The sequence below is a fragment of the Malaclemys terrapin genome, chromosome 7 (genome assembly GCF_027887155.1).
Source record: "Malaclemys terrapin pileata isolate rMalTer1 chromosome 7, rMalTer1.hap1, whole genome shotgun sequence".
NCBI classification, from domain to species: domain Eukaryota; kingdom Metazoa; phylum Chordata; order Testudines; family Emydidae; genus Malaclemys; species Malaclemys terrapin.
Window position 1 is genome coordinate 59,428,136 of NC_071511.1, and position 137,820 is coordinate 59,565,955.

The window sequence follows — 137,820 nt, forward strand, 5'->3', positions numbered from 1 at the left end:
ACCCTGGGCTGAGGCGCGGTCCAAGAGCCCCGCTGCTTGCCCCAACCCAGCCAGCGCCGGAGCGGCCGGAGGCGAGTCAGCGGAGTCAGCACTGGTCGGGGGAAGCCCAGTGCTGGGGCAGCAGGGAGTGTGGGTGGGGTGGGGGGAGAGCCCAGGATTGGAGTGGCAGGGGGTGTGGGTGGAGTTGGGGGGAGAGCCCATCATTGATATGAACAAGGCTTGGAGAACTGTGCCCTGCAATCGTAATGGCTTATTTTCTACCTAGTAGGCCCAGCACAGCAGTACCGTGAGCTCAACCTGCAGTTCAAAGGTTTGGGTAGTTCTCCACAGTAGATCTCTTGATAATATGGAAGCTTACTTGTAGAACAAACAAATCCAGACAGTCCTGTTCGAGGCAACTCTTGAGTACTGGTTTTCATATTGACAAATGCAAAGCTACTTGAAATACAGGGTTTTTCACATTTTATAGTGAACTTGCAAAAAAAAAAAAAAAAAGCAAAAATAAACCCCAAAAAACAAAAAGGGGGAGTTGATGGGGGGGGGAGGGTTGCCATGGTGCACAAATAATTTGTGCACTAGTCAGAAGGGAAAATAGGCCAAAAATATGCTATTAATAAAGTGAAATTTTTTTAAAGTCTTCTGCAAGAGCAAAGAGTGGCTTTGCCGCTTAAAAAAAATAATCCAGTGTACCATAAATTGTGCATCCTTATATAGCCCTGTCACCATAATAGCTGAACGCCTTGCAAACATTAATCCTCACAACGTCCGAGGGCAAGCTAAGAATCAGAGCCAGATCTCCTGGGTTCCAGCCCACTGCCTTAGCTACAAGGCCTCCTCAGTTTGAAAGGGTTGCAAAAATTGCACCAATTGCAAAAGTAAGTAAGAGGAAATGAAAAAACAACAACAAAAATTGTGAATTTCTCTCTGCTCTAATTTTATCACAAGTATTGTACACAATGTCCAAATGTTTCAAACTTGGAAGCCTAAAATTAAGCTAAACCACATTTAGGCATCCAAATAAAAGTGGTCTGAGATTCAGGGCTTATCTATATAGGGAAAGCTGACCAGCAGAACTATACTGGGATAGTATCAGAGGGGTAGCCGTGTTAGTCTGGATCTGTAAAAAGCGACAGAATCCTGTGGCACCTTATAGACTAACAGAAATATTGGAGCATAAGCTTTCTTGGGTGAATGGGGAAATTCATCAGCAGAACTATACTGGGATAATTATACCACTAGAGTTATACCATATAACTCCCCAGGTGGACATTCACTCCAGAATAAGAGTGTCCACATCATAGGGAGCTATACCAGTATAACTTCAGCAATAGAACTATCCCAGCATCTGATGAGCTGGGGAGGCAAGGGGGTACGGGGGGAGCCCAGGGCTGGGGTGGGGTGGGGGGGCAGCCAAACACACACACACACACACACACACACAATATACCTGCTTCTTAAGGCCACATAAGGAAAACAAATATTCCCCTAGCTTTTAGCCAAGGGGATTTATAAATTCTCCATAACTAAAGAAGAGCAATACTTTCTCTTGACATGTACAGATGTATTTAAGTACAAATGCATCTGTATAAACTCACCTCTGAGATGATATGCCTATAGAAGTGTGGGCTGGGAGAAATGGACTTCAGTGGAACTGCACCAGATTACTCCAGCAAAGAATTTGGTTCCTTAGATCTAGTATTCATTAAATAAGCAATCCTACAATGACAACAATCCAGCATATGCAATCCCTGTTTCTCAGTGTGCTACTGTGGTGGCACAGAGGTAGAAAGTATTGGTGAGGCAATATGTTATTTGCAAGCTCCCATGAGTTTTAAAAACATTGAAGAGTCACAGTTGTTTGTGGATTCCCCAAAAAACCCTTGACAATATCTCTTTAAATGCTTGCCTTGCAGAAGAGGGCAGGTCATTATTAGAGTGTCTGGAAACCCCATTCAGTGGGCAATTTCAAAATCCCCTCCCCCCCCCCCCCCGCCACTTTGTTCTGAAATGGAACCAAGGCTTCCTGAGAGATGCCTGGAGCCCTGGCAGCCTACTAGGCAAAGAGCTGGACAGCTCAGGGGTCTGGGAACAGGCTCTTGGGGCTTCTGGACTGCTGAGGAGCCAGGGATCCCTGGGAGAACAAGGCTGCTGAGGATCTGGAAGGCGAGCTTATGAGAAACCAGGTAGGTTTGCAAACCTGTCTGACAGGCAGGAGTCTGCCAGAAATCTGCCTGGTTTCCAGAGGAATTTCACTGAAATCGACACATGCCTGCAGCGTGTGTCCATTTAATCAAATCCGCATTTTCCAACAGAAAAAACATTATTGGAAACTTTCCACCCAACTGTACTCATTCTAGCAAGGCACAACACATCCGATAGCAAAAAATCAGCAAGGCACTTTTAGAGGGTGCTGTGGCTTAGTTGGTTAAGGTGCCTGCCTAATAAACAGGAAATCCAGGATTCAGATCCCTGTGGTGCCTCTGGCAAGTGTTTAGCTCAGACTAGATGATCACAGTGGTCCCTTCTAGCCTTGGAATCTATGAACTGTAACATCAGGGGCGTTGCTGTGCGTTTGATGGAAATACATTGTCATGTACTGGCCTCCAGTGGCTAATCTAAAAATAGCACTGTTTCAGTCATCAGTGTCCCAGATGTAAGAGGCCCATTTTTGTCCTTATTGAAAGGAGTGCAACTTCCACTGAAGGCCATAGGAATTGCACCTATGTATTTATTAGCGGAGGGCAGAATTTGCCATGTAACTGGGGCAGTTTAGGTCTGGAAAATATTCCTGATGCTAGGCCAACATCTGCTGAAATTCAGGGAAAGGAACGCAGGTAGGAAACAGAGACACCCCCAGCCCATTCCACAGGGGGAGAGACTCACTGTTAGGAAGAGGGGGAACACACAGCTTTGATCGTAAAATGAGTCTGAGCCACAGAGATGCCTGATGATCAGATCTAGGATTTTGGGTCAGTCCATGATGGCCACAGGGGCCAAAGGTTCATCACCACAGTTATGCTCAGAGGGGGGCTTTGCTCAGGGGCCCTCTCTACTCTACCCCTTGCTAGCACTGAGACAACTGAAACAGCCACTCACCTGCATCATTTATAGGGATAACAAGAATATCCAGATTAAGGACTAAAATGTACTGAAGAGTTCTGGAAGGGATAAATCCACCTGCTTCAGAGCATGAGTGGACATCTGGCTATTGTTGGTCAGGAAGGAATTTTCCAGGGATGGGGGGATCATCCCATAACTCCCTGCTGCAGGGCTTCTTGCTCCTTCCTCTGAAGCTGCTAGTATTGGTGACTGTCAGAGACAGAATACTGGACTAGATGCCTCTAATCCTGCAATTCCTGGATTCTGAAGCTTGGCCCCTTGCCAGACTGCAGCCTGGGTGAATCCATCCCCTCTCACATCAGATGGCACAGTCCTGCCTTGCTACTGAGACAGCAGGAAGAGGAGATCGACTGTAGGGCACAGAAAGCCTGTGCAAATGTCTCGAATAAAGGAACACAAAGTAATTCATCCAGGGACCCAGAGCAAACACCACCCAAGCAGGATCACCTCAAACCCATCATCCTTCAGGGAAAAAGAACAGGAGTACTTGTGGCACCTTAGAGACCAACAAATTTATTTCAGCATAAGGTTTCGTGGGCTACAGCCCACTTCTTCGGATGCATAGAGTGGAACACACAGACCGAAGATATTTATACATACAGAGAACATGAAAAGGTGGAAGTACGCATACCAATTGTAAGAGGCCAATCAATTGAAATGAGCTATCAGTAGCAGCAGAAGAAAAGACTTTGAAGTGATAATTGAGATGACCCATAGAAGGTGTGAGGAGAACTTAACATGGGGGGGGAAAAATTCACCTTCTATGGGTCATCTCGATTATCACTTCAAAGTTTTTTCTTCTGCTGCTACTGATAGCTCATTTCAATTGATTGGCCTCTTACAATTGGTATGCGTACTTCCACCTTTTCATGTTCTCTGTATGTATAAATATCTTCGGTCTGTGTGTTCCACTCTATGCATCTGAAGAAGTGGGCTGTAGCCCACGAAAGCTTATGCTGAAATAAATTTGTTAGTCTCTAAGGTGCTACAAGTACTCCTGCTCTTTTTGCAGATACAGACTAACACGGCTGCTACTTTGTAACCATCCTTCAGGGGGCACTGCCAGCCCCACAACCTGGGATCACTTAGAACACTATCCCGCTGGGAGCTCCCCTATACATTAATGGGATCAGCTGCTCCTCAGTGCCAAATGTAGAGGGAAATGGGCTTGTAAGAGGGTTACCACATTCAGAGCACCCCCTGCATGGCCTGGAGCAGTCCTACAGCCCCTCACCTCAATTTCCCTCCAAGAGTCCCAGAAATAATCTACTCACAGCAAAGAGGCTTTAAAACAATATTCCCCCACAAGTGTACAGGGTAGGAGAAGGAAGGTGTAATTTACTTAATCTAATCCAGCTCCTAAAATAAATCCCCTTGAAGAAGGGTTTCCACAGCCCCCCTGAGTCTTCAGAAAGGCTGCGCACCCATGGCTCACCACTGGGATTTTCTAAGGGTTTCTGGTGCAAAATGGGCCTTAAAAGACTGAGGTCTCATTAAACTGTAAAGAACAGAGAATGAAATCAATTCCCCTGCGTGCAGTACGCACTAAGTAACCATGACTGGTGAGAAGATGCAGGGTTTATTGTTTGTGGCACACAAGCTGCTTTCAAGCCACGGAGTTTCTATCTCTATATTTTGCCACGACCCCCTTAACGTGTGCACAAATGGGCTTTCGGTCTCGACATTCTCCTGGGAAACAGCAGATCAGAGGTGGCAGCCTGAGCATCTTGTGGCTGCAGGAAAGCAGTAGGATACCTACTGTAGTGAGACAGCAAGTCAGCCTTCCTCCCCTTCCCTCCCCCCGCACTGATACTTGCCTTCCTCCTTTGATATATATCCCACAGCTGTGACCCACACTGGCTCAGTTGCCAGCTGGGCTTATGATCTACGAGGACAAAAGTGACCACATCAGAGCCTGGACTTGCAAGCTGCCTGTGCGGCTGTAGCATTTGAATAATAGAAGATTAGGGTTGGCAGAGACCTCAGAAGATCATCTAGTCCAACCCCATGCTTAAAGCAGGACCAACACCAACTAAATCATCCCAGCCAATGCTGTGTCAAGCCAGGCCTTAAAAACCTCTAAGGATGGAGATTCCACCACCTCCCTAGGTAACCCATTCCAGTGCTTTACCACCCTCCTAGTGAAATAGTTTTTCCTAATATCCAACGTTGACATCCCCCACTGCAACTTGAGACCATTGCTTCTTGTTCTGTCATCTGCCACCACTGAGAATAGCCGAGCTCCATCCTCTTTGGAACCCCCCCTTCAGGTAGTTGAAGGCTGCTATCAACCCCCCCCCCCCCACTCTTCTCTTCTGTAGCCTAAATAACCCCAGTTCCCTGAGCCTCTCCTCCTAAGTCATGTGCCCCAGCCCCCTAATCATTTTCATTGCCCTCTGCTGGACTCTCTCCAATTTGTCCACATCCCTTCTGTAGTGAGGAGATCAAAACTGGATGCAACACTCCAGGTGTGGGCTCACCAGTGTTGAATACAGGGGAATAATCACTTCCCTCGATCTGCTGGCAATGCTCCTACTAATGCAGCCCAATATGCCGTTGGCCTTCTTGGCAACAAGGGCACACTGCTGACTCAGATCCAGCTTCTCGTCCACTGTAATCCCCAGGTCCCTTTCTGCAGAACTGCTGCTTAGCCAGTCAGTCCCCAGCCTGTAGCGGTGCATGGGATTCTTTCTTCCTAAGTGCAGAACTCTGCACTTGTCCTTGTTGAACCTCATCAGATTTCTTTTGGCCCAATCCTCCAATTTGTCTAGGTCACTCTGGACCCTATCCCTACCCTCCAGCGTATCTACCTCTCCCCCCAGCTTAGTGTCATCTGTGAACTTGCTGAAGGTGCAATTAATCCCATCATCCAGATCATTAATAAAGATATTGAACAAAACTGGCCCCAGGACCGACCCCTGGGGCACTCCGCTTGATACCGGCTGCCAACTAGACATCAAGCCGTTGATCACTACTCGTAGAGCCTGACAATCTAGCCAGCTTTCTATCCACCTTATAGTCCATGCATTCAATCCATACTTTTTTAACTTGCTGGCAAGAATACTGTGGGAGACAGTATCAAAAGCTTTGCTAAAGTCAAGATAAAGTCAAGAAGCATAGACATTAGGGTTACCATTCGTCCGGATTCTGCCGGACATGTCCGGCTTTTTTGAGTTAAAAATAGCGTCCAGGGGGAATTTGTAAATGTCCGGATTTCCCCCCCTGCAGAGCACCCCTGGCTGACAGGGCATCCGGCCGGATCGTGCCACTCGCACTGGGCTCCGGCAGCCAGAGCCCCTCCTCCACTTCCCCCTCCTCTCCCCTGCAACTTGAGACCACTCCCCTCCTCTTGCTCCCTCCCCTGCCCCCTCCCTGCATTCGCAGATCACCGGCCGGCTGTTCGCCTTGGGCCTCCAGCAGTCTGGAGCTCTGCCCCCTGCTCCCCTCCCCTGCTGCCGAGCGCGCTGCTCTGCAGCACTCTGTTCTGAGCAGCACGGTAAGGGAGCCAGGGGATCAGAGGCGGCCGGGAGGTTCTGGAGGGGGTAGTCAAGAGACAGGGAGCAGGGGGAAGGGTTGGATGGGTCAGGAGTTCAGGGGGGGCTGTCTGGGGGTTGGGGGTGTAAGGTTTTGGGCAGTCAGAGTACAGGTGGGGGAGGTCTCAGGAGGGGGCAGTTAGGGGACAAGGCACAGGGAGGCTTAGGTAGAGGGTGGGGTTCTGGAGGGCAGTTAGGAGCAGGGGTCCCAGGAGGGGGCAGTCAGGGGACAGGGAGCAGAGGGGTTTAGATGGGTCAGGAGTTCTGGGGGGGGCTGTCAGGGGGTGGGGAGTGGTTGGATGGGGCGTGGGAGTCCCTGGTGTCTGTCTGGGGGTGGGGGTGTGGATAAGGGTTGGGGCAGTCAGGGGACAGATAGGGGGTAGGCTCCTAGGGGGCCAGTTAGGATGGGGGGAAGGTCTCAGGAGGGGGCAGTCAGGGGACAAGGAGCAGGGAGGTTTAGGTAGGGGGTGGAGTCCTGGGGGCAGTCAGGGGCAGGGGTCCCAGGAGGGGGCAGTCAGGGGACAAGGAGTGGGGGGGAGGGTTGGGGGTTCTGAGGGGGCGGGAAGTGGGAGGGAGTGGAAGGGGCAGGGGCGGGGCTAGGGCAGGACGGGGGCGGGGCAAGGACGGGGCTCCTCCCGTCCTCTTTTTTGATTGTTGAAATATGGTAACCCTAATAGATATACCCTTGAATGGGAACTGAAGGGAATGTCAGAGCAGTGCATGGAGCGGGTTGCTCAGCTCCCACTGAAAAGTGCTGAGTCAATACCTCTGCATGGAGCTAGAGCAGAGGTGGGCGAACTATGGCCCGCGGGCCACATCCAGCCCGCGGGACCGTCCTGCCCATCCCTTGAGCTCTCGGCCGGGGGGGGGCTAGTCCCCGGCCCCTCCCCTGCAGCCTTAGCTCGCCGTGCCGCCAGCACTCTGGGCAGTGGGGCTGCGAGTTCCTGCCGGGCAGCGTGGCTGTGAGAGCCACCAGGTGTAATGTATTAAGTTGCTCCCCGTAGGAATGTGCTACTTACAGAGCACCAGGACTGGCAGCCATAAGTAGTACACTGTAAGTAGCACATTCCTACAGGGAGCAATTTAATACACTACACCCAGCACTCCATACAGTTTTGGAACCCCAAGTTTGCCCACTCCTGAGCTAGAGAGATTGTGCTGCTTAGCTGCTGAGATTCAGATGAGTTATAATTCACAATAGCCAGAGCATTGTGCTCATTCAAGATCACAGCACAGGGTTTTTCAAGCTGCTGGTGTCAGTAGTTTACAGCTGACCTGTCATTCCACCAGGAGCGGGCAGTCTTTTTCACTTCCTGGCCCCAAATGCTGCAGCCCGTAGGGTCCTGCCATTGATTTCAGGGGCAGCAGGCTAGGGTAAGTTTGTGTCTATAATATAGCTTGTACTCCTGAGCTAGCATGTTGGGCTGGAAGGTGCTAAATCAGCATAACAGGCTATTTATAGAGAGGCTGGAACCAGAACCCTGGAGCCAAACATTCCTGATGGTTAGAGGAGTTCAGGTCAGAGCTGAATTCTGTGTCTCAGGCCTGTAGCTAGTGTTACGAGAATACTAACCAGCAACAGCTGCAGTGAGCATCTGGTGTTTGTTACTGGCTCCGGGAGAGCTTTTGTGCATCTGAACTCTTTCAAGAGCTCAGGATTGCCTTTCCCGTAACACCCCAACGGCACAATGTTAGTTAGAGCTGGGCAAAACAGTGGAGGCCATGCAGCCCAACTGGGTGAACTGTGTCCTGTGCCAGGCTGTTTGTCAGAAACAACAATGCTGATGATGAAGGGATGCAGCTCCTGGGGCTCTTGGCTCAGGTTAAAGGGATGAGCAGAATAACAGCCCCCATACTCGGCCACAGCACAGGTTCTGCCTGCCTGAGCCTGCCGCTGGTTTGGTCCAATGACTTAATGCAGCACTCGGATCCACTAAGCCAACTCCAGGCTCTTTCCTGGGGAGCAGGATTGGGCTTGGCCATGATGCAATTCCCTGAGCCTGACTGACCCTTAGCCTGCAGCCCCTTTACAGTGCAAAGGGGTTGTAGGTCAGGTGTTTAGCCCTCCCCTGGGTTACAGAGCCCCTACACCAGGGCAAACTTTTTGGCCTGAGGGCCACATCAGGTTTCTGAAATTCCAAACAGCCAGGCGTGGCCTAGCCCCCGCCCTCTATCCAACCCCCCCCAGCTCCCTGTCCCCTGATGGCCCTCCCGGGACCCCTGCCCCGTCCACCCCTCTCTGTCCCCTGACCGCCCCCGGACCCCTCACCCCTGACTGCTCCCTGCCGCCCCATCCAACCCCTCCTCTCCTTCCTGACTGCCCCCCTGGAACCCCTGCCCCATCCAACCAACCCTTCTCCCTGACCGCCCCCGGAACGCCAGCCCCTAACTGCCCCCTGGCCTCCCCATCCAACCCTCCCCTCCTTCCTGACTGCCCCCTGGAACCCCTGCCCCCATTCAACCCTCCTGTTCCCCGCCCTCTGACCGCCCCAACCCCTATCCACACCCCCACCCCCTGACCACCACCCCGAATTCCCCTGCCCTCTATCCAACCCCCCCTGCTCCCTGCCTGGAGCACTGGTGGCTGGTGGCCCTACAGCCGCGCCTCCCAGAGCACTGGGTCAGGCTGGCTCTGCAGCTGTGCTGCCGGGCAAGAGCTCACAACACCACCGCTCAGTGTTGCGCCAGCCTGAGGCTGTGGTGGAGGGGGAACAGCAGGGGAGGAGCCGGGGGCTAGCCTCCCGGGCCAGGAGCTCCGGGGCCGGGCAGGACAGTCCCGCGGGCCTCCGTAGTTTGCCCACCTCTGCCCTACACCCCGGGGTTCTGCAGAAGTGGAGGGAGGGCCAGAGTAGTCAGTGAGTGGTGAGGATAGAAGGGGCGGGAAGGGGATGTGGTCAGGGCATTCTCCCTCCCCCCACCTCCTCCAAGATTCTGTGCCTCAGCAAAGCCCCGTTTGGACTGTGAAGCAAGACTGCCCCTCTACAGCCCCTGAATATTTGGGGAGCAGTGGGCGCTGTCCGGGGTTCTCTGCTCGGTGTCCCCGTAAGGTTCCCTTCTTTTGACCCTTTGACCGCGCTCCTGTCCCTGGTTTTTCATTAGTTGTCCCCCGTAATCATTTGGGTTTTAGGCCCTGTGGGTCCTCTCCTTAGGCTGGGGGGTGATCCTTTAGCAGCGGGCAGGCTCATGCCCGCCCACTTCCCGGAACCCAATAGGTACAGCCCCTGAATAGGGAAGGTACAGGCCACTTCCCAGGCCAGCATAGGGATGAATCTGCTGCTGTGCTCCCTGGCTTTCACTCCCTGTGGCCTCCCCTCCCTGTGGCCTCTGCATTGTCCAGCTGGCTGTGTGCTTGCATCTGCCCACTCAGATCTGCATGCATCAGCTTCCTGGCTGCTCTCCTCCCCCCTCTCATTCCATAGTGGCTGACATGCCGTGTGGACCGTGTGCAGCTTTGCCACAGCCTTGGTCGCTAGTCATTGTGGCCTGCCTGGCTTGAGGATTTTTGTGGCCTATCCCCATGACCTTTCCACTTCCGCTGCGTCTCTGCTAAAGCCCCATGGGGACGCAAAGAGATTCAGAGGAAATGCTCCCAGCAAGAAAATAAAGGGCTTGCTAGGCTGCGTGGGATGGGAAATTACAGGGCCAATCCCGCCGTCATTACACAGGCAAGATTCCCAAAATCAGTGGGAGCTTTGCTTAAGCAAGAAATGCAAGATCTCTCCCACAGGAAGAGCCCTGTGTGTCCTGTGATCCCACATCTGTAGAATTTGCCCTAGAGTTCGCAACATGCTGCAGAATTATGCTCCACAATTTCAGCTTTCTTTTTTGGTTTAAATATACCTCAAGCCCTCAAGGTAGCAAAACACCCTTGCAGTGGTGACCTGAGTGTGAACTGCTGTGGTGGTTGACTTTAGTGGAATTACTCTGAATTTTCAGCCGTGCACATGAGATCAGAACGTGCTCCTAAGTAATTAAGCCCTGCAAGGTAGGCAAGGTTTGTCACTCCCATTCAGGAATGGGAAAAGAGGGTCACAGAACAAGCAGCTGGCACACAGCTGCCCATCGGGCCAGTATGTAAAGGGGTGGCACTGCAGGCGAACCCCATCTTATTTTCCAGTTGGTGCATCAAAATATTCCCTCTGTAAAGGATCAGGGCCAAGGGAAGCCAAAAACAACCAACCAAAATAGGTGTGTCTCCTTTAGTAAAGTCTCATGGCAGGAGCATTTGTAATCACAGCTCGGAGGCCTCAGGTTCAAAGCTCCTTGCCCAAGTCCTCAGAGAAAGTCTCTGCTTGCTCAGGTTAGTCTCCTGTAGTCAGGGAGAGGGAGATCACACACACCTGACAACCTGGATAGTTTATAGCTCCCTGGTTTGGTTTAAATAAGTCAGTCCTAGGGTGACGCAGGGAATCTCCTGTTGTGGTTGTGAGCACCTGGCCGTCCCTTCAGAGACAGGACACTCCTTTGCACAGCAGCAGAGCACCAGCTAGCACTCAGGAGTCCTGACTCCCAGTTCCTTGCTCTACCCACAACATGAGTGAACTACTGAGGAACAGTATATTAAAGGGTCAGATAATCTTGCGGACACATAAAACGTCCCTTGGAGTGAAATCATTCGCTCTAATGTGTAATCGTTAAGCACTTTTATTGCTGATTTAAAATCCATTAAGACTACATTACGTTGGATTATGAGATTTTGGCTACATTTCCCACATTTGCATGTAGATATTATTGTCGCAGGGTTTTTCAGAGAAATGGAGCAGGCGCACAAAATGCATAAAGGTTATACAATTATAACATGGAAGCAGCATGTTAGTTACAGAAAGTTGTACCACATGTACCGGCAACAAACCCCCATGAAGAACCCCTTTAAACTTTAGCAATAAGAAATCCAACACGTTCCATCAACTTCCTCTGTCCCCAACGTTTTATGGCTGTCATGTCAGCCCACATCCCCACTACTTCTGAGCGCGTACATCTTTCTAGAAAATATTTGTACAGTACATTGTTTTCCCTTATAAACCAAGCAATTTCTCTCTTCCCCAAAATGTAAATCTATCATTATCTACATATCTGTTCAAGCATTGTTAAACGTTAGAAATCTCCTGGTTTTCCTACATTTTGCATTACTCAAAAGCATCAGATCAGTAACAAATGTCTAAATGTACTAGGCAAATGTACCCAATAATTCCCGTTTCCCAAAGCTACAGAGAACAATTTAAGAATACCATACCGTATTATCACACTCCCATGCATAGCATCCTGGGCCACCTGTATTTATTCACCTTAAGACCCTTTTAATAAATTACTCTAACTGTCCAGCAGTAAAGTTCAGAAGTGTCCTGTCTCCTCTGTGTTAAACTCTCTATATTTACAGAAGCTGGGCTGTTTTCTCGGGAAAATGCTTTTTTTAAATGAAAAAGTCAAAGGATGGTGCCGATCACATTGACAAAAGCCATAATAAGAGAATATAAAGGCTTAGAGAACAACAGGTGCATGTGCATCTGAATTGGTACAGTTCATGACTCAATCCATCACTGAGCTCACTCACTAATAAGAGGAGCTGACCTTTTTAGATTTAGGACTGTTTGACCCACAGCCTTGATCTTGATGCATCATGAACTGAGGTTGGTACACAGCCCCTAATAGGCTAAACCACGGTGGTCTTGGATGAATCCTGATCACTTGGAGTCTGATTCTCCACTGCTTTGCATTTTGCATTACTGTTTACACCAGTGTTAAGTGTGTGCCAGATGCTCCCAAATCCAGATTCTCCAATCATGCCAGGGAAAGCATTAGACACTCACGGTGCACAGGTAAAAATGAGACGGGAGGCTCCAAGGTACTGGCGAATGGTTCCCTTTGAAACACTTCCTTACAGTGTTTGCTATGGAGCACTGTAATCACAATTGGCCAAACATACAGATGAAAATAACAATAGCATATTCAACTGTCAGGCCAGGGAAAGGGACACCATCAGGTTAAAAAGCCTGGGCCAGATCCTCAGCTGGTGCAAAGTGGCATAGCTCCATTGAAGTCCATGGAACAATGCCAATTTAAATCAGCCGAGGCTCTGACCCAATAGACTACAAAAAAGCCAAATTGCTTCACCTGTGTTATTGTAACTCCTGAAATAATCGAAATGGAAAAGATTTGTACAAGTCCAAATGTCCTTTCTGCAGCCAGTGCCGTAGGTTTACATTTAGTGCTGCATTCAGCTTGAACAATGAAAATACACTGGTCAGTTTCACTTTTGCTTCTCACCAATTTCCCTGTCCAGCTCTCACACAATGCTGTAGGGCGTGGGTTGCAGACACTGCCGGGGCAGGTTTGCAATACAAACCAAAAGCTGATTTCCTGGGAATTTAACTCTCTAGCTATAGATACTCACGGAAACACTTTGCCCTCCTCCAGGGTGTATGCTGTGGTAGTTTTAGAGGAGATGCAGTCAGAGCAGTGTAAAGCTTGAGTAATGCAGCAGTGAATTTAGCACTGCGAATGGACCTCATCATCTGGAATCCCAGACAACTGCAATCCCGGCTGTGCACATGAGTTTATTGAAGATAGATTCCTTGCACAGCCAAGACTGGACACATTTTTGCAAAGGTAAAAGTATTGTTATACCTGTCAATCTGCAGATGAGTCAGCTGTTTGAATAGCTTGTGAAAAACCTTTAGGCATTGGCATATGTAACACAGATCCCTGGGCCAAACTCCGCTGGCATTTACACTGGGTGTACATCTGCAGTGACCCCATAAAAGTCATTGGAGCTACTCTGGATTTACACAGAAGTAAGTGATGACAGAATTTGGCTGCTTTTCTCACTGGCTAACAGTAGTCCTGGCCCAACAAGAAAAACTTTATAAATAGAACCAATTTTTATAAGTTAATTTTCCCTGCTTGTTATCTGCTCCCAGCACTGTGGGTCTCCATAGTACCTCAATCCCCACTGGTGGTGAATTAAGTGTTGGTGAAAGGTCTGACAACCCTAATGTCCTTTCTATATGCACAGGCAGTAGCCGCACAAGCTTCGCCACCAATGTGCCAGATCTCAATGACAGCGCTTGAGGCTGGGAGGGATGTTCAGTATCCTTTGTCATTTCAATTATCGGCCTCCGCTGAGATTGCCAACCAGAGGGGTGGTTAATGCCAACTGCTTATTGTGATGTAGACACCTGTCCGCTAGGGGCTGGGCTGAGACCCAGCAAACTCATTTCACAGAGGCTCCTCCAAAGAGATATCAGGCAATACCAACATCCAGTCACTACCAGTCTGGGCTAAATGGATGGTCTTGCCATGGAAAAGTTGGCAGCCCATTCCCACTCTCCCCCGGCTCATCCAGTCCCCTTCACTGAAGACAGTGGAGTTTCGCCATAACTGAAATGGAGAATAAGACACATTATTTTTGCCTTTCAACTTAAAGCAGTGAGAACGAACAACTGCTGACTAATTAGACGTCACACTGGCTGCAGATGTGGGAGTGCTGCTCTCAAAGCAAAGCTTTAAATGGAGGGGGAGTAATCCAGATAGGAGATGTTAACCCACCACAAGCCATTCCCTCTGTCTCTGCCACGTATGGGCCAACCCGGCAGACCGCACTCATGTGGAGTAAGGAAGGTAGGACTGGACCAAGCTATAAGTAATGTACCTGATTTTCCTCTCAGTGCAGTGTGAGGCCCCAATTTGAGCATGCAAATAATCCTATTGACTTCAATGGAATTTAATCATAGACCTAAAGTTAACCACATTCTTCAGTGCTTTGCTGTCTCAGGTCTAACCCAGGAGCAATTCCAGTGTAGTCAATGGGACCAGATCCGCAGCTGGTGTAAATGGGTGTCCTCTGACTTCACAGTGGAGTTATGCTGATTCCTGTGAGCTGAGTTTATGACCCAATAGCATGCCATAGCGCTGCGTGTCTTTACCAATTAGGCCTTGTTGGGCCCTTTATTATCTCTTGTTCTGTACACACAGCCTGTAACGATGATCAGCATAGAATGGTGAGAGCTAGTTATTGGGTTCTGCAACTGGGCGTTTCCACTGGAAAAAACAAGCCTGATTCTCATCTACCCTAAGGCGCACCAGGAGTGCAGATGCCATAAAGTGAGAGTAAATGCAAGGCATTACTACAGTTTCCTCTTGGGATTATATGGCCAAGAACAGGTGCCAGGTTGTATCTGCTCCCCCACAGAAATAGATAGACCATGCCAATAAGACACAATACTTAGTCCTGCCATGAGTGCAGGGAACTGGATTAGATGATCTCTCAAGGGCCCTTCCAGCCCTACGATTCTAAGATGCAACATGGTCATCCTCTCTACGACTTCAGTAATACCATTTACATGTGGATCTGAAGACACCCTTTCTGATGCAGTATAATATAGGATGGGGCGAGCAATGTAAGTCCATGAGTTATTTTGCTTCACTAGGGATGAGCTGGGTACAAACCACTCAGGCTTTAGCCCCAGTCATGAGGCACCCCGTAATCCCACGTCAGATATTCCCCACCTACGTGCATGCGCTTGTGTCTCTGCTTAGTGTCAGACACAACTGAGGCTCATCAATGTTTAGGAGTCCCACAGGTTTGGGATGAATAAAAACCAAAAGGAAAGCCCATGCTGACAGATCAGATTCTGTGTGTTTTATACACACAGATAGATAGTAATGTTCCATATTGAGGGCCTGGGGGTCTCTGATATATAAAAGGATTCAGATGTGTTTTCATCTGAATCACAAAAGAGCTCAATCCTTCACTCCTGCTAGCAGTGAAGTCTATGGGAAGCAGATGTGGCATCAGTCCCTGTGTGTTCCCACGTATGTCTGATGTATCAGACATGCTACTTATATACAGTAGCAGTCACATATAAGGGACATATACTTCTGTTCCATGTGGGAGGCCTTTTTATATAAATGAAAATTAAAAAATGCAAAAAACCTAGAAACTTTTTTCCACATTCTCCTGAACTTTGGAAAGATCTGCCCCAGTCTGAGGTTTTCAGAACCCCAAATTAACCTTTACGGGCTGTGTCTGATGAAATTAAGAACAAAGGCCAAATCTAGTTAAATCAAAGATTTTGGTTTAAAAAATGAGCTTCTCGGGGGGAAAAAAAACCACAGGGCAGATTCCACACCCTAAATCACTGGAACTGCATGGTGAATAGCTCACCTTGCTCCGTTATCATTACCCAGGGAAATTCCCCTTGCAGAACAAACCAAGGAGAATGCTCCCTTGTAATCACAGCTCCCTGTTCACGTTGTGTTTGTGGGGAGAAGAGCAACTTTCAATTCCCTACGTTTACCCAACTCATTTGCAGGTGGCACCTTTCGACTGACTGATGCATGTGTATCTGGCTTGGGTTTTCATGTATGATAGGACATATAATGTCATACAAACGTCATGTGTGGATAAATCCAAAGAATGTGTGTGTGTATATATATATCTATATAAACACTGCTACTGTTTCGGTTTTGTTCTACATCCAGTAGCTCCAGAATTATCCACTGAATGTTTACTCAGCACGTGTGGCATAAATATATTTATACAGTAAAACTGACACTTGGCAATTTTTTTTTTTTTTTTGCTGACCAGCAACAAATTTCGCTATCTTTCGACTGTAAACCAAGCCTCAATAAATATGCCATGCTCAGCAGAGAGCAATCTTGGTTTTTGCCGCACTCTAAGCCAGGGGTTGTGGGGGCGGGCGCGCCGGAGGAGGTCCCGGGGGCACTCGGGATGGGGGTGGTCCAGGAGGCGGCTGCCTGGAAGGAGGCTGCAGAGAGGCTGAAGGCGAGGTGCTTCTCGGAGTGTTGTTGAGGGGGGTGGCGTCGTGCTTCGGCGGCGGGCGGTATGGGGTTGTGCTTCCATCTGATTTCACCCGGGTGAAGTTTATGCATCGTCCCTGGTTAAAAGAAAAATCGTTATTTGTAAAACCTACATGTGTTTTGCAGCAGCTAGCAAGCCCAGTGCCAATGGGATCGGAGACAGCAGTGCTGTAACGCTGTTTTTTGCTATGGAAATACCTATAGATCTTCATCCACGGGACATTCATTGGGTCCCCACCAGCAAAGTTCAGACCTTCGCTTTATCAAACACGGGGGGGTTCTGACACAGGTTTTGCTTAAGCCTCTTAGTGAGAAAAAGGCCCACTCTGAAATTCAGCTACTGCGCTGAAGTCTCTCAGAGGTGTTTGGAAAAGGGATCTCTGAGTGGGTGGCTCTATCACAGTCATGCTACAGTACTTTGAACTTCCACTGCACCTTGTCAGCCACAGATCTCAAAGCTTCTCCCGCAGGTATCACCATTTGACAGCTGGGAAAATGACGGCACAGAGCGGGGGCAGACCTGTCTAAAGCAGAGCAATGAGCCGGGGGGCAGAAGTGGGAGTAGAACACATGTTTCATGACTCCCAGGCTTCTGCTCTAACCACTAGACGTCACTGTGTCTAAGGACTGGTGATATATACAGGACAAGTCAATGTACGCTCAATGAAGAGGAGTCCCACATCTTGCTTTGCTTCTCCATTTAGCTCTACACTAACATCACCCTGTCTTCTGTGCGTATGAGAGACTGCTGGAGAAAGCACAATGGCCCTGACCTGGGAGAAGGCAACATACCTTGCCCCAAAACTAGTCCAAGTCCTGCTTTGGACAAGGCCCAGCAGGGGCGACTCTATGGTTTTTGCTGTCCCAAGCATGGCAGTCAGGCAGCTTTCGGCGGTCCGCTGGTCATGCGGATTCGGCGGCATGCCTGCAGGAGGTCCGCCAGTGCCGTGCGTTCAGCGTCCCCGCTGTCGAATTACCACCAAAGCCGCGGGACCAGCGGACCTCCCACAGGCATGCTGCTGAAGGCAGCCTGACTGCCGCCCTCACAGCAACCGGCAGGCCGCCCCCACGGCTTGTCGCTCAAGGCACGCGCTTGCTGCGCTGGTGCCTGGAGCCACCCCTGAGGGTGCCCAGGGTAAGGCAAAGTACCCCTATGGGGTGCATGCACATCACACACACTAGCATTCAAAAACAACGCAGTTCTTGGACCTCAAACCAGCCGCCTTAAGGCAGGGTCTGCGGATGGTTTACATGGAAACGAGGCCCAACTTTGTGATGCTCACTGTAGCCCTGCTGGTAGGGTTATGCAGGACATGGCCTAGGGTCCTTAGCCCTCCGGTCCCACACCGAGAACACCAGCAAGTCATGTGATAGCGTAACGTGTTTCCCGATTCAGGGGATTTTGAAATGGGTGTGGCCTATTGCGTGGGCTGGGCTGTCGGGAGCTGCCTAGGTGGCATTTCAACACTGTAGTGGGTGGGGAAACAAAGAGGAAACAGAAAGAAATGTTGAAGGATGTCCTGCTTCTTTAAGGGCTACACACATTTTCAACAGGGCTTTCCCCAGCCAAAGCAGAGCTCTGTCAGGCTCCCTTCAGCCAAGCTCCAGAGAGGAAGAGGGAAAGAAGCACCCTGCCAGCACCAGAGCCCACCCAGCAATCCCAGACACACACCAGCCGCTCCCCTACCTCCCGACATGCCCAGCTTCGCAGCTGCCAAGTCTTGCATAGCTCCCCATCCTACCCCCTGCCGCTGCTTGGGGGAAACTCATTACATCCTTTGCAGATTCCCAATGTCCCAATGCTAAACTCAGCAGCTGCGGATCTGGCCTTGCATCCTCCTGGTTTTGGGGAGAGGGAGGGAGAGTTTTGCAGCAAAGTTGTTGCTTTAAACCTGGCAAGAGTCTGTGCTTTTGAGAGTGAGTCAGGCCCCTCACCATCAAACAAAAGGCTAGATATGATGGCTCTCTGAAAATTCAGGATTGACACTGCCCATGAGTATGAGAAGCCAGCCCCATCTCCAAGTAGCCAACAGTCAGGACACTCAGCTGGGATGTAGGTGACTCAGGATCCAACAGAGGATTTGATGTGGAAGACCCAGGTTCATACCCCAAAAGCTGTCTGATTTGGAAAGGCTTGACTCCAGGTCTCCCATGTGAGTCCCCTTGCAGAAAAGGTCTCGGTTCCATCCCGCTGCAGCACAGGAATTTGTTTTTTGAAATCTCAGCAATGTTCGTGGGATGGGAAACCCATTTCCCGCCCAGCTCTAGGCCTCAGAACATTCAACCTGGCAGGCTCCGCCCACTGCCCGGCTGTTCGAGAAGTGATCTGCACGACTATGTTGCTGGAGGGGTTTTGAAATCACCCATGAGAGCCCAGATGGAACTCAAGCATGGACCGCAGAGATAGGGTATAATAGGGTTACCATCTGTCCGTATTTCCCCGGACATGTCCGGCTTTTTCGTCTTTAAATAGCCATCCGTGAGGAATTGGTAATAAGGTAGAAAGGTCTGGGATTTTTCCCCCCTCCGTTCCCCATGCAGAGTGTGGCGCGGCTGATAGGGCGGCTGGGCCTGATTGAGCCACTCCCATTGGCCTCCAGCAGCCGGAGCCCCTCCCCCGCTCCCCATCTCCTGCTGTCTCAGCACTCTGCGAAGGAGGGGCTGTGCGCTCGGCAGCGCAGCAGCCTGTTTGGTTCGGCTCCAGGTGGAGCCAGCGGCTCGAGTGGCATGGGCATGGTAAGGGGAATCCTGGGGGACAGTCAGGGAGCAGGGGGAGGGTTGAATGGGTCGGGAGTTCTGGGGGGGGTCTCTCAGGGGGAAGGGAGTGGTTGGATGGGGCGTGGGAGTCCTGGGGGTCTGTCAGGGGGTGGGGGTGTGGATAAGGGTTGGGGCAGCCAGGGGACAGCTGGGGGTAGGGTCCTAGGGGGGCAGTTAAGGTGGGGGGGGTCTCAGGAGAGGGCAGTCAGGGGACAAGGAGCAGGGAGGCTTAGGTAGGGAGTAGGGTCCTGGGGGGCAGTTAGGGACAGGGGTCCCAGGAGGGGGCAGTCAGGGGACAAGGAGCAGGGCAGGGGTTGGGGGTTCTGAGTGGGGCAGTCAGGGGGTGGAAAGTGGGAGGGAGTGGATGGGGGCGGGGCTCTCCCCCCCTCCTCTTTTTTGATTGTTGAAATATGGTAACCCTATGGTATAACTACATTGGAGGTGTGTACGTTCCCAGGCTCAATCCCTGCTGGTGACCCAAATGGGGCAATGTTACACTTGCCTACCTGGCTCCAGGCTTTGCTAATGAGATTCCGAGCCCTGTTAATCCAGCCCAGCTCAACAGTGATTAAAAGTTGCTCCCCTCTGATGGACTCCAGGTAGCCCCTGCATGAGTTGAGTTTGGCAGGTCTCAGTTGTCTCCCTTGTCACAAACTCAACACCAGGCTTTGCATTAAGTGGCCGAGGGAATAGAGAGGCCAAGCCCTGAATGGGCTGTGGAGACTGATCTGAACCTGTTATCTTTAGACAAACCCCTACTCCCAGACCAGGGCTGAGAGCAGCACATGTGGGAAGCCTGCCTGGCTGCTATCCTGTAGATAGACAAAGGACCAATGCCTTTCACCGGTACTAAAGCCTCCAGTGCTTGAAGCTGAAGTTTAGGGTTCTATGCCAATTAGTTAATTAAATATCTGAATATCACACCCGGAGCTGCACAAGACTTGGCAGATATGTTTAAATGTATATACATACAGTTCTCTGTCCGGGGACCCATTGCTATAGTGCACCTCACAATCATCACTGTGTTTATCCTTGTGAACCCCATGAGGCAGAGTGGGAATATTATGCCCATTGTATAGATGGGGAACTGAGGCACAGAGAGACTAAAGCTATGTCTGCGCTGCAGAGTTAACAGAGGGGATCTGTACCCTGGGTGGTCCTGCCTGGGGACGAGCAGCCACGCTAGTGCTGTGCTCACCCAGAGGAGGTGCTAGGACTTCAGTTGTTTGCGTTGCCCTGAGCTGAGCCGCTCTGTGATTCTTTCCCAGGGAATTGTGGGAGAACTTTCCTGCCCTTGTGGGCACCCAGGGGAATTGTGGGAAGGCACTGAAGGGCTATCAGCACTGAGTGGATTAGCCTGCATCCTCACTGCAAAGTGGCCAGGTGAAAGCAATACTCAGGCTTTACTTTATAGCCCAGTGGTTCCCAAACTTTAACAGCCCATGAACCCCTTTCACTAAATTGTGAAATCTCGTGAACCCCCTCCTAAAAATGAATATTTTCAGGGATTTAAGTTTAAATTTCCTCAGTGTGATGCCCCGCTCTTCCTGGGGCTCGGGCTGGGGTTCGGGCTACCGGCTCCCCTGCTGATGGGGGCGGGGCTCAGGCTGCCAGCCCCAACTGCCCGGCCCCACTCTCCCTGGGCTTGGGCTGCCAGCCCCCCGCAGAGCGCTGGGATTTGGGCTGCCGGCTCCCTCGCTGACGGGGGCAGAGCTCAGGCTGCCGGCCCCAACTGCCCGGCCCCACTCTCCCTGGGGCTTGGGCTGCCAGCCCCACGTGGAGTGCTGGGGTTCGGGCTGCCAGCTCCCACGCTGACTGCCGGGACTTGGGCTGCCAACCCCAACTGCCCGGCCCCGCTCTCCCTGAGGCTCGGGGTGTCTCCCCTGCAACCGGGTCCCACCTGCTATCTCCAATGGCCGGGGACCTCTGTCCGCCATTAGCAAAAATTTTCTGGTGAACCCCCTGTAACGTTCTGCGAACCCCAGTTTGGGAACCACTGCTCTAGACGGACAGGAGCAACACCCAGCAAAGAGCCTGGCTTTACTCTTCAGTGAGGACAAGCCCAAGGTCAAACAGGGAGCCTGTAGCAGATCAGGAAATAGAACCCAGGTCTTCCGAGTCTCAGGTTTAGCACCCAAACCATTGCATCATCCTTCTTTGTCTCTAGGGGCCACATGTCTTCTTTTCCACTGATTTACTTTATATTCAAAATCTGCTCCCTGCTAGATTAGTAAATGATGCCTGATAAAGCCACCAAAATCTACAGCCATGCAGCATGCCCCACAAATCCACTTCAGTACACAAATGCTTTTGCCCTTGCATTTACAATGTCGTGCATTTGCCAGGAGTTCAAAAAAAAAAAAGGAAAAAAGAGGGTTTAGAAGCATCACTTTGTGAGTGAAGTCTGTTTACTCAAAAGTCAGATACAAAATTAAATAAAAAAACCCTTCCCCTCTGTAAATGCAAAGCCACAAACACACATTAGTATTTTTGCCTACAAGTCTTCCCTGCCCCGTGCCCTTCCTCACCCCCAAACATCAGTCTCAAAGGTATTCATAGTGTATAATCAAAGGGGAGCCCAGAAATCTGTTTGCATTACTTTCACTTCAGTTAAAGTGATACGCGACGTCAAACTGCTGCCAGGTTCTGCCACACTCTTGGATTTGTCAGACAGCTGGGTAATTTAAAGGCCACGCATCGCATTGTGTCATGAAAAATACTGTTGGGTTTGGAGTTTGACAGAGAGCAATTGGGATGATCGATGAATATATTGTGACATTTCCTCACAATAGATTATCGGTGCATGCCTCCGATCTCATGGCAACAACAATTGGTTAATACTAAAGCAAATTCTTCCGAGCACCTGCAGCAGCCATTGATAAATCAAAGCTAAATTGATGCCTTGCATTAGGATTACAGAGAGACTAAGAGGAGCAAATAATCACTACTGATCAATCATGCTTTGCACCTTCCTAAGATCTCAAAGTTCTTTACTGGTGCTGAGGAATTCAGCCTCGCAATAAGCTATGGGCCACATCCTGCAAGCCGTAATCAAACAAGCGGTGCCAAAAGGGTTACTTCTGTGGGCAAGGATTGTGCATGTGAGTAAGGACTGGAGGGCCTTGTGTTTGTTACATGGTCCTATATCAGCCCAGGGTTAGTATACACATTAAGTAACAAAAAGCCCATTTATTATGAGACAGAAATTATAGGGTTTTTTCATACCCTACATTTGATTTAAGTATTTCCCCCCCCCCCGCCCCAACAGCTTGCAAAGTGCATTTGAACACAGATTAAATTAAATACAGCTTTTGCATTCTTTCCTCAGGTTTCTACCCACACACACCTATACTCAAGGTAGTGTGATCAACGGGATTGATTAATAGGGATTGACAGCCGCAATCACGCCAGTGGTGGAATTGGTATTATTTTCCCCTTAAGTATGGCAGCATTAAATCTTTTAAGGGAAGGTATCAGAGCTGTCAACTGTGGTAATGCCACAATGATCCCAACTTTGACAGCTGTTGGTAGCTGCTTTATTGTTTTCTAAGAAGCAGGTGATCTGAATAAATCCAGTTCTATCTTGTTCCACCCTCACTGCTGGCATGAAATTGCTCAGATGGGCTGACCCGTAAATCTTATTGTCATTCATGGACCAACTGAAGATCAGCAATATGCCATATGGAGTTATGCCCTTACTTCAGTTCACATCTACACAGTATTTATAATACACTATTATTTTGCCTTCCCATATGTCCATCCACTTGTTAGTCTCTTGTTACGCTGTTCGCCAAATTGGCTTTTCAAAGGTACAAATACTGAAGCTGCAGGATCTGCCCTCGTTTTGACTCTAGCCATATCAATCAGGGCAATTCAAAGCAGCTTTTATCCCAGTGTAACAATCACATGTGTAATTAAATTGCTTTGCCTCTTTGACCACCTAGGACGTGTTTTTTGTTTGTGGTTATCGGGGGGGAAAAGCTTTTGAAAGCCACTAAGATGTGTTTCTTGGTCATTCTCAGCATAGTACTGAGTGTTTAGATTCCCACTGTTTGCTTCTTTCATCTGCTACTCAACAAGTCTTCAAGAAAACGGGAAGCACAATTTAAAGGGACACGAACAACTTAAAAATCATGCTTTGTACTCAAACAAATGCCTTTCCCTATGGTACGAACAACATCTTTGATTATTAAAAGAGGAAGTTTAAAAGTCTACTCCATTTGTCATTTTGTATACTTCTTGCATTTCTCTCAGTTTGCAGAATGAAAAGCAAAGAAAGTCAGTTTAATTTTTATTTATAGTCAATTTCACTTAAAGATTCTTAGTATGCAATTTTGACTTTGGGGAAGGGAATACTCATTTGTTTTAGTTGTTTCCACCAGAATTTTTGTTTTAAGCCCTGAGAACATTTCTGAGGGGCATAGACTTTATAAAATCTTGTTTTGCCCTTGAATTTTAGGGTAAAATTTAAATTGAAAACATCCCTTTAAAGTTTAGTCACTCTAGAATAAAACAATCTGTTGGTATATCTGTATAATCTGTATAAATATAATTAAAAAAACAACCAAAATGCTACTTTTAAGAAATTAATAACTGAGAATAATGTAATTTCATTTGGGTCTCTATAAATAAATGGGCCAAATTCATCACTATTTTATCTTCATTGATGTCAATGGGTTTTTACCGAGGGTACATTTATTTTATATGCACAGCATGTCTACATTCATCTTTACTTTCTATAAACTGCTTTTTAACAAATAAAATGGCATTGATATTTGTGTTTGAAAGCACAAATAGGCAGGTCAAAAGAACACAAACGGTGACTCAATATTATCTACCAACCCCAAAGAAAAAGAGAACAGGTAACTGTTAAAAATAAAATGAACACATCAACTTACAAAGCATGAGATATTTGAGACTGGATGCATAAGCTGATTCACAGAATCAATTTAACGGAACAGAAGCCCAAATTCAAAGCCCAATGAAATCAATGGGAGGTCTCAGCCATTTGACCTTTGTGGGTCCTAAGTTAATGTTAAGAAGTTAATTCTTGGGAAACTTTAGTGAACAGTGATTTAAGGGAACAAGAACCCTCCAGCTGGCAGCATCTGAACCTTGCTCCCTAAAAATTCAAATAAAAATATACAATCGGAGCCTGATCCAAAGTCCACTGAGATGAATGGGTTGCTTTAAATTGATTAATTCTTGGATCAGATACCAAAATCGTTTTGGGTATAATCATTTTACAAGGAAGGAGCTGATCCAAAGAGGTGCTGAACATCTGCTGTTCACATTGCCTAGGCATGGTGTCAGGATCGGGCCGATAGCGTGCGGTTTCAAGGAACCACAATCTATGCGAATCAGTGTTTGCCAAAAGCTTCCTTGCACTGCATCGCTTCATGCTGACTGTGGGCTGAACACGCCACGGCTCATTAAAACCCTCTCCGCTGTCCCTGCAATTGCACTGATTGCCCCGTAGCGTTAGGGTTAGAAATTAGTGGAGCAGTGAAACTCCTTGTCACTTCAACCAAGTACGCCTGGATTGGAATAACTCTTACTAAAGAAAACTGCTACATTCACGGCTGGGGCTTTGATTCTGTGTTTAAAGGACAGAAAGGCTTATCAAACATAAAGGGAAATGCGAGAGGTTTAAAATAGCTGCAACTTGGTTGCTGATTGCGCTTTTAATAATTTTTTTTGCATTTTCAGTTTTTATGTCTCAACTTGGAGCATTAAAAATAATCACCACAAATGGTTTGGGGTTTTTTAACCCTGTCCACCCAGAGGTTGGGTGTTTTAAATACTTCCTAACATAAGAAGTATTTTCTCCTGGATAATGATTTTCTGATGGTCGGGGAGGTGGCTCCCAGCCATTGCAATCTGCCAATTATGAAATGGTATGATAAACAGAAGTGGACTGGAATGAGGTAATTTTAAACATCAACGCTAAAGTAGGTGCTGATATCTAACAAGGAAGATGTGATCCTGCGCTGCCCCCCGCCCCCATTTGAAAAATAAATCCATTTCACTCCTTTCTTAACTGTTTGTTCTCATCTTGGGCCTCTTCCTAAATGAACGGAGCTGGTTTCACAGAACACAAGCAGGGATAACGGCAGGTCCCGATCTCAGAAGGGTGCTGTGAGGATAAGTACCTTAAAGATTACGAGGAGCTCAGATACTACAGTAGAGGGAAACCATAGAAGCACCTAAGGTAGATTCAAATAGAAAAATGAAAGATGGTGAATGTCCAGTGCCTACCAGCTCGCAGGCGATCTGTAAGGGAATGTGAGCATTTCCACCCAACACATTATTATTGGTCATCTACATTACAGCTGCACCTATTTGCCACAACTGAGAGCAGGGCTCTGGCTAACACATTTCAAAATACACCCAATCGTCCTAGTCTAGACACGCCCTAGATAGTAAGAGACTGTCCTGCCTTATAATTAAGGCGCCAGTTCAGGAAAGCATCCCTGTTCTGGGTAGCACATGCTTACGTGCTTTCCCGAGTCAGGACCTAAAGAGACAAAGGGTGGGGGAAGAATTAGCTCCCGTCTACAGAGAGAGAAAATTGACTGGCCCGAGGGCTGTTTCAATGCTAGAAACTGGATCCAGCTCGCCTGAGGCCCACTCCACAGAACCTAAAGAACAACTTGGCTTCCCCATTTGCTGCTCATGGAGCCCTGCTGATGAGGTCACGTGCTGCTGCTCCATTTACTAACATCAAAGGAGCAGTCAATTTCCTCCTTGTGCCTCACACCATCAAACAGGATTCTGAAAACACAGAGCCCAATGCTGCCTTCAGTGACTGAGGATCAGGCCCAGCGGGAAGTTCCTTGGCCAACGGAGATCAACAGGAAAGTAAAGCAGCAAAACAGCCAGGAAGAGTTCAACTAACTAAATAAATAAAACTGGGTCCAGGTTCAGCTAAGTATCATTTGGAGATTCAGGCCCAGTTTCTCTAGACTCATCATCTGACCTCCTGCACATCACAGGCCCCAGAACCTCACCCACCACACCTGTAACAGACCCCTAACCTCTGGCTGAGTTACTGAAGATCTCAAATCATGACTTAAAGACTTCCAGTGACAGAGAATCCACCATTTACTCTAGTTCATACCAACAAGTGTCACGTGCCCCGTGCTGCAGAGGAAGGCGAAAAGCCCCCAGTGTCTCTGCCAATCTGACCTGGGGGGAAATTCCTTCCTGATCCCAAATACTGTATGCCAATCAGTTAGACCTGGAGCATGTGGGCCAGACTCACTGGCCAGACACCTGGGAAAGAATTCTCTGTTGTCACTCAGAGCCCTCCCCATGTAGTGTCCCATCTCCGGCCACTGGAGATATTTGCTAATAACATTCATGGATGGGCCATGTGCCATAGTAGGCAACCTCATTGTACTGTCCCCTCCATAAACTTATCAAGCTGTCTTAAAACAAATTAGGTTTTTTGCCCCCACTGCTTCCCTTGGAAACATGTTCCAGAACTTCACTGCTCTGATGGTTAGAAACCTCTTATCTAGAGCTTTTCACCAGTAGATCTCAAACTGCTTCACAAAGGAGGTCGATAGCATTATCCCCATTTTACATACTGGGAAACTGAGGCACGGAGTCGTGAAGTGATTGGCTCAAGGTCTCCCCCACAGGGAATAAAACCCAGATTGTCTAAGTCCCACTCCCCTGCTCTAGCCACTAGGCCATGCTGCACTTTGAAAGCCTCAACTGGAAGGCAACACAGAAATGCAAACAAAAACCAGACAGCATTTGTCACCAACCCAGGCTATAGATATGACCTCAGATCACACCAATCTATAAATTTTACAGAGCCTGGATGCAAAACTGGCCAGGCAAGTTTTAGGGACTTGCACCCCCAGCAGTGTATTGAAAAAGACACCCACAGGCTAGCCTTGCCGATGTAAACGGAACTCCGTTTCTGCGGGATTGTCATTCTAAACGGAGGGTCTTTTTCGCATTTGGGAATGTGTGCACATGAATGCAGGTGTAATTGTGCACCTAATTTGCACGTGCAATTACTATGACTATGCATCTGCGCTGGGTACTTTGTGTGACCAGTGAGATGCATAACTGGCCATATGCCTGTGCCAATACCTAATTTGCATGTGGTGCGCAGATGCACATGCATTTATGAGTTTAGCTTTGTTAAAAATCAGGCCCCAGAGTGTCTTGATTCATAGGCCCGCTCCAAAGCCCGCTGTAGTCAAGTGGTGCGGAGTGGGAGTGTCTTTCTATTCATATCAATGGGCTCAGGATCAGACCCACTATTGCTCGTGTGTGCTGCACTAAAGAATGCAGGCATAAGATTGTACAGTTGCAGTGCAGGCCTGCTGGGACCCAATGAGCTACTGGGGGTTCTCGATGCTAGCAGACGTTTTAAAGTGTGGGGGGGGTCTAGTTAATAAGGGACCGTCCTACTCCACAGCCCAGCTGTTTGGGGGCATTCAGAGTCTGGTCTGCTGGCTCCTCATAGTGAGGCCCATTGGGTATTATAAAGATCACTACGCTAGCAGAGGTTTAAAAAGACAGAGCGTGGTTCCTCGCTGTTTACATGCCCCTTCTGCGAAGTAACCGAGTGCCTCACAAGCATTCTCAATGGGATGATCTTCTCGGCGCTCCGGGGATATTTTATTATCCCAGTTCCGCAAGGGAGGATGGAGGCGTGAAGTGAAGGTCACACAGGGAGTCTGTGGCTGAGCCAGGCACTGAACTGGGGTCTCCAAGCACACCGCCTCACCCACAAGTTCCTCCCTTCTGGCTCATGCTTTGGGGTAGTGCGTACAGTATAGCTGTGCTGGGCCCAGCTAGCAGTGCAGACGGTGAGGCACGGCCTAGGAGAGTAGGGTGCCCTAAGCCTCTGAATCCGAAGACAAATATCCTACATGGGCTCTGTACATGCCCAAGCAGTGCCTCCCACAGCTACGATGCTATTTTTGAGCTATTCCCCGCTGCCTGCCCCTGGCAGAGCCACTCACTGCCGTGTGTAGCCACACACCACAGTGACAAATGTGGATGCAGCCTGCCTTCCCCTGGGGTGTGCTGCTGTCAGCGTAGATGCAGCCCTGGTTCTGTTCTCTCGCCCTAGAATGCAGGCAGCAGGTTCAGCTGTGAGCTGTTATTCTGAAGAGTGCTTTTGGGCTCTGGAGCTGGCTAGCCCCAGATATACCCAGGACAGATAGATGCTGCCAAGCCTACTTGTGGATTCCTTTTCCAAGTCAGATATCATATAAGAGGGCCTGAGAGAAGTGGTGCCAGAGTGGGAGCTCCCTGCAGGACAGGAAACTCCTTAGGTCACAAATGAGATGTTTCTAGCTGTGAGCGCAGCACATCTGCACAGCTGTGGCAGCACTTGGGCAACTGGCCATGCGCTGTGTATCTTTGTTTCCCACGGTGCCTGTTACAGCTGAGCCCAGCATTACAGACATCAGTCACCACTGCGAAAAGTTACCTGGGCTCCACACGTTCATTGGAACTGACAATGCGAGATCACCTATCGTGGCAGGCGGGTCTCCTGTCTCTTTAATTTTTCAGCAGCTTATGAAAGTAATTGGCTCCGCAAAGGTTACGGTAAGAAAGCAAGCCCCAGATCCAGGCAGAGTTCTCTGACGAATGGGGTCTGAAAGATGCAAACTCTGCAGTTCCAGCACCTTGTGTAGCTCTGCCAATCGCTACTGGGGTGGCTACAGCGTGTCGCCCAGCAAGGGGCAGGAAATCAGGCTCCAATCCCATTAAAGGCCATTCCTGGGACTTAAAAAGAGCTAATTAGAATGAGCTCCAAACAGCACTGTCCTGCAGGCAGCCAGCAAGGCCTGACAGGCATGTGCTGCCACCAGACACAGGCTGGATCCAACCTGCTGACCACCCTTGGGTAGCAGCCTGTAAATAATTATTAGCAATTAATAATCCTTTGTCTTTCTATAGCAGCTTTCACCTGATGGGTCCTAAGTGCCTGATAGCGATTAACTAAATAAGCCTGCCACCATCTTGTAACCATTTTACAGGTGGGGAAACTGAGGCACAGAGCAGTTAAAGCCAGCAAAAGCAACTGCCCAATTGGCCTGAGTCCCTGAAATGCTCTGCAAGCACCATTCCATCCAAGTCAGTGGGGGGCTTGGCCCCTTTGTAACCCACTCCTTGGTGGACAGAGTCAAGGACCCAGCTAGTGATACTCACAAGATCTCAGGCCACTGTTTAAAATACTGGCCTCAAGTTCACACAGGGAGTCAATGGCTAAGTTCTGAATGGGACCCAGGAGTCCTGGCTGCCAGTTACTATATTCCTAGCCAGCCAGCCTTTGATGCCTGTGAAGCGTTCCTCTGATTTTGAGGAATGAGACAAATCCAGGCTAAATTCAGCTTTCAGGTTCTCCTGTGAAGTCAGTTGCTAACTCCTTTCCCCTGGGATGAACCTTGAATATGCAAACTGCTGGCTAATGCTGGGGAAGGCTCACTGACTCACAGCAGAAGGCACTGGGGTCACCCCAGGTGTGAGTGAGGGCGGGATATGGCCAGTCTGGTGTAAGATTTCACCTCCTTGCAGGTAATTTTCAGAGACAAAAATAAGATCATTTTCTAAAAGCTTCAAGTAAACCAGAGCCATTCGGCTGGGGGAAAAGAATGCCTCTTTTTTTTCAGCCGAGGTTTTTGGTAAACCGAGCTGCGGAGAATTTCCTGGCACAGTATGTGCTGAACTGCAAACCAGAGTGGATTTGCTGAAAGCAGCAACTAAGCCGGCCCTTGGACGGGGCACCTCGCCTTCATCCCAGAGCAAAGGGGGTGGGGAGCCAACATCTGTAACATCCCCAGCTCAGGAACACAGACCCATGATGCCAGCACAGTTGTTAAGGGTGCATGGCTGGCTCCTCCCCTACCCAGGGGCTGCTGGGAGCTGGTATGACCCCTGGTGCAGGCTAGGGCAGCCCCCAAGGTTGCTCTAATTTACCCCCCTCCCGCAATGACCTGTATGGCACCAGATGCAGAAGAGCGGGGGCAGGGAACAGTACTGTTCTCCAACTACTTGCCCCTCCAACCCCACCCATTCTGATCTCCTCCAGGAGGGGGCGGGGACGTCAGAGTTACCATTGCTGGCTCTGCAGGTCCCATGGGAAGCCGCCTGCAGCGGGACCCCATTCCACCAGCTGCCCCATCCCAAAGGAGACCAGTGGATTCCTCGGAGGGGACTGGATTCTCCCACACCTTGGGGCATCCTGGACACTTGTGCAAAGCCCATAGGAGATCCCCTCCTCTCCCGCCTTGCACCAGTCGTGATGTTTCACACCCACTTCACAGTGGTGTAGATGAGTACACAAAGAGCAAGAAAGATCAGACCCGTGGGGCTGCTCTGAATGCTCCTCCTGCAGACCGAGAGCAGGATGTGTGAATTGCAGGGGAAACAGTGCTCTATGTCTTTGCTGACATTAATGTAACACCCCCCCACTCATGCTCTCCAAGGACAGGGGTGTCCTTCTCTCCATGCTATAGGTGGGGACAGGGCCAATGCAAGGATGTTTCACGTCATAGGCAAAACTTCCACCTTGCACCATACCCGAGTCCTGCAGCAGCTTCTCACTCCCCCCCCCCCCCGCCCTGAGGCGCCCCCTCCCACCCTGCGGTAGCTCGCCTAAACCCGGCCCGGGGAGCTCTGTGGCAGCTCCCCACCCCAGCTCACCTCTGCTCCGCCCCGTCCCCGAGCCCTGCGGCAGCTCCCCATCCCCCCCACCCTGAGGCGCCACCCCCGCCCTGAGGCTCCCCCTCCCCGCGGCAGCTCCCCCCCAGCCCGGGGACCTGTGGGGCAGCTCCCCACCCCAGCTCACCTCTGCTCCTCCCCCTCCCTGAGCATGCCGTCGCTGCTCCACTTCTCCCGCCTCCCAGGCTTGCGGCGCCAAACAGCTGATTGGCGCTGCAAGCCTGGGAGGGAGAGAAGCAGAGCGGGGCGGTGTGCTCAGGAGAGGAGGTGGAGCAGAGGTGAGCTGGGGCGGGGAGCGGGTCCCCTGTGTGCCGCGCCCCCCCCCCCTTACTTGCTGCAGCCGGCCCTCCCCGCGCCCCCCTGCCCTAGCTCACCTCCACTCCACCGCCGCCCCAGAGCGCGCTTTTGTCCGCCCCCAACCACATGGCGCCCTAGGCAGCCGCTTAGTTTGCCTAGTGGTTGCACTGGCCCTGGGTGGGGAAACTGAGGCACAGAGCAAGCCGCCCATGGCCAAACAGCAAATCAATGACAGTGAGGAATAGGACCCAAGCACCCTGACTCTGATGCCCTATCTGCAGGGCCATGTTGCCTCCTCATTGACAAGGCCAGCTGGCACTCCCAGCTGTGTGGATCAGAAGGATCTCCGTCCCCAGGGCTGTCAAGCCGGCACCTTTCACCAGCACTAAAATAACGTAACTACAAACCCAGCAGCAGGGCCCCTCTGTGGCAAGACTGCTGAGGAAAGCCCCGGAGTGATCCTAAACCACACACACTCTGTTCCCTCCTCTGCCTCTAGAGAACCACCCACAACCAACGGCCTGTCTGGTAATGAGGGGTTGACACCATGCATGTGTTTCCCCCTTGCTGTCCAATCCCTAGGGAAGAGGAGCTCCTGGCAGGAAACTCGGGTGAGCTGTGCATTCAGCAACGGATGCTTCAGGCAGAGGGGCCCTCAGTTCCCACCTGTGAAATGGGGATAGCTCTTCCTTTCTGCCACATCTTTGGCTGCCTCCTCTATATTGACTGTGAACTCCGTGGGACAAGGGATCTCTCTCCTTCCGAAGAAGAGGCTAAGCTGGTGGACCTGGGCTTAGCTCCATTTTGCTATGACCATTCCCACCAGCTGAGGAGCCGCTCCATGTGTTCGCACAGCACCTGGCACAATGAGGCCCTGATCTCGGCAGGAGCCTTTAGGTGCTACTGGAATACAGGGATGTGTTATAATCATTCATCTCCCCAAGCAGCAAACTTGGCTTTTTGCCACTGTGGTCACTCCAGGACTGTGCCACTCTGCTCACTGATCTTAGGAGAGGAGGGATAAATTCATCCCCGGTCTAAGTCTGTGGAGTTACAGCAGGGATGGGTTTGACTCAGTGCCATTGGATTACCCAGCACCAGGATTTTTCTTAAGAAGATGCTGATTCCTCTTGGGATGCTTTGAAACCTGTTCAGTACTGAGAGGCCAGGGTTGATTCCCACAGACGTGTTCTATTGCTATGACTGCAGAGGGCCGGCCACCGCTTTGGAACCATATTGAGGAATGGGGCTGTGGGGCGGGGCTCCCACCACCCCAGGGATCCTTGGCAGGGGATCTGAGACTGCAGGTGGGGGTGGGCACTAGGCTGCTTGAGGAGGGTGCAGGGGAATTGGGGGGGGGCAGAGGGAAAGCGTCAGGGGTAGGATATTGTAAAGGGAAAGGGATGGGAAAATGTGGGGGCGGGTGACTGTAGGGACTGGACCAGATGGGGAGACTGGATAGTGTGGAAGGAGGAGGAGAATGGAGAGGCAGCTGGGTTCTCAGAGGAGGCGGAATGTCCCCTCCCAGCAGCCAGCGGGGTGCTCTGTATTTCTGCCTTAGCTGTCACCTTGAATTTGTCCCTAAAGATGCTCACGCACGCTTTGATGTGGGCAGCTTCCCCAAACAAGGCTCAAAAGAGACCAGGCAAATAAACCTACCTCCCAGAGATTTTTAATTTTAAAAAAATCGCATGAGTGGTAAGCTGATCTCATGACCCAACTCATGATTTCTGAATGCCTGGGGCTGGCGATTTGGTAATTGCTTGGTGGTTCCAGCGTTGCCAGAACAGGGAGGAGAGGAAGAGGGCCACATGGATGGGACAGTGAACTGGCCAACCAGGGGTGATGCCTAATATGCTCCCCTCAGGTACGTCTACAAAGCCAGCGGCAGCGAGCCGCCAACCCAGCTCAACAGATTCAGGCTTAAGGGGCTCGCACATCGGTGCTAAACACAGCTGTGTAGATAGCACTTTTAAGCTGCGGCTCAGGTTGGAGCCTAGCTCTGACTCCTGTCCCCTCCCTAGGCCTCAGAGCCCAAGCTGCAATGTCTAAGCACGAGCCCGGCAAGATCAAGTCTGTTGACCCAGGCACCCTCTGTGCCGTGGGAGTTGTAAGACAAGCCACAAAAACGCCAGGGACTCATTAAAACATGCAGTGTATTTTCCAGGCTGGGGGTCGGGGGCGCGCGGGGCAGGGAGGAGGGAATCAACTTTTCTTTTTTAAAACTTTTTGTAGCTTTTCATGAAAACGCTGAAACATTTTTTATGTTTTCAATTTTTCAACAAAAAACTGAAAAATGTGGGTGAAAATGGAAATTTCCTCGAGAAAATTTCTGTTGAGTCAAAAAGCCATTTTTCATAACACCCACCCCCGCAAAAAAAAGAACATTTTTTTATTCTCTCTGCCATGACATTTTATTTCTTTGTAATTTTTTCAACAGTTTCCCAAGAATGGCAGTTCCCAACTTGCGCTGATGTACCCAGGCTAGTTCCGCTGGAGCTAGCACATTAAAAATAGCAGCGTCGCTGGGATAGTACAGGCAGTGGCTGGGGCTAGTCAGCCGAGTACATACCCAGGGGCTCAGGCTGCACTGTACTCAGACCAGGGGGGCCAGAACAGGGGGGCCCAGGGAGTCATGGCCCCATCACTTTTTACTGGCCGTAAGGGCAAGCAACTGGGGGGGAGGGGGCAAAAAGGACTGAGTGGGGGATGAGGTCTTGGGGGGAAGAGGTGGTGCAGGGCATAGCCTCAGGGGAAGGGGTGGTGCAAGGGCAGGGACTCAGGGGTAAGGGGTGGCGTGGAGGGGCAGGACCACAGTTCGGGCACCAGTGACTCCCCCCACTTTTAAGGAGCTTCCGTCGCCCCAATTCAGACAGCTGGCCCAAGCTGCCGCCTGTGCTCCCCCCAGCTCCACTGCTAGCTTTAGTGCACTAGGAGGAGCAGTGCTGCTGTGGGTATGTCTGCGGGAGCTGGGAATTACACACTCAGCTCCAAGTGCAGACAAAGCCTACGAGGAACAATGGAACTGGAAAATTGGAAAACCACATTTGTTTTGCTCAACAAAAGAACCACACAAGGTCACAAAACACCCCCCAACAGAACCCTACAATTTCAATTAAAAGAAGGATTTGGGGGGGAGGAGGAGGAAATTTGGCTGCTTTTTGAAAATTTAAAATAAAATGCAAAACACTTTCCTTTTTGAATTAAAAAATATCCCCGTGTTTCACACACCCCAGTGGCCAGAAACTCACGCCTCGTGCATTCAGTTAGATCTTTGACGGACAGAAACCTTCAATCTTCCTTCAAAGTCCAAGCTGGTTTTGTGCATTCAAGACACAACATCGTGATTCAAGCTGCTCACAAAACACAGCATTACCAACCCCAAGCCTCCCAAAATCACAAGGCTGGCTAAAAAACATCATGACATTTTTTTAAACCAATAGTCAATGTTGTGTTCTTTTTCCCTGCTGGGTATTGAGCTTGTAGGGCTCGTGTTTTCAAGCTCTGCCACCACAAAGGCTAGAAATTTATTCTTTTTTTTTTTAAACAAGGAAACCAAGATTCTCGCATAATCACTTGACTCCAGGAGCTGAGGCTTAAAGAAAAACACCAAATACCGTGAGACTCGGGATAAAGCCAGGAGAGTTGGAAACACAGCAAAATGCGGGGCAGGAGGGAGCAGGATTTTGTCAAAATTCTTGTGAAAAATTCCAAATTTAGAAAATTCAGACCAGCTCTAACCATGATGCCTGGTAAGCGCATCCTACAAGCTGGGGGAGCATGAAATGAGAACATCGGTTTAGCACTGTCAGTGTGCATAAGAGTGAGAGAATGACCATGTCTCCCTCTAGAGGCTGGCTCAGGTGAAGTTAAGAGCCTGCTACTGACTCACATTTAATTGTGTCATTCCTTTAGCTTGCGTGATAGAGGTTTACACAACGTCTATCAACATGAAAAGTCCTGCAACGCTGTAAGCTCTTCAGGTCAGGGGCTGGGTGTATATTTTTGCATGGGACCTCCATCTCGGTCGGGGGCTCGTAGGAGCTACTGGAACACAAATAATATACAATAATATTGCTCCCTGCAATGCTGGCTCTTGCAATGAAATAAAGGGATTGAGATGCAACTTCCGCCAGTGCCTTTTTCGGAAAACAGACCCATGCCCAGTCATTTTCTTGTTTCCCTTTCAACATTCTTCAGTGATAGTTAATTTCACAGCCCACAGAACAGAGATGATCCTTATTCTTCCACTGAATGTAACTCAATGAGATTCTTTCCAGCCTATTTCCCCAGATGCACGGTTGATTTTCTAATGTTCCCCTGAATACAACAATCCTTCAGCTCGCTCCATTTTAAATAGTTTCTTTACTGGTTTCTTTTCCTTCTGCACACAGCAGGGTTGTAGGCAAGTAACTGAGAATCCCTGTTTTGAGTCAGCCCTTTGCATGTTTCTTGACTGCTCTGACAGTGGCAGGACTGTGCTCTGCATGGATAGAAACCTACCAGCAGCACAAGGGAAGGTGGAGGATAGAATCCTACCATACAATGTGCCTGCTATCAAAATACAGCTGGGCCTCAATGGTCTATTCAGAAGCCCAGGGCCGTGCTTAAGAAGTAAATAAGAGACTCTAGTGCAGCTGCCTAAGGAAACGCAGTTAAAAGGCAATTTTACAGAGCAGCATAGGAAGCTGAGTTTCATTTATGGCACAAAGGAAAAGTGGAGAACGCTGAAGACTAAATACTGATGCGGGAGAGCTCAGCTGTTCCTGGTCCAGGGCACAGCAGCATCTTGCTATGAGCAGGAGAGATGCACCTAATTGGCTTTAAAAGAAAATCGGAGCCACCTTTTCTGTCGATTACTAAGGGTGAAATTCACCCATGTGTGGAAGCCCAGCATGAGGCCACTTCAGCCCCTGTGACAGGCACTTGCGGATTACTATTGCACTGGATGTAACTCTGCTGCCGGATTCGGCAACTCCCACCCAGACACTCCCACTGAGAGCCGGGGGGCCGCTGGCCCGAGAGGGGCACAGAAACGGGGAGAAATAGCTTCACAGTCTTCTCCTCGCAGCCCATCTAAAGCTCCATTGCACAAATCCAGATCAGAGGGTGGGAGGGCCCAGGCGAGGAGCAGCCAGTGTCTGGGCAGCGGTTCCCCTCATTAGATCCCTGCCAGAGCTGGTATTACTGTACCAGGGCCTGATGGTGCCTGGATCCTGACTAAACTGCTGCCAAGGAAACCAGGAGGGAGTATGCAGGCACAGAGCACCTGTGTCAATAACCAGGGCTGGTGGCAAGATCTGGGTATGGGAACTCCCTGTCACTTCCACAAGAAGGAAAACCCATGAGTGCAAACATCCCCTGTGTGGATCATTCCTGCAGAGGCCTGCTTGTCTTACAGAAAAGTCCTACAGAATGTAACAGGGGTGAAACCAACAGGGTCCTTCAGAAATTATACTCTATACATCCTATAGTGCCAGATCTTCAGCTGGTGCATATTGGCATAGCTGTGATTCACACCCGCTGAGGATCTGGCCCATGGAACTGAACAAAGCAGGAGATCCTCTCTCTAGGGTTTTAAAGACCACTTATGGATTGTGGGCTGTAGTCCACGAAAGCTTATGCTCTAATAAATTTGTTAGTCTCTAAGGTGCCACAAGTACTCCTGTTCTTCTTTTTGCGGATACAGACTAACACGGCTGTTACTCTGAAACTTATGGATTGTGGCAGAGAACTATAGCCCAGCACTATAATCCCACAGGAAGGTTATTCTCTGTTCAATTCTAGGGAATTTTCCCAGAAGGGTGGGACCCTGTGTGATTTATGATTTCTCTTACCTGTCATTTAATTCTGCTATTGAATGAGTAAAACATTTTGTGAGCCATTGGTATGCAGGATCCAATATCTATTAACACTTACTATTCTGCACTAAACTAGAACACAACAATCTATTCGAGTGCACAAATGAAAAAGCCCAACCCCTGATTCCAGTGCATCTCTGCTTACGGAAGTGAAGGCAAGAAAAAGCATCATGGAGAAGTAACATCAGTCAAGAGATGAATCGGCATCTTCAAATGACCCAGTCTCTACCTGCCTCTGCTCAAAGGACAGCACCAGAGAGACAGTGATTGACCATTAGGGGCAATGCTTTTAAACAGATGCCACTGCAAACATTTTAGCTCATCGTTAAACCTCAGGAACTAGTGATGGATTTTACCCTCAGGGTAATCCAGAGAGAGACAAGCTCTCAAGAAGAGGGAAAAAATGAGCATTACTGCCAACAACAAAGAATCGACATGACAGTGCGGCCATGACAACTTACCTTATCCCCTGGCTGTGGTCTCATAAGAGAGACTTGATCGTAGCCTCGTCGAACCAGAGCCCACAACGCATCAAGTTTGCCCTGGAATCAAACATACGTGACATGACCAACAATGCTTGAGAGAACAATGTGAAATTAAACGACAGTCGACTTGCTGTGATATTACTGTGTGTTTAACCATCGGCACACAGGCTGGCCCGGAGGCCGCTGCTCTTTGTATACTCATTATTATCTGTCTGTGTATTTATAGCATGCCCATCAATGTAATACTGAGTGCCTAGGGGAACCAGCCATTGCACACAATGGAACAAATCCATCCGACTGGAGTTATATCAAGGATGCATCTGGTTTAATATGAACAATTAACATAGATCAGCAGGTGCAGTTAGGTGAACGGGGTTAGACAGCATTAAAGAAAAGACTTGACGAAGAACCAAAGAAGCTTGTGGAAGTCTAATGGTGGGTGGACCCATAAAGGAGAAGAGAACAGACTTGGCATAGATAAGCATCCAAAAGACGATCGCTTATTCAATTTTCATAACACTTTGAAATTCACTGGCCGTTCCCGTCGAGGATTTCAGTGTAGGACACGGATATCGGTGAACCAACCCTGGGAGTTAAAGATGCATTATCATCAGCAGCATCAACTGAGACAGGTTAAGATTTTAAAAGTGTTTAGAAACCTAGAGATGCAGACAGGCACCTGACTCCCACTGATTTCAATGGTGCTTTTGAAAAGCCTCCGAGGTATCTTTCTGCACCGTTAGGTGCCTGAAGACCTTTAAAAACCTGACCCTAACTGGCTTTGCCAAGGCGCATACTGCATCTTTGGCACAGCTGGGCAGGAAGAGAGCTGAAATCTGTGAGTCCCAGTTCAGGGCCGTAACTACACAGCCGTCTTTCCCACCTCCTCTACATCGTCTGCCCCATCTTGGGTGTGCATCACCGAGCCAGTGCTGTCCTGAGAACAGATTCTGGGATTTCATGCTGGAATCCAATCAGTGCAGAGGGGCAAAGACGTTACCCAAGCCTTTGTTGCCTAGTGAGATGTCTAGTCTCAGAAATGGGGACCCCTACAATAGTTCTCCCACCCCACAGCCAACCATGAGAAATGTTGTGCTCAGGAACCTGTCCGTGGTAACATGCCTGGTTAACAACGCATGCTTTAAAGCTGATGTGCAGACACATTACCTTGATTGGAGTGTACCACTTCCTTTGGGAAGGTGGCTTCCTCACATTGTGTTTCTTTGGCTTGGGCTCCCACGGCTCATACTCCTGCTCTGGCAATTTGATGACGGCGTTTTTGGGCTTCTCTAATTTGGCCCCTTCCTCCGTTGATCCTTTGTCTCCCCACCTTACCTGAAGTAGTAAGAGCACATTGTAGATGCAGAAGCTTCGGTGAGCAGTGCTGGCATACATCTTAACTAGACACGTCTATTATTTAATCTAGTTTCTATCAGTGTTTGTGAAACATGCACCCATTGCTCATGCCTCTGGGAGAACTGACCTTCTTGAAAGCAAAATTACTGTCACAACAATCCATCATGACATGCAGCCACTAACTAGTGAGGAAGGAAAATCCCCTAATTAATTACCAACAATCACCATAAAGAGGAAACTCCAAAAAATCAATTCCTCACCCAATTTCCCAGCCAGCTGTTTAGCCAGCAGGTGCCTCCCATCCAAATCTTTACTTGGGTGAAACCTAGGGTAGTCAGATGCATCTTGCACTAGACCTTGAAGGTCATCAGACATGGTCTATCAAGGTTCCAGAGTCAAAGATCTTGCATTGAAAACAGCCCGGCAGCAATCTGCCAGAGTCTGCATCTTCTGTCAGCACAAATGCCACGAATGGTCTCCCATGGCAGGGGAGAAGCTAACGTTCCTGAGTGGTCTCCACCAATAGCCCCAAGAGGGCACTGCAGCCCTCCAGCTTAGAGGTGACAAAAGTATCCAGGAATGAGGAAGAGCCCTGAAGGGTTCTTTTGAGCAGTGGCTCTCAGACTTGGTGGGCAGTCAGTCGTAGTTTACTAGACTAGGCTCCTCAGCAAAGGACTCTCCATAAGTGCATAGGAGAGGGCTGGATTTCCCTTAATAATACATCTCAATTCATGTCAATAATGGAAGATTACCTTTTTTAAATCTCAGGAAAAACTTCCTAACTGTACGAACAGTAGTCTAGTGGAACAGATGCCTAGGGAGGTCATGGAAGCTCCTCCACTGGAAGTTTTCAAAAGGAGGATGAAGTCCTCAAATCATGATTTAAAGACTTCAAGTTGCAGAGAATCCACCATTTACACTAGTTTAAACCTGCAAGTTTGTTTAGACACAACAAATCCCACATCTTGGCAGGTGATTAGACCAGATGACCCTTGTAGTCCCTTCTAACCCTACCGTTTTATGATTCTGCCCTTGGGTTCCAACTGACCTCAATGGGAACTGTGTGAATGCATCCCAGGGCAGGATTTGCCCTATGCGGCTACTTAGCCACTTAATTTCAAGAGTCAGAATCTCCCATGGCAAACTGTGCATCAGGTTTCAGTGCCTGATTGTAAAATCCTAACCCCTGAGCTAAGGAGCAATTACTTCTATTCAATTTGGCCAATTAGCGCTAGACCCTCAGCTGGTATAAATTGGCCTCACTCCATTGAAGTTATAGTACAAGACCCATTTACACCAGATGAGGATCTGATCCAATAAAGTGAAACTGTTTGGTCCTCATCCCATTCCTCAACCTGCAAATTTGCAATCGCTAATACTTCCAGACACAACTAATTGCACGATGCAAACGATGGCAGCTTGATGGCTGACTCCTGGGCTGGCAGGTGTGATTAGGTAGATGGGTCCTAATTAAAAACCAACCTCCCTATTCCATCATGATAACTCTGTAAAAAGCATTTTAAAAATGTCTTGCCGTGGTTTTCAATTAAAAAGGTTCTGATTGTTTACTGCGACGCAGGAAACAAAAGCGCCTGATACCTCCATCCTCTTAATTCCACCAACACCTCTGCCTCCGTAATAAGATGCGTCCACGGTTGGCCACTTTTTCTTTGGCAATCCATCTTCATCATCTGATTCCTGCGGGAAAGAAGGAGCGTGATCGCTGTTGTTTTCATGCACGCAGCATGGGATGTAAACAAGTGAACATCCTACGGCCCTATCCCTGGCTATCTGGCTTTGTATGTTATATTTATGTGCTGACAGCGAACAAAAGCCTCTTGTCTCTGCAGCTGCAATTTCTCCTAGAGAAGCCAAAGCCGACTGTCTGTTCCCTTCTTCTCATCTCTTCAGGCTGCTTTTATATACAGTCAAATATGCGTAAAGCTTCAAAAATCACAACTGCTTTTTAAGGGGGTAGAAGGCACAGTGGAGATGAATTGCACATTATACTGGCCTTGCTGCTATGTTCCATAGACTATGTCCAACACTTCACCAAATGAAACCCTTTCTTAGCTGTGCTTTGGGAACTGTAACTTGCTAACAGGAGAAAAGGAATCCCTGTGAGCTCACTAATACGCACTTCGGACCATTCTTTCCTCGCAGCTGTACCCGGCTCCTCTGCCCTGTTTGGTTCTTTGCAGCGACGGGCTCAGACTGCAACCATTTAAATCAGGCACTGGATTTTGTACCTTTGGGGGGCTTGGATCTGGCCCATCATAAAGACTGGGGCTGTTTTTTTAGCAAACCCAGCATGTGAAGGAGTCCAGATCTGGGTTCTCTTTCAGAGCCATTGTTCTTTCCTCGCTTAACCTAATTCAGTGCTGGTGAATGATCCTGCACCGACATCCCAGGAGACATGTTGCAGGGTCCTCAGCTGAGGTACATTACTGGAACTTCATTGCCTCCAATTCAATTTAACCCACCTGCGGAGCATTGAACTGATTTCAGTGGAGCTGGGCCGATTTCTACCAGCTGATGGTCTGACCCCGACACCTGCTGCTGGTGCACAGAATGTGTATGACACAGAGAAGGGCTCAGCAAGGTCTCTCCACAGTACTCCCTCCCCCACCCTCAGGCCTCACGTTAAATTGCCACAGAGTTGCTGCTCGGGACAAATCACAGGCTCACAAAGACAGTAATGGTGGCCTTTGGCAACCTCAAAATGGCAGCTGTGGTTCCCTCCTCAGATGGATGCCAAGTTACAGCAAGTTAGCAGCCAACTGCAGCCTGCTTGTGTGGGTTAGGCAGTTATTTTTGCCACGGATTAACTGTGTGTGTGCGTGTAAGGAGTGGAAACAGGCAGGATGCTCCCCTTGCCTGAGATCAGGGCCCCATTGTGCACACACTCAGCGAGGAGAGCGTCCAATCGAAATGCACAAAGGGCGAGAGAGGAAGTGATATCAGTAGCAGAACCGCACAGAATCTCTAGGTCTCCCAAGTCCTGGGCCAGTGACCTAGCCACTAGACAACAGCCTCCTCGCTGCCTTGTACTTGATGATGGACTCTAACCTTTACTCCTTCCTCAGGTTAAATTCCCCTTGAGAACAATGGCAATTTTGCCTGAGCCAGGACTGGAGCACTGAGCACAGCATCTGGGAATACGGTTTTTCATTTGTGCGTGATGCACAGCAGCATGGAACAAAATATAGGTCTGACCGAAAGAGTGATTCTGTAGGCATCTTGCTGGGGGTTATGCAGATATTTTTCCATGGAGGTAGAGCATCTGTGTGCATATGGACCTGAAGGCACAGATAACCCTATCCCAGGAGACAGCTTCAGAGTTGTCATTATGACTCCCACCAAGTTCCCAGACAATGTGCTGCATTGCAGTGGCTGCAGACAGTAATATTATGGTCTGAAAAATAAAATACTTACAGGCTCTGGGGGAGGCGGTGGCGGAGGCTCCTTGATGACCTACGACATGCAGGCAATGGAAAGAATCGGAGTTAAAGGTACACTTTATATCCCTGTCACAGCCTGTGTCCCCCTGGGCTCGGTCCTTCTCTGTCCCCCTGCGCTCACATTACAGGTTGGCGCAGAAGGATTTGATTTTTATCGGTAAACATCGATTTCACCGCGCACACACAAACAGGTGAAAAAATATTACCATTGATAATCACTGAAATGTACAGAGAGACAAAGTGAGAACAATGATACCTGAGAGTTTGATTTAAGGATATTTACTTTGTATATTTTGATGTGTGATGTTGACAAGTTGTGCTTTAGTGGTTATAAAACTTTAACTATTTGAATCTCAACGTCTACTGTCATTAAAGGATTATTGTCTGGCCGCTGCCCATTGTTTGCCTCCTCTCCATTGTCTGCCCCCCCCCCCAACTTTGAAAAGTTTCCTGCATCGGTGAAAAGTTAAATTGATAAAAATAAAGCTTAAAAATAAACATTGATATCCATTGTCATTATAAAAAATAAAAACTGAATTCTGCCAAGCCTAATTTTAGGTGGGCAACCATCTTTGTATCTACGGTTGTCCTCTCTCTCAGCAGTGATGCTACAGCATTCAGGGCTGGCTCCCTGCACAGTGACCTGTAGTGCCACTGAAACGATCAGCAGGCAGGAGACCGCTGACAGAACAGGATAGCTGGCACCTTTCCTTTGGGACAATGGCTGGCATGCAGTGCGGTATGTGTGATCTCCGCCAGCTAGAGACGGGATCGCAGAGATTCTCCTGCCTGCTGATGAACTGAGCTATCATCAGCCAGCCCTATCCATCTAGACTGGCACGTAACTGGGCCTGACTTGCTTTTCACTTCCCCTGGGCCAGCAGTCAGGAATAATAACACTGAAGCCAGTGTAGTGGCACTGTGGTCAAACTGGCGTAGATGAGTCACCAATGCTTATACACAGGGCTGCCCAGAGGATTCAGGGGGCCTGGGGCAAAGCAATTTCGGGGGCCCCTTCCATTAAAAAAAGTTGCAATACTATAGAATACTATATTCTTGTGGGGGCCCCTGTGGGGCCCAGGGCCTGGGGCAAATTGCCCCACTTGCCTCCCGCTCTGGGCAGCCCTGCTTATACACCAGATTGAATCACCCATAATATAGACTCAGATTTTGTGAGTTCAAACTTTCCCTTAACTGAACAGGTCATTTGAGTCCAACGCTACTGCGAAACATTAACCCACGAGTTGAAATGTCCATCATATGAAATGCATTTCCAATGGAAGTAAGAGCATACACACACATATCCTCATCATATCTAGCGCTTTCCATCCCTCGATCTCACAGTACTCTACTAGGAAAACCAGTATCTTTAACCCCATTCCATACAGGTGGGAAATGGAGGCACGGAGAGAGGAAGTGACTTGCCCAAGTCACCCTGCCGCTTGGTGGCAGACCTGGAGATGCAATTCACACCTTCTGATTCCTAGTCCTATACTCTAACAAACCGACCCTGCTGCCTCACTTCAGATTTAACAAAGCTCTTAATCACCTGCTTAACTTTCAGCATGTACTTGAGTCCCATTGACGTCAATGGGACCAGGCACAGGTTTATGTGCTTTGCTGAATCGGGGCCATACAGATACATCAGTTTATATCCTAAAATGAAGATGATTCATGCCTGCTCCTCTCATTGTCTATTGAGCATCTCTCCAGGCTTTTAACCCCAGCTTCTGGCAGAGAGCAGAAGAAACTAAGCCACGAAGATCAAAGTCCATACTCACCACCGTGCAGCACAAAGGCCAGAACCACCAAAGCAGCGCCAAGGCCAGCAACAGGAACAGAATTAAGAGTGCGATGAAAAGGATCGTCCCACTGAGCTGCAAACAAGACAATTGTTTCCAGGTTACCTTAATATGACACAAGCTTGGCAGGCTAACACCAGCAGGAGACCCTATGGCTGCGCTGTTAGACCTGGAGAAGAGGAGCTGGTTTGCTTCACTACAGGTTTTAATCAGATTATACAAAGACTAGAGAATTAGTGATTATTGTCATTGGGACTGGATTCTATGCTCAGGGACACAAGTTAATATTTCAAGCCCTGATACAGGAACGCATCCCTGTTCAGCCAGGGCATTTATCCACATGCTTGTGTCTCATTGGCTTCAATGGCATTCAAGCACATGGTTAAGTGATATGCTGAATCGGAACCCAAGGATGTGATCCTGAGGACAACATTCCCCAGTGTCTCTGGTGGGATGTTTTGCCTGATTTCCGACTGCAGAATCGTTCTATGGATACTCAGGCATGCAGCGAGCCATGACTGACTGTATCTTCCAATCCCTTAACTGTACAAATGGGCCATTTTGCTACAATACTCTCATTCATGGGGCAATAAATTAGGTGCAGGTGACATGTTTGACATCCATACTATGCCAATCTTTGGAACAAAGAGTTTACGTTCTTGCCTCCTGTATTCAAACTGCTTCCTGATGTAGACAGTGTTCTAGCCTGGTAGGCATTTAATGCCACATTGTCAAGTACTCAGCACCCATAATTGGGGCTACGATTTTAAAAGGGCCCAACACCCAGCGGCTCTCACTGTGACACTTGTGCAGACATGCACCCATAGCCACTGAGCTCTTCTGAAAAATCGGCCACTGGTTTTGGTGTCTATATCAGAGCCAAGCTCTTTGGATTGTGAGTTCTGAGCCCTTCTGAAAATTCTGGTCTTCATGGGTTAATCTGGAAAGTCTTGCGAAACCAATCACTAGTTGTATCCCTCTGCAGATTTTTGTAATAAAACACTCATCCTAAGTGACACCATACAGGCCCCTGTGCACTGTCTGCAGCCCAACACAACCTCTTCAAGGAACAAAGAACCTTTCTGACAAAAAATAACCCTTGCTACAAGATGGAATGTTGCATGCTAGGATCTGTAGTTTCCATGGGCTGCATCAGGCCAGCTGGTGATGTTAAGAACTAGCAGTAAAACTTTAGCCCTGCTGCCCTAGTGATCCTATTATCCATGCTAATGGAAACCTTCTCAAAGTCAATTACATTATATCAAAGTTTGTGTTGGATGATCTCAGTGTCATAAGAGTAACAGGGCCAGCCTGCTGAAAAATTGCAAAACCTGGGAGTGAAATGGAGGAGGGGCTAGGAGCAGATTAGATAAGATTGTTAGGAAATAGGTAATATAAGACTGGAAATAGGTTGGTGGAGGGGCTGGAGAGGAAACCTCAGGCGGAAGGGGAAGAGAAGACACTTACTGTACAGAAAAGGACAGAGGAGCCAGCTGAGAATGAGGGCCGAGAAGGCCAGCGTGCTGCCGTTCACAGCAAAGGAAACGGGAGAGAAAGGAAATGGAAGGATCCTCTAAAACGATAAAGAAAGAACTGAATGCATGAGATTCCACACAAGCCTGAAAACATATTTGCAAAGAGTGGGCCAGACTCTCAGCGGTGCAATCTGATTTCAATGGAGCTAGGCTGCTGCTCATCAGCTGAGAATCGGGCCCCTGGTCTTGCTTGTTTTTAAGCTATAAGTGACTTGGAGTGCTGGTGAAAAGTGGCAGATTGACAGCCTTGGAGATTGCAGTCCTCTGTTTACCCCAAGGCAATGGCAATGCATGCCTTCCCCAGCAGCCTGGCTGAGCTCTGACCTGCCGGGACCCCCGCTAGGGCTAAGAGTTCAATCTCCATTAGAAGCACATGAAGCACCAGTAACCAAATGCACAGTGAGTTAAAATTCACAGTCCATAACCAACCCAAAACTGGGCCTATCATTGCAAAAGGTTTTGCTGCAGCAGCCCGAGATGGCTTTGCAGGGGACGTAGGTGTAAAATGCGTGCTGTCTGGGTGTAAAATCCCCATCTCATTGCAATCCTTGCAAAGTTGGGAGGGGGTTTTGAAACCAGGTGAAATGGAAAAAATGTCCCTGCTGAATTCCAAGTGACTAAACACTGTGACTTTCCCACAGCTCTGGGATTTAATTTCCCAGCATGGTTGCTAAAAAAGTCAGACACCTCCACCACATGGATTTCGGCACCCATTCCTTTCATGGCCTCTGCGCTGACGCTGCCACAAAGGGGCCCAATGAAGGAATACTATGTGTGATGACAGCTTTGTGACATAGCCTGTAACCATCAACCCCTTTGAATAGCCATCAGGCCGCACCGACACTGAGCAGAACTAAGATCACCTTGACACCCATGACCTTGGTGTAAAATGCTTGTTATCCAGCTATTAGGGCAAACCTCCTATCACTTCAACTCATGGGTCCAGATCCTAGGCTGGTGTAAACTGATGTAGCTCCACTGCCTCTCTGCTGATTTACACCAGCTGGGGATGTGGCCTATTCTCTCCCCTGAGGTGCAGTGAGCAAATCACTCATCATAGTTGGCTTCTTAACTTGGATTATTTGATTTCTTCTAAAATTAATCTTCCCTAAAAGGTCATTTGGGGCTGTTGACTCCTGTCCTGCTCCCCCATGGCAGACAGATGCCACACTGACGTCAGTCACGGAGCCGCCGCGTAGCCCAGCCATTTCTCTCCCCCTCTCCCATCAGTATCAGCGGCACAGAAAACTCTCCCTTGGCTGGGTGACAGAACAGCCCCTCCAGGAAAAGCTGATCCCAGCATTTGGTGCTACTGTCCCTTTATGCTCCTCCCCATGCCAGGAAGGCCAACCCTCACTCCATTCCAGTGGCAAATACCACCCCTTAATGAATGGGAATGAGATGGGGAACAGATGATGAATAGCGGTGGACTGCCAATACTTTCTGGGGGGGGTTGGCTTCCTCCGGGGGTCCATGGGCCCCTCCCAGCCCAGGTCTGAGATCTGCAGTTCTCTCTTTCCTGGGGTGGGGGAGGATATTCTTGCACTTATTTATTAGTCGCGATCCAGGCATGGGTTGCAATCACTAATGAACTGCTCTCAGCCACCCCTCGCTGCTTTTTAGTGCACTGCCAGGATCGGCTCTGCAATCGCAACGGAGAAGAGCCCTTCCCTGGAGAGCAGTGCTTTCTTTTCAAGGTGTTTCTGGTGGCTCTGCCCCATACTTACACACTGTGTGCTGGTGATGCTGACAGAGCTGGAGATGAACGTTAGCCCGCTGTTCATGCTGACTTGGAGGAAAACCACCCTAAAGCACAAACAGATACATTTATTTTTAGTGTCATCTTTATACCCACTGTTCCCCTTCTTCCTGGCCATTGGCTCCTGAACGCATTTCCTGCCTAGTCAATGCAGTTATGTGACGGCAGGTGCTCACCTGCATCTGACTGTTTGCTTGCCCAAAAGCCAACATTGTAACATTGGCTAAACTGAGTTGGGGCATATGTTCTTTATTAAGAGACTCCATTCTCCCTGGGGGTACAGGGCACGAGCTCAGTGACTTAGAATGCTACGGCTCAGACATTTGCAATACGACCTGTGCTAGAATGGGAAGCTACAGGTTTAAGCTGCAGCAGGGAATACTGTGGGGTCACACTGGGCTCTCCTTTTCACAGGGATGAACCCTGAGCATAGCCACCAAAGTTAACAGACTTCCTCTGGATTTATGCCAGGGTAGCTGTGAGCAGAATCTGGCCTTAAGTTGGAGGGCATGTTCTCAGCTGGTGTACATTGTCATTGGGATACACCAGTTTAGCACCTGTGCCTAAGAGTCTAATTCTGCCCTGGCTTAAACTCCACCTAGCTATTTAAATACTTATCTAGCCATCCTCACTATAGTATCTGAGCACACAATGGGGCTAAGATGGGGAACAATTCAACCCTTTAACTTTATCAGGGGGTTGGGTCATGAAACAAGTTGCTGAGGTGGGTGGAGGAGTCACCATCATTGGCAAGAGCAGAGAATATCCAAACACAGGAAACTAAATTTGATTCATAAATAAAGACACTTGAAATCCATCCCCCCTCTTTCTTGGGGGGGAGGGGTGTCAAAATGTGAAATGTGCTTGAAATTCAATACAATCTCAATCCGCTCTAGAGTTAGATGCAAAATGTGGGGAGGAGGGGACATCACATGCGTTCAGAATTGCTGATATTCAAAATTGATGGAGCACATCCTCAACATTCAAAGCAATTCCTCCTTCTCTGCTCAGTAGTCTAGTTCACACAGATTAGTATCTTGGCTACCAGCAATTGTTTAGGGAGAATTAAATTAAACCTCCTGTGAAGCAGGAAGACAGACGAAATGCCTGACTAGAACTCTGGGAGATGAAACCTGAAACCACGTGACGTTTGCCTAGCGCCACTTTGTTGCAAATTTGAAGCCGAGCCCAGGATGCGCTAAAAGGTTCACAGACGTGGGTGGATTTACGTGGTTCCCATGGTACCCTGTTCAGAGTCAAACAAGGTAATATTTGGGAGTTTTCTGCTTTTGGATTTTACAGTTGTTTGAACCAACCCAAAGAAAAGCGGAAGGAAATGTCTGTACAGGCCCCTGCAAAGCGAACCTCTGAGATCTGCAGCTTTGCATCCCGCTCAGATGACTTGGAACTAAACTCACATGTCCTGGTGCAGCACCACTAACATCAATGGCATTGCACTAAGGAGAATGTGGCCATTTGCCCGTGTAGTCAGAGGGCCAGATTCTGTCCTCAATTAGGCTGGTGTGAATTTGTAGGGATTTTATTTACAATGCCTTAAAAGGATCAATGGGCCCAATCTCCCCCCTCGCCTTGCATCTTGTGTAGTCCTTTCTGCCTAGGCAGAGTGGATGTAACATGCCACCAGCTAAGAATGGCTGCATTTCACACCCACTCTTTGCCCTGGTGAAACTCACTATGAGGCACTGATCAGAGCTCCTGAATGCAACTATTCTACACCCTACTGCACTGATTCCACACTAGTGTGAGACTTCATTCGTTACTCCTGATTTACACCACCGTACATGAGAGCAGAAGGATGGCCAGAAATTCAGTCCCCTCATGCATCCCTACTATTCCGCATGCCCACGAACAGCAGGAAGTTGTGTGCGGTGATGGAAATGTGCCCCAGGCGATTATGGTAGGGTTGATGTGGAAGCTGTAACTTTCAAACCCAATGTGACGAAGTGGGAATTTTTTTGGAATATTTGTATGAAGAATATGTGTGCCTCAGTTTCTCCTATATGCGGCATTGCTACCTAGTGGGTGAAAAGGGCATGTTTGCTCTCAGATCAGGCTAAGACACAGGTAGGAATGGGGCCTACCTGTCTGAGGACTCACGTCCCATATCAATGGAGCTCTTGAGAAGACAATGGCAAACCCAATTGCCTGGGCATGGACACCTAGCAACCAAGAGCCCAGAGAGATATGGACTGCCCTGCCTCTCCGCCGCCTCTCCTCAGGTCAGGAGCAAAGGACTGGGGGCGAGCGGGAATGAGATGGACATTAAGTGTTGGCTGTGGGGGCATACATGTCAGACAGACGGGGAGACAGAGCTTGAACAGTCGGGTTCACTGCAGCTTGGCTGGGCTCTGGACTGTGCTTTAACCTTCATTCCTCTGGGCCAACCAAGGCCTTCCTATGTGCGTTCCAGCTGACTAATAAACCCGGCAGTGTGACAACGCTGGATGTGTCCCTGCAGGTGCTAGCAGAGGAGGTGCGTTGCTCCCCAAGACTGCACAAGTCTCCCTCAGGGGTCTGTCCCAGTGGGACTTGCTGAGCTCCCAGTGTGAAGCAGGAGTGCTGAAGGCCCACAGGTCCCATCTAAGGAGGTGGTGAAGCCAGTGGCTTACCCAGAGGGAAGAGTGAGACCCCCTAGAGGGTCTGGCACACTGCAGGGCTCTTCCCAGTGACTGTTCCAAAGCTGGGGCTGCAGCACCGACACTGTGGATCTGTGACACTCAATATGTTGTTTTCAACTCTCTTTTTACCAGCGGACCCAGATGCAATGCTGTGCCCATGTGTTTGGGTGAAGCATCACACAGTCTGATCCCTGTCCCTCCTGCACGATGCACTGCAGGGCCCAGCTCCTCAAGGAGGCATCACGACGACCGAGTACACTGGCAAGTTATGGAATATAGACCGGAGGGGCAGGCTGAGCCCCTGCCACCACCACTTCAAATGGCAGCAGGGCCATGAGGGGCCCCATGCTGAAGTGTGCCCAGGGTCCCGCGCTGTCTGAGCCCAGCCTTGAATGGAGCCATGCTGACATACCCCAGGGGAGGGTCTGGTCCATCAGGATGGTGCTGAACCTGCCAGTGAACATCTGAAAAGCCTCACACACCTGAGCTCCTTGCTTAGTCCTTTTTAGGCAAAACACCTGCTGATCCCACAGCCAACACCTCCTCTCCTTCAGCTCAGGCTGCAGAGCTGTACTTACTGTCCAATGTCTTCTATTACTGGTGCAGGGCAAAGCAGATAGGTGTCTTGAACAATAGTCGGTTTTTCATCTAAAAGGAAACAAGACAGACTGTAACGTACGGAAAGGGCGGTGTCTCCTGAATGGGCTCAACACGGAGGGCTGCTGTTGACATCAAGGAGAGCTGCAGGTGCAGGACCAGGCCCAGTGTGGACATGGCTCAGAACAGGTCCTTGTCTTTAGGGGTTTTACTTGTCATTCCAGATCACAGCTGTGACATCGCCAGGTCAAAACCTTCAAAGGGCACCCTCAGGATGGGTCACCTAAATGTTTGGCTTAGTATTGTGCATCTTGAACGCAGTGTTGTTGTAGTTGGGTTGGTCCCAGGATATTAGAGGGACAAAGTGGGTGAGGTCACATCTTTTACTGGGCAATCTCTTGACTGTTTCTCTCACCAACAGAAGTTGGTCCAATAAAAGATGTGACCTCACCCCCCTTGTCACTCTATTGAGCATCTCGTCTGCTTGCAAAGTCCATCTAACTGCCCCCTCCAAATCAAATCCTCTTATTTTCTATCCCAGTACCATTCTGAGGAGTCCCATGCTGTCATGGAGAAGTCTCCAGCCACCGTCCTACAGTGATCACCCAGTGGGCGTGTGCAATGGCAGACGCAGCAGACTAAGGGTACCAGTTCCATGTTTTGGTGGCTCTGTGTCTGGAGCCCCCACTCCACATGCAAAGCATGCCTGTGATGGGGCCAGCTCTGCCCCCTTGGCACTGATTGCTGAGAGGATGGCCAGAGGAGAGCAGCTGTCCTCTCCTCCTTTGCAGCTAATCAGAGATCTGGCACTCCCTGCAGCTCCCCATCGGAGGGTGGGAGTGCCACTCCACGGTGGTTAGGTCAGCCAGCCCAAGTGAAGACAGATGATTGGCTACAGGCCACCTGGTCTGCTATGCACCAGCTGGCTTATGGATACCCTTGAAGAGGGCCTGCTGGGCTGGGCGGAGCCTGCAAAAGGTGGCCTGGTACTGCTGTCTGCAGGTGCACAGCAGGCCCAGACACAGCCTGAGCTCAGAACTAGGAGAGGGGCCCAGGGAGCAGCTGAGGTGTATGGCTAGAGAGAGACCCAGGGGAACCAGGCTTGGCTAGAAAGCAGCCCAGCCACCAGCCCCAGGGGAGCTCCCAGCCAGTGTGATTTTAGGGTTACCATGGGGTGCCAGCCTACCCCAATCCTGGAGGCCAGATTCTGTCCACAAGGGAGGATGAGCCTCAGTAGCAGCAGCAGCTGTGTGAGTTTCCCCACAGAGTCCCTTGGCCAGCGTGCAACATCCTACTCGTCTGGAACTGAGAGAGGAACTGTGTTCTCCACAGTCCATGTGCTCCTTGGCCCTCCCTGCTCAGTCTTCCAAGGGGGAAATAATGTTGCTGAGTTTTAGGGCCAAGCTGACTGCAGAGAAAGAAGCAGACCCCCAGCTGGGATAAATCAGTGTAGCTATACATCAATGAGGGCCTGGCCCAAGGGAAGCCCAGCAGTGAAGGGATGCAGAGGTAGGGTGCTTTTCTTTATGCATACTTCAGCATCAGCTCTGCCGGGATCAAATACAAACAGGTGAGGTGCTTCATGAATAGGGGGAATGGTCAGAAAGCCCGAGAGATGTCGACATCTGGCTATCTGCACCACGTGGAACCCCACAGGAAACAACCTGCCTCAGGCCCTGGGCATCTGAAAGTGGACTGGGATGGAGACCACCAGTTTCCTGAACCGCCACATCCAAGCACGCAGCCAGAAGAGGAAAAGAAGCAGCAATCTATCTGTGTTTTGTCTTGCTGGAAAAAGGCAGCCACCTGATTGACAGCCACAGAGTATAAAAGTCCCTATTGTGTTCAGCCAACAATGATGGTATGAGCAGAAGTGGACAAACTCCCCCGCTCATGTGCATCACTCATGACAGACTCAGGCAACTTCTAGACATGGTGGGGAGAGGGGCATCTCTTTGGCTCATTCAAGCCTTAGCTTGTGTGCCGGGACTGCCCGCAAGGGGCCCAATTTAGCACAGTTGTGCTCGGTTTTGTGTTATGAGTTGACCAACTCATTTCACAGAGGGACTGAACAGGCCTCCAATGGCACCAGCCCTTGGTCACTCCTCCTGAGCCAGTGAAACTGACATGTGTCTGAGCACAGCATCCCAGGATCAGGACAGCATCAGTCTGTGTTATTAACAGACACGAGAGTGGAGGGCAATTTCACGTCTCCCCCGCCACAGTACCAGGCGGGCTGTATCTGAGTGGATAGCAAGTCAAACCATCTCCACTGTTGCAGTGAGGATGAAAGACCCAGCACAAAGCCTGGGCACTACCTTCAGAGTATGACTTAAGTGATTCCCAGGTCTTGGGATTGCACAGGGATGAATTTGACCCCTAGTATGGGACTAGGGCCCTAAAGAACGCCTACCAGAGTCCATGCAAAGACTCACATTGACTCCAAGAGGAGCTGGGTCGGGATCCTCGTGCAACTTACGGCATAAAATCACCAGCCCATCAACTTACTGATTGTTATGGTATCATTGATCTTGAAGCTGCAGAGAACTTGATCGATGTTTCTTGCGTGATAAAAGCCATTTCCTCTTACCACAACTTGAAAGGATTCTGCAATGGTAAATAGAACGAACACAAATGACTGACCTTTTTCCTCTCCCCTCTCAAAGACTGCATTTCAGTCTAATCCCAGTGGGATCTGAAGTAGGACACGACAGCAGCTGATTCTTGCTCTGTCTGAATCAAATGATTAATTCTGACCCTGCTGTTATAAACGACTACACTACTCTGCAGTAATAGCCCAAAGCAGTGCAGGGTCACTAGTGCAAACTAGTGGTTTATGGACCATTGCTGTAGAATAGTGGAAGACTTTTTTTAGTCCCCTAAGGGATATTTGCTTGTAACATTCTCAACAGCGTCATGTTTTGCCTCCTGTGAATTCATTTCCCCAGGGTTTGTTCCTCCCCAATATTTCAAGATCAAAAGAATATGTCAGTCCAAACACAGGCCCAGATACTCAGTTGAGGTCAATTGCTACAGCTCCATTGAAATCAACAGAGCTACCCTGATTTATACCAGCAGGGAAGCTAGCCTATAATATATTCATCCAAAATGTGGGCTTTGCATCCAGATCCTTATTAGCTAAGCACCCACAAAGCCTGAGCCCCATTTACACTGAGGCCCCTGTGTGCTGCTGGAGTGGTGTACATGAGAGTCAGGGCCGCTGCATGTGACCGTGTACAAGACAAGCTCCAAGGAGCTGACAGTCTAAGCCAGCGGATGCTAATTGGACTCAGAATGCCTGGGGAGACCCGGAGGATAGTTCTGTCCCACAGCAGAGGGGGGCTGAGTATTTCATTTAGTGGATGGATGTACATAACTTGTTTCCTTTTCAGAAGGCGGCCATGATCCTCCTGAGTCAGGGAAGATGGAGGGTTCTCACCTAGTTCATCTTTCTGAGTGTCATGCCTCATGGGCCTCAAACCAAGGGCCAGACCTCAACCCTCTACTTGGCAGCCTGCTGACCCAGGACACATGAAGCCCAGCTCCAGTTTGAGGCTCCACGTCTTACGTCCTGTTAGCAGAGTTCCAGAGCAGCCGATTGGCCCGTCAGCCCTACTTAAGCCAGCAACAGGAAGCTGTCCAAACACCTGGGATTCACCCTCCTCTGGACTATGTACCTGCACCTCCTGCTTCTGCTCCCCCAGCTTGGTTTCCAGGCATCCTGACCTGGCTTGGATCCTGACCTCTGACTTGTGGTTCTGATCTCTGGTTTGTCTCCTGCCTCTGATCCCTGATATCCTGACCCAGCTGACTCTTGACTGCTGACAGTGGACTATGTCAACTAGGACTACAACCAGGACAGAGGGTCCTTCTACAGGATCTCAGTGATATGAAATGGAGTTCACCCCGCTAGGCCAGAGGGTGATCTTTAAAGGGCCAGGATTCTAGCAGGCCAGTGCCAGGTACCAAGACCAACTGTTTGGCATTTAGTGACTTTTGAAAATGTGGCTCTGTCACATGCCTAGACGAAAGGTGCTACAGTAACATCACGGGTCTGATTTGGATTGCACTAGTCCTGGTTTCCTCCCGAGTAACTCCACTTTGGTTGACACCCATGTGAATGAGGGAGGCACCAGGACCTACGTGTGACAACCCAGGGCACAATGCTCCTCCCAGACCTGCATGGGAGATCTCCTCGCCAATACGCTTCTATCCCAGCAGCAGCTCCATTCCCGGAGAGATGGCAGAATGGAGACTCCTCCCCCCTACAACGCGGATTAGAGAGGAGAGGTTTGCCTTGGTACAAACCCTGGTGAAACATGACATAAGAACATAAGAATGGGCGTAATGAGTCAGACCAAAGGTCCATCTAGCCCAGTATCCTGTCTACCGACAGTGGTCAGAGGGAATGAACCTAACAGGTAATGATCAAGTGATCTCTCTCCTGCCATCCATCTCCGCCCTCCGACAAACAGAGGCTAGGGACACCATTCCTTACCCACCCTGGCTAATAGCCATTAATGGACTTAACCTCCATTAATTTATCCAGTTCTCTTTTAAACCCTGTTATAGCCCTCCTTCACAACCTCCTCAGGCAAGGAGTTCCACAAGGTGCGAGAGGGAGGGAGAGAGAGTGTGAAGGAAAACGGCAGCTGCCAATCTATTAGTAACTCCCATGATGCTCGCACGGGTTGGCCCTTGTGTGGATAGAAAGGTCATAGGTTAGAAAAGGTTCAGAGGAGGGCAACTAAAATGATTAGGTTGTTTGGAACGGGTCCCATATGAGGAGAGTTGACTGTGCACTGTGTGAAGTTGACTTCAGAAGTTGACTGTGCACTGTGTGAAGAAGAACTTCCTTTTATTTGTTTTAAACCTGCTGCCTATTAATTTCATTTGGTGGCCCCTAGTTCTTGTATTATGGGAACAAGTAAATAACTTCTCCTTATTTACTTTCTCCACATCACTCATGATTTTATATATCTCTATCATATCCCCCCTTAGTCTCCTTTTTTCCAAGCAGAAAAGTCCTAGCCTCTTTAATCTCTCCTCATATGGGACCCATTCCAAACCCTTAATCATTTTAGTTGCCCTCCTCTGAACCTTTTCTAACCTATGACCTTTCTATCCACACAAGGGCCAACCTATGCGAGCATCATGGGAGTTACTAATAGATTGGCAGCTGCCGTTTTCCTTCACACTCTCTCTCCCTCCCTCCCGCACCTTGTCCCCAGCAGAAACAAATGGTGGTCCAGGAAAAGGCCAGCCACATCAGACGTACTCCAGCTGTCTGCTGGTCAGAGCGCTAGCACACGCTAAAGCTGCCCCGGAGCTGCTGCTCTGGCTTGTGCAGCTTCTGTTGTGAAGGGGGAAAAAAAACAACTTGTGATTTTTTCCTTCCTAAGTAACTGTGCTTGGCTCCCGTTGGCAGGAAATGCCTCTTCAGTCTTTTCAACTCAATTGCCCCCACCTGTCACCTGAGCAAGCACAGAGAAGAAGGTAGGCAAGATGGTCTAGTGGTCACAGCACTGGACTGGGACTCAGGGGCCTGGGATCCATTTCCATCTCTGCTACAAGCTGCTGGCGTGATCTTGGGTAAGTCGCTTCTTCAGTGCCTCACTTCTCTGTCTCTAAAATGGGGACTGCACTTCCCCGGCAGTAGTGCCTGGGAGATGCTCAGACACTCCAGTGATGAGGGACGTGTACATACTGAAAGGGGGGTTGCCTTCCTCCATTAGCAAACCTGGATTTGAAGGCAGCAGAATTTTCAAACTTCCCAGCTAGATCTCTTGGGAATAAGAAACAGCCTCTGTTTTCTAACAGGGCCTGATCTGAAAGGCACGCAAACTTTGGCGTGTTTGAAATGGGAACCCTAGATCTGCAGACAGCCACAGTTTTTATAATGGGCTAAACCTAGTCATAGGATCGTAGAAATGGAAGGGACCTCGAGAAGTCAAGTCCAGCCCCATGTGCTGTGCCAGGACTAAGTAAACCTAGACAGTCCCTGACAGGGGTTTGATTAACGCTTCCAATGAGGGGGACTCCACTACCTCCCTTGGAAGCCTATTCCAGAGCTTAACTACCCTTAGAGTTAGAAAGTTTTCCCCAATATCCCACCTAAATCTCCCTTGCTGCAGATGAAGCCCATTGCTTCTTGTCCTACCTTCAGTGGACATGCAGAACAATTAATCACCATCCTCTTTATAACAGCCCTTAAGATATTGGAAGACTGTTGTCAGGTTCCTCTCAGTCTTCTTTTCTCAAGACTAAACATGCCCAGTTTTTTTTTCAAACTTTCCTCATAGGTCAGGTTTTCTAACCCACCCATAGGCTGAACTCCCCTGATCTCAGAGGATGTTTGTAATCCAGCTGCACAAACAGTTCTAGATCTTGCAAGTGGCCCCTATATATACAAGGCACTGACTCAAGACCTCCAGCCAAACCCTCCCCAACCTTGGGATGTCCAAAATTCTGGATCTAAGTTCTGCAGCATGCAGCCATCTCTACTTCTTAGTGCTCTTAACTAAATTCAGTGGAAAAGAAGGGTGGATTTTTTTCAGTCTTTCTTTTCATTTGTTTCTCCCACTTCAATCCACAGGACAGCACGACTGAACACAGAACCGGCTCACAGTGTGTGCATTAGAAATGGAAGCTGCTTACAGACTGCACAATCAAAGGACCAGTTTGCTCTTGCTGGGCACACAAAACTTTCATTGTCATAGACAGTCGTGCACTCAGGAGGAGAGAAAATTAATCCCCATTATAATAACAATGCAAATTCTATGGGGAGAGCAGGCCTCTAAATAGGAATGAGAGACCCACCTAATAGTCAGGGCCGGCTCCAGGCACCAGCTTGGCAAGCAGGTGCTTGGGGCGGCCACCACGGAGAGGGGTGGCAGGTCCAGCTATTTGGCGGCAATTCGGCGGACGGTCCCTCACGCCTGCTTGGAGCGAAGGACCTCCCGCCGAATTGCCACCACAGATCGTGATCGCGATCGTGGCTTTTTTTTTTTTTTTGGCTGCTTGGGGCGGCCAAAACCCTGGAGCCGGCCCTGCTAATAGTGTAACACTATTGCTTGCTGCTTGGGTTTACTAGGGACTGCTATTAGCCAAGTTGAGCAGGGATGGTGTCCCTAGCCTCTGTTTGCCAGAGGCTGGGAGTGGCTGCAGGGGACGGATCACTTGATGATTATCTGTTCTGTTCATTCCCTCTGGGGCAGAAAACAGGATGGGCTAGATCAGGGGTCGGCAACCTTTCAGAAGTGGTGTGCCGAGTCTTCATTTATTCACTCTAATTTAAGATTTCACGTGCCAGTAATACATTTTAACGTTTTTAGAAGGTCTCTTTCTATAAGTCTATAATATATAACTAAACTATTGTTGTATGTAAAGTAAATAAGGTTTTAAAAGTATTTAAGAAGATTAATTTAAAATTAAATTAAAATGCAGAGCCCCCCGGAGCAGGGCCCGGGCAGTGTGAGTGCCACTGAAAATCAGCTCGCGTGCTGCCTTTGGCACGCGTGCCATAGGTTGCCTACCCCTGGGCTAGATAGACCTTTGGTCTGACCCTATATGGCCATTCCTATGAGTATGGAAACTGACTTTGGAGCTAAAATCCCAAACTTGTCACCAAAGATTCTTCCTGCAGCTAAACTCTGAGCCAGGGTACGCCGGGGGAAAGAGAATTAGCCAGAATGCTGATTTTTTTTTTAATGGAGTCAAGCAGTTTAGACCTAAAACACAGGGGATTATTTTATATTTTTTAAAGAAGTTTTTACAAAACCTAGTGAGTGAAGTTCACTTTTCCTGCATGAAACCCAAGGAATCAGGATTTATGCAGGTGATGTGCCGGAGGGAAGGACTTAGTAACCATGGAAACCATTTACCCAGGGATCTGGCAGATTCTCCATCATTTGAAGTTTTTACATTAAGATGAGGTGTTTCTTTCTAAAAAAATATGCTCTAGCCCAACCACCAAGCTATGGCATCTATGACTTGATGAATATGGGCTTGGGGCAGGAATCACAGGGTGAAATTCCCTGGCCTGTATTATCTTCTGGCATTAAAATCGATGAGGTTCAAGTGGTGCAATGCAAGTCTCAGAGAAGGAGCAGGATGCAGGGTTGTAGTGCAACTCCCTGTGCCGTTAGCATGGGGTGGTAGGGCCCCTCAATCCTTTTAATTGTGAAACTCATAGCTCCTTCAGAGGCCCACCCCTGGCATTGCCCTCCACACTAGCTGAAGTGGTGTGCACTCAAACATTCCCTTGCAGAGCTGAGAAACCCAGCAGGGTAACATGGTGCTACTGCCTGCGAGCTCAGACATGAAACCAATGAGGACGGCTTCAGTGTCTGAGCTGCAACCAGCTTCTGTGGTGAAAAAACGCACCAGTTTGCTACAATTTCTTTCAGAGCCAGAGCCTCAGCTGGTGTAAATCAGCATTGCTCCACTGACTTAATTGGAGTGATGCTGGTTTACCCCAGCTGAAGTTCTTCCCCAATGGTTGCAAATGGGTGATTTGGGGTTTCCTGTGATGCATCCAGCACAGGCCATTGCTAGAGGCAGAATCCCAATGCTAAGACCCAATATGGCAAATACTCCTCATCCACAGAACAAACAAGCGAAAGGCCCCAGCGCCACACTATACTCCCCTGCCCGTGTAGCAGGTTGGCACAGGCATCAACCTGGATGAGACTGGAATTATGCTTTTACTAGTCTATGCTCCTGCTGGAATTGCAATGGCTGGAGATCTGAGGAGCCGTCAGTTGTGACAGGGAGGACGCAATGCGCAGAGGCTAATGATCGGATTCAACCACAGCCAAACGGACATGGATGAGACCGTTCCCTCCAGTCTCCAACCAATCCCATTGCTACACCATGGTTTGCCCTTCACTCCTACACACCGAACAGAGATGAAGTCTGACTCAGGAACTCCAATCCCCAACCCATCATGAGCTCATCCCCCTCTCAGATACACTCCTCAGGGGAACCGGTACCATGCCACAATAGCCAAGCGTGGCCCAGGGAGTGCCATGGTGGGGGGTGAGGATGGAATCTGCCTGCCAGGCTCAGGGTGATTCCATTGACATCAGTGGGCCTGATTCTCCTGTGACACTGGCATAAATCAGGGCTAAATCCATGGGACCCAATAGTCACCGTGGGGCAGAACAGTGTAAATGAGATGAGAATCAGGCCGACTGACTTCAGTGGAGTTGTACCTGATTTACACAGTCTGAGTGAGATCAGAATCAGGCCCAAGATATCTTTGTTTGCCACATTTAATAATGGATTAAACAATTTCCTCAGGACAGTTATGTCAGCAACTGCAAACCAGCGTACATGCTCCAAGCCAATCTCCTTATTCAGCCCAGACTCACGGGGCCTGATTCTGCTCTCAGTTGCACTTAAGTAAATCAGGAGTGACTCCTCTGACGTTAATGAAGTGACCCCAGCGCAAACAAGAGCAGGATCAGACCCTCCTGTCCTCAGTTAAGTCTTTGCAATGTGGCAATGGGGCTCCGGTGTCTCATATAAAATATATTTCAAATGCGGTATCAAGAACTACATATGCAAATGGCCCTCAGCTAGGGCAGCAAATTAGCCCTGCAACCAAAAGGTTAAGGCCCAAAGACATGCTTCCTTATGGACATATATGGACTCCTGTGCTTACTTCCAAGTTCCCTCTGGATCTGCAAAGGCAGTGGCCCAGGTGACTGCTAGGAGTTAGTGTGGATCAGTACTCCGTGATCTAAGACTGCATGCTAGGAGAGGACACTAGTTCTACAGAGACAATGCAAGCTTTAGGGGAACGTGAAGAGCTGGAAAGATATTTTGGAGAGAAAAAGGAGCTCCTGTAATGAATTGCCCATCCACAAAAGGAGAGCTGCACACAGGAAATACCTGCAGCAGCTTCAGTGCTGTGTATTAACGCGTGTCGCCCATATTCTACCATCAGTTACTCACTTTCTGCTCCCAGTAAAGTCATACAAGGCAATTTTTTCAAAGGTGTCTAAGTGTCTTAGGAGTCCAAATCCCATTCAAAGTCAATGGGACAGGCCCCTAAGTCACTTAGGCACCTTTGAAAATTGTACTCTCAAGCCCCAATTTAAGCATGTGCTTAAACCCATCCAACTCAGCAAAGCACTTAGAGAGAGGATTTCCAGAGTGTCTACAGGATTTAGATGCAGAAGTCCAATGAGACTGATGCACCTAAATCCCTTTGGCATGTTGGAAAACCTCCCCCTTAAATACATGCTGAAGTTTAAACTGTGCTTCAGACAATGGGGCTCAAGCACATGTCTAAAGTTAAGCATGTGCTTTGGTGCTTTACTGCAGAATGATGGGTTGAATCAGGGAGCTGAACGCACAGAACTGGGCCTGTTTATTATGTCATAATTCGCATCAGCAAACAATGCTCCTTAAAATAAATTAAAACAGACTGAGGGCCAAATTCAACTATCTGTTACCCCAGTATAATCCTGCAGTAACTCCAGTGATGATAATTGAGTTACTCCAAGCCTAATTCATATCGTGCACCAGTTTACACTGATGTAAACCAACTTACTTCACTGCAGTTACTCTTGATCAGAATTTGAACCTTCTCCTTGACACCAGGGTAACTGACAGCAGCGTTTGACCCAGAATGTGAATGTGGGTTACATTCCCCTCTCGGCGCACGGCACTCTCTAGTGGCAGCTGTACATGTATATCCTTGCGTACCAAGTCTTGCACTCTGACGTTTCTTCGCCTGCTAACTCCAAAATGATCTCGCCACCTGGGCAAGGTGATATTTTTTTTTGTCCGTTCATAAAAGCAACATGTTAAAACGAAACAGCTGTTTGCTTTTCTGAAGGAACAGGCTTTCAAATACAGCAGCCACAAAGGTGTCATTACTATTAATATTAGTGATTTTTTTTTAAAATGACCATCGCTGTGAATACAGAGGACTCTGCATACAAAATGATCACAGTAACAGCCTCATCTGGAAGTTTAATCTTGTCAAGGCAGTTTATCCATCCTGCCCTTCCTCTCACAGTCACTGCAACTTTGCACAGACGCTTGCTAAAGCAGCCCAGCGCCCCCATAATAATCTGTCCACATGAGCACAAGGGAACAATATAGTTTCAGTAACAGTCTTACATGGAAATGGAAACAGTCGAAGCTGGATTGTGTTGTTGCTATTGAGCAGTTCCCCCGTCAGATGCTATGGAGCATTAATATATTCGGGATGATGGCCTGTTGAAATGGCTAATTCTATTTAATTTTGGGCCCTGGCTCTGGCTGCGTCCTTTTCTTTCTTAGTTACTGTCAGATTCTAGATTGTAGCTTTTGACAAGACAGCGAAGGGAAAAAGGTCAGCAGTGAAATAACTGGGCAGCGCTGGCAGCGAGATGGTGGGTTGAAGCTGGTGCGCGGTGGCTGTGCTGTCGGCTTCGCTTCTCTGACTCTGATGAGGAGCTGACTGCTTGCATCCACACCTGGGAGTTGACGGGGCCAGTAGGATGCCACATCCAGCAAAACCTTTCAATCACATCTGTGTACCGAGAGCCTAATCAAAGCAATGATGCTGTCAAACAGCAGACCCGGCACTTCCAATTCCACACTGATCGCCTGTTTACAGGCTGCATGTCTTGGTCACTTTCAATCAGAGGGAACAGAAAGACCTAAGCACGTTTCCTCACATAAGGAACTATAAATTTGCAGGGTCAAAAAGCATTAAGCATCAGAGAGCTGTCATAACCCAGCTAGATCAATTTGTAAATGGATGTACCAGCCAGCTCCATCTCAGACATACAACCCCCAGACTGGAACTAGTCAGAATTCAGCTAACGCCACGTAGAAGTCATTTCCTCAGCAATTTATTAAGCCACTGGGAACTCAAAAATGAATCTGAGATCGTTGCTAAATAGTAAATACACATATAATGGTAATAATTATTCATAATGAACTGGCCAAAACCTGCTGTGGTCCCTATTCAAGCAAAAGTCCCATTGACTTAGTAACACAAAACCCTGTCATTATAAATATATATTAAAATTGTCAGTAAGAATTATTAATAAGCCCCCAATTAACCACTACGCCCCCACTTTGGTGAATTTCATGCAAAATGCATGGCTGGCTCCAGGATGTGCATATTTCAGAGCCGAAAGCAAACAAGCTTCACTGTTGGTTTAAGAAAACTTCCAAAAGATCTAGAGATAGGAATTTATATGAACACATCTGTGTGTGTGTGTGTGTGTGTGTGTGTGCTAATGCGTGTGTGTGTTAGTGTGTGCGTATGTGTATATCTATCTATATATCTCACTGTCTGTACTATATCTCTGTGTGTGTGTGCATATATGAGTTAGACGTTAACGAAGATGAAGTAATAAACTGTATAAATTACACTGCGTTTAAACTAAATAACAACTGTATATTGTTGTCCAGGGATATTGATGCAGGTAAGGATGTGCCACTTTATCAAGGTTTTTGGATCCTCCAAATATTTATTAATAGTCACAGAGCTCATACAGAACCACGAGCAGTGGCCCTCCACTTCAGTGAAACGACCCTCCAGCACTGTGCAAATAACTGATTGTTTTGCTGACAATTTTAAAAAGTGTTTCGGGCTGACCCAAAAATAACATTTTCAAAATGTTCAGCAAATCAAAAAGTTAAAAAAAAATCATTTTGGCTCTAATTAAACATTTTGCTCATCTCAAAAGTCACATATATATATTTCAGTTAATCTTTTAATCTATTTCCATCAGCAAAAAGGGGAAAGTTGTAGAACTAATAAAACAGGAAGGAGAACTGGGAGAAATTTTTCTTGAAATATGGTTTAAAAAAAAAAAAGAGAGAGAGAGAGAGAACTCGTTCAAGAAAAATTATCAACTTTGCAAAATCTTTCATTTTTCATTAAATTTTCAAAATGTTATTGAAATGGTTACTGAAATTTTTCATTTGACAAAAACCAGGTTTTCAGCAAACAAACAAATCTGATAACCATTTCCATACACATTTATATTGAAAATGTTTGCAAAATAAATAAAACGAAAAATGGGTCCATTTCAAACCCTTATGAATTGAAAACAACTTTGAAATTTCATGATTCTTCACCAAGTTGTTTCCCTTTTCTTTGACCTGCTCTACCAGGACTTTTTTTTTTTAATCAGTAAGCTTCCATTTCTAATAATTCATGGATAATGTCTTGTGGCAAATATCTTCTCTGCCTTTTCTCCTTTGGGAATATTCAGAAGACAGCAGAAACACCAGAGGATGTTTTAAAATGAAATATGTAATGCAGTATCCTCCAGCAATTGACATGTGGGAATGAAGACTGAACAAAAATTTCTCTTCTCTGCTATATTTACTAGATTTTCCTCAAATTACATCTTTGGTCTGGCATGCTCCAGATCAGCTTTCATACACCACTGCTATTTTGAATGTACTCATTTTTGTAATGTATAAGCAAATGAATGCAAGACAGTAGCATAAGCTCTAAATAACCGTGCTGTAAATTATACCTTACAGCAAAACTTACGGTGTCATTATTACTCTGCTGCAATAGTCTTCTAAACAGACAAAAACACAGCAAATGAATTGCTAACACAAACCAGAAGGGTTATATGTTCAATATACTAAACATGAAAGGCATGTCATTAGCACCAGCTCCCCTGGGGATACTTTGCATTTACCAAACACACTAGCAGTTCTTTCATTATGAATATGCAAAATGCTAACACTTTACAAACCACCAGGTATCTTGGTCTATGCAGTTCATTATTTCTGTTTCAGTAAAGCTCCGATCACCTTTCCATAAATCTGAAACATCCGTGTGCATTTGATAAAATCATCGCTTTGACTGCTTGCAGTTTCTAATAAGCCAAACACTCCAATATTTCCTGAAAACTGTGACACAGGTTGCAATCTATTGGTACAGTAAGTGGGTCTTTTGTTCAGAAAATAAGCAGCACTTGGCATTCTTCAGATGAAAGTGAATATATGAGGTGTCTTCATTATTATTTTCAGTATTATCAGAGCTGGTCACCATTTTTTGAATTTTGAAATTTTGACAATATTTCAATATGCTGGGAAAAGATCAGGAAAAATGTAAACAAACTTGCTATTAAATGTCCCTATGTTAATTGACCAGTTATATTGCTGGTCAAAAATGTTTGAATTTGAAAAAATAATAAATTAAGAAACATTTTTGAAAAATGGTTCTCAATCTTTTGACCTTTGTAACCAGCTTAATACATTCTGGAGTCCTTAGCCAGGTATAACATCTACTGATTTCAAGGGAGATTTTTCCTGAGTAACGACTGTAGGATTTAAGCCACATGATACTATAATTTCATGCAAAGTACTTTCCAAAATCTTTTTATGATTGTAACACTTGAGCATGCCCTCTTTCTGCAAACCCTTCCTTGTGTAAACCTCTTCCCCTGATGCATACAAAATCATATCACCTTGTGCTTTACTTATGCCTAACTTTCAAGATAAGCAAGGCTGGGCCTTCGTCAGTCTGTAGATGGGAGGCAACCAGAACTGGGCTAGCGGGAACAGGCAGCCTGAAAACGACTCAGTTAGTACAGTGATGGGTGTGGCTTCTAAGCCTAGACAGAGCAATCTTTACTCATTTGAGTAGGCCAATTTAAGTCACTAGGACTACTCATGTGAGTAAAGATTGCTTATGTATATGAGTGCTATAAGAGCAGATCCTAATATTGTAATAAATGTCTGAAATTTTCAAAGTTGGCTCGGGGATATAGGAATCTAGGTCCCAAAATGATGTAACCACCCAAAGCCTAAATCCCTTTGCCTTTCTCTTAGAATTCGGTTCCTAAGGACCAGATCCTCAAAGCCATATAAGTGCCTAAAGATACAAACAGGCATCTAGTGGGGTTTTCAAAAGCACCTATGCAGATGGGATGCCAATGGGAGTAAAAAGCCTAAAACCCTTTGAGGATCTGTGCCTAGGTGCCTCTCTGTAGACACCTTTGAAAATCTGGCCAGGAGTTACTTTGGAAAATGGAACTTAGCCTCCTAAGTCACTTGGGTGCTTTTGAAAACACTACCCCAATTCCTACTAATTTCAGTTTCCTTCGGTGGCTTTGAAAAGCTGAGCCTATCTCTACATTTGTAGCTTCCTTCCTAAGCTGAGCACAGACTCACTGGGCCTTATCTAAAGCCCAGTGGGAGACTTTCCATTGACTTCCATGGGCCTTTGGGTCTGGTGCTTTTGTAGGGAGCTATGAGACATTTTTGTAATTTCACTCTAATTTGCCATCTCATTGGATTTCAATATAAGCTCACCTCCTGCACAGACACTGGATGGTTCAGCTGCCAGGATCTCAATACAGGATTTCTTCAGAATCTAAGAGATGAAGATAATGGGATTTTTGATCATCGGTGTTCTTTTGCCACTTAACAAATGTGGGAAAGGGCGCATTTCTCTCGGATTCGCAATACCCCACTCACCGAATCAATAGTGCCTCTTAGAGCATAAAAGCCGCCCGTCACCGGGAAAACATGATCAATGCTGTCAGCAATTGTAGACAGCTGCAAAGAAAGACCATCATAAATGTACAAGGCAAACAAAATTGCAGCATCTAAAACAGCCTATTTGCTGCCAGGCAGAGCTCTGACAGGTATGGATTTATGCACTGGTAATTAAGTAAATGACCTCATCTGATGCTGTTAATGGGTGGGGAGAACAAAAAAAAAAGTCCCAAAATTACCTGAGTTTCATTAAAGTCTTTCACTCCAACACAATAAACGATAGCTCCGAGGCTTCTGGCTCTGTCAGCCTACATGAAAGACACCATTACATGCAAAGCCAGGTAAACTGGAACCAAGAGCAGATGCTCACAAGTTTGACACGAACCACTTAGTGTACGTCTACACTGCAATTAAAAACCCACTGCTGGCCATGCCAGCTGACTTGGGCTTGGGCGAGGGGCTGTTTAATTGCAGTGTAGGCATTCAGGCTCATGCTGGAGCCCGGTTTCTAGGACCCTGCAAGGTGGGCGGGTCCCACAGCTGAGGATGCAGCCTGAGCCGAAACATCTATGCCGCAGTTAAATAGCCCAGGGAACACAAGGCCAGGTCAGCTGGTATGGGCCAGCCATAGGTGTCTAATTGCAGTGTAGACATATCCTTAGCTACTTGGGTAAACTCAATGAGGACTTACTTCTTTTTCTGCATAATAAAACTGAACCTCTTGCAACTCCCCATCTGTCAGAGCAATAATCACACTAGCTGTCCGGAGTCCTGCAGGGGTGAGAGTGAAAATGGCTGGGGTTAGGTATGGATGATACAGAAGCTTTGACAATGGCTAAATAAGTTTAGGCAATGCATCCTTCTTTGCTGACAAATGAATACAGAGCTCTAAGGCTCAGCTGATCTAAAATGACCACAATGCAGTTATGCAATCTACACCAGCTGAAGATCTGACCCAGAACAGCGTGTTATGAGCCAAATCCTACTCGTCTTCATCACACAAGCAGCACCAGGGAATCAGTGCAAGTCAAGAGAGTACTGCTCCAGCAGCACCCATGCACAGACCTCCCTGGAACCTGCTGCCTCATGTCAGCCCTCTTTCCTGCTTGGATCCCACGGAGGATCCTACAGTGAACCTTGTGGTGGGGTGAGACCAGAGGGAGAGGGGATGGGGGAATCGCCCCTTGACAAGCATTTCTGAGTGTGGCCATTGCAGAGAAAGGCAGCAGGGATCTGTGGTTCAGGGGGTTCATTCATAGAAGGGGATGCCAATTCCTGCGCCATGACAGAGCAAGCTGGGGTGATCTCCCTAACGCATCCTGCCATCCCAACGCCTCCTACTGCAGGTCAAAGGGGAGCAATTCTCCCCCACCAGGTGAGTATAGTGAGCAGGATTTGTGTGAGAACTCCTGCATTCCTTGTGCAAGAATGCTCCCTGAAGTCAGTGGGGATTCCATGGGTGCAAAGGATGCAGGAACAGGCCCCGGGGACAAAATTCACCCATGCGTGGTGATCCAGCACATGGCTGATGCACCCCTTACATCCCACCTAGATCTTCAAAATAGGGTTTAAGGGTTGTGCCGGCTTTGTTCCAAGCGAGTTTTAGCCACAGTGAGTAGCCCAGTATACAGCAGAGCAATATACAGCCAAATATAGCACTCTAGCAAAATTACTCCCAACTAGTACGTAAATTGTGGCTCAGTCAATTAAACACATCCAATGTCACTTCTTAAGTCCAGCAGTTAAAATACAAGCATTTGCTTTCTGGGCAGCAGGGGAGACCAGGAATGTTGTTTTTTAAAATAATTTCTTTCTGTTTCAAATGTCTTCCCAGTATTACTGGAAATTAAAGAGCCTGATGAGTTTTGACAGGTTTCTTATGCCGTGCAGTCCTTGCCATGTCATGTCATAGGCATACACATGAAGCCTTAAAGGTGACCTGCAGCTGGGAAAAATGGGTCTTGATCTCGCTTTTTTTTTTTTAATAGTTGAAGAAGTCTGGAAAGATCGTTGCTGTTATTTTATGTTTTACATTTGTTTTTCTTCTTGGTATTTTACTTTAGCTATCATGTCGACACTTTTTTTTCCTGGAAAACTAGTAGGTTCATTGACTGAATGAGAGGAGAGGCCATTTTTATGCAGGCTCTTCAGATCTTTGTTTTTCTAAACACCTGCTTAACTCAAATACCAGAGAAACACTTGGGAGAAGGGCACTTTTGTTAAAATCCACCACTAATTCAATTAGGAGCCTAGTGAGCACCTAACCCATATCTCTGCATCCTCCCAGGAGACCTCCAGCAACATAGGGAAGAAAAGTCTTGACATCCCTGATATAGCCAAGGTAAAAAGCAAGCAGGAAAAATACATTCTTTAAATGTTAAGCCACCTTTATGCACAGAATCAAAAAAGGACAAAAACATATTCCCCACCCCCATGTTAGGTTACTTTTAAGTTCAGAAGGACAGACAGCCTGATCCCAAGCCCAGTGAAATCAATGGGACATCTCCGACTGAATGCAATGGGTGTCAGGTCACACTCGCAGCAATGCGGAAGGTCAAATGACAGTTTTGGGTACATCAGGCAGATAGGACTGGGTGCTTCAAAATGGAATGATACATGTAAAGCCCAATACTTCTAGGCTGCATCCAATCAGCTGAACAATTACTAGGCTCACTGCACGGAGTACTGGGTGCAATTCTCCGGCCTGTGTTATGCAGGAAGTCAAGACTAGAAGATCTCAGTGGTGCCTTCCGGCCTTAGAATCTATAAATTTGAAAGCAGGGCTTTAATCAAACTGGAATGGAAAGACAGTGTAATACTAGCTCCTCCCCCAACATTTCCTTCTCCCACAGGCTAATTACAGGTCATACTGACAACCCCATCCTTCCCAGCTTCTCAATGGAAATAAATTATGGCAGTGATAAGTGTCCCTACCTCCATAGTTTTCATGGTAAATCTGTTCATTTGCCTGCAACAAAGAGTAAAAAGTTATTATCTCTTTTTAGGTCCAACAGGGGCAAGAGAAGCAGAAGTTAAGAAGTATAAATCAAAGCGAGAAGGTTCCATAGTGTGTACCCTTTTAAATCCTTCATGCATGAATGTATCTCCTCCAGGCATTTCAGACTGAAGAATCTCAAGCCCCCGTCTTATGGCTTCCCTTGAAAAGAGAAGAATTAAAAAAAAAAATCTCATTTTTCTGCTTTGAGACATTCCTGAAACCCAGCAAGATATGCAGCCCCCGAGAGCACATGATCAGAATAGAACAATGCACCACCACAGACACATGAGCCAAAGGGTCAGGAATCCAACAGCATCACTACAACCCAACATTCTGAAAGCTGCCCTGCACCCAATGGCATATAGAAATGGATTCAAGATATAACGTCATGGCAAACACATTTGAAGGATCCTGTTCTGTGGTTGCAGTGGGGGTATATTGTAATTAGGGATCAGACCAAATTTAAAAAGAAAAAACATATAAATTCTGGCAAACTTCAATCAGGGTTGAAATCTTCATTCCGATGGCCCCAATCACTATAAAGTGCAAACCAAAACTCATGATTCGGACAGCCCTCAGGGCTGGTTAAATCTTGAGTTATGGTCTGACCCAAAATAACGATAAGAGACCAAAGTGTATGAAAATAGCGTCCGAATGTTGTGGGCTTCGGCTAGGTTGACCAGACAGCAAGGGTGAAAACTCGGGACAGGGGGTGGGGGGTAATAGGAGCCTATACAAGAAAAAGACCCAAAAATCAGGACTGTCCCTATAAAATCAGGACATCTGGTCACCCTAGGGCTTCCTAATCTGGCCCAACGAAAAGTGATCAACCCTTTTTCGCCCTGATAAACATCTGGAGCACGAACTGTTCCTTATCCTGGGACAGATTCTGATTCTGTCACTCATCTTGAATAGCACCTTATTCCATGAAGGGTTCACTCAAAGTCCATTCATGGAAGGTGCACTCAACATGAGGGTATCAGAATCATAGCTGTCTGTGTATGTACAGCGCCTAGTGCAATAGGGGCCTGATCCTGTCTTGAGGCCACTAATAACAGCAGTGTGGAACAAAGACCCCAAAGGAAGGACCTAGGAAGCCCAAAAGTCAGATGCTGTGGAGAAACATTCATAAACACCCAGAACATTCTCCCCAGCCTTTGTTTGGTGATCCAACCATTTGGGCAGCACAGTAATAAACAGCGAGGCAGTGTGAGTTTTTGTGGGACAGAGGTGAAATCTGAGGCTCTGAGAAGGGATGTTTCTGGGGCGAGGAGCACATTCTGCCCTTTCAAAGTGTAAGACGAGCTGAAATGGCACTCGGAAAATAGCATATGGCAGGGGAGTTAGATCAGGGAATGTTTTAATGCCAGTATCCAACATCGCCACAGGGTTAACATCAACCTTTCACCTTGCAAAGGGCAAATCCACCTGAGCAAGGTAAACACAAGCTAGCTCTGGCCCCTAGACACCCACTTGGGGCCTGATCCGAAGCCCAGTGAAGACAATGGAAACACTCTAGTAGGCTTCAGGGCCAGGCCCCAGAAGATGCAGAAGAAGGATCTGGGAGGCTGTCTCCGGATTTCAATTAGACTATTCCAATCCCCCCTCCTCCCTTTAAGAGGTGCTTCAGACTCACGTAGGCACACAGCACTACCAGCACCGGACACATAGGGAGAGATGGCCAGTGTGACATATATAGTGGAAGGGAGAGGGAAACAGACTGTGTGAGGGCAAAGTTCAGCCCTAAGTCAATCAACAGAGAGAATTTGATTGCAAAGGGGGGCAGAAAAAGGGAGTTTGCTGCAGTCTCAGATTCTCCCCTTTCTCTCACTGGAGCACAGGATGGAATTCTCTTCTGGCTGGCTTTGCAGCAGCATGGGGTTCGAAGCAGATGGTGCGAGTAGGAAGCACTTCTTGCAAAACAATACCCAGCCATATCTTTCAGCAGTGGTCCAGGACCATGCAGGATTGATTGCTGAAATGCTTTGGACTGCTCCTGGAGAACGCTGCAGCACTTTATCACACAGTGTCTTCTGCATGTGGCGCCAGGGCCTGCTCTCTCTTACCCCAGAACTGCCCTTCTGAAATCAGTGGGGTGGTGCTGGTGTACCTAGAGCGGGCAACTGGCTTCCGGATTGCAAGCGCCGGGCTTGCCTTAGAAATGCAGCTTGATAGAGCTCCGGCGCATTGAGCTATCTGCTTGCCACAAGGCTGCAAATGGGATACCAAAGGGCTGTTCCACATATGGCCTTCGATCCTGCTCTCAATGGAAGTGCCGCAATTGATTCCAATAGGCACAGGAGCAGATCCGCACTAAAGACTAACGTTATCCAGTCCTGAGCTCTTGCAGTTGTTAAGGAGTCCCTAGCTCTATTGGGCTGAAGGAGGTGAAGTACTTACCTGTCTTCTGTTAGCTTCATGATCGTAGTGCCTCGCGAGGAAAAGACAATGAAGGACATGCGCAGCATTGGACTGAAACAGACAGAACAAATCCACATCACACACAAGATTGTCTCAGCATGTTCGGCAGCCTCTAAGAAAGCAGCAGGTGAAACACTATGTATATTGTAACTGAAGTTTCCTCTTGTGAAAACTTTACCTTATAAACTTCTCAGCCAGGCTCTCGACAAAAGAGTAGATCTCTGTCCAGTGGTTTCTGACACTTCCAGACCTAAATGCAAATTATAACCAGTTAGGCTAATTTCCCCCTGCAGTGGAATTGACTGCAACCTACTGAATATTTAGGATGGGATATTCTAAGGCATTTAGAATCAAATCAATGGGAGTTGGGCAACTAACTCGCTGAAACTCCTTTGAAAATACCACTCTTCTACAGTGCAACAATTCCATTCGACATTTTAACAATGTGCCCAGTCATGTTCCCATTGAAATCAACGGCAAACTCCCACTCACTTAAAGGGAAGCAGGATTGGGTCGTAATTATTTTACTGTACATAGAGTATTTTAAGCCACGTGAAGAGAGTGTTCTGCCAGTTGTTTTTATTCATTTTTACAGTATAAAAATTCCTGTCCCTTTTTTAAAACTGTAATTTTATTTTATTTTGCTAAGACTTGTGATGAAATGAAGGATTTGCTTTCCCAGGGTGCAATTCTGCTTTCAGAGCTGCACTGAAGAATCTCAGCTTTGATTTTCTGCTCTCCCAGCATGTATGGGAGAAAATATCCATGGATTCCTGCTCATTTAGGTAGAGTGGACTTTCAAAGTAATCTGGAGAGGAAGGCTAATATTGTGGCTAATGTACAGGGCTAGTCCTCGGGAGATCTGAGGTCAATTCCTGGATCTACCCCAGACTTCTTATATGACCTTGAGCAAGTCACTTAAAAGTCTTTGTGCTTCAGCTCCCCATCTGTAAAATGGGGATAATATCACTTCCAGTGTCTCATCCATTTAGACGGTAAACTCTTTGGAGCAGAGACATACTAAATGTATGTACAGCACCTAGCATAGTGGGACTTCTAGGTGTTACTGTAAAGCAAATAAGAAGTACATTTCCACTGTATGGGTCAGAGAGGAGTATTTTGCCCCTATGTTGTAGCAATGAACATTTTCAGACCATTATAAAGTCTCTGAAGGGTGAGATATCAGAGTGTTTAGGAGCCATGCCTTGGACTCTACTGTCTATTACACTTGGATTCGCTCTCTTTGCCGGGCAAATTCCATGTCCCAAGCACTGAATCACAAGCAGAGGAGATGCAAACCACAGGCAGAAAGTTACATAAACAAACAACAACATCTGCCAAAAGATCACAGAGCAAGGGCTTATTAGACCATGTGAATTCCTCTGCTATGCAATTGGGAAATACAAGGAGGTAACCAAACTAAAGCATAACCACCACCAAGCAAGACAGGATAAACTGCTCTCTACCTTAAGTGCTAATCTTATTGACCTTAGCCATTGTGCTCTGCCAGAACATGGAAAAAGTAGGCATTGACAGAGGAAGCATGGTCCAGTGGTTAGGGTGCACACCTAGGATTTAGGGTTCAATTCCCCACTCCACCACAGGCTTTCTGTGTGATCTTGGGCAAGTCATTTAGTCTCTCTGTGCCTCAGTTCTCCCTCTGTAAAATAGGGGTAATAGACTGGTCCTATCTCACAGGGGTGATGTGAAGACAAATCCATTATCAAGGTAATGGGGCCATGTAACTACCTAAGATAGACAGAACGGGCCTCCTTATGTAGCCCTGCCCCTATGATCACATGCTATTGTTTTCTGGGGGACCCCTGTCTCATTCACTGCACAAATCAGATACCATGTAGTAAACGAAATAGCAGGCACCACGTTGGACAGTGGGGATACAAATAAATGTTGCAACGAGGCACGGCCTCCCAAGCTAGGAGCTCTGCCGCGGCGCATCCTCGAGATCAGATTCCACATGGGACCTACATGCTGAAAGACAAATTCCACTCCACCCCCACCTCACATGCATGTGCAGTGTCACTAGAACAGTGGGGTGGTGCTAGTCGAGGAACCCTTTCCTGTGAATTAAAAAATGTATGTTCTTCTGACTCCATTAGGCTCCTTTGAAAATCCACTCTGAGCGATGATAGCTCAGCTAAATCCAAAAAAGATTTCCAATGGTCTTTGCAAGAACAAGCCTACCCATGCCTCAGTTTCTTCATGGGTACAATGATTCTGCCTTCCTTTGTAAAGTGCTCGGAGAGCTACTAATGAAAAGCACTATCTAGGAGCTAGGTATGATCCCTTCTATTATTAGTATGTCCAATTTAGAGACTATTTTGGGCTGGATTTCAAGTTTCTACCCCCAAACCGCTGTGGGGTTAGCGCAATTTGAAAAGAATGATCGCAACAGATTTTCTTTATTGTGCCAAAAATGTATCTTTTTCACCCACTGCCTACTCAAAATAGCGGAACTGTTTTTGCTCAATCTTAAAAAAAAATTCACCCCCTGGCAGAGAACAGACCTGTAAATATCAGCCTGGAAGGTGAAAGCTGGAGAAATTTTTCAGCTACTGAAAACAGCCCACTAGAATAGAAATACTTAAGCAAGGCAACCTTAGTGCTAGGCATTGCTATGTGCTCTGCCTATAGTGAAGGCCCTAGTTCTGGAATTCGTATGAGCATGTAACACCAGTTGGAGTTTTGCGCACCAAGGGGCATGTGAATGGAAATGACTGTGATCAGATTCATGCGGGGGAGGGGGGATTAACTCTGAAAAGCAAGTGAGATCTGTTGTGGGCTGGAGTCCTTATATTTGACGCTCCCAGGGAATCGGCAATGCTCCAAAAGGGGTTTGTGCCAGATCCCTGTGCTTTGCCACCAATCGGCTGGAGGCGGTCCAAAAGGCAGCGGGTGTGAGGCATCCTCCATACAATGCGTCCCTTACTCCATCCCTCCCACCTGGAAAGCACCGCTCGGGCTAGCTGCAAATAGGTGTCAGGAAATCCAACTGCTTGGAAATCAGCTGGTGGATGCCTCCAAATAAACAGCGCCAGAGGAGTGTTCAGCACAAAGTTAACATCAAAGGATCTGCTCCACTCATAGTTCAGACTTGTCATCTCTTGCTGTGTGTGATGCCCCAGTATGGGCGACATTGGTGATGCCAGACCCACCAAAATCCGACTGGAGCAGACAGCTGGTCTGCAAGGGCTGGGCTAGGTAAGAACCCGTTTGTTTCCTATATAGCATTGTTTTTGCCATGTCTTTTTGCTTGCTTTTTCATATGTAAGTCTATACAGATGTGTGTATTATATATATATATATCCTTATTTGTTACCCTAAAGGCCTGATCCTGCACCATTGTCATCAATGACAGTTTTAATACAACTAAGAACAGGGCTTACAATGGTAAAACATTTGCTAGACTATGCACTAAGGCCCCATTCTGCAAGGTGATGAGTGCTTCCTGTAAGGACCTGAGCACCCTCAACTCCAGCTGAAATCACTGCAGTACTCAGCAGCTGCCAGATGTGGGTCCTTAGTTCTGCAGAATCAGTGACGTTTTTCTATCAGCATCTAACAATTGCAAGGCAAGTCTTAGCTAGAGTGTCTGTCTGAGGCCAGCAAAACCCATTCTGAACCCATCTCCTGATGCCCGAGGATAGTGAAGGGGCAGGCCTTTGAAAGATGCTTAGCACCACAAAGTAGGTGTATGTTTTTAACAGTGAAAATGTTGGATTCTCCATCACTGACAACTTTTAAATCAAGACTGGATGTGTTTCTAAAAGCTCTGCTCTAGGAATTATAATGGGGCAGTTCTGTGGCCTGTGTTATACTGGAGGGCAGATGAGAGGATCACAGTGGTTCCTTCTGGCCTTGGAATCTATGAATCGATGAGAGTACTGCAGGTATAAACATAGGCACAGGAAGGAGGGGTGCGCAGTGTGCAGCACCCCCAGGTTTTATGCAGGGCCACTGGCCCCGCTCCCAGGGCTCCACTCCCCGGCTCGGGTCCCAGGGGCTGGCTCCATGCCCCACTCCCCAGCCACTGGCTCTGCGCCCGGGGTCCTGCTACTGGCTCTTCAGCCGGGACTCTGCTTCCCAGCCACTGGCCCTGGCCGCCGGCCCCACTACCTGGCTGCTGGCCCTGCACTCCACTCCCCAACCTGGCACCTGGGGCTTGAGTCCCGGCCACTGGCCTTGTGCCTGGGGCCTGCACCCAGGGCCCCACCCCCGGGACTCTGCTCCCCGGCCTCTGGCCCTGTGCCCGGCCCCACCCACCACTCCCAGGCCTCCGCTCCCGAGGCCCCGTGCCTGGCCCCATGCCCGGGGCTCTGCTCCTGGCCCCACACATGGGGTCTCAATTGCTGGCCTTTGCCCGGAGCTCCGCTCCTGGCCCCACACCCACTCCCAGTTCTGGTCACAACCTTGGCCCCCTTACCCCTGTCTGGATCTCCCCTCTCCCGGAGACACAGCCCTGCTCCCAGCCCCAGTTCGGGGAGGCAGGGGGGTGGAAAGGGGAAAGGGGGCTGGCTTTCAGCACCCCCACTGCTAAAAATGTTCCAGCGCCACTGGGTATAAATGGACATTTGCACATCGGGACCTGCACTGGAATGTTGGTGCTTTAGGCTGTTTTTGTCAGTCCCTTAAAATCATTCAGGCCAGGATCAGAGTCTGTTAAATGAGCAGCAAATGAACACTGGATAACTGCCACTGACAAGGCTGGATTATTGTCTTGCGATGCCTGAGCCATCATCGCCTCATAGAAAGGTAGAGCTCCTGGCCTGTCCAAGCGCCAGACCATCAGCGAAATGACTCTGTTCTCACAGGCCTCCAGGAAACAGCCAAGACAGAGTCAAGTTCCTGAAGGCTGGCAATGGAGCCAATCAATGCTGAGCATGCAGAACGGATGGCAGGGCTGAACAATGCAGTCCCTAGCCCCACATAGACCCCAGTGGAAGGCATGTGGAGATGCAGCAGACATGAAATCCTGCTAGTCCCTGGCCTGGGGATTTGGACTGGTGGTGGATCATACAGTGCATCTGTAGATCACTGCTCAGAGTGTTCTGGGTCCCTCTCTGTGCTTGAACTAGAGGATGAGAGTCTGTTACAGCCTGAGTCTCCAGCTCAAGCTTTAGACTGATGCCTTTGGCTCTGAAGGTCCCTGGTTCACTCAAGTGTCAGCCCATGTGAGGTGGTCACATCAGCCAGGCCTCAGGCCTGATTGACTCCCCCTCTCTCCCCACAGGGAGCTGTGGCGACCCAGTAAGTCGATATTCTCTGTGGCTCATGGAGACGTATCAGTAAAAAAGGCCTGGCAGTGGCAATGCTGTTCCCCAGGCCACCATTGCCCCATTCCCCACGACGCCCCCAGAGCCAGCTCCTCAGCATCTCCCCACCTCCACAGCTCCCCCAGAGACAGCATATGGGCCTCCCCCCCAATGGTGCACCCAGATACGGCATCTGGGCCTCCCCCCAGATGGCGCCCCAGAGATGGATCCTTGGCATTCCCCACCCCACAGCTCCCCACAGAGATGACTTCTGGGCCTCCCGCCCATGGTGCCCCCAGAGATAGTTGTTGGGCCTTCCCACCCCTCAGTGTCAACTCATGGGCCTCCTCCCTCCCCCCCGAGAGCCAGCTCCTGGATCTCCCCACACACACCGTGGTGCCCCCAGAGACAGCTTCTCAGCATCCCCACCCCATGGAGCCCCCAGAGCCGGCTCCTTGATGTGCCCCCTCCCCTACAGCATGCCCAGAGCATCCTCCCTCCCCCACGTGCTGCACATGGAGATCCCCAGGAAGGCAGCGGTGCCTCCCCGGTTGGTAGCAGTAGCAACTAGAGCTCCTGTGTCGCTGCCTTTCTGGGCAGGGGAGGAGACTCGCCCTCACCCGCAGCAGCAGCCTATCAGCCAGGAGGCAACATTTTAACCAATGTGTCTGGCACAGGGGGTGCTTTGCCCCTCCCCCCAATCCATCCCATCCATGGCTGAGGTTCATGGGGGAGCAGAAGATGAGGCAGTGAGCAGCTGCTGTGGGCAGTGACGTGCCGGAGGAGACATTCCGGGTCAGGTTCTGCTGAAAATCCAGAGTGATCCCATTGAAATCACAGGCTAATGTGGCCGGAACCAGATTAGGATCAGGCCCAATGAATGCAAAACCCACAAAAGCCATGCACTGTGAGTGAGCTCCCCATGCTGGGAGCGCTGTTCTGTTACACAAGACACAAAAAGAAGAGTCAGCAAACCACAGCCTAGCAAAGAATGCACTCCCTGTCCCATCCGGGAGCCCAGTGCAGCAGCTGCCTGCCTGAATTTCCCACTGATGCCTCTCTGGGGAAATGGGGCTGAGGTGAATCAGCATCTGAGAGGGGTGAAAGGAAAAGCTGTGACAACCAGGGCCTAATTCTGCTCCTGCTTCCACCGCAGTAAATCAGGAGTGACTCCTTTTAAGTCAATGTAGTTTTTATATCCATGTCACAGCTGGGGTGACAGTTATCACAGACAGGCCCGCATGTCCGTAGGGATGTCTGTGAGACAATCAGGTGCGAGACTGGGTGGATCACAACAAGAGTGCGACTCCTCAAGGGGTGGTGTAAGCCGATTCCCACCTGAAACCAGGTGGGCAAAACTGGCACAGAAGAGGTATCATTCATGGCCGATTTACAGCAACATGCAGAAAAAAGAGGGGCTGATCTCTGCTCCAGCCCCCACACCCCTCTCCATAAAGCCATCTTTGCCCCCTCTACCTCTGCTTCTCCTGAGAGGCGCAACATAGAATCTGCGCTGGAACGTATGTGACTCAAGATAGAGGCAGGGGCTGCCCTGAAGAGACCAAGTTGATCAATAGGGTACAGTGCATATGAGTGCCATAGTTTAGCAGTGAAAGTGGATGCCCTGGGTCTTGCTAGCTAGTAAATATTCCCAATACTATCTGATCATCAATGATGAATAGGACACACTTAGGAACAGGGACTGTTTCTGCAGATCATCTATCCCATCCCCAATCCTCTGCCGTTAAAATCCATTGCTAATCTGCTTTTGATATCAGTAAATGCAGCATCAGGCATGTAATTCCCAGCACTTCATGGAGGCTAGCTTTAAATGTCCCAAGCAATGGACTTCCATGTGGAGTTCATTCCACCGTACAATAGATATCAATGCCAGGAAGATTGTGCCTGAAGTTTCCTTTGATTCGTTTCATCCCATTGCTCCTAATTACACCCCTCTTGTGCTACTTTAAAGGGTCCCTCTTCCTGCTGCATTTACAGCCAACAGATACATATAAATGGCAGTGCCAAAGCCCTCCTCTCCCCTACTGAGGTTGAAAACTGGAGGGGAGGGGGGCGGCGAAGCAGGTTTTTTGCTGAGTTTCTGCCTATTTGCCTATATCTGATAGGGAGGCGCTCCAGGCTGAAGGCAGAATTCCAGGATGGTCTCAAAGCAAGAACGGACTCCACCGTTCTAACCCATTGTTCTATAGACGTGCTGGGCTTAGCTTGGGCCATTGCACTCCCGGAGCGCAGTACCTGCTTACCCCGGGGCTAAAGCTGGCCCAGCCCGTCACAGGGATGAACATGTGTCTCAGTAGGGCCCTTTGCTCTGAAATCTGCAGCTTGGTTGTTATTTGGCGAGAGCTAATTGCAGCCACAACCACATTCTAGACAGCAGGGAAATTCTGCACATCGGTATTAGTGGCTCTGGAATTAAAGCAAAGCCTCAGGGCACTGAGTTTGTTGTGGTTTCAGACATGCACATGCACATCCATCCGTCCCATGGCTCTGTTCTCCTGAGCCAGCAGAGTATTGGAAGTGACAAGACTCCTCCTCTCCTGAGCACTGGCCTGGAAAGGACCCTTTGTGGATGGATCACCCAAGTAAGAGGAACCAGCATTTGTATTCCAATAACATCTAGACACCCCAGCTGAGATCCAACTGTGCTATTCGTAGGAGACAGGCCCTGCCCCAAAGGGCTTACAACGTAAATAGACAAGACAAGGGATAGGAGGGGGAACAAAGGCACAGAAAAGAAACTCGCTGAGGGTCAGGATTCGAACCCATATCTTCTAGGGCCCAGTCCAGCAGGCTAGCTGCTGATGCACACTGCCTCTCAAGGTAGCTGTGTCCAAAAGGTTTTAAGAGTGGGACCAGTGCCAGGCTAGGACACTATCCCCTCACTGAGAGCTTTTCTCCCATGAAATAAAATGGCTGTAAAATTACCCAGCTCCACATTATTATCTACTCTGTGTGCCTCCCTCCAAACTGCTGCCACTGGTCTGATCACTATCAGTCTGACCATGTGACCAAGCCAGCTCCCTCCTGCAACTTCCCCAACATCTAGCCACAGAAATGGGCAGTGCACGGGGAAAGGAAACCCAAAGCCAGACACGGAATTTAGCCAGTCAGCCCACTACTGGTCTTAGAACTTTTGCTATTACCAGTACAGGGCCTCGGACACACAGTTAAGCAGTTCTGGTTCTATTCAGCAAAGCCAAGGCCCTTACTCTTCGCTGCTCTCCGTCACTCAGGAGGCACTTCTACTGACTGGGAGGCAGCAAAATGAGGCACTTCTGCTGAGTGTAATGTGCAACAGCCATGCTTCTTCTCTCCATTTGTGCATAAAGGACCCAGTCCTTGCATGCCTTGTGCAAATTCACGTTGTGAGATTCAGGCATGCAAGCTCACACCCAGAAGTGATAACTCACTCCCTACAACTATATGCTTATGGAGCATGACCCAAAACCCACTGAAGTCAATCGGAGTCTTTCAATTTACTTCCTTGGCTACGGCTCAGGCTCTTACTATATAAAATGCAATTCCATACAGATATATGCCTTTATTTAAATATTGCAGAAGAGATGCTTTTTTCTTCACTCTTTTAGTTATACACGTGCCATATAACAAAATCACTGTTCATTGGTTCGCTTTGTACTGTCTTTAAGCTTTTTCCTTTTTGGATTTAATTGGTTTTTTTCTTTTTGCCAAAAGGCAGCTCTGCTTGTGTAATATCGGACAAAGTACAAATAAACACAACCTGCTTCCAATAACAAAGTTATGTCCACAACAAAGCAAACATTTGGCAGAACTTGCCAGCTATTGTCCATGGTTACATAAAATCTAAACATCAGCTACACTATACCCCAGTGAAGAAAGACAGATAGGAAAAAATACCAGCAGATCAGGGTTTGATAATAATACATAATATTGCCTGCGGGCATTCAGATTCCTTGAGTCATGGGTTTTTAACACCAGAAGGGACCACTGTGATCATCTAATCTGACCTCAAACATAGTGATATATTTGGTATAAATGACTAGGTCAGATTATGAGAATCAGAGAGAGAGAGGCATAGATAGATAGATAGATAGATAGATAGATAGATAGATAGATAGAAGGGATGTATGGGGACAGATGATTGATGGGGTGTATGGAGATAGAAAGATGGACAGATGGGGTCTATGGGGATGGATAGATGGGGTGTACGGGGATGGATAGATGGATGGATGGAGTGTATGGGGATAGATAGATGGATAGATGGGGTGTATGGGGATAGATAGATAGATAGATAGATAGATAGATAGATAGATGGGGATAGATCAGGGGTTTTCAAACTGGGGGTCGGGACCCCTCAGGGGGTTGCGAGGTTATTACCTGGGGGGTCGCGAGCTGTCAGCCTCCACCCCAAACCCCGCTTTGCCTCCAGAATTTATAATGGTGTTAAATATATTTTAAAAATGTTTTTAATGTATTAAGAGGGGGTCACACTCAGAGGCTTGCTATGTGAAAGGGGTCACCAGTACAAAAGTTTGAGAACCACTGGGCTAGATAGACGGATAGATGGGGTGTATGGGGATGGATAGATGGAGTGTATGGGGATAGATGGATGGATGGGTTGTATGGGGATAGATAGATGAATATATAGGGTGTATGAGGATAGACAGATAGATGGATGGCTGCCTGTATGGGGATAGATAGATGGATGGGGTATATGGGGATAGATAGATAGATGGGGTATATGGGGATCGATAGATAGATAGATGGGGTGTATGGGAATGGGGTGTATGGGGATAGATAAATAGATGGCTGCTGATAGAAAGCTGGATAGATGGGATGTATGGGGATAGATATATGAGTAGATGGGGTGGATGGGGATTGATAGATAGATAGATGAATGGATGGATGGATGGATAGAGATAGATAGATGGTATATGGGGATGGAGAGATGGGGTGTATGGAAAAGGGTAGATGGATGGATGGGGTGTATGAGGATAGATAGATGGGGTGTATCGGGATGGATATATGGAGTGTATGGGCAGGGCTTTGGAGTGGAGCACGGAGCTGGAGCACGGAGCAGCTCCGGAGCAGTGGAGCTGCAGGTTTTTGCCTGGAGCTGGAGCGGAGAGAGAGAGAGAGATGGGGTGTATGGGATATACAGTATGGGGTGTATGGGAATAGAAAGATGGATGGATGAGACAGATGGGGATAGATAACTGTATAGATGTGTTCTATGGGGATAGATAGATAGATAGATAGATAGATAGATAGATAGATAGATGAATGAAGGGGTAGACAGATGGAGAGATGAGGTGTATATGGAGAGATGGGGTGTATGGCGATTGATAAATAGATGGATGGGGTGTATGGGGATAGATAGATGGATAGATGAGGTGTACGGGGATGGATAGATGAATGGATGCAGTGTATGGGGATACATAGATGGATATATAGGGTGTATGGGGATAAGATAAATCAGTAGATGGGGTTTATGGGGATAGATAGACAGATAGATGGGATGGATGGGGATACACAGATGCATATATAGGGTGAATGGGAATAATTAGATGGATGGAGTGTATGGGGATAGATAGATGGATAAATGGGGTGTTTGGGGATGGATAGATGAATGGATGCATTGTATGGGGATATATAGATAGAAATACAGAGTGAATAGGGAGAGATAGATGGATGGATGAGGGTATACGGGGATACATAGATGTGTAGATGCGGTGCACGGGATGGATAGATGGGGTGTATCAGGATGGATAGATGGGTTGTATGGGGATGGATGGATGGCTGTTTTGGGGTAGATAGATGGATAGATGGGGTATATGGGAATGGGTAAATGGATGGATGGGGTGTATGGGGATAGATAAATAAATGGATACATGGAGTGTATGATGGTAGAAAGATGGATAGATGGGATGTATGGGGATAGATAGATGCATGTATAGGGTTATGTGGATAGATAGATGGGTGGATGGGGCGGATGGGGATTGATAGATAGATGAATGGATGGATAGATGGAGATAGATAGATGGTATATGGGGATGGAGAGATGGGGTGTATGGAAATGGGTAGATGGATGATGGGTGTATGGGGATAGATAGATGGATATAGTGTATGGGGATTGATAGATGGGTGGATGGATGGGTGCATGGAGATACAGAGATGGATAGATGCAGTGTATGGGGATAGATAGATGGGGTTTATCGGGATAGATAGATAGATAGATAGATAGATAGATAGATAGATAGATAGATAGATAGATAGATAGATGGCCGTATGGGGATAGATAGATAGATGAGTGGATGGAACGGTGGATGGGGATTAGGGTGACCAGATCACCAAAGACAAATATCGGGACGCGGGGGGGGGGGGGGGGGGTGACGTGAGGGGGGGCGTGGCGGGGGGCGGGGCCAAAAAAAAAAAAAAAAACACCTTCCTCCGCAAGCGCTGGAGGGAGGCCCGGGAGACTCAGGGGAAGCGCGGGGCCGGGGTGAGTGAGAGCCCGGCCTGGCCCCGAGCAGGCAGGACTCAGTCGGGTGGTAGGGCGAGGAGGGGGGCGGCCCGCGGGGCCAGGCAGCGGCTGTTCTCCCCCCCGGGCAGCGGGACTCGGGAGCAGCCGCTGCTGTAGCTCCCACTGCCGCGGGGGAGGAAGTGGCCATGGCGCTCCGCGGCTGCGGCTCTGGCGCCCCCGAACCTCCCGAGCCGGGGCCTGCTGCGGGAACCCAGCAGCGCGTACGCTGGGCCCAGCCCCTGGCCAGTCGCGTCTGGGCTGCTGCCCAGCTGGTGCTATCCCGCGGCGGCCCCGGAGTGGGGGCAGCAGGCCCCAGCCCCCCCCATCCCGCTCGGGTCCCGCAGGGGAACGAACAGGGCTGGGCAGCCGATGCCTCCGCTCCGGGGCCGCCGCGGGATTGCACCAGCTGGGCAGAGCCCAGACGCGACTGGCCAGGGGCTGGGCCCAGCGTACGCGCTGCTGGGTTCCCGCAGCAGGCCCCGGCTCGGGGGGTTCGGAGGCGCCGCAGCCGCGGAGCGCCATGGCCGCTTCCTGCCCCCGCGGCAGTGGGAGCTACAGCAGCGGCTGCTCCCGAGTCCCGCTGCCCGGGGGGGAGAACAGCCGCCGCCTGGCCCCGCGGGCCGCCCCCCTCCTCGCCCTACCACCCGACTGAGTCCTGCCTGCTCGGGGCCAGGCCGGACTCTTACTCACCCTGGCCCCGCACTTCCCCTGCGTCTCCTGGGCCTCCCTCCAGCGCTTGCGGAGGGAGGGGGAATGGTGAGCCCGGGGAAGAGGCGGGGATTCGGGGAGGGAGCCAATCGGGGGAGGAGGGGGCGGAGTCGGGGCGGGGGGGGGGGTGCGAGCACTTCCGGGCTCTAGGCTCCGGGGCATTTCCTTGTTTGTCCGGTTGTCCCGACCGCATGTCGGTCGGGACGCGGGACAAACAAGGAAATATCGGGACGGTCCCGATAAAATCGGGACGTCTGGTCACCCTAATGGGGATAGAATGATGGATAGATGGGGTGTATGGGGATGGGTCTATGGATGGATGGGGTGTATGGGGATAGATAGATGGATAGATGGGTTATATGGAGATAGACAAATAGATAGATGGATAGATGGGGTGTATGGAGATGGGTCTATGGATGGATGGGGTGTATGGGGATCGATGGATAGATGGGGAGTAGGGGAATAGATTGATGGATACATGAGATACATGGGAATTGATACATGAATATATAGGGTGTATGAGGATAGATGGATGGATGGGTATATGGAGATAGATAGATAGATCTGTTGGATGGGGATGGATTAATGGGGTATATGGGGTGGATAGATAGATAATTACAACCATATTCAGAAATTTAGTCCTGCTATAATCAATTAAGTTTAAGGGGCAAACTCAGCTCTTCTTATTTACATGAACTCCCTCAGATTTCAGTGGAATCTTTCTGTGTCAGGATCTCACGATCAGATCCCAGATGTACTGATGAATCAGGGTTAGTCGGTACAGTAACTCCTCACTTAACGTAGTTATGTTTCTGAAAAAAGCAACTTTAAGTGAAACGATGTTAAACTAATCCAATTCTCCCATAAGATTTAATGTAAATGTGGGGGATTAGGTTTCAAGGAAATATTTTTGGGGCAGACAAAAGGCAATATATACTGTACAGTACTGTACTGTACTGTGGTGGGGAGGTGCCCCTGGCTTACCCCTGGGGCTCAGGGCTGGAGTTGTGGGGTCTGGGAGGGAGTTAGGGTGCAGGAGGGCACTCAGGGTGGGGGTGCAGGAGGAGGCTCAGAGCTGGGGCAGGCAGGAGGTGCAGAGCACTTACCTGGGGCAGCTCCTGTTTGGTGCAGGGGGTGTGCAGATGGCTCTGTGCAGCGCAGCACCGCCCCCATGGCCGCGATTCTGGGAGCCGCGATTCTGGGAGCTGCACTCCCCACCCGGCAGGCAGGGCCACCCGGAACGCAGGGGCTTTATGGGCTTCAGGGCCCTGGACTAAGGGGGCCCATGGGCCCTGGCCTGCAGCTCTAAAGCCCCTTTCAGAATGCGGCCCTGTGAGCACGGGCCGGAGGACTCAGGAGGAGCAGGGGCAGCTGCGCAGCCAGCGGCCAGAAAGAAGTGGCGCTTTTCCCTTCAAAGCCGGTCGGAGAGAAGCGGCGCTTTGAAGGGAAAAGCGACGCTTCTCTCCGGCCGCTGGCTGCGCAGCTGCCTTTGCTCCTCCTGAGTTCTCCGGCCCGTGCTCACAGGGCCGCATTCCAAAAGGGGCTTTAGAGCTGCAGGCCAGGGCCCTGGGGCCCCTTTATCCCAGGGCCCTGCAGCCTCTAAAGCCCCTGCGTTGTGGGTGGCCCTGCCCGCGGGGAGGGGGCAGCTTCCCCACTCGCTCCCTCCCAGAAAATCCTAAGTGCCGCCAAACAGCTGTTTGGCGGCGGGGGAAGTGCTGGGAGGGAGGGAGGGAGGGAGGAAGGGAGGGGGAGGAGGCAGAGAAGAGGAACTTGTGCAATGCTCCCTTGCAAAGTCAGCCAAACGATATTATAAGGGAGCATTGCACAACTTTAAATGAGTATGTTCCCTAATGGAGCAGCGACGTAACTTGAAACAACGTTAAGCGGGAGGACGGTAAGTGAGGAGTTACTGTACAGCATATGAGTGCTTGGTCTTCCAGAGAGGTTGGTTCCCATCTTGATATAGGCCACGAGCGAAATGAGGCCAATATTTTCAAAAATGGGGGTCTAAAGTTAGGTGACTGAGTCCATAGTGGGGGACCTAAAACAGTGGTGTGATTTTCAAATGTGCTGAGATCCCAGCATCTCCCATTAGCTGTTGTCCTAGGTGTCCAAGCCTGGATTTAGCCATCCATTTTTAAATAATTTTGACCTAAATCTAGTGGGTTTCCCTCTGATCCAGTGCACACAATCAGCACACAGAACAGCAGTCAGTGCTGAGCCTCCCTGCAGAGAGATGCTGCAGAAGTACCTGAGACAGATCAATATCCTGTGCTTAGGTCAAGTCCTTGGACCGGAACAGTGGGAATGTGGCAAGATGGGCAAAGATTCATAGAGAGGACTGGAGGGTGGAAACCTGGACAGTTCCTATTTGCTCTAGCCAGTGCCTGTATTCCATCATTTTTGTGAGTACTACATTCACTCAGAACGTTTAAAACAAAACAGTGGAGTGTTTTGGCTTTCCTGGCACATACAATGTCCTTGCCAACCTGAGCTTTCGAAAATAAAGCACCCAGTGTGTAGTGACTGGGTGACTCTGGGGACTGGCAATAGCTGGCAGCAACCTTTAGGTCATCAGTCCAAAAATGACCTGGAGCAATAATTACGGAAAGACCTTCCCATCTGGTGACTGTGTGGCCTGGATGTAATGAGTCTTAATCACTTCCCCAGAGGACTAATTGGTCTCCTTGTTGGAACTGTCAGCAGAGAGGCCAAGGAGGGAATGGGCCATGAAGGCCAATCTCCCATCTCACCACAGAGACGGGGCACTTCCAGAGCAGGGTTGATGCACGCTGGCAAGACACTGTGGGGGAAGCTTGCACAGCCATTGTCTGTCCTGTGGATAAACAGAAGTCTGCAACCCCCAAGTCTGCCCAACTCAATTTTGCTTAAAATATAAATGATCTTTGTGAAACGCCCCAGTTAGAGGAATGCAGAAATATATCCAAAAATCTCAAATTCCTTCTTTCTCCGGCCGCATAGTTCAAAAATAAGGAAAAGGATTTTTTCACATTCAGTACATTTAAATACACATAGCTATATGGCTCAGACCTGTCATGTCAAGCACTAGCCAGGAGCAGATGTTCATGGCAGAGTTAGAAACCCCTTTAAACTAAGGACTTATAATTGTTGCACTGATAGACAATTATAGTGATGCTACCAGGCGCCACTATAATTAGAAAACACTAGAGGTCAGTTGTTGTTTTTTACAAGTGCATTTCGACACAGTGGCAAACAAGAGCTGGATGTCAACAGCAATGTAGCAGAGGAGAGAGGGATAACACAACATAAGGATGTCACTACGTGATCTGAACAGAGTCAAGTGACCAAATCCCTGAGCAGAGGATGTAGCACAGAGACAGGCAGCTGGATTCTTATGCAGCCTGAGGGCTGTCAGGAGCAGCCAGGAGGCCACTACCCCAAGAAGCCGTGAATTAGTAAACTTGAGGGACCTGTGGCAATGGGTTCAGCAGAAGCTAAGCACCAGTCTGGTGTCAACTCCTGAGCACACACAGCTCCCATGGCTGACAGCAGGAACTGTGGGTGCTCAGCATCTCTGAAAACCAGGACATTACTATATAAACATCAATGCAATTGGAGATCAGCCCTCTGATTTCTGAGTCCCCTAGCCCCCTATAACCAGCACACTGGACTAAGGGAGCCCTACACTTACAACATTTCCCCTAGCATCAGTCTGAACCAGAAGAGCCCTACCTTCTGAATTACCAGAGCCACTTTCCATAACTTGAAGGTGTCCCCTCCAAGTACCAGCCAAGGCCAAGGGGGAGGGATAGCTCAGTGGTTTGAGCATTAGCCTGCTAAATCCAGGATTGTGAGCTCAATCCTTGAGGGGGCCACTTAGGGATGTGGGGCAAAAATCTGTCTGGGGATTAGTCCCCATTTGAGCAGGAGGTTGGACTAGATGATCTTCTGAGGTCCCTACCAACCCCAATACTTTATGATTCTAATTCTGCTCCAGCACAATATACCATGGTAAGAATCCAGAATCCAGAGGGCAGATTGTATCTACCTGTGGTAGCTTCAAGAGGTTTGCCCACAGGGATAAGAGCTTTGCCCTGACCTTCTGCTTTGTGTGGAATGACACCCTCTAGGAGGTCTGAGATAGGTCTTTGCTTTTTTCCCATGTCAGGCCTTCATATACCCATGGTTCAGTCCTTTGGCTCTGAAGCTGCCTATCCCACAGGGTTAATACAGGAAGATGTAATCTACATCAGAAGGAGGAAAAACTGCACAAACTCAGCAAGTTTCTCTTTCTAATTGGCACCATATATTATACCAATAACTTAACCAGCGCATGATCTTTTCCCCTCTGCTGGCTGATGTCTTGAGGATTTGATCCCTGCAGACGCCAGCTGGCAGAATGAAAAAGAAAATCATGCCCTGACAAAGTCATTGCGGTAATGTACAGTGCCTGCACCAATAAGGGAAGACACTTGTTGTATTTCTTCAGTCTGCCTGCTTTTGATATGAGATAACGTCTTCCCACAAGGGAGCAAAGTAACACAAAGGACTCACCCAGACTGACTTCTCAGATACGCCCTGTCATTCATTCAGAGCGGACCTCACAGGCCATAGGACTCAAGCCTGGACATTTCATTGGGGGAGGAATAGCTCAGTGGCTTGAGCATTGGCCTACTAAACCCAGGGTTGTGAGTTCAATCCTTTGGGGGGCCATTTAGGGATCTGGGGCAAAATCAGTACTTGGGCCTGCTAATGAAGGCAGGGGACTGGACTCAATGACTTTTCAAAGTCATGAGATAGGTATATCTCCATATAAAATGGCAACATTTCAACCCCTTTGTTATCCATCTAATTAAGACTGAATGTCTCTAATTCCAGGCACAATGGAGGAAGGCAATCCACATTGTCCTGTATAGGATGTGATGGCACCACTTGGTGGCATACAATGTCTAGCGTTGCATATTGTTGGGGGTTATCCCATTAGAAGTTGGACCCAGAAATACTCCCTGATTCACATCTGAATAAATGTGATTCCAAAAATGTGTATGTTACAATCTCAGTTTCACCCATTCCCCTCTGATTGGCCATCCTCCCTTCCAACACTCAGAGATTCCCCCCACCCTGTCAACTCTTACTTATTATCTGGCTCTGTCCTGCTAAACTGTTCCAAGAGCCAGAGTCCATCCATCCATCCATCCATGAGATCTGTCCTCAGAAACCCCCTTGCTGCCATACCACCAGTCACGTAGAAAAGCAGTAAGGGCCAAATACAACTTCAGTTTGTACGCACAGCTCCCTCCGACATCCCTGGTCATTCTGCTACAGCACGAGGGAAGCACATAGACCATAGACTGTGGGGCTTTCACATAATCCTTGTAGATTTCTTTCTTGTAAATGTCCTACTCCCAAAAGGCCAACAGGAATTTCACCATTGGTTTCAGTGGGAGCAAGTTCAGACCTTAAAACCACAAGAAACTCTTTCAACTTAAATGGCCAAATTACCTCTTTCACATTTTTCATTCCAAACAGTTCGGCTTTTATTCTCTTGCAGACTTTCATGGCCTGATCGTGCTATGATTGAAGTGGATGGGAGTTTTGCCATTGACTTTAATGGCAGCAGGATTGGACCCTCTATAGATCATCTATACCACATAGATCATCTATACCACAGTCACAATCAAGTCAGAGAATCAAGTTACATCACAATTTCAATTTATAGGTTTAACAGTACCTTAACCAATATCTAAAGCCTTAGCTTTGACTAGGCATATAATAATGACATTTTAAGGCAAGGAAATTACATTGTATGAAGTTATATACATGTCCTATCCTGCCATAGAGAGTACCCCAATCTCAAACACCAATATCCATTTTTACTGATTTTTTTTATTACATCCTGGAGAACAGCATGATAATGTTGATAATAACAATTCAAAATCTTGATACAAGTGCATTTGATGCTGGAGTCAGAAAGCCCTGTAATAAACCTTAGTAGGCAGGAGGGTAAATTGTGATGCATGTTCCTGGAAAACAACAACTGCCGTAGGAAGTCTTTCCATCTTTTTGCTTTCAGAGCAAAACAAAGTCACCATCTTTTGTTGAGAAGGTGCTTTTTGGCCCAAAGCTCAGCAGAAGGCCTGATAGAGTGAACAATTTCCCCGCTAGACACACACACACACACACACACACACACACACACACAGAGCCATCACCTGGTCAGATGCACATTGAAAAAAGCTCCAATCTTTAGTCATATTTTAACATGTGCTAACTAAAGCGTCTTGACTAGCACAACTGTAAATTCTACTGTAGGCGGGACACAAACATTTCTTGCTTGTCATGTTGAACCCAAGGCTGCACGCTAGTGTTAAACACAACTAGGAACGAGCAGCCCTGCCCTCTATCACTTGTGTAGTGTCTACACTAGAATTTACAGTTGACTTGAGTACCACGTGTTAAAACACATCTATAAATTCCGATGTAGACATACCTTAGGCCATATTTAAACTAGGATAATAGGAAGTATCTAAAAATTTGTTAGCCAATATGTATTAACTAACATATTTTAAACACTAGTGTAGACAACCCCCCAGAGATTAACCATGGCCAGCTAACACGTTTTAAATACCTTAAACCAGGTCTGTAAACAATTGCGACAAACAACTGTTGGATTCTTAAAATTAACCAGAATGCACAGGCTATACTGTATCCCAGAATTCACCAAAGTCCATGGGTGATAGCCTAGAACTAAGCAAATTCTCTGGATTCAAGCCTAGAACTAATTAAATGCAAATGGTTACAGCCTAGAACCGACCAAATCCCTTAACATCCCAGAACTAACGCAAGTCGCCCATTATGCGCTACTAACCGCGCATTAGCGGGCTCTCCCGAGCGTGGCTGCCTTTGCTGGGCCACCGAGTCTCTGAAAAGCCCTGTGCCCCTGTGTGTGTGACCTGAGCTTCCCTGGCTGGGGGTGCCTTTGCTTTGCACAGTGCTCTCTTTGTGTACAGGGCGCGGGCAGCGTGGGAGGGCGGCATGCCCCGGCGATCCGCCCAGAGACCAGCAAAGATCCCCGCTGCAGCAGCAGGGCAAAGGCAGTGAAGGGTGAATAACCGCTTTTAAATGGGACTGTCACTTACTTATCCAGGACGAAGTAGAGATCGAAGGCCCCGTGACAGGACCGCTGGTCGTCTCGCCCTTCCTCCTCCGGCTCTGCTTGGGCGCAGGACGCCAGGCTCCAAGTGGCCAGCAGGAAGGCGCAGAGGAAAGCCGCTTTCTCCACGCAACTCCCACGACTCGCCATTTTCTTCCTCAATCTCTGCCCCCCTCCCCCGCCCCGCAGCCCTCGGAGTCTGTTCAGAAGCAAAGAAAAAGTTTCCGATCTCCTCTCAAACATGCGCAGAACCAGATCTCGGCTCCCCCACCCCACTGGTCCATGCAAGGGCAGAGTTGCTGCTGGGGGTGGGGGAGATTTCTGTGTGGAAGGGGGGCTTGGATCGGAGTCCGGATGGACGGTACCTAAAGCCCCATCCTCCCGCCCCTCGCTAACAGGCTGAGTTTAGTTGCTAGAGTAGCAACTCAGCCCCAATTTCCTGCGTGCCTCCTCCCATAGGGAGCGAACAGATTCGTAGGGAGGGGGAGACAGGATCTTATGGTGGGGAAGCTGAGCTGGGACTTTCCTGTTCCGGGCTCCGGAGCGGGGAAAGGAGAGCACGGCTGCAAACTAGCAAGAGATACACCCTCCTCCCCCCCCCCCCCCCAAAAGAAAAAAAAAAAAAACCACACACACACCCGTCCCCCACACCCAAAACACCAGAGCTATGCCCAGGGTACAGCTCGGGTCTGCCTGCTCTCCCTCCCTGAGAGTCAGCGCTGGATTCGTTTGCTGGCAAATCTGTTTTAAATCTCTCACTCTAGTCTTCTTGCAGCTTCCCTGTTCCCGTCGGAGGCAGCTGGTTTTACAACCATGCTCTGTGTTTAGGGACCCTAAAGCAACTAGGACTGGTCACCGCTTTGCTATTTATTGAGTGTATTTCATGGGCACGGCTGGGGAGCAGTTCTGGAATCATGCAACAGGGTAAAGGGCTAGGAGGAAGAATTGTAGCGAAGCGATGTGTCTTGATCCCAGGCGAACGAATTGTAGCGATCTGTCTGGACCGTATCACTGGGAACGAGTCGTGCAAAGGGGCAGTTGGCTTCACGGATGTTTATTCAGCTGCTGCCTTTTTGTTTAAAGAGGAATCGATTTAACCCACTCTCACAAATGTCATGAAAACAGTCCGGGCTCCTACCGAGCTATCCATTGTTTTTGAAGCGCTGCTTTTAAAACAACCCAGATAGCCCTCAGATCTATTAGTCGCCCAAATGCCTCTGGTCAATATCAGTAAACTCGTCCGCTCCCTAGCTGCTCATTACCCTCTGTGCCTCGCGATTTCCAGCCGGGAAAAGAATGCCCAGGGAGGTGGATGAGGGCGAACATTTTACGTCGGAGAGGCAGCCTTGCAATTTCCCAAACATAACGAGTCGGTGCCTCTTTCCACCGCTGTTATCAATCCACCTTGCCCCTGTCACACGCCTTTTCGATCCGCGTGCAAAGGAAAATGCCCGGTTGCTGTTGTACACGTTACTGCTTTTCCCCACCTTTTTTACCCCACGATTAAATGTTTTATTCTAATGATAAAAACGAACACAGAGAGAGAGAGAGACTTATGTATTGTGGGTGTCATATACGTGGGTACAGTGTAGGTACGGTTAAAATAAATCACTGAATTGAGGTTTTACACAACAACAGATACTTGGACTTCCAACCTCCCATCACCACCATCACCACCACCACACACACAAAATCGCCCTTAAAGAACTGGCCAACGCCCGCATTCATCTGGATGCGGCATATGAAATCTGAATAATTAGCCGTTTCCAGCCACCCATCTCCAAGCTGGGAACTAACTCTCTCGCCCCGCCCCCCATCGCCCACCAGTCACAGTTCCTGAGAAGGGACTGGTATTATATGACCTGATTAATGCCTAGAGCCACAGAGAGGGATGCAAGTAGAGTCACTTTGGATGAGAGAGTTGGAAACGGACGTTGCTCTTTCTTTGGGGGAAGGTTCATTGTCAGAGAATGAATCCACAGGATCATGGGGGTTAGAAGGCAAATTGTTCCAATTATATTGTCCCAAGGACTCCTAACCTGCCTCTCATCACAACCCCAAGAGAGATCGCTCCCCCTGCAGAGAACAAAGTTCTTTCTGAGGACGGGGAGGGGGTCTGGTTGTTTCCTTGCTCTCAGTGACAAAGAAGAGCCTTGATCTGGAAAAAGGGGTAAACAGCGAGGTGGCAAAATTTGCAGATGATACAAAATTACTTAAGATAGTTAAGTCCCAAGCAGACTGCGAAGAGTTCCAAAGGGCTCTCACAAAACTGGGTGACTGGGCAACAAAATGGCAGAGGAAAATCAATGTTAATAAATGCAAAGTAATGCATGTTGGAAAACATAATCCCAACTGTACATGTAAAGTGATGGGGTCTAAATTAGCTGTTACCACTCAAGAAAGATCTTGGAGTCATTGTGGATAGTTCTCTGAAAACATCCACACAATGTGCAGTGGCAGTCAAAAAAGCTAACAGAATGTTGGGAGTCATTAGGAAAGGGACAGATAATAAGACAGAAAATATCACATTGCCTCTATATAAATTCATGGTACACCCATATCTTGAATACTGTATGCAGATCTGGTCGCCCCATCTCAAAAAATTCATATTGGAATTGGGAAAAATAGACTCATAGACTTTAAGGTCAGAAGGGACTGTTATGATCATCTAGTCTGACCTCCTGCACAACGCAGGCCACAGAATCTCACCCACTCACTCCTGTAACAAACCCTTAACCTATGTCTGAGTTACTGAAGTCCTCAAATTGCGGTTTAAAGACCTCAAGGTGCAGAGAATCCTCCAGCAAGTGACCCGTGCCCCACACTGCAGAGGAAGGCGAAAAACTTCCCGGACCTCTGCCAATCTGCCCTGGAGGAAAATTCCTTCCTGACCCCAAATATGGCGATCGGTTAAACCCTGAGCATGTGGGCAAGACTCACCAGCCAGCACCCAGGAAAGAATTCTCTGTAGTATCTCAGATCCCACCCCATCTAACATCCCATCACAGACTATTGGACATATTTACCTGCTAATAATCAAAGATCAATTAATTGCCAAAATTAGTCTATCCCATCATACCCTCCATAAACGTATCAAGCTTAGTCTTGAAGCCAGATATGTCTTTTGCCCCACTACTCCCCTTGGAAGGCTGTTCCAGAACTTCACTCCTCTCCCTCCCTGATATTTATCCCTCTGATATATTTATAGAGAGCAATCATATCTCCCCTCAGCCTTCTTTTGGTTAGGCTAAACAAGCCAAGCTCTTTGAGTCTCCTTTCATAAGACAGGTTTTCTATTCCTCAGATCATCCTAGTAGCCCTTCTCTGTACCTGTTCCAGTTTGAATTCATCCTTCTTAAACATGGGAGGCCAGAACTGCACACAATATTCCAGATGAGGTCTCACCAGTGCCTTGTATAATGGTACTAACACCTCCTTATCTTTACTGAAAATACCTCACCAAGACCACATTAACTTTTTTAACGGTCATATCACTTTGGCGGCTCATAGTCATCCTGTGATCAACCAATACTCCGAGGTCCTTCTCCTCCTCTGTTACTTCCAACTAATGTGTCCCCAATTTATAACCAACATTCTTGTTATTAATCCCTAAATGCATGACCTTGCACTTTTCACTATTAAATTTCATCCTATTACTATTACTCCAGTTTACAAGGTCATCCAGATCTTCCTGTATGATATCCCGGTCCTTCTCTGTATTGGCAATACCTCCCAGCTTTGTGTCATCCGCAAACTTTATTAGCACATTCCCACTTTTTGTGCAAGGTCAGTAATAAAAAGATTAAATAAGATTGATCCCAAAACTGATCCCTGAGGAACTCCTTCCAGCCTGACAGTTCCCTTCACCTTTCAATATGTCCTTTTGTAGTCTCCCCTTTAGCCAGTTCCTTATCCACCTTTCAATTTTCATATTGATCCCCATCTTTTCCAATTTAGCTATTAATTATAGAAAAAGGTAACAAAAATGATTAGGGGTATGGAACAGCTTCCATATGACGAGAGATTAAAAAGACTGGGACTTTTCAGCTTTGAAAAGAAACGACTAAGGGGGGATATGATAGTGGTCTATAAAATCATGACTGGTGTGGAGAAAATAAATAAGGAAGTGTTATTTATGCTGTCTCGTAACACAAGAACTAGGGGTCACCAAATGAAATTAATAGGCAGCAGGTTTAAAACAAACAAAAGGAAGTATTTCTCCACACAACACACAGTCAACCTGTGGAACTCCTTGCTAGAGGATGTTGTGAAGGCCAAGACTATAACAGGGTTCAAAAAAGAACTAGATAAATTCATGGAGGATAGGTCCATCAATGGCTATTAGCAAGGATTGGGAGGGATGGTGTCCCTAGCCTCTGTTTGCCAGAAGCTGGGAATGGGTGATAGGAAATGAATCACTTGATGATTACCTGTTCTGTTCATTCCCTCTGGGGCACCTGGCATTGGCTACTATCAGAAGACAGGATACTGGGCTAGATGGACCATTGGTCTGATCCAGTATGGCCGTTCTTAAGTTCCAAAGCAATCCTTTACAGTGTCACATTAGCATCTCCTGTCCTGTCCTGGCACAACAGATAGCGCTAGAGGCAAAGTTTTGAACTGAAGTGTTCATTGGGGTGGGAATTAAATCCCTCTCACTGTTATAGGCTGATCCCTTGATACTTGCCTCTTTAGTGCTGAAACTATCAGAAGGGCAGTTTGGTCCTCTCACCTCCAATCCTGCGGGATCCAAGCTAAAGATTCCTCTGATCTAGTGGGTTTTCAAACTTTTTTCATTTGCAGACCCCTACAAATTTTCAAATGGAGGTGTGGACCCCTTTGGAAATCTTAGACATAGTCTGTGGACCCCCAGGGTCCACGTGGACCTCAGGTCAAAACCCACTGCTATAGGGAAGCTACGCAGGGCATGTTCCCTCTGTGTTGTTGCTTTCCGTCTCAATGCCCGTCCTCGTGTGTGGTGGGGGGCAGATTTGCCATTGAAAATATGAACCTGGTGTATATCTATGGTGTGTGAATGTGTATGGATGTGTTGTGTTTCTTTGTGTACCTATGAGTGCCGCCTCTATGCACCATCGTGTGTATTTCTGTGTGAGGTGCGTGGGTGCAAGAGTGTGTGTATGTTTGCGGCTGACTTTGCCTATGGATGGGAAGCAAAAGGTGTCTGGTGTGACCATGTGGGAGCATGCACGTGTGTATTGAGTGTATATATTTGGTGCGTATGTATAGGGGTGTGTGCTGTGTGTGAGAGGAGTTGTGTGTTGTGTGCGTATGTGGGGTGTGCATGCAGGACTGTTGTGTATGGTGTGTGTAGGAGTGTGTGTTGTGTCTGTCTGTAGTTGAGAGGGTGTGTAGATGTGTAGGGGTGGGCATTGTGTGTGTATGTGAGGTGTGTGCAGGAGTGTGTTGTGTATACATGATGTGTATGTGCAGAGGGTGTGTTGTGTGTTTACAGGACTCTCTCTGTGTTGTTGTGTATGTGTGCTATGTGACTGTGTCTGCATGTGGGGGATGTTATGTGCAGGAGTGTGTGTTGTGTGTGTGCAGGACTCTGTGTATATCTTGTGGTACATGTGTTGTGCGTGTTGTGTGTCTGTATGTGGGGTGTAGCAGTGTGTGTGTGTTCACATAGCAGCGGCCCCGCCTGCCCCAGGCCGGACCACCCGCCCCTGCCGCCGGGTCCGGGGCTCCGCAGCACTAGTTCTGTGCCTGGACGGCGGCCCGCGACGGGGCGGGGCTAGCAGCCCACACCCTCCCCCAGCTTCCCGGCGGGCTGGCAGGGTCCGGCCCGGCCCGGCCGGGCGGGGCAGAGGGGGAGCGAGCTAAGACGGCGGGCGCCGGGCCCCTTAGCCAGCAGCCGCAGCCCGGCCAGGCTGGGACACCGGGCCAGCAAGTCTCTGCACAACGCAGATATAGGCGGGGCTCGGAAACGTACCGCCCCCGGCTCTGTTACAGCCCCTCCCCCCTACACACACAACTGTACCTACACAACTCCCTCACACCAATACCCCCACACAGCCCTCCCACTTACCCCCCCCAATACACACACACTCCTCTGACCTACACCCATCCACCTACACACACAACCCTCCCACCTACACCCATCCACCTACACACACAGTCCTCCCACCAACACACACCAAAATACACACACAACCCTCCCACGTACACACACACACCTACACACACAGCCCTCCCACCAACACACACCAAAATACACATACAACCCTCCCACTTACACACACACCTACACACACAGCCCTCCCACCAACACACAAAAATACACACACAGCCCTAGCCCTCCCACCTACACACTCCCCATATACACACAGCCTTCACACACACACACCTCTCCCATCATCACACACAAAAATACACACACAGCTCTCCCACCAACACACACACAGTGGCAGTCCTCACACCTACACATACACATTGCCTTTCTGCCTACACACACAAAATACACAAATAACTCTCCCATCTACACCCACCCACCTACACCCCGGCAAACACATACACAGCCCTCCCACCTACACACACAGGCCTCCCACACACATAGCCCTTCCACCTACACACACACACTGACAGTCCTCACTCCCACACATACACACAGCCTTTCTGCCTACACACACAAATACACACACAGCCCTCGCACACAGACTCGCAGCCCTCCCCATATACACATACACACACAGCCCTCACATACACACAGCCTTTCCGCCTATACACTCACAGCCCTTTCACACATGCAACCCTCTCGCCTATACACACACAAATACATACACAGCTTTCATATTCACAGGTTTAGCTCTTCCACACACAAATATACACACACAGCTCTCCCACCTGGCTACACTTGCACACACAGCCCTCCGACCTACACACACAAATGCACTCACCGCTCACTCAAACACACATATTAATCACGCACTCACACAGCCCCTCACATCAACACATACAAACACACACACACACCTACCATCACACACACACTTGTAACACAATCACACTCACATATGGGCCCAGACACACACCTCCCCCCTCTGTTGTGTAAGTTACTGCTAGTAAATCTTGAGCCAACGCTAAAGCTACAAGCAAACCGGCTCCGATTTCGTTTCACGTTTCCTCGCTGGACCCAGTTCAGAAAATCAGTCCTCCCCTGGCTGTAGGCGGCTCAGCAAGAAAGAGGATCAAATGGTTTTAGCCGACAATTTGCCCCCTATAAACCATGCCCGCCTGAAGTTGAATGCACTGCTTGTGTTAGCCACTTTTTCTGCCCTGGCCATTTCAGCCCCAGTGGTTAACTTAGATCATGGAGATGGAAATAAAAACAACCCACATCCTATATGTTGACACACACAAAAAATGAACAAGTGACTTCAGGGCAGTGAGAATCCCCTCCCTTAGGCTGAGAGCTCAGTGCTGCCCACTAGGCGTCCTTTCGAGGGGAAATGTCTCTTTCCCGGGCTGCTGCAGACGTGTCCGAGGCGCAAATGTGCCAAGCGCAGATCAGAAACAGATTTCCACCCCTCTACAAGCATTGAAATCAAATCCAGTGAATTGCCTTTTAAAATCAAAGCCAAATGCTCATCGCTTCGGATCCCTTTGGTGCTTGACAAAGATCTGGTTCCTGTCCGTGTTGCAGGTATAATTACCCCACACCGTGTTTTTCAACCTGAAATAAACTATAGTACGCATCGCGTATCTTTTGACATTTAAGTGGCTCGTGCACATTCAGCATTTTTCTTACCCGTTCTGCAGCGTGTCACTTTTTCATTCCGGATCCCTCATAAACAATCGATTGCGTTGCTCCTTTATATGCACGGGGTACACGTGCAGAAAGACAATAAACAGAACACCCCATTGACTATCTATTAATGTCCATTGGGACCCTGTAGCACATCAGTGGGGCATACTTGAAGGCTTGTATAAAATTGGGAATAGTATAATAATCATGCAATTATAGTTATTGAACTGAGACTCAAGAACATTCTGAATTAAAAGTCTGTTCCCCCTCCCCCTTTGCTGAGTCCAGATATTACAGAACTACTCGGTAATGATTTCTTCAGACTTTAAATACCAATGTGTGCCAGGGCACAGCACAGTGGTTAGAGGAGATTTTTGACTTAATTCTTGCTCCACTCCAGCTCTGCAGAGCTATAGCTTTGTTTCACATTTTGGTATTTCCAGGATTCACATTCTCAGGGCATAAGATCGGCATCAGCATAAAGAGATGCCCAGTTAATTGCGTCATGCCCTGTGCAATCTTGACAACTCCGGTTACTGGTGGGTAGGTGAGATGGCGTCTAACCCCTTTGTCTAATCAAACTGGGGAGGGGGTGTAGCGGGGGCGGGAGGGGACAGGGAGTGGGGTGGGGAGCTGCACGATTGAAAATGACAAGAACGCCCATGTTCATTTGCTCATGCATTGCTCAAAATAAAACCAAACCAACTGCATCCAGTCCCATCAGCTCATCTGACAGTAACCTCTAGATCCTGTTTCCATTGGAGAAGCGATACAAATAATCTTAGCACTTTTTTCTTGTAATGGTTCATGCGCCCTAATGCAAAAGGTGGGTTTAAACAAAAAATCCGTTCCCTGTATATTATTAACCTATTTGCATGTAAACTGCGAAATATAAACAAACTGCCCCGGCAATGGGAATTTGCTGATCTCATTTATCTGCCACATACATCCAATTTTAGAAAATGTATCCAAAGAGATTTTAAAAGGCCCCAGCATCAGATAAACCCCTCCCTTGATTGGTGATTAGCCGCTGGAATAATAGCTGTATGTAATGCTTGGACCCGTTATCAGATTATCTATGTTCCTTTCTGCATGATCGGAATTCTTAAAGAAAGTTAAAACCCCTGCTCTATCCTCTCTTTAATCCCTTCAATATATTTCGCGTAGTGTATGTTTCACTTCCTTTGTTGGTATAAGATTACTCTTGAATTGCAGCGAAAATCCCTCCTTTCAAAAGCATTACAAAGTTGACATTTCCTTTCTCAATACAAGCCAATATTTAGATTACATGGACGTTAATCAAATAACCCGGGTTATTTCATTTGTCAACATGTTCACAAGAATTTTCTACCAGGCGTTAAAGGCATTTATAGGGAACGACATCTTTCAAAAGCAATGTTGCTAGCGCAGATATAGGGAATATTTGATCATGACAAGACAGCTGATGGTTATAATTTACATACCAGCTGTTTCAGAAATCGTTCGATACCCCAAATAGATCCACAATTTCTTTCTTGTGAGTGCCTCCTATGAGGCAAAGATTGTTTTATTGTAAAACATTTTTTACCATCAGACCCGAAGTGTCCACAGTCCCTAGAATAGCCTTGTAAATCAGAGCATTCAGTCAGAGATTGAGGGAGACTGATTCACAGGAAATTTTTAAGAAACACCCAAACGAACCCCCTTTTCCAAGTCCCATCCAGAGGAATTGAGCAGCGTTTTTAGTAGCTACTATCCCACAAGAGTTAACTATTTAATAAACAGCTGCTTTCTAACCCCCTTAATCTTCTGCAGACTGGAAGAGGTGTGTGCCTAGGACACAGTCTAGCCAGTGCAGGACTGGGAAAAGCAATGGCACCAGGGGAGATGTGACAGCACATGCCAGAGCTGCTCTGGAAGGCTGGGTATGCTGGCATCCTGTAATATACAAAGGCTACTCCTGAAGGCATTCTGCGCAAAAAAAAAAAAAAAGAAAAGAAAAAGAAAAAAAGAAAAATCTCCACACAATATTTTGAAATTCTGCAAAATTCTGCAAATTGTATTTGTCAAATAAATGTGCAGGCTCCAGCATGGCACTGGGGAGCACAGGCCACTGGCTGCACAGAGGTGGGAAATCACTGTGCAGCTCCCCCCAGGGATGTGGACTCAGCGGTGAGGCTGCACCCAACCCTGACACAATTCAAGGACTGGGCCTGCCTCAGAAACACCCCAAGGCCCTGCCCATCTGTACCAGATGCACCAGGTGAGGGCAGGCAGGCTCAACAAGGCAGGATCCAAGTGTGGGGGGATACAGGTGTGGGTTGAGAGGGTTCTGTGTGGGCAATCTGGGTGCAGGAGGCTCAGTGGAGGATCTAGGTGTGTGGGGGATCTGGATGCAGAGGGGCTTGTTGGGGGGTTCTGGGTGCAATGGTAATGGGACTCTGCAGGGGGGTCCGAGTGGAGGTGGTTGGGGCTCAGCTGGGGGTCATCTGGGTGTGGGGGAGATAGAGCTCAGCAGGGGGTCTGGGTGTGGGGGGCTCAGTGGGGGGGTCCAGATGCAGCTGGTTGGGGCTCGGTGGGGTGGGGATCCAGGTGCAGGGGGAGTGGGGCTCATTGGAGTGGGGGTCTGAGTGCAGGGGGGTGAGGCTCGGCAGGAGGGTCTGGGTATGAGGGGGTCTGGAGGCACAGGGATTGGGTGGATGTGGAAGCAGCTCCCTGTCCAAGATCCCTCCCCCTGCAGCTGAGGAGCAATGAGTGCAGGAAGCGGATGGTGGTGGGGAAGTTTGCAGAGCTTCCTTCAGCTGAGGGAGAAATTTAGGGTGAGTCTGACCTGGCCATGGATGCTGTGCAAGGGAAGAGGCAGTCCTAGCCTCCCCAGCTCAGCCAGGACTCGCAACTGAGCACAGCGCAGGATGAGAGCCACCAGCTGGGTCTTCCCCAGTCCCGCCTCCTGTACCATAGTGATTTATCTCTTTGCCAGCTGCCCTGGGCCTCCAAAACATACTGCTGGGGAGGGTTGCATGATTGCTCTTGTGGTTTCCCTTTGGTTCTCTGACAGAAAGTCATTTTTCTGCGGGGAAGCAAAGAAATCTGTGAGGGACATAAATTCTGTGCATGCGTAGTGGTGCAGAATTTCCCCAGGAGTAAAAGGCTCTTGGGGGAGAGTTTCCTTGGAGAAGTGGGGTAGATAGGGGAGTCTAGTTCCTGGGGGGAGAGGTGGGTCTCCAGGGGGTGTCTCTTGGGAGAAGGAGGGGGGACATGAGGGAAGGCATTTCTGGCAAGAAGGCTGCAGTGTTCCTAGGAAGGGGCATATGGGGGAGAAATCCCTAGCTCTTGGGAGTGTTTCTGGGGCAGGGATTCTCAGTGGGGTGTGGTATTGGGGAGGGCGAGTCCCGGGATTCCAGTGAGATCAGGCCAGGAAGGGGCTCGGAGGACCTCCATGCTTATCAAACTCCTTGAGATGATGATAGTGCCAGGCTACCAGTTGCAGCGATCACTCCTTGGGAAGTATCTGTCTGTCCCCGTTGGCCCTGCGTCTGTCCGGAGACTGTAGAGGGGACCTCGCCTCCCGCACAAAGACAATCAGAGAGGGCCGGGGGGAATTGAGGCGGGGAGGGGCTGTGATGGGTGAGGGTGGATTCGGGGGGCGAGGGCGGGATGCAGTGGGAGTGGAGATGGGGCGCGGGGGAAGGGCACAGGTGGTGATGGGGAGCACAGTGACTGGGTCATGGGGATGGGCGGGGGCGCAACGCGGCAGGAGGAGGCTGGGAGCACGGCAGAGCACAGGCAGTGGGGAAGATGGAAACCACAGATGGGGGTAGGAAGAGATTTAGGGAAGCAGGAGATGGGAGGACCTGTGGAGCATGGGGGACGAGGTGGGAGGGGGATGTGCCCTGGGAGTGGGGAGGTGGTGACCAGGGGGAGGGTGGGCGATGTGCCGGGGGGCGGGGCTGTGCCGTGCTGTGTGTGTACGGGGGAGTGGAGTGCAGGGGGCGGATGCAGAGAAGGGAGGGGGAGAGGGTGTGTGCCGTAGGGGGGCGGGTGCACGGGACTTGTGGATGGAGCTGTGTCGTGGGGGGCGGTCCCAGGAGGGAGGGGGAGCAGGTGGTGTGCAGTAGGAGGGGCGGGTGCAGGAGAGAGGGGCCGGGACCAGGGCGGGCGCAAGGGCGGGCAGGGCCGGTGCTGTCACGCTGCTGAGTGCCGCCAGCCCGGCGCAGGGCGAGCGAGGGGAAGGCACCGCAGGCTGCAGCCGCCGCCCGGAGCGCACGGCGCTGGCTCTGGCCCCTCGCCCGGCAGCCCCGCTCCACCCGGCTCCCCCAGGCGCGCCGCGGGCCGGGGCCGTGGAGCTCCCCGCTCCGGCTGGGACTGCAGCCGGGATGCGCTGCTGAGTGGCAGCCCTGCGAGGGCAGCGCCTGCTCGCTCCCCCTCGGGAAGGCAGCGGCAGCCGGTAAGCGAGCGGCCGGAGGGGGCAGATGGGCGGGCGGCAGCCCCCGGCCGGGCGCTGCGCTCCGGGCTCCCCGCGGGGCATGGCAGCGTGTGTCCGTGCCTGGCGGAGTCCGCGGGGGTCCGGGTCCCTTCCCGCGACCACCCGCTGGCAGTGCCCCATGGGATGGGCGGCTTAGGGCGCGTGCGGAGCAGCTGCCCAGTAGGCGAGCGGCAGGGATCAGCCTCCGGAGCCTGCCCCTGGGACACCTGGCCGGGGGTGGTCTCACTCGCTGCCGGTACCAGCGCTGGAGGGGGCAGCTGGCTGGGGCTCGCATGGCTGGAGGCAGCGTCCCGGCTGAGCAGCCAGACCATCAGGGAATTTCGGGCGAACTCCCCCCGCACCTGGGACTGCGGGATCAGGAGGGGTTTGGTGCCGCTTCCTCGAGGGACTGACCCTGGTCCTCCGGGAGGGTTGGGAAGGGCTGTGTGCAGCGTGTGAACGAGCCTTGCTTCCCTGCGCTGAGCAGGGGCAGGGAAGGAAAGGGCCAGAGGGCTGCTCTTCTGAAGCATTCCTGGACCCAGACTTTTCCCTTCGCTTGGCCTTTCCTTGGAATTGCCCGTTTAAGTCATCTAAGGAAAGAGTATCAGAGGGGTAGCCCTGTTAGTCTGAATCTGTAAAAAGCAACAGAGGGTCCTGTGGCACCTTTAAGACTAACAGAAGTATTGGGAGCATAAGCTTTCCTGGGTAAGGTCTTGCGTCTGAAGAAGTGAGGTTCTTACCCACGAAAGCTTATGCTCCCAATACTTCTGTTAGTCTTAAAGGTGCCACAGGACCCTCTGTTGCTTTTTAAGGAAAGAGTGTGTGTGTGTAGGGGGGGAACTCCCTGCATCTCAGATAAGATATCAACAGGGGCCGATGTGTGTGACTTGTGAGAGCAGGGGAAATGATCAGAGAAGGACGATCAACTTAGCTCACCTCCCTTACACTTGGGAGTGGTTTTTTTTTTCAGAGCTTCGTGCTTCTTTTATAGCACATGTCTCTGTGCAAACAAGATCTCCTCTCTCCTCTCGCAGGGCAGAAAGAAGGCACCTTGGGAAAGTTACCCACAAAGACAACCTATCTTAACTCCCTCCCTCCATGAATCTTTAGCCAACTCTCATTTTCTCTCGCACCCACCCCGCAGCAGGCTGACAGTTTTCTAGTCGAGCCGTTTAAGTAATCATTTCCCCTTGTTTTTTCTTGTCACCCTTAGGACCACAATAGGTCATCAAACACTATTTGGAGACCTTCAAAACAAAAGGATCATGGTTTAGACACTTGTATCTAGGGACTAATTGCTATTTAATATTGGTGAACTTTCTTTGGCATAGGATTCAGAGTTGTAACGTGTTAGTCTGTATCAGCAAAAACAACAAGGGGTCCTTGTGGATGGGGGTTGCTTTACCAAGTGTGAGGTCAGTCTAACGAGATAAATCTCTTATCACTTCAAAAGTTATTTTTCCTCCCTTGATATCCTGCTGTTAATTGATTTATCTTGTTAGACTGACCTCACAGTTGGTAAAGCAACTCCCAGCCTTTCATGTATTTATACCTGCTCCTGTATTTTTCACTTCATGCATCTGCTGAAGTGTGTTCTAGCCCACAAAAGCTTATGCCCAAATACATTTGTTAGTCTGTGAGGTGCCACAAGGACTCCTTGTTGTTTTCTTTAGCATAGGTCAACTATACTTCCTATTGTCACCTAAATCTGATTCAATCCATTTAGCAAAAATCTCTTGTCCAACTAAATAAGAATCTGTTTCCAGTGTCAATTAAAAAAACCCATTAAATCTGCCAATCCTTCCATGGAAGAGTTTACTTGGTAGAAAACAGTGTGGTATGGGTGTTTGAAATATTTGAATAATGTCTTCTGTTATCAAACATGTACTACTTGAAACAGATGTCAATAGACATTTGATGGAGGGAATTTAAAGCTGATTCTTACTGTCTCAGTTGTCCAAAAAAAAAAAAAGTAGTTAATGCAGTATTTGAATATGAGCTATCACTCAGGAAATAGCCCTTATGTTCAATCTTTTTTCACAAAAATTGCTAAATATGGTGCTTGACAGCTTTTGTCACCATTTAATAAAGATAATTGGTACCAGAGAAGGCGAGAGCGGGAGAGAGATTTTTCTCTAGGCAATATGAAGACTGTGAGAATAATATTGAGATTTTTTTGGTCAGTCTTTTGTGTGTGCAACTAAATCAAATTAAAAAACTGGATCATTAAGAGAAAATAGATTGGATTTAAGTGACTTACAGTATTTCAAGGCAATTAATATATGTTGCAAAATGGAACCAAAATCCTATAGAAAAAGAGGATTGAGCATTATTGCTATTACATGAATGCAAAGTCAAAATATACACTATTCTGCTATTTGAATGTAATATATTTTAAAAAGAGACTTTTAAAAACATTAATTTTTAAAGAAAATGGCTAGCTAAAATCTTAGCATATTATATGTAGATTTTTTTATGTTTGTAATTATACTTTTGTTAATACAAGTACAATTATGTCCCCATGACCCTGTGATGCACTGCTTATTTTACAAGTTATTTAGAATATCATGCGGGAAAAAGCTAATGTTGTATCATAAGTGATTTTAAGTCATATTCATAGCTTCTTGCAAAGAAATCTTTCATAGGAAAATAAAAGTTGTGCATCATAGTAATTTAAACTCACTATTTATCTTGTTCACCAAATCTTCACATTACATAGTAGTATTCACCTCAACCATCGCTTCAGTATTAGACACCTAAAAGTGAGTGATGTTAGCTTTCAGATAGCCCCCATCATAATTGGAAAACGAGAATCATTTATAATATTCAAAGTACATATGTATGCTAAGGATATAATACCGGTGTATAGAACTTTCAAAAAGGAACAGATGTACAGCCAACCCAATATTAATCCTGGTATCTTTGGTAGCTCTTGGTTATTAAAAATATCGTTCAACACAAATGTGGCTTAAAAATCTTGTAAACCGATAGGATGAAATTCCTTTTCATGTAAAAAAAAAAGATGATTATAAAGTGGATTATAATTGCATGAATAGTGAAAGGAAATGGTTTGTGAACATTTTCACCAGTTACAAATTTTGGTTGAATCTAACCTTGTTAGCACCGTTTTTGTTCATTTTTTTCTCTGAATATTCATGAAACTGATTTTTGTTTGTGTGAATGTTTGTGTGCATCTAGCTATTCATAGATTCCAAGGCTAGAAGGAACCATTGTGATTCTAGTCTGACATCCTGTATAAGGCGGGCCAGAGAAGATCCCCAAAATAATTCCTAGAACAGACTAGATCTTTTAGAAAAATGCCCAATCTTGATTTAAAAATTGTCAGCGATAATCCTCCACCACCGTTGGTAAATTGTTCCAATGGTTAATTACTCTCCCTATTAAAAATGTACATCTTCATTCCAGTCTCAGTTTGTCTAGTGAGTGAATGTACTTATCTATGTGAGAGCAAGGATCTTGGTCCTGGAATGAAGTGCTCACCTTGCCCGCCCAGTATATTCTTATTGTATTTGTTTGGGAGCAGGAGAATGAGAAAATCAGTGATCTTTTTCATGCAAACAACTGAGCAATCCCTCAGCATGAGTAGCAAGGAGAGGGGGAGTAGGGTGGGTGGTGGCAGGATGCGCAAACAGCAGACAGGTCTTTTTCCTGCAGACACTCTGCGCTTGTTCCTGGTACTACCCAGATGTATGGGCCAGTTAGACAGAGGAGAGTCAATGTTTGAGGAAAACCACTCTGTGGAATTGTGCAGATGGTCCTGGACCATACAGTCATCTGCCTGATAGAATGCAAGCTACAAATAATGGTGCATAGTAGTGAATTCACTCTGTGCAGCTGGCAAGTATACAAAGTGACTTGTGTTGCTGTATGTAGCTTTCCAAACCATGCTGGCCAGAGCCCTGGGACTCTCAATTAAGTGACTCAAGGAACTGTCTGTAACTTTCTCTCTCCCTCACCCCCTCCCTGCTCTCTGCCTGGGAATAAATCAAGGCTCTAGCTTTCTCTCTCCCTCAGCCAGAGAACTCCATAATTTTAAAAGTTAAGGTCCATGTATTTAGCCAGATTTTTTTTTCATGTAAAAGGGGACAGAAAAGATTTAAAATGCTAACAGACAATTCTTATACCTGCTGTTTCCCCACCCCAAAGATGTAGTCAGGCAGTTGTGTTCATAAAGGTCGGGTTATCCCAGCTTAACAGGGTAACCAGAAACCAGACCAGGCAACTGAGGTGGCCAGAAACACAGCTCAAATATTGAATTTCAGATACTCTGGACAACTTGCTTTGAATAGTTTGCAAACCACCAGAGACTCAAATACATGCACAAAAAGCCTTCATCCTACACTTAGAAATAACAAACCAATTCATAAAATTCAAGATCAGTTAATAGACAATTCATGAAGGGTAACACTCAGCCTCATGCATGGGGCCAGCATAAAGCCAATGTGAAATCCCAGTTAAGCTCTATTTTGAGGTCTTAGGTGGTGCATAGGCCTTGGAATGAAAAGGGCCAAACCCAGTGAATAAATTGTTCCCATTTAATAGTTCAGTCAGCTCTAGCAGTAGTTGGCGGTCGGGGAAGAGACAACCATTCTGTACGCTGTGCTGGGTCAGTGAATTCACTCTTTAAAAAGGCTGACCCTCTTTTTAAACCATGTAAAGATTCTACCTGGAGTTTTCTAAGGAACCAGAGGAAGTTAGGTGCCCAATTCCATTTGAAAGCCAATTGGAGTTGGATGCCTCGCTCCTTAGGCTCTTTTCAAATCCCAGCCTTTTGAATTTATGGGCACGGTTCACTATTTATACAGCGTCACAGGCAGTTCACCCAGGCGCACTTCGGTGCTGAGTCTCAGAAACGTCACTTCTGGGCTTCAGTGGGGGAGTTGCCCAGGTCTGATTCAGCAGATGAAATTGCTCCCTTGCGGTGATCCATGAGATCACCTTCGTACTCTGCTCCAGGGTGGCGGCCCTTGCACCCTTTCCTGGGGAGATTCCACTTGACGGTGGGTCACTGTGCTGGGTATCTAGCCGAGATCTGATGGTTCACCCTAATCCAACTGCCTGTATGGTGTGTCCTGCGGCATACGGGGAATGGAGACAGACTAAAAAGTGTGGGGGTCTACAATCCTCAGTTGCTCCAGGGCTGGATGTTGATGACATCATAGCTCTAAAAAAGTCTGAATCCCCCGAGGCTTGGAGATGTTTGGATCTGGAATAAGAGATCCAGACTGGATCCCATCCCCTCCAAACAGGCCAATTTCTGTCCAGTCAATTTCCATTCCCGAGGTTCTGAAGTGCAAACTGGGCCCCTACTCAAAGCCTTCCATGTCTCACCTGGCTGCACCAGCCAGCTGCTACCTCCACTGCCTTTTTTAGGGAAGCTGCCAGGTGAGTGATGAGTGGTTGCAGCTGGGGAGACAGGAATAGTGGAGATCCCATGGGAACAGCTGTACTCGTGAGCAGGGCTGGTTCAATCACATTTTGCTTCCCACCTGCCCCCAGAGGGGATTATCACATAGGCAAACTAGGGACATGCCTAGGCCCCAAATGCGTGTGGGGAGAAGAGGGGGGGGGGGGGGCGTGTCTGGGACCCAACAAACAATACAGTGACCACAGCTGGGCTGGCCATGCTGTGGATCTGCCAGGACTGTCTGATCATCAGGGTACTTCTCACCAGGATGGGGATATAAAAGAGGCCCGCTGAAGTCAATGGAAAGACTTCAATTGACTCTAATGTGATTTGGGTCAGGCCGAAAGATTGGATTCTAAGGATAGGATTAGGATTCATACCTGTGCAATGGGGCCAACAAAAACAGACACAGCATTCAAATCCCACTTAGCTCTATTGTGGATTTAACATGCCAGGGCACAGGCCTTTAGCTGGGTGGTGGCAAAATGGAATGTATTGCCAGTACTTTTAAGTATAGAGGAATAATTTAAAAGGCTAAGAAATGAAGATTCCACTACATAAAGTGCTTTCCTGGCCTTGCTTAGAACATCAGGTGCAGGGCTCAGCTGACAAAGAACCACCAGGTCTTGGAGAAAGTCTGGAGAACACAGAAGAATGATTAGGGTGAGACAGCGAGGTTGTATGTACTTTGGGACATATGCTGCCAATGGTTTTTAAGCATAAATTCCAATTTATATCAATGGGGAGTTATGCTTAAAAACTGATGGCACAATATGTACCCATTTACTTCAATGCTACTGCATGGCAAATAAAGTTGAGGGTCAAGTAGTTTAGATCCAAATTTAAGGATTTGCTACAAGTTTTTATAAAATCTACAGTAAATAAGTTTTCATGATTCTCCGCCTCCCCGTAAATGTTAATGGGAACAGTAGAGCTGTTTGAAACATTTCACCAACATTTTTTCTCATCAGAAAATGTGATATAGTTGAAATTGAAATTTTCTACAGGAAAATGTTGATGAAATTTTTAATGTTTCTGTCAGGAAAATCTAAATGAAAACATTTGTTTCAGATCAATATTGACAGAGTCATTTTAAGTCAAAATATCAATTCAAAATGAAAGACACGGGTGGAGTGGGGGTGGTAATATCTTTTATTGGACCAACTTTTGTTGGTGAGAAAGACAAGCTTTCGAGCTACACACAGCTCTTCTCCAGGTCTGGGAAAGGTACTCAGAGGGCATGACTACACTGCAGTTAGACCTCTCTGGCTGGCCTGTGTCAGCTGACGCAAACTCATGGAGTTCGGACTGCCAGGCTGTTTAGCTGCAGTGTAGACTTTCAGGCTCAGGCAGAGGCCCGAGCTCTAGGACCCTGCGAGGTGGGAGGTTCCCAGAGCTCAGACTGCAGCCCCAGCTTGGAAGCCTACATTGCAATGAAACAGCCCCGCAGCCCAAGTCAGCGGGCAGGGACCAGCCTCCGGTTTTTATTTGCAGTGTAGACATACCCACAGTGTCACAGCTAAAAACAAGGTGGAACGGATTGTTAAGCATAAGGAGTTAACTTAACACATGTTGCAAGAGACCAATCAAGGGTAAAGTGGGCAGTTAATAACTTTACAATTGTAGTAGGACAATATCCTGGGACCAACAACAGTGCAAATTCAAAATGAATTATTTTGTTTTATTGACATTTTGAAATGAAATATTTTGTTTTGAAATGTTAAAACATTTAGTTTGATTAATAAGGTCCACTATTTTAGACATTTCTAAATAGATTTTTTCCAGAACTTTTCATTCCATGAAAGTTTGATATTTCAAGTTTTTGTCCCAATTCAGGATGAAAACAAGTATCAACATTTCAGAGTTTCCTGTAGGACAGAAATTCCCTTTTCCAGCTAGCTTTTAAGAAATAGTTATTTGCATATAAACATTTCCCCCACAGTATTTGAAACAAATCTAGCAACACTCTATAAACAGAAGTCCCATTTTTGTTCACACATTATCTGCAAACAATCAAAATCATCTGATGAATCAGTGTGAATAATCGTTTTCAAAATGACTGCAGAAGGTGCAGCCAGTGTAAATATACGAGCAATAATTTATCCAGGATGACTTTGCTTTCCATTGCACCTTCTTGCAAACAAAATTTGCTCACCTGTTTATGAATGGGAATTAACGTGTTTGTGAATATCAGCAAAGTTAACTGGCAAGTTTCATCCTCATGGATAAATTTAAATACTTGTGGCTGGATTTGCCCAATATTAGTTGGGATCATGGGTCACAGCGGCATTTCCTAGAGCTGGTTGAAAAAAAGGAAGAGAACTGAGAGTTTTCCTCCTCCAATTTCAATGAAATTTCTACACAACTGGATGGAAAAAAGAAAGGAATGTTTGGGAAAACTTAGTAATATGCTTTCCGCCCCCTCTTTTTTGCTGAAATTTCAATAATCTTTGGCATTTTCTGACCAATTAGAGGAATTTATAATAATTTCTTTAATACAGCCACTGCTCATCCGGGCCCTAACAGTGCATGTTCCTTATAACAGGTTAATAAGCCACATTTCAGCAAAGCACTTTAAGCAACTTTAAACACGTGATCACCACTGTTTGAATTTCAGCATGACTACTCATGGGCTTCAAGTTAAGTGCTTAAGTGCTTCGGTGATTTGGAGTCTTAATTTATTACAGTGACAAAGTAACCAGTTAGATCAATCAGTTCACCTTTACCCTTTTTGTCAGCTTTCCAAATCCTGTTCTTTTCAATATTATTGTCTTCTAAGAGTTTTATTAGTAGTTAGAAAATGGGGGTAGCCAAGTGTTAACATCCACTAATAAAAACAAAAAAATCAGGTGGCAGATTTTCATAGTTTTGTATATATTCAAACACTAACTCTCAGAAACCTGTTCCTTCCTATTTTAAATTTATGCTTACTAAAACCCCAATGTGAAGAGACAATTATATTAATTTATATGGAGCAGAGACTGCCTGTTACATACTATATATACACAAAACCTAAGCTTAAAAAATATTATCAAGGTTACACAGCCAAGAACTCAAACATTAGGCAATAATGGCACTTCCCATGCAACCTTAATTTGGAAAAAATCATACATAATGATGTAATTAAAGACTGCCTCATATTGCATATGCACAAGGGGGCTGAATTAAGGTTGCATACACAACTTTAATTCTAGTATTTGCTAACTTTTCAGCGTTTGATTGCTCAATCTTTAACATAGACTTGTTTGTGAGAGATCTTCTAGGTTTTTATAAAAGCAAACTTAAGACAGAATGTGGCATCATATTGACACCCACATGCATCATCAGCAAGGTTGAGACCTTTCAATCCACCACACAGACCTCTGCCACATGAGCTAACAAAGTAATTGGTAGCAGTAGTAGGTTGTCATCCTTTATATGGACCAGCACTGGCAGAGGCTAGGACATTTTGCCCGTGGGTTTCACAGATATTTGCTGACAGCAGAAGAACGGTGAGACTCAGGGCAGATCTCCACTACCATTTAAGTCGATCTAACTTACGTTGCTCAGGGTGTGAAAAAGCCCCCCCCCCTTCCCTGAGTGATGCAAGTTCTGTGCTGTCTACACTGGCGCTGTGTCAGTGGGAGACGCTCTCCCACTGACATAGCTTCTGCGTCTCGCCAAGGTGGAGTAATTATGCCGGTGGGAGAGCCCTGTCATATCGGCATAGAGCGTCTTCACCAGACATGCTACTCCCTCTGACCCCACTGCAGATGTGGCTCTTGTCCCATCCATTTTCAAATCAGGCAGCTCCTTCCTCTGCACTGCTTGGGCCCAGCAGAGGGGTCATTAAGAGCGGAGGAGAGCCAGCCTCCCTGTTCTCTGTTCAGGTGCATGACCCTGTACCCAGCAAGGCCCTCAGCAGCCCAGAACTGCAATTGCAGCCCTCTGCTGGAGCATGCCCAGTGCAGATGGAATCTTAGGGGAATTTACCTACTAAAATCTACTAAGTCAATTGAGCATGTGAAAACTACATTTCCCCTCTCCCCCAGGCTTGTAACTCGGCCAAATTTGGGCAGACATTCACAGTGACAGCAAAAGGCCCAGCCCTGACACAAATGTCACCTTCTACCAAATGTCAGGTCCCTGTTCCAAAGTAAAGAGATGCTAGAGCTTTTCAAAGAAAAAGTCACCAGAAGCTTATAGCATGGCTGAAACAATGTATTTTTTCTTAGCTTCATTTTTGGCATGAGCGGAACCATTTTGGCTGAAGTTATCCAAAACAATTCAGCCTGAGGTAGACACCTGGCATGGAAAACTTCAGCCCAAATGGTTAAAGTTTGAAAAAGTTATAAGCAACTGAAAACGGGGTCTTATAATGGGAAGCATCGAGCAAACTTAATAGGTGGTGCTATCAGCCTATAATAAATAAGTAAACTGCCCCTATTCTCTTTTTCATGGTGACAAGTCCTATGAGGGCCGAGGATGGGGGAGCGCCCGTTAGGATTGCCTCTGGCATGCTATTTCACTAAGCCCACAAATGAAATGTAGGAAGTCAGGCTGTTTCCAAGAGCTAGTAGCGACATCTTAAGGCCAAACACTGGAAAGTCAGGGATCTAGAAAATGAATTAACCATTTTGTTTTTTCCCTTTTCTGGGGGAAAAAAAAAAGTGTTTGTACTCATCTCTCAGGGAACAACCTGAAAAATTCCCAGGCCACCCCAAGATGTTCTCCTAGCAAACGGGAGTAAATGAAATGCAAGAACTGGGAAGTGTAGACATTTACAAAAGAGAGAAGAAATATCTGCACTAGTGTTCTGCCTTGGGAGAGGGGCTGGCCTACTTGGTTTGGGATCTAAATTATGAGAGAAGTCAAGAAAATATGATGACTTTAAAATGTTTCAGTGACAGGGCTATGTCTTAACACAGACAAATTGTTCTTGGGCTTCATATGAAATCATTTCCCCTCCAACTGAGCCTAACATTAGAAAAAACATCAAGCAAAACCAAAAACCAGTAGATTGCGAGTTTGCTTTTGATCTGTGCAAAGGACTGAAAATCAGGGGGAAGCAGTTGACTTCCCAGCTCTAGGTTGGGTTTCAAATCTTGGATTCCATTCCCAGTTCTGCCACTGACTCTCTGGGAAATCCTGGGCAAGTCACGACCCCCTCAGTTTCCCCCACCTGTAAAATGGGAGTGGTAATGTTCATCTATTCCATAGGGCTGTAGTGGGTCTTAAGTAATTGCTTGGAAAGTTCAATGAGATCCTTGCATGAAATTTCCCTTGCAAACCAAAGTATTGTCTAGTTCTGGGCTTAACATTTTGTCTTCTCTTCTGTCCTTTTTTCTCCTTCTCAAAGGAGATCTGGCAACTTCTCCTGCTCCCCGAACACTTAAAATGTAACCCACACCAGCTCCATGTGGTGCTCTGTCTCTTGAAAGCCAAAAGTGGGCAGCAAGTTGGAGGGCCAAATTCTCCTCTCTCACACATCAGATTTACACTGGTTTAATTTCCACTGATTTCAGTGGAGTTACTCTGTTTACACCACTGCTAACTCAGAACAGAACTTGGCCTAGTGGTTGCGATCATTGCCTTTCCTTGTTTGCAGGCTACGTTCATCCCCTCACTGTTGAGAGAAAGCAAGAAAGTCATGGAAACAAGACTGGCTGTAGATCACTGAGTGAAATTTACCTCTGGTGTAAATACAGCAGCGGAAATACTTAATGGGCCAAATCTATCCCCAGTGTCTGCCAGCCACTTGACTGTGTGTTGTCATCTTTCACAACAGAAGTGAGGTCAGGTCTGGAACCAGAGGTGAGTCCTCTAAGGAAAACCCAGAGTGTTGCCGAAAGTGGTGTTGGTAATTCAGGATCAGATCTGTGGTTCCATTCCAGCTCCTTTGCTGAGAACTCCCCCAGCACCAGTGGGCTCTCAGCTGGCATAGCCAGCCCTTGTACCACTCTCCCTACACTTTGGATCTGGTATAGGGTGCATGTGGGGGGCGTGGCTATAGCATACTGCACTGTGGCTATGCTCAGCTAGTGCATGGGCCCTCTACGGACCGTGGCTAGCTGGTAGAAGTTGGAGTAGCCCATAGGTGCAGATCCTCCTTGAGAATCAGGGAGCCATCAATGACTCCCAGACAGCCCCAACCCTGCTGTGTTCAGCAGGATAATCTGGGACTCTTCCATAGAGTGTGTGCAGTCGCTCCCCTGGCCGAGTGCTTAAGACGCTGGCTTGTGGTTGGGGTTTTAGAATTGAGATTGTGACTCCTCTCTGTGACCATTAAAGCCTTGATGTGCTCAGAAAGCCCTGGCAGCCAACCAGGTGGGCTGTGGAGGAAGCCCAGGGAGGCTGGCAGACTGCCAGGTGGGCTGTTTGGGAGCCTAAGAACCCAGGAGCCTGCAAGTGGGATGCCAGGGAGCTGGAGAGCCCAGGGAAGTGGGTGGGCAGATTAACTGGCAGGAAAACAGGCAAGTAGGTTGCTTGGCCGGTCAGCCTGCCCAGTTCCCATAGAAAATTTCAGTGGAATCAAGACGTTCCTGTGGAACATTTTGAATCAGCATTTTTTGATGTAGTTGTTCCACTGGAAAATTTTCAACCAGCTCGGCTGTTCAGTGCTGTTCCGGTTTCACCCCCTGGCAGTAGACGAAGCAATCCCTGCATGCAGGGTGCACGTCCATTCTTGTCTGTAAAGCCCTTTGGGGTGATTTATGATCAAAAGTGCCAAATCAATGTACAGTATTATTAATTTCCAAAGAGCTGATGCATGCAGGGGCTCCGGTCCTGGGGTGCTGAGGGCAGTTAAGTGCTTAGATACAGGGCAACACAGTCAGGTGCTTTGACCTGGGCTCTGTTCCCAACTCTGCCACCCTGACTAGCTGTACAACCTCAGGCCAGCCACTTTGTCTGTATGCACCCCCACTCTCCTGTGTGTCCAATAGTGACACCCCCTTGTAAATCACTGCAGTATTAGCTCCGTGACTGCCAGGTATAGTTTCATCCATGTCAAACATGACTGTACTAGATCACCTCAGACTGCTCAGAGTAGCAACACCTGGGACACTCAGGGAACCTCAGATCCAGGGCAGACTGAAATGGCATAGCTGAAAGGCAGTTCCACTGAGTAGATACAGCCTGAGCTTGGCTCTGGGGGCTGGCCTCTGCCACACTTACTTACTGAGGAGTATCTTTCACTTACCCTGCTATAGCCCCACTGATTCCACTGAGGCTACTATGTCTTGTGAATGAGGGTAGCAGAACTGGACCCACAAGAAAGAAACAAAAGCTCCTGGGGGTGTGAGCAAGCAGCTGTCTTGGTCCTGCACCATCTATTTCATGCACCATCTAGTGAAGAATTCACGGGGACATCCCCAGATGCACACGCCATCGGGAGCTGCCTGCCTACAGGTACTGGCTGTTTGACAGATCTGTCAGTTATCTCCAAAATCAAGATGCAAAATCTATCACTCAGGGACATTACACGGGGGGTATCAGATACTCTCTGGGGGACAAGAAATCCATAAAACAATGAGCCCCTATGCTCATCCACATGAAGATCTTTCAACTGTGATATAGTATGGAGAGTACCCATCATTTAACAGGCAATCCAAGTCTAATGTGTTACTAATACCTTATCGATATTCATTTTGTCCTGCCAGTGGAGAAGCCCATGTGAAAGGAGAGCCCAGGGGAGTGGGAGCTGCTTATACAAAGAAGGCAAGGGGCTGGCAGGGTGCGGTCGCACCGGGGCTGTCTCTCCAGGAGGTGAGGGCATTCCCAATGGTGGTGTTTGAACCAAAACACAGCACTGGCGAACTGGCAAGAGGCATGCCACAAGGTTCTGTAAACGTAATTGCATCGAAGGGGGCATGGGTCAGGATTGCTGGGGAGACTGTGATTCATGCTTGCAGCAGGAGAAGTGGGGGCACAACAGGCTCTAGTGCTGGTGCCTCTTTGGCCTGTGTGGGTCCTTGCAGGGTTGTTTCCTCCCACCACTGCCCAAGGGGGGGAGGGGCCTCACCATGGCCTTAATAGAACTTATGGCCGGGCAGTTTGTCCTGCTATTCAGCCTCCAGGGGGAGCTCTGTGGGGGCACTGCATTCAAACACACCCTCTTGCAACCCTGCAGGTACATTGTCCTTAGTGCCCTTTCAGCCAGCCAGCCAGACCTGCTTAGTTCAGAACATCTGTCCCTGGGGGCGGGGGCTGGTTTATCAACTTTTTTACAGAGCTTCACTCATTGCTTACTTGCTCCAGTTCCTGCCCTCTCAAGGTCCATACGAAAGCCCTGATAGGTTTACTTGCCTGTTCCTCCAGGAGCCAACTTGTGCCTCCAGCAATCCCTGTCCATGAGATGCCAGTCTCCAGCCTTCCTCCCTGAGGCTGGGTTATAATTCAGGCCAGCTATAGGGCCTTAGCCAACTTCTCCTTCAGCTAGTCCCTTTCCCCAGTTAGTCCTCAGGCTCAGAGGATTCAGCAGGAAGTCATCTCCTGCAGGTATCTTTGATGCTCCAAGGCAGGAAGCAGCATATATGCCTGCCCCCTTGTCCCAGCTCAGTGCTCTGCAAGGTTCCTAGCCCCGGGACCTTAAACAAACAGGATCTGACTTTCTCCACAAGCTACTTATTTCCAGGACTGCTTCCTCTCCACCAATACCTCGTATTTCCTAGGTCTTTGATACATCAAAACCTCCCAGAATCTTAAAGGGCCATGCCATGTCACTGGGATGAGCTGACCCCTAGGCAGACTACCCCATCATAGGGAAGCAGTGTGGCCTAGTGGTTAGTTCCCTGCCCTGGGACTCAGCACACCTGGGAAAGTCCTTTCACCCTCTGTGCCTCAGTTTCCCCATCTGTAAAAGGGGCTAATGATACTGACCTTTGTAAAGTGCTTTGAGATCTATTGATGACATGTGCTGTGTAGGAGGTAGATACTATTTATTACAATTTACCTCTCAATTTCATCTGGTGGCTGCTACTTGTATTTCTGGCTACCACCTTAGATAATTCTCCTTCATTTTTGGTGTCCATGCCTTCAGCTATTTGGAGACTTAACATGCCACCTCTTGGCTGTCACTTCACTAAAGAAGCCACATTGCCTTTCCTTATAAATCACTCCTCCTGGCTGTCTGCTCAATTGTGTTCTTTCCTGAACTCCTTCCCATCTATCAATAGATCTGGCAATGCAGTATGTAGGTCTGAGCATAGTCAGAAAAAACTGTGTGCAGCTGTAGGCACTTCTGTACCAGAGGGACTTCACAGACGGGCAAGCAGACTGATTTAAGGGCTGGAAGCTTTGGCTTCTGAGAAACTAATGATGAGAAGGAAATGTGTTTACCTTGGGCAAACAAAGAGTAAGGAAGACACCGATAATCATCAGCAAGTATTTGACAGGTGTAAGTGCCAGAAAGCGAGAGAGGAATAGTTCAGTATATTCTAACGGGGTATATCTGGCAATAATGGGATAGTAGTGAGCAAAGGGAAGGGATGGTTCAATATCAGGAAATAGCTCCCATGTAAAGAAGGTGGTGGTGGTCGCAGCATTTGAGTCAGCTAAGACTAGATTAGACAAAGCCGTGGAGAACAAGATCTCTCTCTCTCTCCTGTGCTCATCCCTGTACTGTCTGAACAACACACCTACTTTGGTTTCCAAGAGAAGTTAGGTGTTTGAATAGGGCTTTTCCTTCACTAATTATGACCCTTGCAAAGTGCTCAATTAATAATGATGGTGGCTTTCCTCAATCAGTATTAACTCTATTGCTGAGGACACCAGGTTTGGATCAGGACCCAAATGAGGTTTAGGCTGGTTCAGAATTTGGGGTTGTGGCTGAACCAGTTCCAGGTTGAGGTTTGAGATTATTGCAAGCTCATGAGCTGTTCTAAGAAAATTCTGCTACCTTGAATGTTGGAAATTTTGAAAGTTCAGGTGTCCCCTTTGGCTTTGGATCCAAACTCAAATCAGACCCACAGAGGTAGGTTCAGATCCAGGAATTTAATTTTGGTGGAAGGTTTGATTTAAAGGCATTTATATTTCAGCTCTGTATTTTGGCCCAACCCCAACAATGAACTTTGTTCTACCACCTTACTGTTAGGCTCTTTTCTTTCTGGTGTGTATTTGCAATGTTAAGCTGTCACATTGCATTGCATCTCTTAGGCTGCAGCTTTTTTGTATTAGATCATCACACTCTGCTATAGACTAGTCACATACCTGCTGAAAACCCCTCCAGAGAATTTAACAGATCTCTATGTGACAGCAGTCAGTTCTGACCTTGCAGACATCCTCTCCTTAGTTGTTTGTATTTTTTTGGACTTGCAAGGAATGGTGGGAGAACAGCAAAAGCGTTGGGCTGATTAGGTCCTGAGCAGTCCAGTGTTCGTACTCCAAGGACAGTTATTCTATCGCACCACTGGGGTGGCACTGGGCTAGTTGAGGCAGAATTGACTCCAGAGGCTTGGTTTCTTTCAACCAGGATGGAGTTTTGTCCTTCTTTCTCTATTCGTCAGTGTCTTCCACCCTAGCCCTCTTCCTCCTCTCCCCCTCAATGCTAGAGCTACTCAGATAATGGAAACAAAAGTTTATGAAACATATTGAAGTTATTCGTGTTTCGCAGGGTTTGAAATGACCCCAATTTGGGAATTTCATGAATTTGTGTGTGTGTTTAAAAAAAACAAAAACACAGAAATGTTAATTTGGAAGGGTTATCAGAAAGCAAAGCGTGGCTTTCTGTACATGACAAATGGCACTAACCGTTCTTTAACTTATGAAAAATGCCACCAAAAAGTTTCAATAGCAGCCACACTTTTTTTGCAAAAAAAATTTGGTTTAGACAAAGCAGCCAGTTTTCAATTAAAGTGTAACTTTGTCCTTCCATTCACCTCCATTCTGCCAGCAGATAAACCTGCCCCACCTCCTGTCCACGATGCCTGATAAGCATCCATAGAGGTCTGGCTCCTCTCCATCACTCAACACTATTCCTCTAGCCCTCTTTTCCTCTCTCTAATTCCTCTGCAGAAGCTCCTTTACCTTTATCTCGCAAGGGGAGGGGGTCAAAAGGTCAAGGAGGAGACTGTCTCTCACTATCAAGTCAAGTTCAAGGTCTCGGTCCTTATCTTCAAGGCATACCAGGGTATCTGAAAGCCTATAGCTCTGGCATAAGTTCATGGTCGATAATGCTGCTCCTCAGGCACAGTGGAACTTTCTACCACAAGAGTAAAGCTCGCCTGGGCAGGAGACAGAGCCTTCTCAGGGGCTAGTCCCAGGGCTGCCCGGTGGTGGGGTGGGGGCGCAAGTGGGGCAATTTGCCCTGGGCCCCACAGGGGCCCCCATGAGAATATAGTATTCTATAGTATTTCAACTTTTTTTTATGGAAGGGGTCCCCGAAATTGCTTTGCCCCAGGCCCCCTGAATCCTCTGGGCAGCCCTGGCTAGTCCCAGACTGCAGAACGGACTCTCCCAGGAAAGAAGGATCATCCCAGATCTCCCCACCTTCTGCAACAAGTGCCAGGTGTACATCTTCCACACGCCTTCTCTCACATAAACCCAGAGCTACATGGACATTTAAAATACCCCCTCCCCACAAACCAAAACCCTACCCCAATAAGCCACCCCACTGCACACATAATTCTTCCTGCAGGGAGAGGATGAGAGAGAACAAACCCCATGGGCCAGATGTTAGACACATTGCTTAATGCACTACTAGAAGGAGGTCCGGCCCAGATCCACAAAGGTACGTAGGCACCCAAGTCCCAATTTAGGCATCACTGCAATGCACAAAACTCTCGCCTAACTCTGTAGGCGCCTAAACTCACTCAGTGCCTGCATTTTCAGGATACAAGTTTCCTGGGTGCCTAAATTCCTGCCTCTGGGCCTGCACGCTGCTGCTCCCTGTAGGCGCCTGGATGCCAATCTCCTGCCTAAGCCCCAGAGTGATCCATGCACCAGGAGAAGATAGGTGGAGGAACATCTATCTTCTCTGCAGCTCAGATCCAGTGGGTATGCTCAGAGGCCACCCACAGGATCACACCCTAAAAATCAGTTAGGGGAAGGGCACCTATCTTCCCCAGATTCATGGATCTACCCATCCTTGTGGATCTGGGCCTCAGATACCATGGTGATGAGGGCAGGATAAGAACCTTTATACTACAGACACTAGAAGGTTGCCCTGCTGTGACTATCTCAGAGTGTGGTGTTATGCTGAGACAGAACACAAGGTGGTGCATTTAATCAATTATTCAACTTCTAAAGAGTTTCACTTGCTGGATGCTTTCAGCACCAGCAGGCAGTACAAGACTTACCACAACAAGCCTGTTTCTTATATACAGACGGTACGCTTCCCATTTTTCACATAACCATCTTTTCTGTAGTGTATGAATATAGCCATAGCTGTCACTCACAGGCTTTGGCATCCACTCCTGCAGGATATGGAGATTTTGTCTGCCACTGATCTTTGGATATTTCAGTCACTGAGCAACAAGCAAACAAAGCTGGCATGTTGCATTGGAGAGATGCTAGAGGTGGGATGGTGTGAAAATGGGCTAATGAGATACTAGCTGAGATTCCCAATCAATCCCCATTCCCTGATGATCCCTCATGCAGAGAGAGTGCAGTGTTACAGAAGACACAGTCATACCAGGAAGTAACAGGAGAGCACTACAGCAACCTTCCCTATAGCTGTGTGTGACAATGCAATCCCTTTAACAAGGAGCCATATCTTCCCTTCTCCTCCATGGCCAGAGATGATTGGGAGGCAGCCAGCAGGTTCTGCTGGGCAGTGGGCACAGACGTAGGAATCATGCTCGCTACGACATAGCTCCCTCCCCTGACCCCAAACCTCTTGAAACTTTCTGTGGTTTGTTGGGATCTGTTGAGGGGAAGGTGGTGGGCTGGGCCTGTGGCAGAAATTGGATCACCACACACAGTGGAGCTGTCAGTATTAGCACCCCCACTTTCCCTATGCAGTAATGCCCTTTTTGGGGGTACTGAGAGCATTACTCAGTGGGGTGCCCCAGTAGCATGGCTGCTGGTGGAGGGTCAAAGAGGAGGCTGGGCTGCACTGCTAAGGCCTTGAGCCTTCATGTGACTGACTTGTGCATCTGTGGAACACTCCAGATATTCACAGGTCTTGGGGGAATATATTATGGCAGCCATCACCAGATGGCACTGTTACACATAGCCTCACATGCTCTCTTTCTTAGCATGTGAGCAAGTTTTCAGTCTTTGGCAGACAGGCTTGCAGGTTGTTGGTTTTGTGATGCAGTATATAGTCCTTGAAGAAAAGTTAAGCGAAGAGAAGTGGTAGGTAGCAGACAGTTTACACTTTGCTCTAGCTGCCATATTTGGAGGCAATTCTCAGGACAGAGAAGCTTCCGGTGAACTAGGCATTGGTGCATGGGCTGAGATTTCCAGAAATGGGGATTGTCTGGGTGCAGTTTGCAACCACCTCTGTTCCAGGACCTGTAAGTAGAGCAAGTTACACTTCAAATAGACCCAGCTTCAGTGGTTCTTCCTTGTAAGATAGTGTACTCAGCACCCCTAGTGTCAGGGTGCAATGCTTCAAGGGGTCCTTGTCTCCAGGGCCTCCTGCATCTCACCTGGTCTTCAGTGGCTCAGCCCTCCAGCCAAGCCACACAAAGCTCAGTTCCCTTCCAGGGTAACAAAAGATCAAACTGAAAGTCCAAGGTAAACATCCAGCTTGTACCTCTCCCCTCCACACCCCACCCAGGCTCCATTGAAGTGCTGTTACTGACCCTATGTCAGGGCCTCTCCCACAGGAGCCTGACCTGCTCCTGCAGAGCTCTCCCTCTGTTGCTTCTTGTCCTAGCAGGGCTTCCCTCACTGACCCTCTCCCACTGGGGATCTCCCTGCTCCTTGCAGGCCCTCACCCAGGGCTTCCTGCACAGGAGCCAAACCTGCACTCTGTGGGTCCTCCTATCTGCCTGTTTAGGCCCTGTCAGAGCTCCCACTCACCTGCACCAGTACACCTTGTGAGTCCTCCTATCTTCTCTACACACCCCTCCCCCAGCTGGTTGCCCCCTCAGCTTGTATAGTCTGGTCCTGCCCTTTCACAGCTGGGCTCACAGTCTAATTATCATTCAGTTGCCACATTACCATCAGCTGGGGGTGGTGGGGGGGCGGGGTAGCTGCTAGGCCTCGGGCCAGGATGAGCATCTCTTGCCTTAAAGGGCTAGTCAGCCTGTGACATTCCTCCACCGGGGAGCCGGCCTGCTCTGGAATGCCACTATTCCTCACTAGGGGTTTACAAGTACGCTGTAGCCCACGAAAGCTTATGCTCAAATAAATTTGTTAGTCTCTAAGGTGCCACAAGTACTCCTGTTCTTTTAACACTATATTAGTCAGGCCAGTTTGCTGGTCTGGCCAGCTCCCAGTCACAGGGAGCACATAATTCCCCCAAGATTATTCTATCTTCCTACCTAGGAATTTAGGTAGGTAGATAGAATAATACCAGGAAGACAACACCATTCCCAGCTTATACAACAAGGAGTCTGGTGGCACCTTAAAGACTAACAGATTTATTTGGGCATAAACTTTTGTGGGTAAAAACCTCACTTCTTCAGATGCATTCTTCAGAAGTGAGGTTTTTTACCCACAAAAGCTTATGCCCAAATAAATCTGTTAGTCTTTAAGGTGCCACCAGACTCCTCGTTGTTTTTGTAGATACAGACTAACACGGCTACCCCCTGATACTTGATTCCCAGATTATGGCATTTCCCTGCTTTGCTAAGGGAGTAGTAACCTTCCTAGGCAAAGGATCTGGGCCATGGCCCATAATTTATTCCTATAGGTTTTTTTTTTTTTAGTAATTTAGGCCAACATCTTTATGCTTTGTTGTTTTCTTTTGAAGTGCTTTTTAAAAACGAATGTGAACAGAATGTTTTCATTAAGTAAACCCCGTCCTCCCACACATTTAAATGAAAACAGTGTTTAAAGAAATTCTATAGTTATATAGTATCCCAGTGGTGGTGTCACACAAACATAGCAGCACTGGGCATGGGATAGTACTTGGGAGCCAGGAAGTGAAACTGATCAACTGAAAGCACAACTACCCAGTCTAGTTCCACCACCAGCCATGAGGAGCATAATGTAGCCAGAGGTAGAGGGACCAGACAGCAAGAGTGAAAAATCAGGATTGGGGTGGGAGGTAATAGGCGCCTATATAAAACAAAGCCCAGAATATCAGGACTCTCCCTATAAAATCAGGACATCTGGTCACCCTAGCCAGAGGCAGCATGCACCAGTGTGAGTTGTCTCTAGCGCTGGGGGTCAGGAGACTTAGGATCTGGTTCCATCTCGCCACTGACCTGCCCTATGACCTTGGGCACTTGGCATTTTACCGCCTTGTCCCTTTGTTTCCTCTCCCGTCTTCTGTCTGTCTTAGCATCTTGTCTGTTTAGACCATGATCCTGCAAAGACTTACTCACAGTGCATTACATTAAGCATGTATTGAAATCTTTACAGGATGGGGATGTAGACCTTGCCTATATGAGAAAACTGTTCTGATTTAACTAAATTGAGGTAGAACTGGAATTGGGTCAGTGCCACTCTCTGGAGTATTGAGTGCTTTACATCCTGTTAGCTTAAGCTCTAAGTCACATTGTGACAAAACAATCCCATTGGCACAAAGTGAGAGAGGTTAGATTGGAAGGACAGAAGAGCCATCTCAGTATTTCTAAGGCCAAGAGCTCTTCAGGGCTTGTTACTGTCAGGGCCGGCTCCAGGCACCAGCCGACCAAGCACATGCTTGGGGTGGCACCTTGTAAGGGGCGGCCAATCTTGGCGTGGTGGGGGGCGCTCAGGTTTTTTTTTTTTTGGTTTGGCGGGGCGGCGCTCGGGGGGGGGGGTGTTTCGACGGGGCGGGGCTCTTTTTTTTTTTTTGCTTGGGGCGGCAAAAAAGTTAGAGCTGGCAGTGGTTACTGTTCTTTTTTCAGTCTCTCTGCTTTATGGACCTGATCCAGCTCTCACTGGAGTGAATGAGGATCTTTGCACTGCCTTCAGTGGGAGCTTGATGGAGCTGTGTCTCCATAAATAATCCACAGAACCCTGAAATGGCAAAAGGCCCAATTCTGCAACCTAACCATGTGTGGAATTCCCAGGCTCGGCCCCAAGGTGCTGGAGAGAGCGTCTGAGCTCTGATTCATTTAATAGCATTGCCCATTATTCACTGACAAATACCTTCATGCCAGCTGAACTGTGAGAACATACTGCCCCGGCTATATGGTTAGCAATGTCTGAGATCGCTATGTCGGGACGCAGGTAGAGGAGTCACAGTCTGCCTGGGTCTTCCTAATTGTCACAAATGATATTGATATTAAAATGGGACAAAAATGACCCTTTTATCCAACTCTCATGGATTCTGCATGTTCAGATTGAATGCAGTTTGGATCCAAACCAATCTTAGTTTGGTTCTGCAAAACCCAAACCTGGATTGAGGAGGTTCTGCCAAACCAGAACCCACTGCTGCTTCTCTACCTCTAATTTACACTGTGCCTTTCACCCTAACCGAGAAGGATCTCAAATCACTTTATTTACTAGCTAATCTAATGTAAATTGAAATGCAGCCACCTCAGGGGTGCAGCCCAGCAGGCATTTAACAGCACACAGCATCAAGGCTCAACAAAGCAGGCCAGGAAAGAAAGGGGCATTTTAGGTAGTGGACTGTAATTTCCCCAGCTGGAATCTGGCCAGGACACCGGGGCTCACACCCTACAAAGTACAAACAAGACATAAAAGGCAGCACGCACAATGGGAGAAATCTTCAGTTGATGAAGAAAAGCCGCAAGCATTTGGAACAATCCCAGCATTTCCATTTTGGGGGCCGAAGTGGACAATGACTGTGTCTTGAGAAAGTCCGTCAGCCTGTGATCCTGTAATAGACAGGACTGAGATTAGGGTGGACTAGTTGGCTCTCTTTTCATCAACTGGAGATTTTCCCTACTGTGCCCAAAGCTTCATGGTCCTGCGTATAAGCGGTCAGCATCGTGGGAGCTACTGGGCCGTGGGAGCAGCTGACTGAGTGCCCTGGAAAAGACTGACTGATTTATTCACAAGATTAAGATTGCTGCTTTAATGCGGAATAGCTTGTCTCTTTCTGGGCTGGACATCAATAAAGCCACAAGCTCCCATGTGCCAGGAAAACTCCACCAATGCCAATGTGTTGGTCCCCAGTAGCTTTAAAGCTCCCATCCGGTTATAATTCAATTCCAATTCCTTACAGCCTTTGTGGTATAAATCATGATCAGATTTATCCCCCACCCCCCTCAATTTCCTATCCCCAGTGTAAGTGATTCTTTGTTTTGTTGCAGGTTGAGGATGGAACTGACATCTTTGCCTAAACTCCTCTGGACGAGTGACAACAAGCTCTTGCATCATCATTTCCCAGATGTGTTTGCAACTGTCCATACTACTCAAGACATCCCAGAGGAAGCCAGTTTTGGACCATGTATGCTGCAGAACACCTTGTTGGACACTGTTGCTTTTATTGCTCTGAAATGCTCAGAGAGAAGAAATATCCATTATGTATTTAAGGTAGGAGAGCCTGGTATTTTATATTGCACTGGAAAAGCTGTCCCCTCTCCCCACCCGCCCTGGATTGCTCTTCTCGGCCGGTGGCATTGGCATGGGATATAGTTTTATCCCCAGGTCTGCACAGCTAATAACTCTGCCAAGAGGGGAAACTGGCCCAGCACGGTGCTGACCTGGAGGCTGGATTCTGAGGGGATCCCAGCAAGGACTGTTCCCGTGGGGGAAAGAGTCCAAAGCATGAGTACCGTCCTACGCCAAGACACCCTTGACCTGCTGCTGAACTGATCCAGGATGTGGGGGAATGAGGGGCATGTCTTCACTTGGAGATGAACAACCAAGAGGGCTTGGCATGGGGCATACTGGCCCTTCAAGGCTGAGGAGGGATCACGCTATCCCATTGCAGGGACTGCCTGGCATCCCTGAAGGAGAGCGAGTGGCTTCGGGGCAGCGTTTTGAAGTCTAAGAATGGGCCCAGGCTGCTCCTGTTTAGACAGAGCGTAGGAGTATGAGCAGAGCATGCTTCTCCACCCTGTCTCTCCCTGCACCATGGGGGTTGCTGCAGCCCCTGCAGGGGGGTGTCTCTTCCCCTTTGCTCTTGCCTCTTGCGGCCATATCAGATCTCTGGAGGGGGCCTGGGTGCCCGGAGGGAGGAGTCAGGGTTGTTTGCGTGTGTTTGGACTCTAGCACCAGACTCTCAGGCTGCATTTTGGGACTTTGCCACAAGACCCCTGGTGGGAGTCTGGACGGTCTGGAGAAAGATGTCCCTGGAGTGGGCTGGGGCTGGCAGGGTGAGGCTTAGCTCTGGGTTGTACAGCCAGAGCAGCATCTTAAAGCCCTACTGTCTCTTAGAAACCACGTCATCTGACACACCTGGGCTGACACCTCCCTTTCCATGTGTAACTATGGTGTTCCCCATTGCGTAACCAGCCCCTTTCATGCTGTTGGGGGGGAGGGGGAGAGTTGAACCTGGCACCTTCAGTCCCCAAAATGCAAGCTGCTACTGCTTGAGCTGATCAAGTCCCTCCCTTAGCAGCTAGCTCATACACTTGAAGGCCAGAAGGGACCACCATGCTCATCTACTCTGACCTCCGGCACATTGCAGGCCACAGACCTCACTCACCCACTCCTGTAATGCACCCACAGCCTCTGGCTGAGTTTCTGACAATGTGGAGTAGGCTCTTAAGTTACATGGAGCAGCTATTAAAGGGTGGCACAGCCACATAGTGCTCGCAGGGGTTACACTTCGTGGGCATTTTGACTGGGAGTTGTGACAGGCACTGGATGAATAAGGGATTTCTTGTTTCGCTGGCAGTTTAGAAAAATAACAAATCATTTGGGGTCAAACCAAAACCAGTGTTTTATGAAATATTCCGGCGAAGCGAGAAGTCGAAACAAAAATTGCTGCTCAACCCGAATCGGATTGTTGCAGCGTCACAAAACCCAAACCTCTGGAGTTGAGACATTTCCACTTTCGTGCATTTGGACAAAAGCAAAAAGAAACAAAGGGTGGAGGAGACCTGGCTTTAATTCTTCCCTCTGTCTGGGGGGAAGGGATTTGAACCAGGCTCTGTCATCTCTCACGCGAGTGCCCTATCACTGAGCGATAGGGTATTCCAATAAGAGGGCTTCCTCACTCTCTCCTCTTCAAGCTGCTCCACTGTGTCTAAACAATTAAATAGCCATTGGAGCGGGAGGCCTGTGTCGGGTCTCTTATACCCGAGGGGAGTGCCCTACCCATCAGGCTATAGAGTCATTCTCATGCTCAGTCTCTGGCCCAGCGACTATCCAACTGGAGAGCCTTTAACTCTGAGTCCCAAGGGAATCTGCTTTTCTTCTCCCCTTGCTGTTTTTTCAGTGGGTCATCCCCATAGAGTCACGGAACCCTCAATTTAACAAGCTTCCTTAATGTTTTCGTGACCCCAAACCTAAGAAATAGCATAGATCAAGCTGGGAAAGCCTTGTTGTCTCCCCCTCCACCAAAGCAAGCCAGCCATCTGTAAATCAGTCAGGTCTGCTAAACCCAACCTGCCCCATGCCCCGCCACTTACAGCATCCTGTGCCGTCTCCTTCTCCTGAAAGGTCCCTTCTCTTCCCTCCCCAAGGGGCCTTGAAAGCCAAGCCTCTTTATAGTGGAGTTGTGATTGAGCCCCTCCAGGCCACTGAGGTCCCTTTCAATCCTGATATTCTATGATTCTATGAATTACTTCTCAGCTGAGGTTCAGGTCCCCTGACTTTATAGTCTGGAGGCTATCTCCCCCACTCGTGAGGCTGATGGCTTTGTTTAAATGTACCTTTGTGTTCCTTGCCTGACAACCAGGCTGGTCAGCCAAGCAGATACTCATTCCCTTGTCTAGGGCAGGCTAGACTTACGCACTGCTTGCCAAACACATTTTAATAACATAATCCGAGCACATATCCATAACTCTTTGTACAGACCCTCTACACGCACCATGCAAAGATATTAATGATCAGTGAGTTATTAGTTGTCCAGTGATATATTACATGCCATCTTGTGGGTATATATCGTGACAATGGTGTGTTAGGTGTAGTGAGTGTGTCAGGTCTGGAAAGAGCTGCTGTCATGGAGCAGCAAACCAACAGCAGGTCACTGTGTCACAACCCCTTGAAGACAGTCCTGCTCTGACATGGCCTGTTAGAGACGGGGTGATACTGAAATGATGGAGGAAGAACCTTGTGCGTGTGTGCGTTTGTATGTATTGGGGAGGCTCCTTCTCTTTGCAGCCAGAGGAGAGAGGTAAGTGGGCAGGTGAGATTTCCCAAATGACTGTGTTAGGGCTGAGGGCACGTATGCTGCAGAGGAAGATTGGGGAGAGGTGGAGGGGGAGCAGCAAGGCAGGGAGAGAGGGTGAGTATCGGGGGTTGTCACTCTTTGAGCGGGATGCACAAGATGTTCCGCCATTTAAGACGGTGCCACCTGCTGCGTTCTGGTGTCTCTGTCCTGCTCCACCATCTCTGTGGTCCCCTGGGCGTGGGGTGTAGTTCAGGAAGGCTGCAGACACTGTGATCAGGCCCCTTGTGTAAGTGTTTGCGGCATCGGGGCCACAGCCCTTACATATTGGATCACGTGTAAGACAGGAAAGGACAGGCTTTGCCGAGAGTGTTGATGAATTTGTGCATCCTGGGTCCCTATTGTCTCCCTTTTTGCCTTGTGTCTAACAGGTAGATGTCACCTCGGTGCACAGCTCCGCTGGACTGCCCTGGATGAGGCTCGTTCAAGCAGCAGCCAATAGCAAGGAACAGAACTTGGAAGCCTACTTAAAAAACAGCCAGTTGTACTATCGATCTACTAGAAAAATAGGCAAAAACGAGGAGCTCCTTGTGTGGTACGATGAGGAGCTTTCCAGCCTCCTGGGTTTCAGCGCGATCGAAGCCAGGACTCTCCAAACCGGTGAGTACTGAAGGGAAAATTGCCAGACGCTGAGGTTGTGCGGGTATCACTGAGGGCAAGATCTTTGTTACAGGTGATGCTGGGCAAGCGGGGAAGGGACCAGCTTGACTCTCAGATCCCAGGCTGGGCTTTCAAGGTTGGGCAGTTAGAAGCAAATCTTTTTACTGGTGCACTGAGCTGGAGTCAATGAAGGGAGTCTTCCAGCCATGGTAAATAGTCTTGTGCTAACAGGGCTTGAGCTAGCTCACTAAGGATAGCTGTTTGGACGTTGCTGCTCCAGCGGAGACTTGGGCTAGCTGCTCGAGCCTAGGGGTTCGGGTGTGCTGCCCTAGGGTCAGAGGTTAGCTCGAATGATGTAACTGAACTGGGCTACAGAAAACAGCTCAGGGTCTGAACACTTCTTGATGCAGAGCAATCTGCTTAAATTAGCCAAGACTTGGGTAAGTGTAGATGGTTCTGATTCTCAGGGGCTCTTGGGAACACATTTGGGTGGGAGAGATTCACTTATACTAAGTGAATTGCTTTGAAAATGAGTAACACAGAAAGCAGTACAATCTTTTAAAGAAACACTGCACATAGGGAAAGATTGACAGCTTCACACCACTACTCAAAAGGCTGTAGTGTAACTTATGGTGTGATTTTTAAACGGACTTTGTCAAATTGGTGCTAAACCCAGTGTGGAGGGTCTCGAATTGATTTAAATCTGGCTTGTAGCAGGATAGCTTGTATTAGTAAATTTGCTGTCTGCTATAACCCATTTTAAACCGATAGAAATGTGTCCACACAGGAGTCTGCACCCAGTCTGCTTTCAAACTGATTTTAGTGAAACCAGTGCAACTTGTGTGTGTGGACACACTTAGATCGGTTTAAAATTGGTTATAGTGGCCTGTGAAGGAGCAGAGGGACTGCTGCCGGGCACAGCAGGGGTTAAAGAAAACCTCTGGGTTCAGCTAGCCCCGCCCCGTTATACCTGTAGCCAATGCCAGGCCTGGAGGGGGGGAGAAAAGAAGGGAGCCTGGCTCAGTCAAGGCCATTTTGGTGCCCTACACAGCCCTAGGCCTCCGTGTGTGGGGGCTGGGTTAGGGGGCAGGGGGAAAACAACCCTCCAGCACGAGCCGGTGAAGCGGAGCCAGTTGGGGCTGGGTTGCTCCACTTTCGGCCGCCCAGTGAGTGCAAGCCAGGCCCGACCCCGCACTCACCAGGCGGTGGGAAGTGGAGTGACCTGGCCCCAGCCTGCTCCGCTCTGCTCCTCTGGCTCCCAGCCTTTGGACTTGGGGGTAGGGGCAACTGCCCCCCAGCACTCACCAGCGGCGCGGCTGGGAGCCAGCGGCATGGAGCGGGCTGGGCCCGGGTCGCTGCACTTACCGCCGCTGGTGAGTGCAGGCCCGACCCCTGCTGCAGTCCTCAGGGGAGTGGGGGCGGGGCTGGGGCGGAGCAGGGGTGGGAAGAGGTGGGGCTAGTACAGAGCAGGGGCGGGGGCCATGGGGAATATAAATAAATATAATGGAGATATCCCATCTCCTAGAACTGGAAGGGACCTTGACAGGTCATCGAGTCCAGCCCCCTGCCTTCACTAGCAGGACCAAGTACTGATTTTGCCCCAGATCCCTAAGTGGCCCCCTCAAGGATTGAACTCACAACCCTGGGTTTAGCAGGCCAATGCTCAAACCACTGAGCTATCCCTCCCCCCAGGGAAGGGGCAAAGCAGGGGCTGGAGCAGCACGCAGCTGTGTAGGGCATCAGGAAATTTGGTGCCCCAAATTTCCTGGTGGCCTAATGCAGCTGCATACTTTGTGTATGGTTAGGGACGGCCCTGGGCACCTGGACTAGTGGGGCCACTCCCCAACTAAAAGACTTGCATAGGGAGCAGGCTAGGAAAACAGGCCCTGAAACCCCCTCACAGCTGGGAAAAAGATCCATCTCCCCTGTTTAGGGGTTGAACGACACAGGAACCTGGGCCAGGACCTGAGGGAGAAGGAGGGCTCAAGTCTCCCTACAGCCCACCTAACCAACGATCTAGCCACTGGGCTGCCCAGCCACTGAGGGCCCTATCACACCAACTCAAAGTGGGAATGTTTTTTTTGTATAACCTAAGGTGTGAATTTAAATCAGTAGAGTTTTATATCGGTATAACTCTCCTCCCACATAGACATGAGGTATAAGATAGCCTTTTTATCAGTTTAGCTTATGTCGCTTTGGAGGGGATGTTAGGGTTACCATATTTTGTGCCTCCAAATGGAGGACACTCCACGGGGCCCCGGCCCCGCCCACGCCCCGCCCACGCCCCGCCCCAACTCCGCCCCCTCCCCAAAGTCTCCGCCCCCTCCCCTGCTTCCCGCGAACATTTGATTCATGGGAAGCCTGAAGCAGGTAAGGGGGAGTGTGGGGGGAGGAGGCGCGGCCCAGGCTGGTCCCCTGGTGGCTCCAGCCTGGGTCGGCTCGGGCCCTGGGGTGCCGGCCCCGGCCCCCGGCCGACCACCCCCGGCCCGCCCAGCACTGCCGGCCCCCGGCGGCCCGGCGCACCCCCCGGCGGCCCGGCACACCCCCCGGCTTCCGGCCCCGCGACCCCGGCTCCCAGCCCCCGGCCCGGCCCCGCGACCCCGGCTCCCGGCCCCGCGACCCCGGACCGGGGCCCGGCCCCCCGGCCCCGCAACCCCGGACTGGCTCCCGGCCCCACGGGCCCGGCTCCCCGGCCCCGCGACCCCGGCTCCCCGGCCCCGCGACCCCGGACCGGCTCCCGGCCCCGCGGGCCTGACCCCCCGGCCCCGTGGGTCTGGCCCCCTGGCCCCGCGACCCCGGACCGGCTCCCGGCCCCGCGGGCCCGGCCCCCTGGCCCCGCAACCCCGGACTGGCTCCCGGCCCCGCGACCCCAGCTCCCCGGCCCGGACCCCGGCCTGGCACCGCGCCCACGGCTCCCCGCCCAGCCCCGCGCCCAGCCCGGCCCGGCACTGCACCCCTGGCCCCCGGCCTGGCACTGCGCCCCTGGTTCCCGGCCCGGCACTGCGCGCCCGGCTCCTGGACCCCGGCCCGGCACCGCGCACCCGGCCCGGCTCCATGCCCCCGGCCCCGCGACCCCGGCCCGGCCCCGCACCGGCCCCGGCCCCACACCGCCGACCCCAGCCAAAGAGGCCCCGGCCGAGCACCACCGAGCCCTCCCTCCCTCCCGATTTTCCCGGACATGCCCGGCTTTTGGGGATTTCCCCCCGGACGGGGATTTGAGCCCCCAAAAGCCGGACATGTCCGGGAAAATCCAGACGTATGGTAACCCTAGGGGATGTAAATGAAATAGAAAAAAAGGCCTCTTATTCCAGAATAGGAGTGTTTTACGAATACCGGTGTACCTCTGTCAGTATAACTGGTAGGACTGTCCCCTGTACACTGGCTTCCCGAGTGATCTATGGAGGAGAGAGAGGTGCAAGCCACATTTGGATTCTGCTTTTGGATCCACAGCGGTGCTTGAAGCTGGGTTTCTCATTGAGACCATTGTAAAGATGATTTGCGTGTTGGCAAGATCAGGTGCAGATCTGGGTTTTGGGCTTTGAGCTGCCACAGAATTCGGAGGATCGATTCAGGCCAGTGTCTGCTGTGAGCACTTGACTCAGCAGCCAGCATCGGGGTGTGGAACGTATGGAAGGAAATGTATGCGAGGTGCCTCCTGTAGCAAGATGGCACCTGACCCTGCACTCCAGTTAGCTTGACTCCAGTGCCCCAGCTATGGAGTTGCTCCTGGTTTAGACCAGTGTCAGCCAGAGCAGCCAGGCCTTAAAAGAAGCCGGGACTCTGACTATGCAAAACTCAATGGCTATTTTCTGTTTCCGCAGAGCTCAGGTGCCCGGAATGTGAGCAGGCCTTTAAAGGCGGGCACTCCTATCTGGCCCACGTCCGCTTCCTCTGCGTCCCGGAGAAGAACGCTCCGCCGTGGAGAAATCTCCAGGAGCAGAAGGCTGGGAAGGGCCACTTGCCTGACCAGGCCACAAACTTCCACAGCCTGGCAAGGGATCTGGAGGTCAAAATAGCCACATGGAGAGACGACCCCCGTGGACTGTCAGGGGAGAAGAGAACAAAGTCGGAAGAGGCGGAGAGCAACAGGAGCAGGAAAACGGTGTTGTTAGAGAAGACAAATAACCTAGGGGAAGCTAACAGTTATGGGGGCAAGGAGGAGGCGGTGCGGGAACACGCCTTCGCTGGCTCCGTCTGGAAGCTCAGCTCAGGGAAGCTGTCGGCGAAGAAGGATGCCTTGGAGCAGAAACAGAGCGCTTTCACCGAGGTCAGGAGGATGAAGGACCGGCTGAGGAATGAGAGAGCGAAGGAGGTGGAGCAAGGGGGTGGCCTGGGCCAGTTTGGCAAAGAGCAGATGCCCAAGGACATGGTGCTGAGCTCCTCAGGTAGCGCGTTCTCTTTCGTATGGCCCACCCGAGCCCGGGGGGAGCAGAAAAGTGCTTTTAGTAAGCCAACCAAGTGTCTGGTGGACAGGGCTGCCGGGAATTCCTCCCATCCCATGACCGAGCTACCGAAGAGCCTGGGGGAGCTGTCTGGCTTCATCACCACAGCGGACATCATGTGCTACAACAACCTTTTGAATTCCAAGTTCTTTGTCAGTGACTTGTGTAATTCTCAGGCGCTGCAGACAAGCATCAGCCGGAGAAACGCTTTCCCATATACCTCAGAACCGTGGCCAAAACAAGTTGGGGGGCAGCTGCAAACCGCCACCACCACCTCCTCCTCTTCCTCTTCCTCCTTGACTCTGCTGCCGCCCACCTTCACATCCTTTGGGGTGGCCGCCCAGAACTGGTGCGCAAAATGCAACCTCTCCTTCCGCATGACGTCCGACTTAGTCTTCCACATGCGGTCCCATCACAAAAAGGACTACTCCTCAGCTGAGTCTCAGTGCAAGAGGAGACGGGAGGAGAAGCTAACGTGTCCAATCTGCCACGAGTACTTTCGGGAACGGCACCATTTATCCCGACACATGACCTCTCATAATTAGAGCTGGGTAGACTGAGCCGACCACAGGACTGGGTTGGGGGAAGCGGGATGGGGAGGGAAAACATTAGTTTGTCTCATTATTTTTTTCAGTGTTTAAATTAATTTCTTATAGGAAACAGCTGCTTACAATAATTTATAATTGATGCTTCACAAAAAATATATGTTTACATGAGACCGAGTGGTCGTCGGTTTTGAAAATGCAGCCAAGCCCTTGTTGGTATATTTTTGAGGAAATAAAATGATGAAATGAATGAAAATGTTTTATTAATTTGGGCTCGAAGCTGCTGCTTTACAGACAACAATCTGTTGTAGCCATGTGTGAGAGATGCTGTTACGTGCATACGTAACAATTAGAGCTGAGCCAATAATTGATTTTATCATCTGAAAAAAAAATCAATTAGTTTTGTACCAAAATTGATTTTTTTCCCCTCGTTTTTCTCTCCAAAACAAAACAAAAAAATGAAAATGCTTTCTTCGGGTCGAACAAAACGTTCCAACATTGGTTTGAAAGAATGTCTTGACTTTTTTGAAAAAAATGGTTCCTCATTTTTTATTTGGCCGAAATTATTAATTGAATTCAACCCAAATTTGCGAAGTGTTTTGGTTGCACCAAAACTCCATTTTTCAGTGAATTTAGTGTTTGACAGAAAATTTTTATCCAGCTCTAATAACGGGCTGGTTGAGTGCCAGCAGGCTTGAACCTGGGACCTTCAGCATTAGAAAGCTTCAGACTGAAATACTTCAACTGAAGGAATAATGCCATTTGCTGACAGATGTAGTAGACTCTTATGTGGACCAGACTCTAGAGGGTGCCACTTTCCTAGCTTGGGTTGTGTATGTAAGGGAATAGCCTTACTCGATTACAGTGATCAGCTTGAAATGAAACCTTGACTCTGGACTGCCCCATGGCTGTAGAAGGGAGTTTGTGATCCAAGCTCTGATCTGAGTTGTGTAAACAACCCTCCTCTGTAATAGACCAAACCAAACTCACAAGAGGATGTGATTGAACATCAGCAGATCTGGGTTCTGGTCATACTCTGCAAACTCTGAAACGTCTTTCTTTAAACCGAGATCCAGATGTTGTGGCTTGTGCTCACTGTTACCAAATAGACACAGGCACAAATTCTGCTATCTGTTATACCCATGAAATCCCAATAACTTCACTGGGTTTGTACAGATACAGTGGAGGCAGAATTTGGTTCATTGTTCACTACTGGCCATGTTAGTGCCCTGGCCAGGGTGAATGTGTCACCAATGCCCACTGCTAGATGGAATCAGAACTGCTCAGTTCTGAGTTATGGGCCCTCTACTGCTAGCATTTATTTTGCAAAGTAATAAGGAAATATAGCAATTATTGTAGTGGATCAGAGTATCTCGTCCAATAGCCCATTTCCAACATGGGACAGCTGTTTGTTAAGACGGTATTAAACTCCCAGTAATGGACAGTTATAGAAAAACCTACTGCTGGGGAAATTTATTCCAGCCCCCATCAGTTAGTGCTCAGTTTATTCCCTGAAACATGAGGGTTAGGTCCCTTATGAAAAGAAATGCTATCTCGAGGTACTGTGGCTGGTCTCACTATAGGCTGTCAATGTTTAGTTCTGCTCAGCTCTTGACCTTGATCTTGTGGCAATGAGTTCCATGGGCCAATGGTATGTTTGTTTTTAAAATAAGCGTTTTCTTTGATCAGTTTTTACATTTGTCATCTTTTAGTTTCACTGAGTGGCCCCTTGCCCTTGTATTATGCCTAAGGTAAAAATAGGTACTCGATTCATGACGTTGACTCCCTTTATCACATCCCCTCTTACTCATCTCCTGTCTGAGACAAACAGTTCCAGCTTATTCAGTGTCTCTTCAGATGGTGATTTTTCCAGGCCACTAATTCTGGCTGCCTGTCTCTGAACCCGTTCTGTTTGTACTATAGCCTGCGGGAGCCAGGGGACCAGAGCTGCACCCAGTGTCTTAACTGAAGGAATCCCACTGAAGTATATAGGGCAAATGGCTCAGCAGTCGATTTCCCCTGTTATCACTGGGAAATTCGGAGTGGTCAGGAGCACACCTGTGAAGGCCCAGGTGGCTGGCAGTTGGATCCAATGCTCTATTACACTCCCTGTCAGCTCTTGAGAGAGTTCCATGAATCAGGGGGTGTCTTTTTCCCAGCATTCATGGGTGGAAGTTTCCCATCCGTATAAATGCAGGCCAAAAACCAAGCTAGACAGTCCCAGGCTTTACCCAAGATAAGGCAAGGGAATGATTACATGTGACAGCTTGCAGCTTATTCTCTAGAACTGAGAGGAAGCAAATTGAGGCTGGGAGGTCTGTTGGACTGTAGAGCCATCTTCCAAGGGATATGGTGGAAGTTCTGTTCCTGGAGTCATTTAAAACTGAACGTTCAGTGCAAGAAATAATCCTGCATCGGGCAGGGCGAGATGTGATCTCCACCCCCATCTTTTCCACCTCTAATGTCTGTGTCCAATGAAATTTATCACATAAGGAATTTATTCATGTCCAAGTTTTCTGGGCCAAACTTAGCTCTGTCTGGCTTTAGCTGGGAGCTGGCCTGTTAAGGAGAAGTCAAAATCCATAACGCGTAATGAAGAACTCAGTAGTGTAGAAGCGTTCATATATGATGAGGATTGTGGCTTCTAGGGGTCAGATTCTGATCTCACTTATTCCAGTGCAAATCCAGAAATAACTCCTCTGAAATCCAGGGTGCTATTCCTGATTGACTTTTGTGTCTTTGAGATCAGAGGCAGCCCAGGATAAGTAAGACAAAGGCTGTTTGGTGCAGTTGTGGCATAACATTTTCTCATGCTCTTGTAAAAAAATGTCCTGGATCTTCAATGACCATGCGGTTAGGGCCTTGGTCTTGCATGTCACATGGAAGTCGACACCTCCAGCTGCACACTGCTCTCTACCCCTGTGTTGGGGAATTGCTTCAATACCAGTTCAAAGGACCAGATTCTGTAAGGCCCTGCATCTTGGGTGCCCGGCAGACTTTTCTTCATAGGT

The 137,820-nt window shown here is 48.5% G+C and overlaps 2 protein-coding genes across 2 annotated transcripts; one reads left to right on the top strand and one right to left on the bottom strand.

Annotated features, from left to right (window-relative positions):
• Positions 1-11,281: 11,281 nt before the first annotated feature.
• Positions 11,282-91,750, bottom strand: ANTXRL (ANTXR like). The gene is made up of 18 exons (XM_054034478.1): positions 91,243-91,750; positions 71,799-71,870; positions 71,600-71,671; positions 69,277-69,358; positions 69,136-69,169; positions 66,893-66,972; positions 66,441-66,509; positions 66,181-66,261; positions 66,016-66,076; positions 53,230-53,328; positions 50,703-50,772; positions 47,454-47,532; positions 44,171-44,266; positions 42,364-42,402; positions 40,528-40,626; positions 38,740-38,907; positions 37,549-37,629; positions 11,282-16,549 (listed from the first exon to the last, which is right to left on the bottom strand). The coding sequence occupies exons 1-18, from the start codon at positions 91,497-91,499 to the stop codon at positions 16,328-16,330; spliced, it is 1,761 nt and encodes a 586-aa protein (XP_053890453.1). The 5' UTR covers positions 91,500-91,750; the 3' UTR covers positions 11,282-16,327.
• Positions 91,751-103,402: 11,652 nt separating this feature from the next.
• On the top strand, positions 103,403-135,049 carry ZNF488 (zinc finger protein 488). Its single transcript, XM_054035564.1, has 4 exons — positions 103,403-103,447; positions 126,194-126,416; positions 129,594-129,822; positions 133,644-135,049. The coding sequence occupies exons 2-4, from the start codon at positions 126,201-126,203 to the stop codon at positions 134,807-134,809; spliced, it is 1,611 nt and encodes a 536-aa protein (XP_053891539.1). The 5' UTR covers positions 103,403-103,447; positions 126,194-126,200; the 3' UTR covers positions 134,810-135,049.
• The last annotated feature ends 2,771 nt before the right edge of the window (positions 135,050-137,820 follow it).

What these genes read in the sequence shown, in the direction of transcription:
- ANTXRL (XM_054034478.1), bottom strand. Translation starts at nt 91,499, where the DNA reads ATGTTTGAGAGGAGATCGGAAACTTTTTCTTTGCTTCTGAACAGACTC. An exon ending in CTGGCTGAGAAGTTTATAAG is followed by an intron (nt 71,672 to 71,798) that starts GTAAAGTTTTCA and finishes TGTCTGTTTCAG; the next exon opens with TCCAATGCTGCGCATGTCCT. An exon ending in CAATGATACCATAACAATCA is followed by an intron (nt 50,773 to 53,229) that starts GTAAGTTGATGG and finishes GTTTCCTTTTAG; the next exon opens with ATGAAAAACCGACTATTGTT.
- ZNF488 (XM_054035564.1), top strand. Translation starts at nt 126,201, where the DNA reads ATGGAACTGACATCTTTGCCTAAACTCCTCTGGACGAGTGACAACAAG. An exon ending in ATATCCATTATGTATTTAAG is followed by an intron (nt 126,417 to 129,593) that starts GTAGGAGAGCCT and finishes TGTGTCTAACAG; the next exon opens with GTAGATGTCACCTCGGTGCA. An exon ending in AGCCAGGACTCTCCAAACCG is followed by an intron (nt 129,823 to 133,643) that starts GTGAGTACTGAA and finishes CTGTTTCCGCAG; the next exon opens with AGCTCAGGTGCCCGGAATGT.